The 144,179-nt window shown below is 41.5% G+C and overlaps 1 protein-coding gene across 1 annotated transcript; it reads right to left on the reverse strand.

The window, feature by feature from the left end:
* Positions 1-7,951: 7,951 nt before the first annotated feature.
* On the reverse strand, positions 7,952-68,169 carry EYA2 (EYA transcriptional coactivator and phosphatase 2). Its single transcript, XM_059827105.1, has 15 exons — positions 68,061-68,169; positions 62,822-62,870; positions 62,063-62,205; positions 59,091-59,207; positions 43,230-43,297; positions 41,079-41,256; positions 39,331-39,458; positions 38,797-38,880; positions 23,829-23,918; positions 16,953-17,011; positions 14,563-14,723; positions 13,426-13,540; positions 12,696-12,817; positions 11,757-11,857; positions 7,952-8,032 (listed from the first exon to the last, which is right to left on the reverse strand). Exons 1-15 carry the CDS (start codon positions 68,167-68,169, stop codon positions 7,952-7,954), a joined length of 1,605 nt encoding a protein of 534 aa, XP_059683088.1.
* Positions 68,170-144,179: the final 76,010 nt, after the last annotated feature.

Raw genomic sequence — 144,179 nt, forward strand, 5'->3', positions numbered from 1 at the left:
CTTCTGTGATGACTACGGCTGTAGCGCTCTGGGGGGGGCATGAATTGGGCAAGACTGCTGTGTGTCTTAATTATCTGTTAGAAGAAACAGGGAGCTAATGAAATAGCTCACTGTAAAATCTTACTGTGAATATTGTCAAGTTCCTACTCCTGTAGTTACCTTGTTACATGCATTTGTAAAACAACTAAAGTTAATGTTCCCAGTGCTACTGTTTAAAGAAAAGCACAAATCTTGAAAGCCTGAAATGACGTTTCGGCCCTCCTCATGTAATTTGAATGCTGGTACCACTGAGACAAGCTCTTGCGTTAGGAAGGAGATGAACAAGTCAAAAATTGTTACAGGAAACCCCACTGCTTTCTGAAGCCTATTTCAACCTATGGTTTTACCTTTTAATGGGCATTGTTTTTTCCGTAAGAGTTTTCTTTCCTCGGGATAAATAATAGGTGACCAAATCCTAGTAAAGATTTATATAAATATAAAATAGTGACTCCCAATAAGAATTATCGGGTCAAGATCCAAGTATCATTTTGGATGTTCTGGTGACTGTATTTTTTCCACATTTTGGATAGTTACTGTAGGAAGATCATTTTTTTTCTGAAGATTATTTTGTGTTAACTAAAGTGAAGGAAGAACTCATCCCTGGCTTGGACATTATGGGAGGAGATGACGCTGATGTGATGTGAGTTTAAAAATAGGCTGTGACTTTATTTAATGTATGATTGAATACCATGACTAGGCATACGCTGCATCCATTGCTTGTGTCTAGAGTATCCCTCTACTTTGTGTAGTGTATCCCTTGTTTATTTTGGATCCAAGTATTTTGGGAAAAAATACTGTGCTGGGTCTGCAATTTTTACCTCTCTCTGATGGTGACAGTTCATCAGTTGCGGTACCTGACTCAGTCTTGGATTGAAGACAGTCTGGATGGCTGTCCTTCCATTGTCTAGCTGCAAAGGGTGATGCCAATGATTAGGTGTTGATGGGGGAGTAGTAAATTGTAAATCATTAAAAGCCTCTTTGGCCATATACCATCCTGGGAAAACGTGTTTTCACCCTTCAGCTACAGGGTCTGGGTGTCCCGTGGCTTTGCCACTCTTTGTTACAACCTACTGAAAGACATGTGGGCATACTACTGCTGATTCCTCTGGTTTCGGGGAACAAAATTCACTTGTCTGGGAGTTTGAGCTTAGAAATCTCTGTATTATTATTATCTTCCATTATCATGTGGGCCTTCAGTTAGGAAGGAGGGGAGATTGACACCAGTGTTCCTTATCTGGGCCAGTCAACTCCAAAGCTTTACCACGCTGTGGCAGTGTTTTCCTGGTTCTACTGTTACTTCGGGAAGGCAGGAGCTAATAATACCGCATTCAAGGTGCTCGGAGGTTTTGTTTTAGCCCCCAAAATGGTGTGATCTGGATGGAGTTTACCATAGCAAGGTTTCATCACAGGGGCCTGATGTTGGCATAGGGGGGTGAGGAACAGACGCAGGCAGCTGGGTCAGCGCTGCACAGCTGTCAGTGCTGCAGCCTTGCTGGCAGTTCTGCCTGCAGAGAGGCTGTTAGGTTCACACTGGAACTTTGTGGGCTGGCTGTGGATGCAGGGGGTGAAGAACTTGCTATCAGTTGTGCTGTCACCTTCTTGTGCTGGTGCTTGCTGAAGGAGTTTTTCAGTGCTTAAATTGTAGAAACCCCACTGTTTATATTGCAGAGGAACATGGAGCAGCCGAGAGGAACACTGTCCATCCGGAGCCATAGGCTCCTAAGTTCTTCACCCTCCTCAGTACAGACGTGTCGGTTCAGGAGGGGTGCTATCAGTTCTGCTATCCATGCACCGTCGAGGCTAATCTACAGCCCACTGAATGCCGGGTTTTTCATCCTTTACATGGAAAGGTAGAACAATGCGACCAAAGTCCCTCTGAATAGCGACCCTTTCTTGGTGAAACATAGTGGCTAGTTTTTAAAACGATTGTACAGCTGCACCTTAATTGAAGGCATTTTAGAAACAATGAGATTTCTATTTTTCTTCCTTTTTCAGAAATCATTTTCATACAAAATCCTGCTTTTGAGTACTTGCCTAGTGTTAGCTCTGCTGTGCTTGCCTTCTCTGTCCACTTGTGTACATCAGAAAATGGCTAAATGCTGAGAATGTGGGTTTGTTTACATACCGCTCATCAGGTAAGACTGCTGTGACTCAAGAACTTTGAAACGGACCTCACAAACAAGGATTTCGTTAGGCAGCTGTCCGGGGGAGGAAGGAGGTGTTGGGCATCCCTGCTTTGTGGGGCTGACTGTGAAGCCCGGCTCCCCTCAGGTGGTCAGAGGGGAGAACTGCAGGAAAAATTCAGCACAGGAAACCGGTAAAATAGCGCAATTGCAAGGTCGTCTTCATCCCCAACAACGCCGTGTATTTTTGCAAGTATTTTCTTTGCGGCTTTCTGGTTATTTGACAAAATGCTATATTCTGTTGTTGCATCTGAACTATTCAAAACTGGGCAAGGCCCAAGTGTGATTTTTGTCAAAGCTGTTTTCGGAGTTAGTTCAGACCCAGGTTCTGGTTTAACAGAATGACTTAGAAGTTTGAGGACAGAGGCCTAAGACGATATTCTCTTTCGGTGCGTGTCATCTCCATGGTTTTTTTGGTTGTTAAGAGCTGTGTTTACTTTGTGTTGCACTCCATGACTTGCTGGAAGTGGCGGCTGAGAGCAGATGGGTGGAGAGACCCTAAGGGTAAGGTGAATGGAGGGGGGGGGAAGTACTTTGTTTCAGTCCTTCACCCGAAGAGGATGCGGGGAAGAGCAGGTGCGTGGTGTGGATCAGTCCCTGCAAAACTCAGAGTTTGGCTTTTGCAAAAGGAGCGTGGTATGTGGGTGCAGCGAGGCAAGTCATGCTGTATAGGATCAAAGGATGTATAGATGGGTGCTGCCCATCAGACAAGGCACACAGAGCTAGGAAACGTACCTGAGCTTTAAGCCAGGCCAAAGCATTGGCAAAATTGAAACCTGACATGCTGAGGAAAAGGCAGTATTAGAAAAAGGAGCAACAATAGCAGCTCTGTTACATTCCTCTCTGAGGCAGCAATTGTAGGGCCCAGAGGTGATGGGAAAAGCAACCATGCCCAGCAAGGCTGCTTCCGTTCCCTGTCTGCTGGGAGAATTCCTTGACTCCCGATTCCCGGTGACAGCACAGCTCATGAATCCATCTTTGTTTCCAAACGATCTTTGTGTGGTTGCAAGTTTTCCAGTGTGTTGCTTCTTTTGTTACTTCTCATCGTTAAGTGTTCAGTAAGAAGTTCCCTGTTCTCAGGATAAAAGGCATTCACAACTGAACTTCTCTTTGCTCATTTTTCAACAACTTAAGTAGCTGAAACTTAGGAAAAGATAAAGAATTCCACGTTTTGTTCTACTCACATTTTACATATTGAAATAAATGGTATCTATTTTTATCAAATTTTGTCTGTTAAAAATAAACTATTACCTTATTATTTAGAATCCTGGCATGCAAGAAAACCTGATGATGAAAAGTGGAAGAGAAAGGATACTGTGAATTATGATAAATTTTTGCATAGTACCTTCTAACTCCATTGAGTATTACTAGATACGAAGCTCTGGTCAACCTGAAGCTAATTAAACGCTCAGGGATAAAACCCTGGCTCTGATGAATCCTACAGTATATTACTTGAGAACAACTACAGTAAGTGGGGAAGATCCTCACCTGACAAAGAAGAGAAACACCAGAAGAGAAGGAAAAGGTAACACAGCAACATTGAACACTCCTAGGAAAAGTGGGAACAATTGCTCTGGCCCTTAGAACCCACTTCTTGGGGTGACAGGCTACAGCACATGTGCGTAAAGTAATTTATCTCCGTGAAGCTGCAGTGTTTCAAATAACTGCAGCAGACCCTCAGCACTCGTGGTGCTCTTACAGCAATAAATACCACTGCATACTTACAGTACATCGGCATTTGAAACTCCATCCTTTCTAAAAAGCATCTAAGTGAATTATAGCCCTTAATTTCATAATACTAATGCAAGGATGAACTGGGTCAGATTCTTCTCCTGTGAGAAATGTCTGGCCCGAATAGGCAACCTGCATTATCCAACTTTTTCATTCATTTTTCTAGGAAATTATTGAAAATGCAAACAGGAAACATGCCGTGAGTCTGCAACAGCCTAGGAAGTACCTTTAAAGTGCTGTAAAATATTTTAAAAAGTTTGCAGTGTGTGCCTTTGCAGTTAACTTAAATCTAATTTCTATTATAAAAGACAAAAGTCTCAGTCTGCCTTGCACTGTTGGGGTAAAAAAGCCACAAACAATCCCAAATCAGCAGCTGCTCCTGAGGAAAAAAACAGAATCTGGTTTCTTTCCTTGACCGCAGCCTTGCCAAATCAACGGGGGAGGCTTTCCGCTGCTTCTGGTGGGCTTTTAATCATTTGTACGTTGTGCTCAGCTGGCCAGACTAAAATGGAGGTGGCGCAGACGGCTGTGATAGTTGGCGCAAGGCTGCTGCTCTGATCAGCAGGTCTTACCTCAGTCCTATCTGCTTTGGTGATGCTGTCCCGTGTTGGTGCTTGGAGCGGAAGGCTTACACACTCCCCGCTAACCCTTAGCTTTGCTGTTTTGTAATACCTGCTGTCTGCCTAAAAGTTACTTGATTTTTCACCCTTCTGGAACGGGGTCTGATGTGGCTCTTCTGCTCTGCTACAGCTGAACAGGAATGAACGTTTTTAAGGAGTTTGCATGACATGATCTCAGGTGCAGACTGTTACCACTTCTAGTATTAGCATTTTAAGTCCCAGACATTTCAGAAATAAAATACCTATGTCTGGGGCTCAAGTGGTGGCAGAGGCTCACGCTAGCGATGACATGTTCACCCTGGCTGCCAGGCGAGACTGCTTCCTTTACAAAAGATTACAAAACCTGTTAAGATCATGGCATAGAAAGGATCGGAACATGAAATTACGGGAACGTGAGCAATCAGTCATCGGTAGTTTTAAAAAGCTGATTTCTTTTACTCCGCAGCATTGTATTCATATTAGTTATCTATAAGGAGATGATAGAGCAAAGGATACTCTTGAAAATGCGATGAATGTTTCATGTCAGTGTACAGGTGGTGGGGTTTTTCTTGTTTGGGAAAGTATTTTGGTCCTTGAAGTGTTACAAAGGAGCTATGATGGCTGCTACTGTGCCCTCACACTTACAGTCCCGTTCAAGACTTCAACCCATATTATCTTTCACATCCCCTTTTCTATTTAAGATACAAAAAAATCTGCATTAGAGGTTCAGACATGTACTAACATGCTAAACATTTTTTTTGACAGAACAGATTTTGTATCAGCTATACATTTTAATAATGGTACTAACGTGACCTGCTTGGTTTGTTCACCTCAGCTTCAGCTATACTGCAACTCACCTGGGAACACTGTCACATCGTAGTTGTACTCCAGTCTGGTTAGTGATGTGACTAAGAAAGGAAGGATTTTATGCTGTAACAATGTAGAAATACATAAAGACTCAGGTGAAAGAGCCAAGCAAGGCCTGTACATCTGCACGCTTGTGTTCCCAGTCCTTTTGTATGTTCGTGAGTAAAAAGTTGTTAACAGATCCTGTGTTCTAGCCATCACAGCTCCCCTGGAAACAGTAAATCCTGATACTCTTTGCTGTCATGAGAGATGAACGTGTGCCATGATGACTGGAAGGAAGCAGTGCGCCCGTCTAACAAACAAGTGTCCCTAATGCTGGTGTACACCACCCTCATCAGCTGCGTCACCTGTGGGTAAGTAAAGACCAGCTGAGAGGAATAGGGAGAAATCACGTACAGCAATGGTAGTGCCTGCATGAGCAAGCACTAATAGAGCACAGGCCTCTGCCAAGAACTTTGGAGACAGAAACAAGAGAGCTTGAGGATCTTTAAATACATTCAGAAAGCAAAATCTTCCTAAGAAGCTTTAGGAAAAAAAAATCAGTACTTGGATAATTGACTCAAATAAGGCAGGTGTTAAATTTGGAATTTTGAGGAAGAGCAATTTAGCTGATTGACAGGGTGTTAAAAGCTGAGGTTGTGCTTTCTTAGGAGTCTGCCATCCCTGGCATTTGTTCCTCTTTCAAAGGTTTTATTTACAGGTGTGCTTATCTTGCAGGCATCTGTCAATCCTCCATTGAGTTTGATTTCCTTGACTTGTGATAAAACTTCCTATTTGTGACAGTCTTAACAGCTGGAAAACCTTGAGGGAACAATTCTGCCAGACTTACTTCTCAGCAGGCCCTGAGACAAGCAACATCGCTGCTAGAAAAATCATATTTTGTGTTGTACTCAGCCCAGAGAGCAGCTCTTTGCAAATGCCTCTAAAGTGTGTACTTAAAGGATGTTTTTGTTCGTGCCTGCTGGTGACAAGTACAGCTAACATGTTTTACAGCTGCTGCATGGCTGCTACCTCTTGAGCCAAAGACTGAGATCAGATTATTTTGAGATCAGATTTTCTGTTTTAGTCTGGCAGAAAATCCCCTCTCAGATCTAGCAATGAATCTGTTTCCTGAGGTAAATGTTTTCAGGCATTAGGAGTATCACTCGGGCTTGTGTAGCACTTGTGTCACACTTGTAGCTTGTGTAACCCTTACTTGTTTGATCTCGATTCACACGTGATAGATAAGGGGTTTGTATTACTTGCTGCACCTCTAACACCTTGTTCCAGTGAGGCTCTAATTCTTCTGAGGTTATTTGGTGCCACAGCAAGCAAGAATGAGCAGTTCTGAAAGCAAATTAGAGATTCATCCAGGCCCAGAGAATTGAAGTATTCTGACAGCAAGAATTAACAGGCCAGCTCAGCAGAAATCCTAAAGCTGAAGCTTACTTGTAGATGCATTTATTTACATAAAAATAAATATGCACAGCTGCAGTATTTGCTTGCCCTTTATCTTCCTTTGCAGGACAAGTTAGATTTGCCGAGCGCTTACGTTCTCTCCCAGTGGACAGTTACCGACTGTCTTCAGCCTTTGCCCCACCAACAGACAGAATAGCTGGCTACAGATGCCACTGTGCACCCGAGAGGCTCTGTTCAGAGTCTTTCTAGCCTAACCCCGCCCTGAAACGGGGAGTATGTACTCTACATATACCTCTAGATCCAAGAGTGGCTGGAGAGAAGAGAAGGCAGGTAATCTAGTCCCCCAAAATGTAAACATGTTTTTATTTAATGCCTTTCACTCATCACAAGGTACTTTTTCCCCACCCCCAACCCCCAAAACCAAGATGGCAGCATAAGGCACCGTGTAGACACATGCACAGTCCACATACCATCTATGTAAGATTTAAAAACACGGCTATAGTTCTTACCAACAGTACCATGTGTCCTTATTATTAATGTATACAATATGATTTTCCCCAGAGTTTGTTCTGGAGAAATGAACTATTAATTTAGAATGGTAAGACTTTCCCCACCCACCCGCCCACCCCCAAAAGCCAGATTAAAAACACAGGTACAGAGCTTAATACCAGAGTAATGAGATAAGTTCATAAATTAAAAAAATAATAATAAAAAAAAAATCAACAGTTTCACTCTTATTTTCAGAAGGTCCCATCTGATGTGATGTACTGTGCAGAGGCTCCTTACTATGTCCTCTTCCCCTTTCAAAAGCATGAAAACGGACAAGTAGACCCAAGACTTCTAGTGTTTGTTGTTGATGGCAAAAAGGCAGTTACAGCTCTATGCATCCGGCTTAACCATATAACTGCAGGATCCCCAGCGAGTTATCTGAAGGCTTTTCCTCTGTCCAAAGAAGGACTTGACACAATGTTCTTTGGCTGCAAGTTGTTAAAGGCTTCCACTGAAAGGGTTCTCCTTCAAAAAAAAGAAAAACTGCAGTTGCTGTGGGATTTTTTTTAATGAGAAAATGTTGAGGAATAGGTGGAACCGATGTAACAGTTTGAAGCCCTCACAGTGCTAAGATGTTGGGGTCTGCTACAAATATTCAAGTTCCAAGGCGTGCCGAAGAGCTTCCAGGTCAGCGTGACAAGAGATTCTCCAGAATGGCATGTTGTGCTAGAGTGAAACCAAAAGAGGGTATTTTTTGGTTTTTGTTTAATACTGAGATCAAAACAACTTTCTTAGTTTGCACCCTCGGGAACAGAGATTTGTACTCAGGCCACCAGGCTGTCACGGTGTCATAAGCAAGGAGGCTCTCCTCAGAGAGGAAGGAAGGGAGCAGGGACTGTCTACTTGCTGATACATTTCTCCTATGCAGAAAGGAAGACAGATCCTCCACTATTTGGGAGTGTCCTGCTTCAGAGATGACGTAGGATGCGGGCTGACTTTCTGAATGTACTAGCTACTAAACCTTACTCTCCTATTTTTTCATGGATTCATTAGGAATGTTTCTAGAATTGTAGTACTCCTAGAAACACTTTTCCTGCCACTTACTGATGTTCACTTACTTATTATAACAAGTTATACAAGAATCTTAGACTCTCCAGAAAGCATCATAATCCTGTCCTACAACACCAATTTCAAAGTTGTCCTACTTACTACTAGTGAAAGCTGTTGGCAGTGCTTCACAGACAAATAAACAATATATATATATCATAAAATGAAGTTATTAAAATTTACAAAAATATAAACAAAAGAATGTAATACCACACAGAGTCAAAATGCTTTTTAACAATTCCCTTTCCAAGTTAACTGGAACAGTAGGTCATACTGCATTTTCTGGAAATGTAGGAACTGGTATCATTGCTCAGATCAATTACTCATTTAGTGTAACACTGCTGCCTCAGAGAAAGGCTTATATGACAGCTTGTCCTCAAGAAACTTTCCTAATTCCTGTTTTTGAGAGACTATCTTATATTCTTCTCCTGCCTCCCTGTTTTTCAATTCATATTTACTGTGATAAATCTAAAGTCATGTATACAAATGTCTAAGTTCTAACCAGTCAGTTCCGCTTGAAATCTTAGTATCTATCTGGACAAAATCTGGAAAGGTCAACTATCTGTGACCTACTATAGTTTCTTTATAGTATCTTGATTCATCTCTTGAAAATTGTGAATATACTGTAAGAAAAAACAGACTTGCATCTGAAAGAAGACAAAGTACCAACTTTTTTTAAGTGCTGTGAAACAAGTGCAGTTCAATTACGCAGGGGACCCAAGACGGAAACTGTAATCTGGTAGGGTACAAACAGTACTCTGAAAGCATCATTGTGACAGGACAGTTCTGCAATCGTTAGCAATAGCTACCAACCCGGTGGTTGCTTGCAAAGAGATAACCTCAAGATAATTAGAACTTGCTTTCAGATGTGAAATACAGCTTCTCTTTCTGTGTTCCGGTGAACCTGGGGTTTGAACTGGATTTGTTTCTTATCTAAAACAGTTAAAGCAGTTTTACTTTAGATCAAAGACACAGCTTGTTTCTGCACTTAGATTTTATAACAACAGTTGGGCTTGTGATTTTCTTAGCTTCCTCCCGAAATACTGGTTTCTGTACAGTCAGCGATATGTATCCAGTAACAAACACACAGAAAGCCTTAACTGACAGAGCTTACTCCCCTTCCAGTGTGGGAATACAATTTCTGAGTATTTTATCACTGTAAATAATTCAACTGCAAACATACTGCTTCTGTTTAAATAGCTTAGACAAAGCTTTAGAGATGATATACTTCCTAGCTAGACGATTCTGATGAAGGGAGATGTTCCTTTTCCAAGTGTACTGCCTGTGTAAAAAAACTCTAGTGGTTCCGTTTATTTTACAGAGTGTCTATTTGCACTCCTCTAATGTTTAAATACAACTCAAGCTTCCCTCTGGTATGTTGCCTATCAGTAAACAAATGTTTCCTTCAAGCTACTTATCAGTGTGTATAGAGAGAGCAAGCAAACACAGACAGCTGAAGCGATTGGAATCCAATGCTCTGCAATTTCACTTTAAGGGGAAAAGTTATTTCCTTCTCCCTCCTCCTCCTCTGGTTGTTATTAAACCCCATCCATTAAATTATTTTTCTTTCTCAAACGAGAAGAAACGTTGGCCTCCCAGCCACTCCTGTTGTTCAGCATTTACAGATTTATCACTCATCAGACAGGGGAAGAAAAATGACCCACTAAAATGGAGATAGCATCAGTGCTGCTGGCAAAACAGTGAAAGGCTCTCTGCACCCCCCCCCCTTTTTTTTTTTTGTATAAAGCTCAGGTGTGTAGAAGCCTTGACTAATGATTGTCATCAATCAAAGGAGGCAACAGCCAAGCAAAGAATGTGCTTTACTAATGGGAGAGCTGCTTAGGCCAGGAGACACAAGCAAGAGGGCTCTTGAAATCCTGCCTATAGAAGATTGTTGAACCTTCCCACCTCTTCATACAGCTGGAGACCCCTTGCAGCCTTTGATGCAGTCACATTCACTGACCCACTACCTTTGAAGTATAGCACTGGGCTGTCAAAAGCAGCAGGCTATTATCACTTCATTCCCAGTCATGCATTTTGGAGTCTTCTCTGACAACTCCTTAACCCTTCATGAACTAGAGAACCAGCTGCAGATTTAGCTAGTTTTCCAAGTTGGAGGCAGGTATTGTTGCTTCCATTGGCCAGGGGAAATACACTATAAAAAGAGGGTTTCTGCTGCTTTGAAGATGACATCTTGCAAGTAATGCTTGCCATTAACAATTGTACTCCTGTCCCTGTAAAGCCAAATAAATGGAGATTCCAGGCAGTTCTGAAGTGTAGGAAATGAGAATTGAACAGCCAAAGTTTTCATGTTGTACAAGTCAGTTGATGTACCTGACTGCTTTCCTTCAGGTCTTTGGTTGTTGCTCTCCATGTTTCTACCACTCCTGGCTTCTCTAATACACTGATATCCCTTGTATATGGCAGAAGGTATTCCTTGCTGGATCTCTTAAATTTTCCCTCCCTGCCACTAAATCACTCTAAGCAGAATGTTCTCAAATTTTGCTTTAATTTCTTCCAAGCTCTGGGGTTCCAGCTTCTCTCCTCTTACAGTCTACCCAAAACAAAGAAGCTTCAACTGGTCCCTAAACTCCAGTTCTTGTTTCCCAATGCGTGGACTGTGGATACTAATGACTGGAGGACTCAACTGGATGCACATGTTAGTCCATTTAATTCTTTCTAAGGCTACCTATGTCAGTGGGCCACATCTATGCAGCGAGCATGAAATACTACCAAGGGCTTGTTATTCTTGACCATACTGCTTTTGCAGTTTCTATTCTACTTTGTATTCAGTACATCTTCCCAATTTCATTTTGCTTGTGAAATTAATCACAGTGATCTATAAATCATTGATAAAGGCAGCAACTCAGTAGTAGTCCCTTTGGTATTCACTCTAATGACATTACACCCTATGATCTCAACGAGTCATAAATATAAATACATGTATGTATATATGCATACTCTAGTAAGTAATTGAAAACTAATTCCGGTAATTTAGAATTTACGAAAGCAACATGTGTAGATCAGAAATTCACGCTGCTTGCTCATCTGAGATCACACACTGGAGTTTTCCTTTTCATGTGTTTAAAGCCATCTTTATTAAGCAAGAATGATTCCTGGAACATGTGACACAGCGACTATGTGAAAAATTGCACTAGCTGCCAAGGTGGGGGGATTTACAGCAGGAAATTTCTCACAAGGTTGTTGAGTATTTTGCATATTAAGAAATAAAATCAACTAAAAACTGTTTCAAATGGAGGGAGCTTCATTGAATGCTTAAGTAAAGAAAGGGTCATTGAAATGAAAACTTGGAGGAATCCAGCATGGCATTCACAAACTGTACCTTTTTTGCTCCCTGCTCCTCTTCAACACCATCTCCTATTACAATGTACACAGCTTTCCTTCCAAACCTTTGCATTATTCTTTCAAAACAGCTCTCTTTCCCTAAGCAACAGAAGAGAAGACATTTTTTAGTCTGGACACACAGCAGTAGGTGGGGCTGACATTCAGGTACTGGAAGTGGAGTTGGGACCTAATTGAGCTTGCTGCTACATTCCTTGTTTTCTTTTAAAATTAGAACCTAACTGAATCTTCATCTGAGATGGATTCTCTCCATCTCATGACAGCTACTAGCATTTTCTTTACCAGCCAAGGACTTCCAAGTGCTGCCAGTTTCCTGCAAGCTTTGCGACTTTGATGCACTGCTTAGACCCCCAGTTGGTAGACTCATGTGACACTCACAGTATTCAATTTCAAAAGCCCTTTTCTGTTCGTTCTGGTTGCAGTAAAAACATAAAAATACAAACCTCAGAGATTCAAACACTTACACCAGAAAGGACAGAACACAAAAAAAGCCCCAAGCCAACCCTACCAGTATTTATTACTCACACAGCTTCATAAAGCTCATTCAGCACACTTGCTCCCTCTGCAAGAGTAAGAGGATCCAAACAGTGTTTCTGTATGTAACAGGTCCAACCAGACTATCTCCCTCGTAGCTGGGTGCAGCTGAACATCCCCCACACAGTAGATGCTCTGTTGGGGGGGTATTTTTCAGGCTCATTCCCCCATGGAGACACTTGGGAAGACTTTGATTTTTGATTCCCCCCCCGAGTCCATACTAGCTTAAGTGTGGGCAGTCAGGATGTGAATTAGAGATGTGTAAACATGGAGCTAAAAACAAAGCTTATACATTGCTTGTTGCGATCAGGTTGGATGGGTGTGCCTGACTTAAGGAAAAAACTTCAATCTATCTTCAGTGAGGCCTAAGTTAGTTTGCTCTTACCTGTTTTTGTTGCACTGTAAATGTTTTCAATGGGGAAGACAGTGCCCAGTCCATAGAGAAGCACTTTAGCGAGAGCTGGTATGAGCTGAGTTGTGGTGACCAACACATTCACACAGTTAGGCCTAGAAAACACAAGTTAGTAGAAGCAACAATCTGTGTTTCTCTCTTTTACTCTAGACTGAAAGATGACAGGAAGCAAACCCTTCTTGCAACTGGAAGTTCCCAAGCCATTGGGAGATTATGCAGCTAGAGGCAGATAATGTGAGCACTGGTAATGTCTCTTTATCAACTTAGTAGAATGAAAAAAACCCCATAGAACAAACTAACAGCAGCCTTATTGCATGCATGCCAGGATCTATTTTGCAGGAATTTAAACACCATGTTGGAATGTCCATGCTGGGCTCTTTGAGTGAACATGCCCAGGGACAGAAGGGCCCTTTTCCCTCTTTTCCACTCTCTTGTAAATCTGCTCACATGAAAAATGTGGCACAGATGAGGTAGCCAAAGAAAGGCAAGAAAAAGGACTATTTTTTCTTTTGCTCAGTTCATCATCTCAAGCTCATCCCAACCTTTGATAATACAAGTCTGGCAAACATGTGCAGACTGGCCTCCCACAGGTTTGGCCAGCAAAGTCCTATGAATGTGTCTCGATTTGTTTAGAAGGGGGGAAAAAGGGAAGCAAAGGAGATCCTGGATCAAGCCTGCAGGCAATTCTTTGGGCTGTTCTTACCGGGAATGTATCAAATTCAGTGCCTTCAGAGCATGTGTGAGCCAGAGATCAGTCAGCGCTTCAAGTTCTGCTCTTAACTGCAGCCAGGTTTCCCTCTTTGGAGCTCCTATTAAACCTGTAAGCAGGGAAAGCATCTTTGCAGAAGCACAGAAAGGGAGCTGAATGCCAAAGGGCTCCTGTCTGTGTTCTGAACCCTATCTCTCCCACTACCCTCCTCTTGGCCCTGCTGCAGGGTGCTTCCCTTTGCCCACTGCCATGTCGCTCCAAGGCTCTGCCTTGAGGTATGTGAGGCCTGGCTGCAGCACACCCCTATGCTACTGCAGCTCAGCTTCCTTCCTCTCCGCAGAATGGTATCAGTCATCCGCAGACTGCGGGACCTCGTTAAAACACCTTTCTTGGAGTTAGCATAAAGTTTGCATGGGAAGTGAGCAAGAGGACAAAGGAGCTGTGTATAGCAGGTAGTGGCCTGAGCTGAGAGACATCTGAAGCCAGGATGGTTTTGTTCCTCCTGAAAAGCTATGCACCATTTCCAGTACATGTGGGTAGGCTATTTCTCCAACCAAAAAAAAAAAGGTTGCGGTGATACTCTGAGTTTTGCTTCTTTCTAGTCCGAGATCTGGCACTGATGTTCTAAAAGAGAAGCAGAGCAGCCTATTGGAAGAACTGTCTGGAACTAGCTGAGATGAAGGAACCCAGGGCATCCTGATATCTGGTGGTATTATTCTGTGGGAGCTAAAAACAAGTAGTTAGGATACAAGAACGCCTTCAGACAGAGATCTGCCCTGAGTTCCGTAGGAAAAAAAAAAAAAAGCATATTTAGTTTTCAACTGTTTGCTTGCTTCCTAAGCATTTTGGAAAACTGAAGAAGGTTGCTTTCCTGCCAAAGAAATTACAAAATAAAGCCCCACTCTCCGACTTGAGTCCTTCTCCAACTACTAAACCAGGTATTTAAGCATATCTCCTGCAAATCCTGTACAAAACGTTATTTAAGGATGACTCCTGAAACACTTGCTCAGCTCAGTGTGAACTATTCTTATCATGATGCTGTCTACACCTCCTCCATAGCATATCCCTAGCAGGGTCAGGAGTATTTGGGAAGACAAAAGGCATGCTTGTTGCCTGGCCATAGACACTTACCCCCTACATTGTTTTTGTAGGTGTTGTACATCTCTTTCACCCGACGGTAGCGGAATGCTAATTTCCTCATCCAGTCAACTCCCCCATGAACGCCCGAGCCCAGACACAGATTTGCACTGGCAGTTGAACTGTGAAAGCCATCTGCCGAGAAGTTGTATGTGCTGGGAAAGGGAGGAGGGAAGGGGAGAGGTCAGCATAATTACGGGCTATACAGTGCCAGCAAGGAGTCGAAACAATTGAAAAGAAATGTGGAGACAAGTGGCAGCAGAGATGTATGCAGAACACATTGCTGTACAGAACTGAAGTTCATCTCTAGCACGGTTACTAGAACAGATTTTAAAAAAGTTCTTTATTAGTGTAAACACAATGCAGGTTACTTAGCACTACCTGCCAGTTCTGAAGTTCTCTGGACTACTCTGACTGTCCTCAGGTCACTGAAACACCTCACCTGCCTCTCATCCAGGCTGCTAAGGTAACTGCAGAAATATTCAAATCCTAAAGGAGAAAATTCTGGTGTTACCTTTCTGACTGCTTGACTATATTGCTAAACAGGCTCTGAACACACATTAGATCAAGAAAAAAAATTAAGAAATTAACTAAAGGAGCCTTAACTCCCTGCAACATATAAAGTTTGTTTGTTTTTTTTTTAAACTGAGTTAGTATTTCAAAGCAACTCTAGAGTAATTACCACAATGAACTGGGGGCAAGTGACAGCTCCACAAACACCTTAAAACAGGCAGTTTCTCTGAAGGAAGCAATCCTGCCTTCTACGAGGCATTTGTTTCTGTCTTCAGCCTTTCTCAATGTCCCTTTCTTTGTACCAGCACAAGCACTTCTTCAGCACTGAGGTGAATCATATCAGGGAACTGTTCCAGTTAAAAGATAATACAGCTTTAAAAAGAAAAAAGAAATTGCTTTTCAGCTGGATCAGTTCCCTGGTTTGGGGGAGGAGGAACATGTAAAGAGACACTACCAGCTCATGTCATCTTGAAAAAGTTTGCTGGATGACAGCATTAGGATGGGTTTCACAGTTTGAGCAGATCTCAGACTGAGCTGCAATGGAAGAGGGCAGCTGCAGCTCATGGGGCACAGTTGGCTAGATCAGGTCACAGATCCAGTGGATTTGGACAAACTTGGCTTGAACCAGAGCAAGGGAAGGGACAGAAAGGCTCAGCGACACAGACATACCCTTCTCGGCTGCAGCTTGAAGTTAGCTCAGCTTATAGTGCTTCTGACACCTCATTGGGGGAGTAGCCAGGGCTTGTATATTCACATCCTGATTTACTGCACAGTAATTTCCCCTTCTAGAAAGCCCTGATGCCAATTTGTTTCTGTATTAGAGCATCCGCAGATAGGAGTTTAACATCCTTAACATACTTCAGTCAGCTCAGCTTCATTTCCCACATAGACAAGCCATGAGCAGCTGAGAAGTATTTCTGAAACAAGTGAAAAGACTCAGGCAGGGGCTTTTCACAGGATTCAGGACAGCACACAGATTTTTTTGTTTACTCAAGGTAAGTGCACTGATTGAGATAAAACCCAAATTAATATTTTAATCAATGCCTGAACAAGTATCCAGACTCACCTGCTTACAGGTCACTGGAGCCAAAGGACCTAAATATACATGTGCCACTTCAGTGCATTGCAAAGCACAAATTAGCATTTCAGTCACAGCAAAAAATCTTTCATGTCATCTCTGCAGAAGGAAAAGTCTCTTCCCTAAAACACTTCATTGTTTCCTGTGCTGTTTCTGCACCAATTTCTCATAATAACCAGCCATAAAAACATAAATTATAAAGTTCTATGAGAGCTCTGCACATTTCATTCTTGTGCCAATTCCCATAACTCTGCAAGCAACACTTTGGGAAAGGTACATGTAATTGTACAGAAGTAGTTTTTATGTACATTATGATCTAACTTACACAGATAATAATAATTGGTGCAGTTTTGGTACAAGTTTCTACCAGTGACAAGGCTCTGGCATGGCAAGGTCTACAATCCTCACTACTAAGCCCATTCATTACAGATTGGGCAGTGGGAAACCTTTCAATCTGTTTTCGAAGCATTTTGGCCACACCTGTGCCAACCGGCTGGCCAAATCATATCAGAAACTAGTGTAGTCTGACTAGAGTTCAACCTAGTTTTAGATGTATTTCCCAGAATGGTTCAAAGCTCAGTATAGTCAGGGCTTGACAGTAGGCACAGGCATGTTAATGTGAGAAAGGGGACTCCGTGCTTCTGTGAGCTTAATAAATGCAGACAGCATGGAGCCAGAGAGGGGAGAGGGCACATGGCTGAGAATGTTATTTTACATCACTGACCAGCCCCCTGTTATTTTCAAACAGCTGGGGACTACCTGACCTGCAGCTTCCAGCCTGGAGATCCCGTACCTTAGATCTTGACCGTTATCATCTGATGATACATCATCTATGTGGATCTGGTCACAGTCCTGAGAAGCGTATGAAACAAATACAGCCGTAAGTAAATGTTTTGAAAAAAATTTTGAAAGAACGTAATGAAAAATTACTTTAAGAGTAACATGCAGAAGATAAAATCTTACATCTTGCTAGTATTGTCTGACATAGTCTAGTCAGTTAATTGTTAGGAATGAGTATCACATAGCACTTGCACAAAATATGAATACCCAGAGAGAGAGAGTTTGTGTGTGTGTGTGATCTGCTGTTATCTAAGGGCACAACAGCTCTTGAAAAATACAGTAAGTGAAACTCCTTCCTATGCAGACCGGAGGGAGACAGATGCTTGTGTTTTAGCCAGGAAAACTGCGGTTTTTAAACTTTGTATGCATGGTAAGGCAGAGATTTGGCAGCTTCTCCCCCTGTAAGAATACTGCTTTGGACAGGAGGTGTATGCCCGCATAATTACAAGGGGAGAAGATCTGCCCCAAAGAAATTTCCAGAGATGTCTGTCCTGCTGGTGTTTTCCCAGTTTGTTCTGAGGGGGCTGAGCTTCCTTTGATGTGCAGGGAAGCTGGGCTGAAGCACTGAAGGCAGCACCCTTTCATAGCCCCAGCCACAGACAGAGTTAAGGAATAATGTGTGTCAGTAATGAGGAAATCCACGCACAGGAAATTTAACCAGAATATATACTTGGAGCTCAGCCTGCATCAAGTACGTACTCTAGATCTTATCTTCCAAAATTCTTCGTTGTTTGAATAGTGGAGGCCCTGCCTCAAAAAATCTGAAAAATGTTATTTCTTTGGTTTCCTTCCTTGTCTTAGCATTAAGATTAGAAAGAAAAAAATAAGGAAGCTTCTCCCACCACCTTGAATCTCCTTTATCCACGACCCTTGCAGGTAAGAACGAAACACAAAGCCTTCAAGCTGATGAACACTATCTATTGTTCTGGTTGATTTTTCAAGAGAGGTAAAAGCACTTGGTACAACAGGACTCTGAAGTCAGAACAACTGCAGCTAACCAAGGTAGTTATTCTTCACCACTTCAGTATTCTGTAAACCACAGAATTTGTCTTACCTTCCTTACACAATTTTGAGTTTTATGAATTACCTTAAACTAGACCCTTTCAAAAAAAGAAAATATCCCCAAACAAGAAACCAAACTTGCTATCAATGGCAAAATGTCACAGATGGTTCTTGTCCATAATCATGGGATTTTCTGCAGCATTTGTTTGAGATAATTTTCAAAAAGACACAGAATTTTATCTTGTTCTTGTCGCATCAGTCCTCTTACCAACCCATCACTGGGGCATATATTTCTGCATATAATTAGAGCCAAGTGGCTGAATAGCAGATCTCTGCTGGCACCTCTCTCTCTCCTTCATTCCCATCATTTTTTAAGCTCCCCTCCCCATAGCTGTTGTCAGCCATGCTGGGATAATATTGATGCAGCCCACTCCACTTCATTTGTATGATACAGGGCATTAAGTCAGGGGAAAGGTATTTGTGGAGGGATCTGTTTTTCTCATTTGTGAATGAATTGTTCTGTACACTGAAGTGTGACAACAGTAGCTATCACATTTCTAACTTAATAAAATACCATGACACTTGGTGAGACGCTACCTCATAGTCCGCCGGCTGCGCCTATCGTGTTACTGGGTGAAACACAGGGAAGCTGGTTAAAGCAAGAATGTGGACCATGTTTTACTACTTGGTTACGAGACTAATTTTTCATTCGTGCAGCATTTCCTTGAAATTTTAGTGAGTAGGGAATCAAGGCAGGATATCTGGGCTGCTGAAAAGAAGGTCCAGATTGTTCAAATGGAAGTCTGCAATGGGGACATATCCCAGTTTTCACATCTGCTGACTTTTTAAAATGATACTCTAGGATCTCAGAGGTATATGATGTGTGGCACGTACAGCCTGTAACCGAGTCAAATGTGTAAGAACTCAGTCAACCCTCGCAACTCTGGGAACTGAACTGTTTTTAATGTTGTGATACCTCTAGGTCAGTCTGTGCTACACAGCCTGCCTCCAGGGGGACCAGACCCTTGTACCCACATATAAAGGAGCCTGAGCTAATGCAGCTTTGAAATGGTACTGCAGGCTTGGAGAAAGCTTCTGCTGCCTCCTTGTGAAATACAAGCCGTTCCTGAGGACCCATGGAGAAGCTCCTTCTGTTATCGCTTGCGCTCCCTCTGAATACTCTCAAGGTACATCTCATGCACATATGAAAGCAACTTACAAACACACAGGTTGTCTATTTGTGTATCAGGACTGTGTTAGATATTTTTAAACATCTTGTGGATTCACTAATCAGTTGAGCTTGCAACCCTCCTTAGGCAGGGGGTTAACAGTTCCCGGAACACAAAACCACCAGGGATGGCTCTGAAAGGCAGTAACTTGTAAACACACTAATCCCCTTCTCAATCCCCCTGTCCTTAATACCTGTTTTCCAGAGTGCTAAGCAATAATATCTCCAGAGGGACTGGGGGTGGAAGGTACTATTCTTTAGCCAGTGTCACACTGTGAACAAAAGGTATCTGGGAGAAAAAGCACAACCCTGGAAAGCCCAGAGTTCGTATTTTAACTTCACTGTGATCTGTAACCTTGGGCAACCCCTTTTCTCCCCGATTTCTCAAAAGGGGAACAGAGAATGAGAATACTTCCTTTCAAGTGAGCATTTGCTGATAACATTCTGCAGTGTGATCCAAGCCCTTTGTACACAACACCTTGTATGGCCTATACTTGCAGACTGTAGGAATTTAATCTGCCTGTCCTGTTGCAGCTGTAAGCAGAGATGCTTTGCTTGACTGGCCTGTAAGTCCTACATGAGTGGAGGAATTAGTGTGGCAAAACTACACTTGTATGATTTCAACATGTGGCTCAGCAAACACAGGCCTTGCTTGCCTGGGTTGTGTTGCTAACATCCTCCAGAACAGTGAAATGCTTGTGTCACTGCATGCCCTGGAAGCGCTACACAGTCTGCCCTTGTCAAGGTTTGGTGCCTTGATTCTTTGCTATGGGACAGGCATACCACTACGCTGCGTTTCAACAAGCATCGACCTCCCCCCCTGCCCTGAATCAGCTGGAAAAACGTCCAGCTACTAAGTTGTACAACTTAAGAGTTAACTTGCTGACAGAGAATCCCTTTCTGTAAAACAAACAAAAGTGTTTGGTAGGAGTCTAGGTCCAAGGCTTCTCCAGTCACCCACCTGCCCTGGGGACCAGAGATCAGCCTCCTTCTATCCAACCAGCCTGAGGTTTGGGGTGAACTGAGTGGGAAATTGGCCTCTCTTACCAGGCTGCAGCACTAGGAGAGGATGGGTTTGAAGCAGGTTATCTGAACAGATCTGCTGGTTCGCCTTTTCACACATCCAAGATTCCCACTACCAAACATGGCAGGAAAGATGTATACAGACAATGCATCCAGGAAACAGCTGCCTGAATACCTTCTGGGTAAACCCTGAAAACACTTAGAGCCCTGGCTAACAACAGAGTCTCACAATCATTTTTTGACAGAAAGAAAGGAGTATTCCAGTTCAGGCTCCTCACTCAGATTTTGAAGCCAGTTTTTGCTACGATGTGAAATCACATGCTCACCAGACTAAGGAAGATCACACAAATGCTAGTAAGGGCTGTGCAAACCTTGCTGTATCTATGGACAGATGTTTCATCCTCATCAGGCACTTTCTCGGAATGCTTCAAAAGGACTTTACACCCTGGCAGCACCTTCTGCTCTGCACAGTACTGAAAACTGCAGCCAGCAAAATAAACCATTCCCCTGTGCTAAAGCAAGGTAATAACTGATTTCCTTGTCCAACTTGCCTCTGTGGCGAGGATGGGTGATATTTCCTCCACCTCTCCCCCTGCTTCCGCTGTCAGGACCGAGGCCAGCCATGCTCTGGTTGGTTCAGTCTCCTGGGCCCCCCAAAATGCCTGAACTTGGCTATGGGTTTGTGCCAGAGAAATGTTTTGTTATGTTTAGCATTTTCTACTAAGAGTACTCTTGCTTTGGTCTCAAATGGGGCAACTATCCTACTGCTTTCTCAGTTACAGCTTCTTTCACCCTGCCCCAATACAGAAGATGGTCAGAAATGGTTTCAGCCCCGTGTGGTTTTAGCTTATTTTGTCTTGTACAGGCCAGTGTTATACCACATGATGGTGCTAATGTATATGGTAATGTTTGTGGGTCTAGAAATGAATCAGCTCCTGTGCTTGTTTTTTATCAATTTCTTCTTTTTTTAAGAATATCATTCACTGCATTTTGTTTTAAGCTGAACACTTGGTGATGTATGATCCTTAAATACCACTTTGTGAATACTCAAACCTGACTTTTATTTATCGTCCTAAATGACGGAGTAGGATGATTAACGAACAGACGTGGATGACACTGTTGTTGCAAATTCTTCCAAACTGAAATGGCTTTTTTTTTTTGGAAAGTGAAATTCTGTAAAGAACATTTACTTTTCTCGAATTCTCCCTCATCCCTCATTTTTTTAATTGAAAAGGCTCAGCTAAAACCAAACTATCTTGGTTTGGTTTTGGTTTGAGAAAAACTTTGGTTTGTTTCACTTATCAAGCATGTGTGAAAAGGGAAACTGAAATTTTTCAGTAGAAAATGCTCTTCTCTTTCCAGCTACCTGGGCCATGCATCATCACATAGAACGCTTAGCGTTTTTATCTTAGTGCTGGACCTAAGATAAAATTGTCTTACAATGCTATCTCTCTGCTTGTTTCTACTCTGGCTAGCTGCAACACTACTTGTTTTCACACGTTTTTAATCTTTTTCACAGCTTTGAGCCATCCAGGTCCAGCAGCAAGCTGTTCTCACCTTTACGTGCCTATGCTGTCCCTTTACACCCTCTGGCAAGCCCAATAAAGCTATATTGACTCACTCGTTCAGCTGCCAACTTTGTGTTTCTCAATTTTTTAATAAAAGCAGGTAAGCTGATAAGATAGCCTCAGAAATCAGCAAAAATTGCTTCTCTTCTTTTATGCAGCAACAAAATAGCACTACTAACATAAATGTTTTTATCATCTTTGTAGCTCAAACTACTTAGAGAGAGCCTCCCTTAATATTTTGCTGAACAGATGTGTCTTGTAGCACCTGGTTCTCTTCCTGTGTTGGAGATGGAGTCCAGGTATTTTGCAGAAGGTTCTGATTTCTATTTGGAGACACAGTGCTAAACTTTAGCACTTTGCTGGACTAGTTGTTACTCAGTTACATAGTCCTGCTGGAATAAGAGAGTCCCGTATCTAAGGGATTTTTGTTTAGCTTTTGCTTCCTTAATGTCTAGAAACCACAAAAGGAAAAAACCCACAACATACCAACTTTTTATAATTAAAAACTCTGCTCTACTGTAGTGGCTGAAGAAGAACTTGAGAGGCCATGCGAGACAAAATTGACCTAAGGGCTCTGCTTCTAGCAGCCAAAGCTGTTACTGACCGATAAATGTGCAGAATTTGACTGAGGCCAGACAATTCGCTACTTCATTTCATGTTTTAGAGCAGTAAGTGAAGCAAAGAGAAAAATTGCTTTAAAATGATTTGCCAACTTATACTCGTGCAAATGTCTAGACAGGCAGAGGGTTTCTGGAGGGTGGCTTTGTGCAGGACATGGAGCTTTGTTGCACCACATGTTGAGATCTGATGGGTGAAAAGAACTAGTTGCATATTAAATATTACCACTACTTATATAGTGCCCTGGACTTACACAGCTGCCCCAGCAGCTCTCTTTTTTTTCTTCTAAGAGAAGGATTTTTTTCACTTTGCACTTTCTGTACCCTCACTCACCAATTTCCTCTTTGAAAAAAGCTGAAAGAGGAAAAATCTGTCGGTTCAGGTGCTATGTACTACTTGTCTTTTGAAGGAAATGAAAATTCTCAGCAAGTGAAACCTCGGATTGTAAGGAGACAGGTGGCAGGAAAGGATGTACCTCCTGTAATGCAGAGGACCACAGTGCAATTAAGCAGTGAAGGAACCAGAAGTTCTTGCTGAACTCATCAGGCATAGAAAAAGTTCTCTCATTTCATCTGGCACAGAAAGAATTTCTTCCTTTTTGAAGTGAAGGAAAGGACCATAGAAGTTTGCCCAGGGATGCCAGATTTTTTTCCTCCAAACATCTCCAAGCAGTATTCTGACTCCAAGGTGCCCACAGCACAAACCCCATCTAACTCACTTTTTATGTGACTCATTCAGACTTTCTACTGATTGCAAATGCAAACAAATTTTCATCAGCACTGTACAGCTGTTTCTCAGCCGATGACAGAATTCTGCTAGCATCACTTTGCTTGAATTTTACCATATATTCAAAAGAATTTTCACCTTGTATAAGGCATAGTCAGATTTAACTGTGCCACAAACAGGAAGGATTTTTTCCTCTTAGTCTTTTATGTTGAAATTCCCATATTTTCATCCTGCAGTGTGCCTGAGCTTCAGCAGACCTCCTGCTCTGTCTGTGTCTGCAAACAGACCTTCCTCAAGAACAGAGACCATTTTTAAAACCTCTGCATTGGCTCATAGCTAATTGCTACCTGCCCCATAGGATCTATGCTAATTTAGCCTAATAAAATTATTAAATAGCAAATCTCATGAGAAGCAGCAGCAATGTCCTCATTATTAGATTTAGTAAAACTGCCAAAAGCCATCATTGTTACTGTGTATTTAGAAAAAAAATTCCTTAACAGAATGAAGATGTCAAAGGGACACAGTAAAGTATGCTTCCAATAAGCCATCTAAAGCCCACTTATTTGGGGTCAAAAATGAAAGTTTTTGGGCAGAAAAACAAGTTTGTAGACCAGATGCAAATGATTAGAAAAAGAGATGTTAAATAAAATAAGCAGCTACGTACCTCCAGGTCATTAAAGAACAGATGTGTATCTGCAAGGTTGAAGATCATTTCTTCCATCATAAGACCTATCCGCACAGACGTTGTAGTATCCTGTTAGGTGAAAATAATTTTTTTTTTCCATTCATTTTGATTTTTTTTTTTGGGGGGGGGGGGGGGGGGAAGGGGCCAGGTGGGAGATCTTAGAGCAAACACAGGATCTACACATTCCTGTTTCTGAAGATACGTTCATTAAATTAATTTTATTTCCCAAGTGTATGTTAACATGATTTTCCCATCCTTTCTTTTGCTCTCCTGAATAACCAAATTCTGTTCTTTGAAGGATGTTTATGGCTTGCCTTGACCAATAATAGCCCACGCAGTTCAGAAGATATAACAAGAACCTTTAAACACCTGAGACTATATAAGAATTGCTTCAGTAGGTTAGACCAAGAATTGATTTCCAATAGCATCATGAGTGAATGATTAGGGGATAGTTATGAACAACAGAGCACACAAAGGGTGATCCTTTCCTGACTCCATCCTTCAAAACAGCTGTAGAAGGTCAGCATTATTCTCTTTTAATGTCAAACAGCAACTTGGTGAGCAAAATCTGAAAGCAGAACCCTGGAGCTCAAACATAAATTGAGTCTATTTCTCTAAAGGGTGCAATCCATGTATCTCAGCATGCTCGGCTTAGGTCTTCACTGCCATGCTAACTCAGGTGATCAGCACAGAACAGGACAGAAAGGCAGACATGTTGTTCCCACATCAGAGCCCAGCGTGTGACAGAGTATCTACTGTCCTTGGCAGCACATGTGCACCTGGGCAGGAGATGCAAGAGCAGCCACACTACTGCAAAGCTCTTCCATCCCCACTGAAGCTGTCTACTAATTTAACAGCATCAGCAGAGTTAAAACAATCCCATCCTACCATGCAAACCCAATTATAGCACAATAAAATGCTTGTCCAAGAATGACTACTGCTCAGGACACAGCGTGCTCTGCAGTGGTATAAAGCATGCTTGCAGAGCCAGAACTGTAGCCATAATGGCAGCTACACCCAAATAACTACACTGATTAAAAACAAAAGACAAAACAAGACAAGACACAGCACATTAAACTGCTGGATGAGTTCATCTGTCACTCTAGCTAGTGTTAGAAATGGTGACATGCACCTGATGCTCCTGTTCGCGTGGGCCAGCTGACTGTGATAGTTTGCTCATTCTGTCATTTTCCTGTATCAGCAGCCCCCTACCTAGCTGCATGTGGGTCTAGCTCAGCCCTTCCCCGAGAGGGTCTGCTTCCTGAAAGGGAAGGACATGATGCAGAAGCTCTGGCTGCCTGCAGCGTTTTTAAAGCATGCTTTTTTAACCATTAATAGAATGTGAAAACGCACATGCCAGAGGCTTTAAAATGGCTTCTACACATTCTTAAGCAAGTGTGAACTTTCTCATATCCAGATCCTGCTCCTAATAACATCAGTGGCAAAACCTTAAGTAAATTGGAGAAGGACTGCACTACCTGCAGCTCTACTTTAGTGCGTTTAGTTTCATTTTAGAAAATTGATGATTTTCCCTGCCCCTTGGTACTCAGTCAAGACACCACAACTGCCTGTGAGAGAGCTGTGACTTCATTTTCTTGCCAGGTCAGCAAGCACAAGCTTAAATCAGCCCAAGCTGATGGGGCTGACTCTGCTTGGCCAGAGAAGGCACACACAGACAATCCTGCATGACAGAAGTGACTGACACTTTTGGCTGGGCCATTTCCCTTTCTTCTGGCTTGGAAGGTTACATTAACAGCTGACTGCATGTGCACCGCAGATCTACTTGGTCCTCCAAGCTGCCCCTTGGATGGGGGATGGCGGCCACAGGGCTCCTACAGCTCTTGGTTTACTGCTTCAAAGCTGCTCAATGGGCACTGGATACAGCCTCTGCAGACCTGTTACTCTGAAACACGATCAAGTGATCTGCTGTACCCACCCCAGAGAGCTGCAGTATTAAATGAGTCTCAGACACTCTTCCATGCCTCTCATGCATAAAGTCAACCACCTCTCCTGCCCCCAAACAAATGACCTTGTTCTTAAACCCACAGCAAAAGCATAGAAACAAGGATGCCAGCAGAACATTTTCTTATTCATTAAATACTTCATAAACACAAGCAAAAATAATCTGTGGTTAATTTGATAAACACTCATAGCTCAAAAGCATTGTGCCTGTTCAAAGTAAACAACAGACAACTTGGGGGGGGGGGGGGGGGCGGAAAAAAGAGCATTCCCACAACAGGCTTTTATTTGTAATTCATCTTCATTAGGACAGGGATCTCTCATCTCTATGTTTATGTGGGTGGTGTTCCTCCACTAAACTTACAAGACACGCTAAACCAGGGCAGATTTATATGTAGTCTTTGCTCTAATTTTCTGCAGATTTCTGTGGAGTCATGTTATTGTATGATAGGACAGAAATGAATTAGTTGAGGAGCTCTAACAGGGAGCACAATGTCTGGAGGATGAGTACATTTCAATCAACCTTTGCAGCAGATGCTGTTGACATGGATGGTGTATTATACACTAACCTAATTATTACGCATTCTTGGTGTAGTTCTCTTTAATTAGAGCAGAATGGCTGTGGTTTCAGCCATGTGTGTGACTCACAAGCATTGTGCCCATCTAAAGAAATGCTCTGTCACTCATGTTTAAACATGCTTGTTGCTGTCCCAAAAAGAAGGGCACTTTCTCCTCTGGGCAAAAAGTAAACTTCAACAGACTTGCCTTGAACACGTCTCTAATTTTAAGCTCCAAACCCGCTCCCCTGATGAGGCACAGGGACACAGGCATAATCAGGGCATCTGACTGTGGCCCCATGCAAACAGCACTGAATCAAATTTTACTACCCAGGTGTAGTTACACGGGGGAACTGTTTTGAAGAAAATATCCTGCTAGGAAGAAATTATTTTGTAAAATAGTTTTTGATGAAGCAACTATTTTTATATATTTCAAGGGTCATTAGCCTTTAAAACTCTTTCAGGAAATCTCACTGGTTAGTATCTGTCATTTATCCTCTTAAGTTTTGTCTTTAGCTTTATTGGTATTAATCACTAGTGCGGAGTAGGAAACATTTCCACAGTGTATGAAGTTACCTTCTCTTAAACTAAACTATATGGAAATTAAACTGTAGATGAGAGGAAAAGAACCTTTCTCTTGAGATAGAGTGTATGATGGAATGAAAATAAAACAGAAAAATGCACTTTACCACCCAGAGGGGAAGTCGTTTGGGGAAATGATTTGGCATCATTGCTTTCACAGTGTGGACATTTCCCCTATAGGAAGGCATGCTTCCAAGTCTTAAAGAGGCTGATGAAGTTAAAAGGCAAATCAGCACTCCCAGTATGATATAGGTATCTAGAGGCACTAGGCCAGGCTTCTACTGGCAGTTATTAATTTGCATTACTGTAACATCTAGAAGCACTAGTCCCAGACTTGAACCCTACTATACTAGAGGTTGTACCCACACAGAGGAAAGACACAGTCGCTACAGCTTTCAATTCAAGTACGAATAAACAGGAGAATCAGACTGACGGGAAAGCACCAAAATGAGATAGATAGGTATATCAATCAATGTGTTGTCCCAATTCTCTATACAGTGTGTATATAACCTGAAAGAGAATTATGAAATTTATCTGAAGATGTTGATGGAGAGCTCTTCCTAAGCATAGAAATCCTGTACCACTAAAGAATATCTCTATGCTGCAGGGGATGCCCTGGTGAACTGCTAATGCCTGTGTTAGAGTAGTGCGAGTTTAGCAGAGCAATGTAAAGTTGCTGCATTCATACTGATGATCCCTGGTAACATGTCCTTCCATTGCAAAAGTGCACCCTGGAGCCCTGGGAACAAGCTTCCTGGGTAACAGATCTAGCCAATGTTTTCTGATGCATATGAAGTCCAAGGAAGAACGGACCACAGACAGCCCGAAATCAAATCTCCTCCAGGAACCACTTTTTACAGTGAAAACAGATTAATCTAAAAACTCAGCCCTCACTGCTTGTTTAGTAACTTTAGAAGAACAAGGTCCTACCCCTCTGCTAATCTACGAGTCATGCTTTCACAGACAAGGACAATGAGAGGCAGGGATAGAAAACAGGCAATAAACTCCTTTTGTAAATAGAGCCTCCAGCACCACAGTGTATTCCTATATGCCTCACCTCTGCCACGCACCACTGTTGGAGCTTCCTTCAGGGTCGAAATTAAACAGCCCCACAAACTACTTTTGGTGCTTCATTCTCGGTGCTCGAACATGACAGACCAGCCACTTCTGACCCTCCAATACACAGCTTTAACAGGCTTCTTCCCATCAGCTGGGGGAAACAAGCACCAGGGGAGCAGTGGCCATTTTGAAGTATTCATTCTCAAAAAGACTGATAATCCCCCTCCTCAATACGTCCTTCACTCCCACTTTTAACAAACAGGAGTAGTAGTTTCACAGCTGCCCATTTCTGCTCAGTGCACATCTTGAGGGAACTGAGAGGTAAAAAGCCCCAATTCCCTACTACTCCTTCATAAGCAATAAAGGATCAAAACATACAAAGGGTAAGATAAGCCCTTTTTTAACATTTTGGATCAAAAACGTTTGCCCTGAAGAGCATCCTTGGACATGTGTCTCTGCTGTTTCTGTCACAGCTGTGATTTCCATGTAAGGACTGATGGGCTATTGCCTACTGCTGACAACAGCCACACCTTGTGAGCAAGGTAATTGCCACTATAAATGAGGCACTGCCAACTCCCAGCTCCATATCTGCCTGTTCAGCAGATAGTCCTCCTAGAGGAAAACAGGGGCAACAGAAGCCTGTGGAACACACTGCAGGGGAAGACAAAAGTGTCCATTCACCAAGGGGCATGTTTTCTTTCATATCCCAATGGCATAAGCTGACACATTTGCTCTGAATGTTGCTTTTATGTTGGCTAGTTGCATGCACTGTTCCTAATGTTTGAATTAGTTCTGTACATTTTAACTGAATTGCATTTTAAAATTCCAATTTGAGTTCAACTATGTCCTCCAAGCTAATAATACCTTGCCTAAAATTAATTTGTTTGTTTTCATTTTGTCCCCTCATTTTGAGTAACACGACGACAGAATCACAGAATCACAGAATCAGTACGGTTGGAAAAGACCTGTAAGATCATCGAGTCCAACCTGGGGGGGGGAAAAAAAAAAAAAAAAAAAAAAAAAAAAAAAACACAACACCACAAAACCCACGCCACACAACAACAATAACAAGCCACAACCCACCCAACACCACACAGCACCATGTCCATCAAGCTACATCCCACAATGCCACATCCACACGCTCCTTGAATACCTCCAGGGAGGGTGACTCTACCACCTCCCTGGGCAGCCTATTCCAGTGTTTCACCACTCTCTCAGTGAAGAACTTTTTCCTAATGTCTAGCCTGAACCTCCCCTGTCGCAACTTGAGGCCATTTCCTCTAGTCCTGTCACTAGTCACTTGGGAGAAGAGACCAACACCCACCTCTCTGCAACCCCCTTTCAGGTAGTTGTAGAGAGCGATAAGGTCTCCCCTCAGCCTCCTCTTCTCCAGGCTAAACAACCCCAGCTCGCTCAGCCGCTCCTCATCAGACTTGTGTTCCAGACCCCTCACCAGCTTCGTCGCCCTTCTCTGGACACGCTCCAGCACCTCAATGTCCTTCTTGGAGTGAGGGGCCCAAAACTGAACACAGTATTCGAGGTGCGGCCTCACCAGAGCCGAGTACAGAGGCATGATCACCTCCCTGTTCCTGCTGGCCACACCATTTCTGATGCAAGCCAGGATGCCGTTGGCCTTCTTGGCCACCTGGGCACACTGCTGGCTCATATTCAGCCGGGTGTCGATCAACACCCCCAGGTCCTTTTCTGCAGGGGAACTTTCCAGCCACTCATCCCCAAGCCTGTAGCGTTGCCTGGGGTTGTTGTGGCCGAAGTGTAGAACCCGGCACTTGGCCTTATTGAACTTCATCCGGTTGGCCTCAGCCCATCGATCCAGCCTGTCCAGATCCCTCTGCAGAGCCTTCCTACCCTCAAGCAGATCAACACTCCCTCCCAACTTGGTGTCGTCTGCTAAAGAAGATGGCCAGAAGATGGCTAAAAGGAACTTGCTGAAAAACCTTCAGTCTGTCTTTGCTTAAAGATGATTTCCACAAAAACTGGAGGTGAGCAAAGAACAAATATTTCCCTATTACAGCAGTGGGTTAAATTGGGAAGTTAGGTCTTCTCACTCCATGTGAAACTCTGACTAGTATATTTTAGCAAAGCACAGGGACTGCAGAATGTGTAGGCATACCCAAATTAGCTTTAAGCTACTGAATGTGGCTACAAATAGCTGTGAGTATGTTCCAGCATGCACTATGTTGGTCCCTAGACCCTTTTTCAGGACCTAACCTACACAGAAGCCTGCACTGCCATATCCTCGCTACTAAAGGTACTCACATTACCCACAGAAAAGCCCATGTGCATTACAGCCACACTTCAAACTGCACTGTCAGCATCCTCCCAAATGGCTCTGTATTAAAACCTTATCACTGCTCTCCTGAAACACTGAGATTGATTTTTCATAAACTGCTTATACTTGCCCTAGAGTATGCATTAAAAAGACATATATTTGTTAACACCTGCAGCTACTACTAATCCAGTTGGCTGGATGTCCACAGCCAGCTCTCCCCTCTTGTACGCTGTCATTTTTGAAAGGAAGAGAGAAGCAGACTTATCTCTGGCAATCTCTCAAGTGCAAGTCACTCTTGCCTCCGATCCTGGCTCCAAAGCCCATTCCAAGGCTCTGCCTTACAGGTACCCTGTTCAGACTTGCAGGCCATTAGCAAAGGGGCAAAGCTGGCTCCTTTGAGACGGATAACAAATCAGCTTGTTGTCTGACTCTGCTTCTATTTAGCAATGTGCCAATTAACCCGACATTCAAAATGTTAGGACAAAGTAATTCTGAGCATGGATCTTGGCTTCAGACCTCCCCCCCACTTTAAAAAAACAAAATAAAGCCCTAGTATTTAAAACTAATCAGTCTCTTTAAATCCCTGCCAAATACCTGTTTATGCCGCGAGCAAATAATTACTTTTCTACAAGGAAGAAAGTATTAATTAAGAGTATTCATCAGACTCCTATTCTATAGGGTTTATCTGCCACAGGTGTCAGCCAGAGGTGAGAGACGGATTAGTATACAATCAAGGGCTTTCTAAGTTAAATCTCCTCCTTGTGGTTAGCTGTTAATAATGAAGTTGTCACCAAAAGAAAAAATTTAATAGTTTTAATTGGGTCTAATTACTTGGAAACTCCTGGAAAATGGACCAGCTTGGTTGTAGTATAAAAATAATAATAATAACAACAACAACAAAAAACCCAAAGATACAAATGCCTGGGCCACATGTTTGAACAAAAAGAGTCTGTGAGAATAACCATTCTTTCATTGTAACATTTTATACCTTGATTACAATTTGATACATGAACAAGGCTTTCCCATAATAATGGGAAATTAACCATGTGCATCAGTTCTAGTTGAAGTAAGTCCACGTCTTTTTGAGGAAGAGAACACATTTAGCTCTTTTACTACACTTCAGTAGCTTAGCTTGCAATTTTATCTTTTTAATAGACACAGGCTACAGCTAGACCTAGCTTCTCAGAGCTTTTCAAGTAAGAGAGTGGGTATTTGTGAGAAAAGTTGTTTTAAGTAACCAAAGTAGCTCAGGAGCTGAAACCCATTTTCAGAAATGACTTCCTTAAGTGACTACACTTCAGACTTTTTTAAAAAGGATTGTCCTTTTTCAAATAGAATCACGCAGCTTTTCAGGCTCTATAAACTTTTTCCCCCTGAAGTGAAGATATATTATTTTACCTAAACATTGATATATCTAGGTTTATTAGACAATCTACCGAATTTAAATGAATAGTGTCTACAGTCTTCACAGCATGACCTTGTGAAAAGTCTATGCTAGACGGACAGCAAATATAATTTAATCCCATTTCTTCAGATACCTTTTCACATTCACCCTTACTGGGACTTGAGAGGTACTTCCAAAGTATTGCTTATTATTTACTGAAGGACTCTCTTTTTACTGGCATGTATCTGTTCAGAAATGGTTGGGGACTATACCTTGGAAATTACTCCAATAAGCAGATGGGCACGGCAGCCACTAAATCCTCACATTCAAGAGCACACAGAGGTTGAAAAGGTTCTCCTCCCTCTCTAAATACTGCTTGTCCCTAAGCATAGTTCAATGACTACAGTAATTTATCCAATGTCTGAACCCATGAGTTCTGAAATGGATTCCAGTCCTGTTGGAATACTGCACTTAAATACAGGTTAAAAGCTGGGCCATGATGCTTGAGAACAAATGGAAATTATTTTTATTTAGTAATACAGAAGGTTCATTACCAAAAATCTACAAATAATTTCTTTTTACTAAACAGGGCATAAATGTCAAAAGAGGGAATGGAATTTAAACCATATACATCTTCATTCCCTTCCCCTCAACACAGGAAAAATCACTGTATTTCTATATGTAAGCCCTTGATAGTTCTGTGAAAAATACAAAGCTTCTGGAAAGCTTGATGGAAACACATCATGGTGTGTAATCCTCAGCACAACTGTGTACTTTGCACATGCAACTTCCTAACACAAATTATGTCCCTTTGGTTTTTTTCAACTATTTTTCCCTTAAAATCAAGTCATGATTCAGCAATACCGGAAAGCAGATTTCCTTTTACTCATGCTTGTTTGACAATCCAGCATTGTTTCTGATATATATTTTATGTCAAAAATAATCCTTTAATACTTCCAAATGCCACACGTGCACTTTGCTTAGAAAACCCTCTGCTCACCTAAGCTCTAGTACAAGAGGTTACACCTACACGAGCTCAGAGCATCTCCCATGCCCACCATCTAAGCTGTTGTGGATCTGGTTTTGCTGTTTCTGTTGCTGCTTCTCATCAGCCAGTACAGATGATAAACACAGATGTTTGCTCCTGAAATACACATTTGAAATAATCAAATGGCTGGAATTATTTACTCCCTTCTCTCCAATAATGAACTAATAATTGATATAGCAGCATGTCTAAAGTAACAGACTTTTTTATTACCTGCAGTGATTGAATGCTTTTTTAATTTAACTTAAAAAGGCATTAAATACAAGGTTTAGCCTCCAGTGGGTAAAAAAATCTCCAACTTCCTCAGAAAATCCTTTCCAAATTGTATTCATCTTGACTTAATCCACGATCTACTGAGTGAATTAGGCTCTATTTGTTTTGAAAATCTATTTTATGGAGTTCCAAGGACTGTGTTTTCCTTAGGAAGGGCTTATTCTGCCTTTCTGACCAGGATGCCTGCTAGCAGCCCTCAGCATAGGCCTCTGCAGGTTTTTAACGTCCCAAGGTGCCCCACACATATGACTAACAAAATGTAAATAAACACAGCTGAGCCAGTAAGAAATTGGAAGGTTTTCTCATTAAAGAAATAAAATAAACAGATGTCCTTAAGCACTTTGGCTCATGTTTGTCAAAGGAATGGAAAACTCTCAGATGTTTGAACAGCAGTAGTGATATAAGGCCACATCCCAAGTGAGAGAAGAAGAAAAAAAGCGATGCCATGGCACTTAGAATTAACTAATAGTTCTCAAGGGAGGGCGCTTTTGATTTGAACCTTAGCAACTTCTACAAATAGTTTTTAACAGCCGAGCAATAAAATGGGGTTTTATTCCTTCTCAGTTTGTAAAGTAGTAAAGGACAGATTCGGCCATTAGAAGCATGAATCACCATCAGATTTGATTAAATCCCTATGGTGTTTCAATCAAGTCCTGGCTTTAGGGTCCTGTGAGAGAACAAAGCAGGGAAAAGCACAAACTACTTGAAGCATTCAATGAAAGCAGGGGAAAAAAAAGAAAAAAACCCCCAACCTTAGAGTTTTACAAGGATCTCGAGTAAAGCCAAGCAGGAACTTTTCAATGATTTTTTTTTTTTTAATTGGAAATTACAATTCACTTAAAGGAAAACTTTTTGTAAGGACATATAACTGCCAGTGAAATTTTTGAGGAATAAGATTTCTTATATCCACAACATCATTTCTAGCGAGAAGACAGTCCAGTTCACAGACAACCAACATACAGCAGCTATGACATTTGCTTGAAATGCTAGAAAATCATGTTTATGTCCTGTCCTCAACTGGGCCAAGCAGCAACTTTAGCTACTCTGTCCAAAAGGTCTTGAGACCCCGCTATCGCTGGAGGACCCTCTCCTAGTCCTATACATACCTGTGCCACTGCAAGTCCCTCACCAGAGAGGCAGAGCCCATGTTTGCACAGGTTGGAAACTTGAGTGCATGCCCTGTCTCTACCTCGTTGATACCTGTCCGCTTACAACTTGAATAAATCTCATGTTGCCACTTCTGAAATGCAAAAGCAATAAAAAAAAAAAATCGCTATCATAGGAAAACAGCCTCTAGATCAGTCAAGTCTCTACATCAATCAACCAACTAACTACAAGGCAAACGGCAAGTCCCCACTGAAAGCAGCCAGAGTGGCCACTCCAGGCAAAGCGACCACATAGTCCAGGTTCACAGGGACACAGTTTAATACAGGCAATCTAAACACCTTTCAGTTAACTAAAATCTAGAACATAACTTTACATGACTGATTTAAAACTGGCGCATAATGTGCTTTATTATTTTTTGCAGTATTTTTTTTTAATTTGAGCCAATTCAAGATGCTGCACAATCTCAGAAATTGCTATGCATCTTACAGGGAATTATATAGATCATAACTCCCAGGTATCAGCAGACATTGTCAAAGTACTGATAAAGATCCAATACAATTCAAGAATTTAGACTGTCCTATGTGTTCAGTTCTTTAAGTCAGTGCTAAAATAAAATCCTTTCCATTTGGTTCCAGGATTTCAGAGTAACTTGCACGTAAAGATGAATTTTAACTCCAGATTTTACTTTACTCACAATTAATTTTGACACTAAAATCCCAAGGAGTGTACCAACACAGAACAAGAATACGCATCCTGGGAACAATACAAAATACTGAGAAATGGTATTAGCATCACACATATCCCTCAGCTAGGGAAAACAACACATGCAGTGCCCCCTTTTTTCTTGATACTAGTCCTTTGAAAAGCGTGAGAATGAATCTGCAATATACTACTTAAATTTCTCAGACTGAAAGAGATGCAGAATTTTCTTTTTCAGGCTTTGACAACACAGATTATGGAACAAGCTTGCAAATATCTCAGTCAGGGAAAGGGAAATAGACTCATGACTTTTTTTGGCACAGGAGTGCATGCAATCTCTTTTTATTGTGTCTGAGTTAATACCACCAAAAGAGTCTTTCTGTATTGCGCCTAGCTGCTTCATACAAATGGCCAAAGCCGCTTGACTTTTACCCAACTCATGTGAAACCCCAGCAGCACTGTTACGGATTTTAACCCGTTTTTCCCATTCGTTTAGTCAGTGATTTGGCAGGCAGATCTTTGCAGACATAGTAAAGACTGCAGTCATCTTCTTGTTGAATGGGAGCTCTAATATACATGCCTGAAGAGATTTAAAGGGCTGGGTGGACAGTACATTAAGCTATAATGATGGTCTACATCTGTTTTGGTCTCTAGGCACATGGTAAATATTCTGTACCCATCCAGTGATCAGAAGCCTGCAGAACAGGTTTCTAAACCCTCCTGAACATAATATCCAGGGTTAACTGCCTATGGAACTTTTTTTTTAATTGCCTTTTTTTGTCAGAGGGCCTCCTGCTGAGAAACCAAAGGGTGGAGAGATTTCCTCAGGTTTGACAGCTTTGCGGCCCTGATCACTTAGACCGTGACTCCGCATGTTTGTACAGGTATGCATCCATTCAACCGTGGGCAAGAAAGCAAAAGGAGATGTGAATTTGCAGGCCACTCTGACTGCCACTATGAAGGTTATACTGCAGTGACCATATGGGTAAGACATTAAGACCAAATGTCTGATGACTGTAATCCATGGGATAGAGCAAAGAGTCTGGGGAGAGGGGACAAAAAAGGAGCAACCTAGGCTGGGCTATTCATTCATGCTTCAACCTTGAGGAAATTCTGTGGTTTAAGTTCTATTAATGCTGTGAGCAAATTATTTTCTAAACACCTGAGATGAACTGTCCATGCTCAGAGGAGCCCTTATCTATGGCAAGGACCATAGAGGTTTCCCTCAGAAACCAAACAAACAGAATTTACACATGAAATCAGGTCATAAATCATACATTGAAGCATGAATGATTAATAATACAACTACAACTACTAATCCTTTTTGTGAATTCTTCCCTTTTTTTAAAAAAAAAAAATCAGATTTTTTTGGACAGCTCCCTATTGCTGCCATCACCAAGGAAGGGGCAACACACAGAACCATTTGAGATTTTGTAGCTAAAGAACACAGGAGTTTAGACCCAAATCTCTGAAGCTATGGTTGATGTTCCTCCTCCCCTCTTCTCAGAAAAATCACCCCAGAAAGAGGTGTATATTCTTCAGCTTGATCAACTTTATAAACTAATTCTTTGAGTGGCTGCATGGCAGCTCTACCAGTGCAACAGACGGGATGATACTCGGACATTAATGTTGGTCAGGGGAATGGTGAGGATCATATAAACTGACGCTTTTCCTGGAGGAAGACATACAGAACCAAGACCTCCATGTGTGAGATTTAATTCGAAGCATGTGCATGTCTAATTACAGACACATGAATCTTTTATGATCAATTATGGACAAAAAAAAGAATTTTAGCCCTTGATACTTAATTTACTTTGAGATTATCACTTCCTACATTATTCAAGTAAGAGATTCTGAAACTCTATTAACCTCTGGCTCACTGCTTCACTTGTACTTGATAGCTCAGCTCACTTAAACATTTTTGAATTGTGGTACTATTTAATGGTTCCCAGGACAGCCTGTCTTGAGTGTGCTGTATTTCCCTCTTGGTTTAAGGTCTGTTCCAAAGTCCACCAAAGCCTCTGGTTGTCTTTGGATCAAGCCATTAGCCTACAATCCTTTTATAACACAACCATTTCCCTTATAGGAAAGCCCTGAGGAATTTAGTACTGATGAAACAAATGAAGAACTACGAAAAAATCCCTCTAGAGAAGTCTCTCAAAGAGCCTGTTGTAACTTAATAGAAAAGGTGATTCATTCATTCAAAAAAAATATTCCTGTTTGTATCATTCTTTACAGTTGTATAAAGGAAACAGCCAACAGAAGTTTGTAATTTTGTACCTTTAAAGGCCTTCCAAAGCAGACAATCCCCCAAGTTTCCATTTTCCCGTTTTCCTCTCTCCCTAGTCTCTTTTGCAGGCTGCTGCTCATGAGTGCCCTGTCTTAGCCTAACTCTACTCTCATGGCCAACAGCAAGTGCTTTTGAGAAACTCTTTCCAGCTCCACTCCCTGACCCTACTTCATCCCCACACCAGCCGCTCTAGAGATGGCAGCTTCTGCCTTTGTGGCAGCCCATCAGCGAGAGCTCACAGGTACTGCCGTAGCAGCGCTTCTCACTTCCACGGGTCCATTACACCCCCCAGTCCATCACCATCTGCCCCCATGCAGCAGATCCCAATCCCACACCCTCTAAACTTATGCAGGAGGCAGCAGATGCAGGCATCTGCTTCAGAGGTTTTACGCTAGGACAAAGTCAGCCCATTAAGGGAATTCTCCACATGCATACTACAGCCCCTACCCAATGCTAAGCATGACCATATAGCAGGATCTACGCAGCGTAAGTTTATCTTTCCTGATCCTGCCTAATTCTTTCTGTTTTTTGCAGGCAGTAGGTTTGAGCTTACACATGTATACCTCAGACTGCCTCGTTCATTACATTCCCTGGGAAAAGTAACTGCTTCAATTACCTTGTACAACACGGGTCTGAATAAATCCCTGCTTGAAAACACGTGCTTGGTTTTCAGAGGGTGCTGTTAGAAGTGTTAGCAGCATTCCAAGTGCTGCAGTAGACTTCCACACCACAAACACCATTTTATATCCTTTACAACTGTGCACATCTAACAGCGAACAATAAATCTATCTTACTAATTACACATTCAGCTTGTTATAACCATCGTAAAACAAGTACAGCTGGTAAAGCCATGAAATGATGTCAAATCATATTTCTGCTTTCTAGAGAGAAGCAGAGTTATTTTCCAGTCTCCTGATGAAGCTGACTGTTCAAATCCATGTGTGGAAACAGCTGCCAACTAGGTCATCCACCTTTAATTAGGTAATGATATTGTCTTTTTTCCTACCCATTTAAAAGTGTTTGACATTCTGTAATTCAAAGTGACTGAAGTGTTTATCATAAAAAGCTGCCTTAGGAAGAAATTGAAGCACATGGTACTAAATCCAAGAGCCAGCATTTTCTCCTTAGCAGCCAAGTTCAGTCTGTTCAGCCACAAAGAGAGTTACCTAAAAAAATGGAATTGCCTGCATTTCAAAGGGGGTACCTTAAGTATGGATAGCTAAAGATATGGTTCCTAAAACCCCTTAAAAATGTGAGCTTCAGCAGCCATGTGGGAAGCAGAGCCAGTATTCTTCATGGCAACCTAGACTGACCAACACAAGATCTCTCTTAAAAAATTGTCTGAGATTCATAAGAAAACACTGGTCTAACAAAAAATGTGTTACCTCATTCAGGCTAGAGTTAATGCTGTCTGGCTGCTTGATAGGCTCTTTCTTGCAGAAGACAGACATTGAAAGAACATCCCGATCTAGCAGCAGCTGAACAATACAAGCTTTTGAAAAACAAGGGGCTACTTGCAACATGAAAGGAAGGTAAATTAAATTTTCACATGTTAGAAGGAAATACCACAGGACATATTTATACAAATGTGTCTGAATAAAATCGGCAGCATCTGTTTGAAAAGCTGTCTCATTAGCTGCCCCCACAGTTCCCAATGCAATTTGGCTGGACAAGCAGTAATGCTAAAAAAATTAAATTTTACCTTCCCATATCTGGATGCAAAGGTTCCCGTGAGTAAGGAGTGAAAAATAATTATCGTCTCATCCAAATCCCACACAAACACACGCTGTGATGACAGACAGGGTGGAAAAAAGAAATATAGTTACATATTAAGCAATTGCAAGAATTAGTTCGGTCAGGAAGTATGTCCTGTTGGACTAGTGCTTTTTAAGATCTCAAACCCACTTGGATTACTGACTGTAGATGCTTTTTGAAAGCAGGCAAAATGAAACATCAGGAATTTTGGAACTATGACCGCAGAAATCCCGTGTTGCATGTCAAGTCAGGGGAACAAAACAGCAGACTTAGAAAGAGCCCAAAGGAAAAAAGAAGAATAGTTTGAGATGCTGATAATACAGAAATTTAGCAATTATTTTGACTACCCATGTCTGTAAACTCCAGTTATATTACTGATTTTATTCTGGCTCTTACAACTCACTAGTCTGATGGTGGGATTTGCTAATAGATGTAACTGTTTATCTTTGCTGGATTTACTAACGGAATATAAATTAATTACCTCAATCTCACTGTCAGCAGTGGGGGAAGGATCGTTGCTTCTTTTTGACCGGGCTCGTACCTTGCCATCTGACCCTCTGTGATGTCTGTCTGTTTCTATATCTTTTGCTGACGTTGTTGAATATTCTGCTATTATGAAAAATGAAATTCCATTGTAAACTTAAATTTTGCACTGTATAATCAAAGCATGGAGAGCATCAGAAACATTGTGAAAACACCATCAGAAAATCTTGCTCTTTTCATGTCAATAGCTGACATTGTTAGAGAAATAACTTTTAACTCCTAAGATTTGTTAAAACAATTTCAAAAATCACCAAGACTGTATATGTAACATTTTAAAATGGATGTGTCACTTCAAAAACCTTATCACATTTGTCATTGGAAAAAAATAGCTTTTTTGAATTTTACCTCCCCCCTGGCTTTTCAAGAGAGAAATTAGAAAAGCAATGGAAAAGGAAATCAAGACCAATTCAACTTCTGACAAATTTTTTTTTTTTTTTAAATTGATGAATGCTTATGATTAAAAATATACTTTCAACATCAACTTTTATGTAAAAATATAGAACTAGCCTGTTTAGCTGTATTCCATTTCACAGAGAACAGTATTTTAGAAATAACTAAGAAGAGACAGTCAAAGGTGAACTTCCCTTGTATAAAGTATCTGTTTTGATTGGCTTGAGTTTTATAAGCCTGTCCAAATTTCACTTACCTTACATTACAAATCCTTTTCAAACATATTTTTCTTTTCACCTTGCTAAGTTGTGGCCTCTCCAGCTTCCTAGAATAACGATATTCTTCTTCAGAGAAGCTAGGATTGTGACTAACAAGCCTTTTTGAAATCACCCTTTCTCAAAAAGGCTGAGATAAGATCTAAGGAACAGAAAATCCTCCAACTGCTTTTAGAACAATCTGTGATCACTTCTTTTTAAAAACCAATATTAGTTTATTTTTCTTTTAGAGCAACCACAGATGTTCAGATTTGTTTCGTAAGTCAGCAGACCTACAATGGGCGTATACTGTGATCATCCCCAAATTATGTGGCGTTTTATATAAATGCTATTGCATGCCAATGAAAACTTTAGTAGGGAAGTGATATCTGAAGATTGTACTTGAACAGTACATTGAAGGATCATAATCCGTCAGTAATTCCATAAACCATTTAAGCTTTGAGACTTTAAAAATTAAGCACTCAGAGAGGCCATAAATTTTGAAACCTTTTTGTGTAGAATTCATCTTGAACTTTCCACTTAGACAAACACTTTGTGGTTTTTTTTTTTGAAGAGGGACTTTCTCTTGGTGTAATTATTTATGAATGCATATATTACATGTTGTTGTAAGAGGTGAATATAAACCTTAACAAAGACATGGGCTAAAAAGTCATCAGACAATCAGGAAACTCTGGGGCTTTTTCAGAGCATAGCTGTTTGTTTTGAGCTCACTGCTACCCACGTTAGCCCTCAGTACTGATCTGGGGTTTGTGTGTAATTGTTTTATCTCCTCTGAAGGTAGTACAGAAAGATCAAACCTTGCATACTCATGAAAACGACACAGGATGGTTTTAGAGAGCTTGAATGTTCAATCTCTTCCCAAAACCCTGTGTTGCACTGTGTAAGCAGAACTTAAATGCTAGGAAATCTGATACATCCATGTAACTATATGTATTTTTAAAAAATCCAACAACAAGGTTAGAGTGTTTATGTCTACAGGTGACCGAGACTGCCAAACTGAAAACAGCAGAGATGCACCTACCAGACAGCGATTCTGTGCTCTGACTGGTGATATTGTGAGAAGACTCCTGCAGAGAGTAAGTGGAGGTTGGGATGGCTGACGGGCTGATGCTGTTTGCAGACACATACGGAGAGTTGTAGGAGGAGCTGTAATACTGTGAGTACTGGCTTTGAGGAAAGCTTGGATATGATGAGTATTCCTTTGAGGAAAAAAGAAACATCTAACTTTTGTGTATCTGGTTTTATCTTATAAATGAGTAAGGCACCACAAACGCAGTGCATGCAGCAAGTCATGGCTCAGGAATATTTCACTAAAGAACCATGTTTCCTTCACTTATGAAATTACATTTTTGCTTCTCCCAAATATACTCCTATGTTATTATGATCAACTAATCAACAAAAGGTCAGAAATCAGGCAATTTCTGCTTTTTCTTTACAATTTTAGTTATCAGCGCTAATACATTTTGTATTCCAGAGTTCAACAATTTTATATAGGAGTGAAGTAGGGTGGCTTTTTGAAAAGGGCCGTGATGGAACACATAGTCTCTGTAAACAAAAAAAACCTAAGAAATGAGAAGAACAGAAAGAATAATTGGGTGAAGGAAGGAGCAAAACAGGCTGCATTTTTCCATCATCAGCAACATCTTCTGATCAGCTGTTAGAATAGGTTACACGAATGAAGAAAAAAAAAAGTAGCAATTGTTTTGCAGAAATGTTCACAGTTGAGATTGTCCAACTATCGCAGCAATAACTCAATGCGTAAGTGATCTTCCCTACTTACGGAAAAATGAACTAAAAATACGAAGTGCACGTGACCTTGAAGAGCTAAGGAATCACAAACCCCTTTGTCTTCATTTTAAGGCTCCCAAACAAACTTCATACCATTATCCTTGTATGTCCTTTTTTGTGAGAAGCAGAACACTGGAATAGATTAGAAAACTTCTCTCTGGACAATTAAAACACAAAAGGTTTAATTTGTTTTTTTTGGTTTTAATTGCAACTCCTCCTCTGGTCCACCTATTTGCTTTTTCTGATAGAGGATGGTATTCATGCTCTGGGGATTTTCCTTCAGCAAAAGGTTTTTATTTCCTCAGAAATGCTAATTAGTCTCTGGTATTAAATAAAATAAAATTAAATAATAAATAATCTTTAGAAAGACTAAAAGCACTTTCCTCCTTAACAGCTTACATCTTTGTCTGTGACACAGCTATTTCATTAACTTTCAGTCACCAGGGAGCTCTCAAGAACAAAGACTCCAGTTGTCATAACAATTAAACTGAAAAAGAGAGAATTTCATTGTTTTCTCTTAAAGAATATCACAAAATAATGAAAGCAGCCCAATTATTTCCCCCCTTTTTAGGTAACCTCTGTACTTCAATCCAGTGCACTTCTATGAGCAAATGCTGATGTTTTTAGCCAAAACTGATGTTTTTAGCCAAAACTGAAGTAATAAAGAAACTGCCCACTGTTGTCATTAAAAATGCAAGTCAACAATCACCTTACGAACAAGGAATTGAAATTATTGACCAACCAAAACACATTTGCTGGGACAGTGTACTCATTTGTTTGGTCCAATCAAGAAGAGCCATTTGCTACTGAAAAACATCTGTCTTGTGTATATATGCATGCTGTTTATTTATACACACACATTTATCATGGGATCTGAAGCATGAAGCCCACAGACAGGTGTATTCTCAAAGAAGGAAGCACACAAACAGCTCAGATGGCTCAGTATTCATCAGGGCCTGCCAGTGCCTCTTTCAAATTGTTCATATTTATTACATAGTGCCAAGACAGCAGATGACAGGATCCTAGAAGTGGAGCGCTCTGTAGAGGACGGAAAACATCTGAAAGTTGTAAGATGGCAGAGGAATGATGAAACTCTTGGCACAGCTATAGCAGCACTGCAGAGACTGCCGCAGCATCCTCTTCCTGCAAGGACTGCACTCTGTGCAAGCCTGTGTATTGATACACACATCTTAAAATTAATCAAGATACCAAGTCGTCCAGCAAAAGTACAGGTCACAGCAATAGAGCAAAATGTTGTTCAGCAAAACACATGGCAGTACCTTCCTTAAATATATGTAAACATAAGAATAATCTCTCTGATCTACCAATCTTCAAGTGTTTAAAGTAAGCGACAAGGTTGCCAGTAATAAATGTTGAACTATACCTGATGCACAGCACTGAATCCTGCTGAATTTGTCAGGCCATTGGCTCCCTGGTAAATCCCTGTTGTGCCTAAGGGAAAGAACATCACAGTCATAAAAAACACCAGTGACCAAAGTAACAGGATATATGAATATAAGTAATTTCCACCAGGAAGTAAAATACCTGCTCACTAGAAAAAAAGTATATCACAAATTTGACAAATATAGGCTGCAAAGATTTAGGACTATTACTGAGGTCTGCTTACTGAAAGGCATTCAAAGACAACCATTACATACACTAAAACAAACACTTGTGGAGCTGGGAAACAAAGCTGGAAAACAAGGATTCAACCCAAATTTAAAATTCAGTTACTTCTTTTTCCAGTAAATAATGGAAGAGTATTTTTTATCATCATCTCCTGTAGGAAAACTTCTCACATTACGTATACGACCACAAACACACTCTTTCACGTTATGTCTTGGAATCTGCCCTTATGGGCCAGGTACCTGGGAATTTTTAGAAGACTTTGAAACTTTGTTCCCTGGTGTTGATATCCCAAACATAAGAAAAATATTGCTGAGATTTCTGGAACAGCAGGGAGCAAAAACATTGCTTCATCCTGGGATATTAGGAAGAGAAAGGATGGACAGGTGAGTTTACGTGGTTTTATTCCAAATGAAGCAGCTGATGTCCAGCCAGGCCTCCTTAGCTGGAGGAAGCATTACTGCAAAAATTTTATGGGTGGAGAAAGAAAACATTTAGAAAAGATCTACAGGGACAGTCCTCCTTTGCCTCCCAACAGGGAAGTGGCAGGAGAGTTACAAGCTTCCCATCCCCTGGATCCTGCCCTCCTGGGAAATTCTAGCCTTGATTTAACTCCAGTCTATGCTCTTGAGTTTGTGCGGTTTGATGAGAATCTATACCAAAAGTCTTCTTCCAGTGTTTTGCAACAGCGCATGCTCCAAGGGCTGGCTGTTCATGTACAAGAGGCAAAAGCTGGACTATGCCATATTCCATCCTAATGGAAGGCGATGGGCTCCAAAGAGCTCTCAGACCCACTACTACCACAGTGAAAGATGTATGATTTTGGTGCTGCGTGGCCACAGTGGGCTCTTGCCTGGGCTTTGTTTTGTCACCTCAACGTACCACCAGACCGAGCCCTAGTCAGGCACTCAGCTGTTTTTTCTTATCTGGTTTCTTATCATGTGAATGACTTTGAGCAGTGCCGTTTTACACCATATGACTCTCTGCGGATCTTCATGTGGCAACCTTTCTCCAAAGATCCACTTGCTTGTTTTTATTTTAAGACACCAGATTAGCTAGGGAATGGACAGCTGAACAAACTCCACTCTGCCAAGTACAGCTACAAAGCACACACACTGAGAAATAAATCTCAAGCCAAAAAGAAACAAGAGGGAGGACTCTGCCCTCCAGAACTAATTTGCTGCCACATGTAGACTTTAAAGAAAAAGAAAAGGGCAGAGAGGGTGAAAAGAAGGTGCAGGTGACTGCCAGGTACCTGGAGGCCTGGGTCTCCCCAAGACCCCTGCATATGCTGGGTGGGGAGCTGAGCCAGTGCAGGTGGGTTCAGGTGATGCCTCCTCCTGGCATTCAACCCGTGGAAGCAACTCTGCGTGGATCAGTATCCAATCCTTCCTCCTCCCCACGACCCCTATGGGGAGACTCCCCAGAGCAGCATCCCAAAGACAGCAACACATTCAGCTATTGGCATTTCCCCACCTCCTACCCACGCTAGGCTTTGTTTTTCTGCAGAGTTTTTCAAAAAGTCACGAGTTTGCAGCAGGATGAATATATTCCTGTGGTAACTAAGCATTTCTCACCACAGTGAAGGGGAGTAATAGAGCCCCAGTGCTTACAGGCAAAAACAACTTTCGCAGAACACAAAACAGCTCTTGTACACCAGAGCTCAAAACAATACAAGAGGGAATTTTAGATCTTCCTAAACTGTCATTTAGAAACAATCCATCATCCTTTATTAAAGCTGTCAAGAGGGGGATGAGTTACCTCGAGGGACTCACGCTTTATGTGTAAATTGTGATGAGAACATGTTTACTGCTGTGCTACCTGCACGTGATACCATAGCTTCCTGTTTTCCAAACAATCAGAATTATAAAAAGAAGGAGAGATCTGCACAATTGGAATGAACTTGCTCTGAACTTTCCACCAGCTGTGCAAAGTGAGTGTGTCCATGCACACACAGGGCAGGTATGTGAGCAGGGAGAAGAGGATAGAAACATAGGGGTGAGAGGATGGGGAATGACTTGTGCTCCATAGCTTCCCACAGTACGTTGTGACTAGACCCTAAGCGGTGAATTTTACTCTGTGGTTTTGCAGAATATATTTTTGCCATTTTAGTTGAGCTATCCCAGGTTCAGATTCAGGTGTCCCTACAGGCTGCTGCTGCCTTGTTCCCTCTGCCCAGGGGATTTTCAAAAGGAAGGAGTGTGGTGCAGACACAGAAGCTAAACTTCCTGATTTTTTACCTGCATATTTAAATACTTGTGGAAGTACTTAAGACCAGTATTTCCTATGACCTGAAGTTCAACAGGCCTGAGACCAGATTTTAGCAACTCAGGTTTTTCACTTACTCTGGCCCTTGTCATTGTATCCTGACCAAGCAGGAGTATCATTTGAGCATAGTTTGTCTAAATTGAGATCAAACACAACACTCTTTTTCTGCCCGTACAGCATCGCATTCAGAGAATGCACCACCACCCCCTTTCCCCCCCCTCCATGGTATACCTTGAGAGCTGCTAAGCTCAGAATCTCTTGGAAGATCAGTATTGTTATAGCAGAATAGTTACAGATAAGGACACTTGAGACAACCAAACAACCAAAGCTAGTAAAAACTTGGAATTTCTTCCCAACTAAACAAGGATGAAAAGCTAGGAGGAAAAAAAAAAAAAATCAATTATCTGCATGAAAATGAAAGTTCTTGAAGATTCAGGTTCAGAAATATTTCATTTCAACATCAGCCTTTGTCTTTGGGACTACAGCCGTTTCCTGGGGACTACTCTAACTCAGTCCCTGTTCCACTTTACAGGCTAGACTGGAGAGACCACGTTTTCAATGATGCACAATCAGTTCAAATGGAAAGAAAACAAACAAGCACCAAAGGCAATGAAGACAAGGATAAACCCTCTCTCTCCATGAGCAGAGAACGAGGCCTGCTAGTTACAGTTTCTGTGAGCAGCCTTGTAGAATTCAGCCTTTCAGAACACGTATCAGATCTGGCCCCACATGATTGCTTTTCCTAAGTTGTTGATAAGAAATAAACATTTCTGTAATAAAATGAATTCTGCCATGTGCAATTTCAGTTTTGCATTAGTAAATTTTACACTCAAGAAATGATGGAAAATTATCAACAGACCTTGCATACTGGCATTATCAATTTATCCCTATTCCCCATGTAACCATTTTTTTCAAATGCCTTCCCAGGTAATAGCACTTCTTGTAATATTCAGAGATAGACTGGAATAACATTAAAAAGCAGTGCTTATGTGAAATGGGGCATGCCTAGGAAGCCTCTTGATAAGCAATGCACACGAATGCCTGGACCCCTCCCATTTCTGAGTCGATACTGCCCATTTCCACAGGACTTTTGCTTTCACATATACTGGCTTTTTTTCCTGACCTCTGAAGACAGTGCACTGTCTCAAACTGCAGCTGATTTTACATTTGCAATACTGTAAATGTGTGAGCAAGTGATTTGCTTCCATCCATCTTGGTAGCTCAATGTCAAGTAATTGCATTCAAACTCCTACTTGCAAATCAGAAACAAGCCTAGGATCTCTCCTGTTGGATCTTCTCCATATGGAATATGGTTCACATCTGTGTTCAATCAAACCAGTTGCTACATGTCACAATGCCCTCATTCACAGGTAGCTTAAAGAACATTTAGCTGGTAATAAAACAATCTGGACTCTAGAGAAGGATAGCTCTTCAGATGTGTGGTACTGTAAGTGTTCCTGTAAAGTATGTGTATCACAAACACACTTGCATAAAAAGACACCACATAAAAGGCATGCATATGCCATACACATTCAGTGCCGCGACTTTTCCTTGATAAGTAGATGTGGCCCTTCTCTATGTGAGTGTCCAAGGGCAACATGTATAGAGAAACTCTTTGTAAGCTGATTGATGGTATATTCCTGTTCTCATACAGATGGATTTCATTTGCTATTTCCCCCTCATTCCCTTTTTAATTCAAGTATTTTAAAGTCTATGCCATGGTCAATGATAATTTCAATGGTGTGTGATGTGGACTGTGCTCCTGCAAAAACTTTCATGCCAGCTTCTCCTTCTTCTCAGTTTCTCCCTTTCTGTCTTTCAGTCACTGCAATAACAGGCTGCATTTCTTCCCCTCCTTTCCAGGTAAGAGCAAGTAAAGAAAATAAGGGAATATGCACAGTTATTTTCAGTATCTTCAGAACTAAGCTCTGGCATTACTAAAAAAAGTTTTCTTTCCGTTCACGAATACACAGTACAACATAGGAATACTGATGTCTTAGGGAGTTGTGATTACAGAGACAGGATGGGCCTGTGGTACAGTTCAGATCAATACCACAGCAAGCTTTGAAAATCAGGTTTGTCTCCTTGCGTTTCAGAGGTCAGAGGGGCCCTGATATCAGGGAGGTGTTCTCCAAGTCTCCTGTGCTGCTCAAAAGAGAAAAAGCTGCTTTGTTTGGAAGAAGAGATGATTTGCACTTCCAATATTCAATTAAATACTCAACAATCAGAGGAGGAGATAGCCAGGTTCAACATAGGTGGACAGCAGGGCATTTATCACAGCTCTCTGAGTAGCCAGCAGCAATTGTGAGTCCATGAACACTCAAAAGATGTAACACTGGACTGAGATGAGGGTGTTCAGAGGGTGGCTACCATGGCCACTTCTGAATATGCTTGAAATAAAACAACAAAACTTAGATCCAAGCGTTTCCTCTATCTTGTAGATGAATCACACAGCGGTTCCAGGGAGAGTTCTCTCAAAGGATTATTTGATCACTTAGCACTAATAAAATAAATGCCTACAGGGTTCAGCTGAATTGCATGGTATTTTACAAGCTTGCATATAATGGCTTATGTATTCTTGCATCAGTAAGCTGTTTTCCTTCAGGAAACAATGTTGACTGTGAGTGATGCAAGGAAAGGCCTTAGTCTAACTCCCAGCAGAGTGTGCATTACTCTGGGCTACAAAGAACATCTGGCTGAAGACTTGCATGGTCATTCAGAAGGGTTCTTTGCAGTGCTTTAGCTCTCTGACAAGCTAATGTTTCCTGCAGTAAATACTGCCTTCTTCAAGCTGCTACTTTTTTAGTGAGAGGTTAAGCACTCATCAAAATTACCTCCCACCAGCTATACTCCAGTGCCTTGTAAGTTCCAAATCCTACAACATCTGCCTGCATTTATTGGGCAAGAAAACTCATAAAATGTTGCATGGCTGTCAGCTGTGGAGGTATTTCAAGACTATCTGACCTGTTAAAGGAGAAGAAAAACTCAACCCATATGTACTTTGCAGCATATTGCTCAACTGTTTGCCGTTAGGCATAACGAACCCTTCCCCAAAAACAGTCTTGTATTTCTGTCTGGAGGGGCTCAGACAGTATAGGGAAGAGCACGCTATATTAACCTAGATGAAAAGCATGATTCTACAACGTTACAGCACTTGACATCAGCAGTGTCTATTAAAGGACATTGCTCCCAGAAGCGTATGAACACCTCCTGCAGATAATAATTGCCGATAATACCTGCCGATACGCAACCCACTTAAAATATGTCCGTTTGTCTCCCACTACAATCCCATTCAGTCCTGCTAGCCTGACCAGGTGTTTGAGGGCACTTTCAATGGTGATATAAAACACATTTTGCAGTACAGTTTTTCTGAGTCAAAGCTCTTCCCCAGCTGCCTGCTTCTGGGAGTACTCAACCCACAGAGCCTCAGAGCTTTAACAAGTGATGACCGGAGCAGTTTTAAGGGCCTAGCTTTTACCATCCTTTTGAGCCTGGTCATCTGTATAGCTCAATCCAGCTCAACAATGGTGTTGAAAGTGTTGGGATGGTTTATATTTACTCTCAGGATTTGAACCATGGTAAAGCAATTAAATTTTATTATATTTTGAGAAAGTGTTCCTTTTAACCACTCCTATCAAATGAAGCTCCAGCTATAGAGGGAAATCACACTGGACTGTCTTCAAAAAAAAATCACAAGGAAATGTTTTGGACCAAAAGGTGAACATCCTTATAACAATGCAGACTGCTTCTGTACAATTCCTTGTTGAAAAAACACTAGCAAAACTGAATTTATTTGTGTGACTCCGTGGACTCCAATGATTAATGATTTCTCCAGCTGCAATTTCATCCTGGACACAATCTCCACTGACAGATAACATGATATGATAAAGGAAAGCTGGATTTGCCACCTCCTGTGCTGTTTAGTGGCTATGACATTCCAGTTCCCAGGTCAGCATTAAAATCTAACTAGCCCTATAACATCTGCTGTCATGCAACTGGGGATAAAAATCTGGTTGTGAGCACAGCCACATATTTAGCAAGGTGAATCTCTAAATACCAATGGAAAAGAAAAGAGCGAGCTGGGCAGTTTGTCTCCACTCTTTGACCCATCACTTAGAATCGTGGTAACTCTCTAGCTCTAGAGCCTGGCATTTGCCCCAAGGCTTTTCCAGCCCCTCTGTGCACCGCTTCAGTACTGCAGTGCCCCCGGGAAAAAAACCACAACAGTGGCCAATAGCAGATGCTCAGAGAAAAGTGTAAGAAACAGGATAAAAGCAGAGTGATCTTTGCCCTGGTATTGCCTTGTCAGCTTCAATTAATCTGCCAGTTACAAACTTTCTAAGCCAAGTTTATATCCTCTCCTTTAATTAACTGTCAATGGACAGATAGTGCAGGTATTCTCATAGTTCTAGAGGTCACAGTATTGTAGTGCAGAAGTTTCAGTGTTTAAACCCTGCCAATATAAATAGAAAGTACATCCAAATTACATATAAAAAAAGCCCACGCAAGAGTGTTATCCAATGCCAGCGCAGCAGTTAAGAAACTCCTGAGTTGCACAGCCTGTGCTAACTGAAGCAGGGTCAGATCTTATTTGTCCACAAACATCACCACAGTCTTTGACCATATGACTGCATTCTATTTTTTCCACCAGAGCATTACCTCACACAGTGCCTGGAAATGAGATGCAATAGAAAGTAGTGCCAATACTGCACCAGCACCATGAACGTGATGTGTCCTAACTTTCAAGTGCTTGGCTATGCAGGTATGATGTTTCTTGACGTAGATTTTTTTACATGTAATTTTACACTAGCTCTTCTATTGCCTTCTAGATATTTTCAAGAAAAAAATATTAGGTATATCAAATCAATTATTCAGTGAAGCTTCTATAACATTTTAGCATATTCTATGCCAACTGCACTATAAGATGAATAATCAAGGCCAAGTTCATAATTTCCCAAGCTGTTACCATCCTATGCTTTTTTTTTTTTACATCCTACAAAAGTGATGAAAATAAAATCCACAAACAGAAGTCTCTGTGACATCCAAACATCTCTGTGTCTGTTTTCTATGTTGATTTTGCTCATTAACCCATGTTTTGAGTATCCTATCTGACCTCCACAGATGTTCCCAAGATAGTCAAGCGGTAGGTTAGGGAAACGTCACTCCTTTCTTCCCTGTTGGCTCACACTTCCTCATCATACCACACACAAACTGTATTTTCTTTATAGTCCCTTCACTACCGCCTTCCCCCCGCCCCTTGCTTCTCTCTCATTCGTAACTGTCATGCCCGCTTCCATCTCCCTGATGCCATCCTCTGCCAGCCTGATGAGAGTCAGTCAAAGAAAACTCTCAATCTTCCTCCCACGCTGCTCTTCACACTGAGGAAAGAGTTTCTCCTAAATATTTGCCAAACTCATGTTTCAAAATACTAATTTTCTGCAATTCCTCCAAAACTTCTGCCACAGGGTAGGAGGCCAAGATGCTCAAGTTACTGCTTCTAATGCAGACTAGTATTATTACTCTTCCTTTACACATTTTGTAACTCTTTATCTACCCTAATCCATGAGCAAGGTTCACAGTTGCAGTCATGATGTAAAAACAGCATCACCACCACCACCGGACAGCACTCATACATTTGTTTCAGTGTGAACACCCAGACAGCCAGCTAGACTTTATGGATATCAAGTCTGATCTTTTGTAGAGGACAACCACGGCATTTTTTCCAACACTTTCTGCAGTGAACCAATGACTTGTCTTACACTCAAACATATTCTTCTAAAACTACCTGTAGTAGTTCTTAAGCACAGAGATTTGGACAGACACTCTGAAATGTAGGAAACAAAACTAGAAGAATGAAGCCTCAGGAAGTGCAAGCCAGCTCTTCACAGCAGGCAGCTGCGTGTGGGCAGAGCCCTCCTCCACACATCCTTCTAGTGAAACCTCCTCTTGAGCACCTCAGCAGACACGAGATACCTCCAAAGTAAATGCTCTGTCTCAGAGAAGATTCCTGGTTTTGGCTCTATCACCATCATCTCTACAGTTAGTATCATTTTGCCATTACTTCTGAGTTTCCATGTGTGCTATTCAGCTATGAGAACCTGTCCCCACACACAAGCTTTAAGCCTTACCACAAAACCTGGTGTTCCTCAGGGATAAAGACATTGACAATAACGCCTGATAGCCCAGACAGAGCAGAATTATCAGCCCATTTCTCTCTTGCAAACACACATTTGCTCCCCTAGTTTCAGGACCATCCACACTCCAGTGTCTACTCCTTCCAATAGCGCATCCTCTTCCCAGTCCCTCCTTGTTTAATAATGACCAAGGTATGAGTTCTGAACGGAACCTCAAAAAAGCAATAAATGGGAAAAGTTAGAGCAGGGCTTTCTCCTTGGGTAGCAGTAGCACAGATGCTTTCAGCTTACAGTGCATCACTGTTAACAACTTTGCCTCTCCCCTTGACTTCCCTCTCCTGCAAGACAGCTCATTTTAGAACAAAGTAAATGTAGCATGGTCAGCCCCTGGTGTTTAAAAATCTTTGAAAGGGAGACTGTGCTGTTATTCTGAGGAACCTTGTATTTACACTGTAAGAAGTGAGGTCTGACCCCTCCTGAAGAGAGGCCTCTCCCTGCTGAACTCACCACGGAGTGGAGCATGGCTTTACTGCCACAGTTTTAGACTGCAACTAATGCAAACCAGCTGTGAAGCAGAAGCTTTTGAAAGAGACTACTCATTTTCTACTGAGGTTTTAATTTTATGAATCTAAGGCATCTGAGTGACACTTTGCTGAGAACATGCTCTTGCTCTCCTTCATCTTATGGGACTTCAGATGGATTCACTATCTGTATGCCAAAGCGTGATCCACATTTCTCAATTGTAGATTGAAATTTCCCCTTCTCACACATTTCATCACTAAGTACTTAAAGAATCAAGCTTGAAATTAAACATGCCACTTCCTTTGCAAAATTCATGCATGCAGAGCTAACTATTCATGCCAAATAGATATTTATGGGCTCATATTAAATATGTAACACACAAACTGGCACACATTCACAAGAAATTCAGGCATCTCTTGGAAAAAAATTGTCTAGATTATCCAGATATTAACAAGAGCCAAAATGTTTCCAGCATAAGAAAACATTTCAACTGATTAAATATTCAGGTTTTACTTGGTCTCAGGCCAGGAGAACAATTCATAAGCAATTCATTCCACAAACATAAGCAACAAACATAATTAGTCCATTTCAAATCAGCATTGCACAAAAGAAATGCTGCTTTCTATTCATTCATTATTTGACAGCTGATCAGAATGGACTCTACAAAGAAAACAAATGCTCAGCAGTAGCAAAGAATTTCACTGCGTAGGTCTTTGGCCCCAAATTTATGTCTGTACTGAACTCAATACTGCTTTGCAATTCTTTGGCAAAGGAAAGTTACCCCAGTTACATAACTGAATTTTCCTTTGTAATGTAAAAAGTATTTTGTGGGTAGCTGGATTTGGGTATTAAAAAAAAAAAAAGTGGTCAAATCTTTTCCTGCCCAACGACAGTATCCACAGTGGTCTTTGGCCACAGTTTTAACTGTTGTGCAACTTCACAGTTTCATACCAGCTGTCATTTTAGCAATAATAACTGAAGAGCAAGGCATTGTCTAGAAATTAATGACAAGCTGAGAAGAGATGGCCTGATGCGCAATAAAGGGGTAACACATGCCCATGCGACCACAGGAAATGCTCTATAAGCTGGCTGCTATTGCTCTCTCTGCATAGCTGATGGTTTTCTGTTAGCTAATGTGCTGGCACAGTTTTCTCTTTGTGTTTTACATAGCTTATTAAATGATAAGTTTCTTATATTCCAAAGATTTCTCCCCCACCCTTGGCAACAACAAGCAGTTTTCTCAATTGCCATTAAGACAGTAAGCTCTTTGGGGCAGAAGTTGAATACAATCTTTGTATCTTATGTTCAACTTCTATTACTGAATAATAATTTTACCAAAAGTCTGAGCAAATCACTGAACTACTAAATCGTCAGAAAATGTAAAACTTCGAAAAATGTGTGCTAAAAAGCACAATATACTTCTAATATCTAGCCTAGGGTGTTGTTTGGGGATTTGGTGCTGTAATTGTACACTTACATGAGGATTGATTAAGAAATGGCATAGACCTTGAAGCAACATTTGTTTACCAGCATTACAAATTTATCACTTTAAAAACACAAACGTAACCTAAGCTGTTGCCTCCTCTTCAGATTCATGACTCTAAAAATGAGTGGCATCCCCAGATTGGTCACATGCGTATTTCAAATATCTTCGCTTCATTATGAAACAAATTAATTTTCTAAATACAATAATTACATGAAACAACACTGTATATAGCACAGGTTAAAAAAAGAGAAAAAAGTCACTCCTTCGGAGAAAATAAGTAAATAGCAGATTTCAGTTTATTTGAATGTTACTCAAAGTCTGATGATATACTATCATATCTACTGTTAGATGGCAATTAAAATAATTATTTCAATCTATAGTACCTTTGTGACATAATTTCATGTCATTTTTATGAGCTATGGAACTTGTCAATCTCATCTTTTGTATTCATATATGTGTATGACATACTGCATTAGCTATTTGGCTTATAAACCCTTCCACATTTAATTTATTTTCATGCTAGGGAAGCATGAAAATAGATTACCCCTTCTGGCTGGCTGTAAAATAGGTGGTTTTTTTCTTTTACATTCTTAATGACCAAAAGAATGTTCTGTCCTCATTCTTGCTTTTTAGCAGATTCTGTTCTCGCTCAAGAACCAGGATACAGTTGATAATTGAAATTAAAGATGAAAAGCTGAATGCTACCCCATTACACCTGCATCATCTGTGTTTGTAATGAAAACGAACAGATTTAAGAGAGAGCACAATTTAGCTTCAGAAGTACCATGTTAGTAACAACAGCCATCAGGGAGGTGAGGCTGCAACCCGACACATGTATCCCAGCCAGAGTTAGTGCTGGTACCAAACATGAGAGCAAACAAACCAGCGCCAACTACGTTGGCACTTATGGAAGGAGAACATTTGTCCTAGAGCCCTGTGAGACAAAGTATTTGTCACCCAAAAGGTCATTTATTCGTTGGTGATTGGCATAACACACCAATGATGGGTGCCTATTTGCTGGCTGGACCATGTAACTCTTAACGAGGGGACAGTGAGGAGGAACCGCATAGGCTGCACAATCCACTCAAGATTCACAGTCTGACCACCCATGCCCGCCTGCAGATGACTTCACTACATTGCTCTGGGAGCTGGTTCTCAATGGAGGCAAACAATACCAAAGTTACTTCACTTATGTACTTGAGCTATTACCATCTTAAAATACTTGCAGAACTTAAGAAAGGAATTTTTTCCTCACACTTTAAAATACAAAACCGAGCAGCACATACTCCTGGAGATACCTTTCCTTGCTGATCTCCTGCAAGTCACCCTCTTAAAGATCTCTCTTTCAACATGATGCAATAAATGTTTTGTCCTTGAAGTGGGGGTTAAGAGCTTGACTCTTAAAGTCCCCCTGAAAATTGATTTTATAAAAATACGTAAATAAAAAATTGCCCTTTTCAGCTGGTTTAGCTCATCACCCAGAGTCCCTGCCTGGGTCAGCCACAGGGTGACCAAAAGGAGTGATGTGAACTTAGCATAAGTCTCAATAGTCCTGGTGCTGGGCAGCAGGGAGAGTTGCTTGCTCGCATTAGGGAGAAGGAGCAATCACCTCCCCACCCCCAAGTGCTGTGGCATGGGAAAGCACTGAGCACACATTCCTCAGTGGCACTCAGCACAGGAAGGCTCCTGGCTTCTCACTCAAACCTTTCACTAGTACTCCGCAAGGTAAATAAACTGTACGGTCAGGGAGCTTCAGATTGTTCCTCTCCTGAGCAAGGAGAAGGGTGGAAATGTTTGTTTACAACAGGAAGACACATTTACTCCTGCTCCCTTTGCCTTGGAGTAAGCACCTGCCACTTGCAGAAACTGTTTTCCTCTGTTTTCTTTTGCATTAAATGCTTAGAGAGCTGGCTAAAATGATCTTCCTGGCATAAAAATCTGAGAAGAACTGATTTCACCTAATACCACAGCATCACCCTAGGGAACATTATCTGAAAGCACTTTAGGCACATTCATGCTCATACACATATGCATGAATCTCCTCCCAGCCTGTTTTGGTACAACACATGGTTGCGTCACTATTGTTTGCAAGTGTAATATTTTCAAGTGCTGATGCACAAAATCTGCTTGTCTAAACCTCTTGATTGAACAAAGGGGCCATCTTAAAAACTGCACTCCCAAGTAAGTTAAGAGTTTGCCCTCTCAAACAGCTCAGATTCTTCTAAGCTAACACAAAGCACATGTGGAAGCTGTGTTCTGGGGCAACAAAAAACAACAGAAACCTAGACAGGAACACACCGATCTTCCAAGGCAGCAAAAGAAAACACCAGTACTTTGTCAATAGTGGTGTTACAGTCATCGGTATCCAATCATACAGCAGTTAGTCAGAAGGCACAATGGCTGCTACTGCTTTGGGAGAGCACAGACCTGGTGCTTCAGCCTATCGGCGAAGCTGTGACACTCCAGCACCTACAACTGCTGGTAACCGCAAGCCACAGTTTTACCAAAAAGAGAGGACTTCCACTGCTGATAGCGTAACACAATCTCAAGACAAGATTGGTATGTTCAAGGAGCAAAATAGAAGCCAAAAACTGAACTCCTGTTAGGAGTAGGACAGATAAAGCTTGTAGAAGTCAAGATGACAACCCCTGCCCCCACCAATAGGTTACTTTTTTTTTTAAATTTTTTTGTGACACATTCAACCCAGCTGTCTCCAGCATGTCCCATGAGGGATTCAAGCCACAAAACCCACCTTAATGTTAGAGATATGTGCTCTGACAAAACTAGCACGTGAAGTCTCAGGAGAGGGTCACCTCTCAGTCCTCAGCTTTCTTAAATAATTTCTAGAATAAAATGGGTTTTACCTTGTTTCCCAGTTTTCATAACTGTTTAGGATTTTATTTACTCTCAGAATTAAAATCGAAGTAGATGTGTCTGTCCACCTTTCACATTCAGAGTTGAGAAGAATTGAGAGGATTGACAGAAGACAGTTGTGCAAGGGGGTAGCTAAGTGTAATGACACAAAAGGGCATTTTACTTGGAGGTTTTAAAAAAGACCCCCAACAATCTCAAAAAAGCAAAGTGAGAGACTTGATCTCTTTCCCCTTCCATGCCTTCTACTAGAACTTGGGAAAGCCATGCAATTCCTCTTTGGTTTCCCAACTCTTGGAAAATATCTGAGGGAAGGACAAAGCCAAGGCAGAGTTTTATCCTAGTGTGCATTCGCCTTCCCTCCAGCAAAATCACTCCCCTTGGAGTGACTTTTTTCCTCCAGTGAAACAGCCTCTCAGAGAGCTCATGTACATGTCGTACAGACGGACTAGCACTGCTGCTGTGAGAGCTGCTGCAGTTGTACCTCAGCTGCTTGCAAATTAGCGAGTCTGGATACATATAGCTACAGCAGCAAAGGGTGCGGCATGTTTAGCCTGCGTGGCTGATAGGCTCCTTGACTCTTCCCATTCACCAGCACCTAAATTGGGCAATTTTAAACTGCTTGAGGTATGTTCATTTGTGCTACTGTCACATCTTTGACAGTAATGAAGATATTTGCTAAGAAACAGCAAGAATATTTGCATTTTGATCTCTTAGAAATGTTTTTTTTACCACTTGGCACAGTTCATGCACTCATGGCAATTCATGCTTAATGCAAGGCACTTTGAAACGCAGGTGTGCTGAGGTTTAGCAGAACACAAAATCTAATTTTTACTTTTTACTAGTCAAGTTCAATACAAACACCAAAGTGGACTCAGAATATGAAGCCTACAGGTGAGGAATGAAAATGCACTCCCAGGGGACTCAAGGTAAAAGCACAAGGATGGAGTGACATTTTAAGGACATAATCTATTTCTCAGAATATACTCATTATTCTTCTTGTATGTAAAATGATTGATAAAGCTGAAATGATTACACTATGGTTCCTCTCATCTGCTATTGTTGCATTAGAATTTATGATCATTCTTTGCAGGATTGCCTGGACAGGTGTTTTTAAATCCAGATTACACAGAGTACATCCAAATTTTAGTACTCCTCCAATTCATGCTTAATGACTCAGCAAGTCCCAGGAAAATAAAAAAATAAAAATCAACATAATTCACAAAGATCAGGAACAGTACACACTGGAGGAAAAAGCACATGCTATGCCAGCCAAATAATGAAAACTCACCATATGCAGTTCAGGTTTCTGACCAACAGCACCAAAATGCTCAAAGAAATCAAAAACCATGCTAGAAATGGACTAAAGGGAATCACAAATGAAATTCCAGCATTCTCTTGGCAATTCAGTTTTAAACCCTTTCATGACTTTCTTGGAGTTGGCAAGTCAACATTCAATCTCCTGAGAGCTGGTGTTTCATACAGCTTATCAAACAGAATGACCAGAAAGGAATTTGTAAGTTTTATTTTTAGAAATCAAAGTGTATTTTGGCATTCCTGGTTGTACAACAAAACAAAGTGTTATAAAGCTACAAGCACAAGGCACTGTCTTTGAAGCCTTAAGGGAATCCAAGTGATAATCAATTATTATTCTGACAACAATAAAAGTTATTCTAAACTTACTAAATCTTAGCTCAGTAACCTTGAGGAAAAAACAGCTGCTTTCAGCTCTGCTCTTCTGAACCTTACCTCAGTAGTATGTAGGTAATTAATGGTGTTGGTACCTTGGGAGTTAAAAGAGGCAGACCTATCTTAGCAGGTATTAGTTATGTCTGAACTGTAAAAAAAAATAATTTTGAGGATCAAGGTATCAGCTTTTTAAAAAAAAAAAATAGTGGAGAGAATATACAGCAGCTTAACCACAGAGCAGTTTGTTCAGGACAGCATAAAGCAGAAGCATAACACTAACATTACTGTTTGCATGAAGTGTAAATCCACCTTTGTTTTGCTTCCACTCAGAATCTAGGAATTCACACCAACACAGCAATCCCAGGTATTCAGTCACAAAATTAATTAAAAAAAAGATGACACAGTTTCTGCAGAAAGGCAAAGCTTATATTGATCATCTGTGAAGTTTTGCTAGGGTATACTACTGCTAAATCCAGTACCTCGGCCAGAAATTAATTCCTTGATGAGCAAAACAGGTCTATGAAGACTTACCTCCTTCCCTACCCTGACTGCCTATACCTAAGCTTTTCACTGTAATTGCAAAAGAAGAACTGGTCTGATATGGGGGTATATAGGATTCTGACTTCTCATTGCATCAAGCTGTACTCACCATGCATCTGGTATGTGTACGGTGCTTGTCCGGCAGTTGGGGTACTGAAGCTGGATCCATAGCTAAGAAACCCACTCTGCCCTGGGGAATGGCTCAGGCTGTCTTCTGTTTTGATGCCTTTGGGGCATACAGTAGGAACCAAGAGCAGAACATGAGTGTTTGTCATATAAAGGTGTAAAAAAGCAAGTTTAGGAATTAACAATTTTTCAGCTAGATTTTAACCTAATAAACTCTTTTTCTCCTACACTTTCTTACATATTTTTTTAATTATGTGCATTACCCAAACAGGTAAGCTCTTAAATAATAGTCAAGTAAATTCATCACAAATAATATTTGAGTCAGCTACATCCTGTATCCACACCTGAATGAACTTCTGCTAAGATGGGGAAACAACCATGAATAATAGTGTTTTCAAAAACAATTTCTGACTAGTTTTGTTTTAGAATTAAACAAACTCATTGACTCATGAACTTTCTCAACGGTTATCAGATGCAAGCAATGATTAACAAAGCAATAGGACCTTCAGCGAAATAACCTCAAGACTTCTGTTCTCAACAGAGTTATCTTTTACTTGCATTATATTTTCAGCTTTGGTAGCAAAATATTTATTGGCAAGTCATACAGGAGGGTTCTCATCTATTCAGTTAGATATACAGTTCAGGAACAATAGGTAAGACCTGAAGCCACAAAAATCTTCTCATTACTGAAATCAGGCAATTAAACTGACAATTTACAGGGGAACAGCAATAACTGAATTAAACATTGCAAGATGAAACCTTTGCTGGTAGTGAAAGGGGTTGATATTTTATTCTGAGATGCTGCCGAGACTGTACAGCTGTATTATTAAAATAAACAGCTGAAAGGTGCATCTTATTATGAACCCTTTGGGCATGATTCTTCCCTCCTTTTTGCATGCCTATTTGCACAAAACAAAAAATGGCCATTGGACACACCCTGAATGCTGGGACTAAACAAAGACCCTGTTGATGTTCTGGCCTTGGATTTATACACTTCCCAGGCTGTTGTCATCTTTTAGCACTTGTAAGCAAACTTGCCAAAAGACAAGTTGAATTCATGTGCCTTTCACCAAACATGTTTTCTACCTTAATGACTCTTAAAAGTAACAAGTCTGCGTTTGCTCAGGTTGGGAGTAAGTTCTCCCAGATAATGTTTTCTCTAATAAAAATCACTTCTTTTAGCTTTAGGTCAGAATAGCTGCAATGCAATTTGAGTAAAAGTTAGCAACAAGATGACAATGCTGCATTGTGAAATGCGGGAATTTTATTTGGACAGTGAACAAACATGTGTTGGTGCAAGCGTCCGGCTCCATTACTGCTGGGGAAGCGAAGGGATTTATGAGTGTGCGCAGAGAAGCCGCTTGTCAATTACATCAGCACTCCGCATGCGAGCATTCAACCTACCCCAGCTACAATTAATCTTCAGCCAATGGGCCTTTTTGGAAGTATAAAAATTGTTGTCAGACAGCGAAATAACTTAGCACCAAATTAATTTCCACACAATGTTCTGTTTTGTCTAGAAACTGGCCGAGTTTTATTTTTGTGCCTAAAACCAATACTGTTTCATTGTTCTTGGTTGTCAGCCAGGTGGAGTTTTTCATATGCTGTGTTGAGTATCTTAGAGAGGGTGTATGGGCTGGGGGAGGGAAATCGCTGCTCAAGGATGCTAAGAGGTCATCCGCAGGATTTATAAGCAGCATATGGGCCTGACACATGTATGCCCTAAAGACTCTAGGCAGTAGCAAATGGCTCTACTTTCACCTGCTCTAACAGGACAACTGTTCATAGTTTGCCTTGGAAATCAGCCAGCTGATGCAAACACACAAGTAGCTCCAGGAAAGGGTCTCAAAACATTCCTCTCATCATCCTGGTAGAGCTTCAGCTCTGCCAAGCCCACTTCCCTGGCTTTCCAGACCATTGCATTGAACTTCCCTTCAATAAAAGCCTTGTCAATGAGTGTATAGAAGCTTCTTGTTGGGAAGGGATACTGTATTTGCCAAGCAAATGAAGGTGTTTAAAAGCACAAGAGAAAACAGGAGCGGAAAAAGAACTATGAAGCCATTTGAATGCTGCAAGACTCAGCGCTCACAGGATCAGCTTGGAATAAGGAGCCCAAAGCTTTCTGTTAAAAGAGCTGTACCTAAGCAAGAGCAGTATCTCTATCGTCTTTAGGAGTAGAAAGAACCTCCCAGCTCCCTCAAGAGCTCAATATTTCCATGCAGAGCTTGAAGACACTCTTAACTGTTAGTTTACCAGGCATTCCCCTGTCAGAAGTGCTGGTTTAATTAGTCCCCTGCCTGAATCCCCCAGCTGCTCCTGCCCAGCACTGTCTCCCCACAGCTGCTGGCGAGGCTGTGCAGAAAACCAGAGAAACAAAGCTGATGGGTTAGAAATGTTTACTGCACCTACAGCTAACAACTGTCCATTTAAATATGAACCATATTCTGAAACCAAAGTACTCTGTATCATTTCACCCATGCCTTATTCTCTCTGCCTCGGTTCTTCCATAACAATATACAAAAAGTTTTTCTTAAAGTAGCTTGTATCATTGAAACTCCAAGAAGAATCAAGGAAGGCAAAGTGTAGTTTACCTAAATATCATACTTACTGCAAGAGACTTTGTCTTGGCAGTGAGTCATGGGAACACTCACCAGCTACTACTCTTAAGTGGCACATCCTACTGAACCCGAGTTTCTCATGCTGTCTCATATCCTACTATTGACTGTCTCCAAACTTGCCTAGTTTTTAAGATCATAACCCAGGACATCAAGAGCTGATAGATAGTTCAAAGTAATCCTAATATTTTTAACAAAGTCAGTTTTTCCTCTAAGCCTAAGAAGAGAACATTGTCAAGACAGAAATGACCTTTCATTCTAAAGCTTAAGACTTCAAATATATTCTTCTAGGAGCAAGAGGAAGATATCCTCAAAGGTAACATGATGTCGAAGTACTCACTGTAGGAGGGTATGCCATAGGGCTGCCCCGGAGGAGGATAGGCAGTGTATGCAGCAGCCTGCTGGATTCCCGCACTGTACTGAGCCTGTCCGTACGTTGCCATTGTTGGGAAAGATGAGACTGTCACTATATGGGGATAATGTCTATTCAGAACAAGAAAACAGAAGGTCTAAGGCAATAGTTACTGTACATGATTTTCTAGAGCACATGTAGAACACTTCTAGACATTTTGATAAAATAATATCCAAAGTATGATGGTGAATATTTTGGGAATTCAGAATTGACAAGACTGGGGCAAAAGTTTGTTTCAGTATACGGCTCCTGACATGAGCTATTTAGGCTTTAAGCTGCCTAAATGCATGGGGACTTGAAGACTGTGCAAAACATGTGCAAGTTAAAAAATAAAATAAAAATCAATACTCTGATTTTTCATGTTTCATTTTGAGTTTGCTAAACAACCGAGTGTCAAGAGAAACCTCTGACATTTCAACATATTCCTCTGTGGTCACTCATAAACACAACAATACTCAAACTGATACTGTTTGGATTCCCAGGGGTACAACAGTACAGTACCTCAAACCTTCTTTCACTCCATATCTAACAAGATTAAGAACCGGTTACTTCACTGGGCCAGAAACATGCAAAGAAACAGGTGGGTGGGCTTAAGGCAAATGCATTTTAAGGTGACAGAAGTCTGCACAAAATGGCTGTTCAGCAAAACGCGGTTTTTAAATTACAGCACTTGGCACGAGCACTCACTTTGTGGAGTACAGATGGAGAGGACACTGTGGAGCTGCTTTGCTGCTGCCTGGAAAACAAAATTAAAGGGTCTTAGATTTTCATCATGTTCTGTTCTATGGCCAAGCTGATACCACTGTTTTTACCACTGCTGGTTTGAGAAGAATATACAGGAATTAGAAGACTTTGTTTTTAGTGAATCTCCACAAACTGAAGTAGGTAAGAAAGTTATTCTCCACTTAACAACAAATACAGATTCAGTTTTTAACTGAGGGTAATACTGATTGATTGAGCTACCAGTTTCTTCTTCTCATGGGATTGATATTAATCATGAAGCTGGGCTTTGGTGGGATGACTCATATGCTAAAGGGTATAAAAGCAGCTATTATGATTACTGAAGTGATTTAAGCTCACTGCACTTTTTACTCTTTTGCTTTTTTTGGTACTCTCCTAGACCTTGACTGACTTTCTGTCATGTTCATTAAAATATATCAAATCAAAATAAATACCAAAAATACAACATTGTATATCTCCTTACTCTTGAATTTTTTGAGTTAACTATAACCTACCTTATTGACCTGCCAGCAATCAAAATATTAAACCAGTAGAAAATGTTTCACACAGGTTATACGTGCAGGATGCCTTCCAACATACCAAACAGTTGTGTCCTGCAACACTACCAAAGAAAAATGTGCCACCACCTTTTTTAGAGATAAATTTAGGTTTAATTAATTAAAATTTTTAAAAAAACTATATTAAAACCTGCAAGTTGCCTACAAGTTGTATTGAAAACATCATACCTAAATGCCACCATGAGTATTAAGCAGGTTGCCTCCATAACGCCATCCAAATTTTGCTTTTCAGTTCCTGGCTGGAGCTGTTAGATGTTATTACAGCACTATAAATGCGAAAACACCCTCACAATCATCAATAATGACATTAGGCACAACAGATTCAGCATCTCTATCTGCTGGCTGCATCAATGAACGCACCAGACTAATTGCACACAGCTTCTCAACATAGGGAGAACATCAAGCATCATGTTGTCTGCTGATGGCAGCACCACCATCATTGACATAGGCTGCTGGCATCTATAGCATAATTTGTTACATGGGATAGGAATTATCACCTAATGACATGCACAAGATGATCTCTCAACTGCAGGTGCACATGCTCAGTGGAAAGGGAGATTCCTGCAGTGCCCCCGAGGCCCGCACATTGCTACCGCCAGGCAGAAAACATCTGCAGTGCTGTCCCATGCATCGACAGGGATGTACCCACAACACTGTAAATGGATTATCTTCAGTACGAAGTTGTCCAAAACAGCACCACTTCATTTGTTCAACCATTTGTAAGTTGGTGAATTAAACATTTAAAGCATATTTTATTTGATGAAATACACAATACATATAAAGTCTAAATACATGCAAGTAGACCTATGGGTTTGAGTAACTTGTTATGCCATAAACCTGGAGAAATGTCCAAAAAGATCTGACATGCTCACATATGAAATATTCGTTCCTCCTGATTTAACTCTCTTTTGAAATTGTTCTTTCCTACACAACCCATTTTCACAACATTTTATATGGCTTTATCATCATTTTACATTTTAATATGGACATTACGCTAAACTATTTTTAAAAATGCAGCCATTTAATCTGATACCTTTTTAAACTAAATTTCATTTAAAAATGCATTTTTAACTTTATTCACTTGTTTATGGAAAAACCCCAATGGAGGTGCATGAGTTCTAACCAAAAATATTAATTACTAGGTATTATTCTTTTTTTAGAAAGTTAATTCATATAATGTCTACTATATCTAATAATAATACAAAAATATTAATTAAATTATTTTTAGGATGTTTATTTGCATGTTTACTGTATATAATAATGCTGAAATTCTAAATTTCCTAGAAAACATAATACTGAGCTTAATAAGACTGAGCTGAATTTCCTAGGAAACAATAATTTGTTTAAAAGATGGAAACATCTAAACTGCACACTTTCTTCAAAGAGGAGGCCCTTTTTTCACAAACTCGAAAATCTTGAGACATAACTTTATTCAGAATAAAAAAAATTCGAGTAATATACATGTACTCCTTCTTCTCTTCTCCGGGATAATTGCAGTTGTTTAGAAGAACTACACGTTAGGTTAGAATAGATTAAAAACGTGAAAATAAAGACGTCTGTACTTAGGTGCTTACTGAACTCTTCTGAATCTAAAAGCAAACAGCCTTTTTTCGGTAATGTTCCCAGCTGAGCGCCTGCAAGCTGACTGCGACCACTTTCTTGCCCCATACTTACCTTTAAGAGCCTCCCAACTGTTTCACGTGCAGTATCAGAGCAGTGTTACTACAGCATCATTGCTTTAGGGAAGGTGGCTCTGGTAACAAAGGCACTGACAACTGGGAGGAACAGGTTTCAGAGTGAGCTGGCCACGACTGCATCGACACTGCTGCTTATCATCATCATCATCATCGTTATTATTAAAAGGAAAAGCCCAGCTTGGGTACATCTATCTGTGCAGCAACAGACCCCAAGAATCATCTGTCCCCAAGCCTATGTGCCAGCTTCTAATGTCTTTCCTAGCACCATGCTGGACATCTGTTCCACCCCCTTCGTCTCCTCTTTGCATATGAAGAAGAAAAAGAACAAACTCGCCCAAATACAGCCCCTGTGATCAAACACACTTTCATCACCCACTCTCCGCTCTTCCTCCTCCCAAGTGCCTTCCTGTGGCATATCCCTTTCACTGCACCCTCCTCCACAACAAATTCAAGCCTCGTGCCCTTTCTGATCCCACCTCTCCTAAGTTGTCCCCCAGCTCTGCCAGAGCTCTCCTTCTGGCTGAGTACACCCCCAAAACACCACAGAAGGGCAAATATCACAGATACAAGCCCTTGTGTCCTCTTCCAGGGTCCCCTGCAGACACTATGTGCTCTGAGCACTGACCTGTTTGCAAAGGACAGCTCAGGCAGGAGGAGAGCATACCAGGGGAGGGACCGTGCAACCTATACAGCCCTAATCGCTAACAGAGTCACCCTAACTACTGACAGAAACAAAACCATAAGGACTCCTTCTCCACGCTTTTACAACCCAGAAACACCTTGGAAAAGTAAAACCCACCCCAACAACCCTGCCTTAGTTCCTCTTCCTATAAAATGTGGGCAACAGTAACCTCTTTCCCAAGCAACAGGCAGAGAGGTTTAGTTTAAAAAAAAAATAAAATAAATTGACAAAGGATACTGTTATAGAAATGTCCTTACTCACTTACACACACAGATACAGAAAAAAAGATTCGTTTTAAATCCAAAGCTGGGCTTACCTGACTCACCTTCAAACTCACTATGAAAAATTTACTTTGACTTACCTGAAAGAAAACAGTTTAAAAAATTAGATTTTTAGATTGTGAAAACAAAAACTATACCATTTCTGTCACACTGTTCCTCATTAACAAACAGAATTGCATTGAAGAAATATACCTTTTTTAGTTTTCATTCGTTTAATTCATGCCTTTTACATTTGAAAAACAGCAGAACAGACAGTTTGAGCATAAACTTAATTTCTTTTCTATTTGAAAAATATTACATCTTCAATTTTTTATTTTTTAAAGAGGTACATACAGAGTAAATACGTTTGCCAAGAATGCCAAGTGGGGATTTACTGCATGTGAATATGCAATACTCTACCATCATTGCCAAAAAAGGCAAGTTAAACCTACATGTGTTTCTACGCAAAAGTGTAGGACCACAGGCAAAATGTGCATTTGAAAATTATATTGACGTAATTGCATATATCATGATAAGCACCCATGAAAATAGCAGACCAGACATCTACACGAACATCCATATAAGTATTGCAACTAGACTTGCTAAAATTAAAACTATGTGTAATACAGAGCATATATTTGTGTGCATTTATTGCATTAAAAACTCTGGCAGTCTGAGACTTGACAAACACACAAGTATTTTTGGGTTCTTCAAATTAACAAGAAGTACTTTCAAGGAAAAGAGCATAATCTTGGTAGCACAGGTGATCATTCTGTAGAAAAATAACCATAATATTACTATAAGAAACTTATCAAAATGAGCTGTCACTAGCAAACTGGTGTCCAACAGTACAAGTGCTATGTTGGCTCTTATTTATATCGCATAATAACAAATAGTTCCTGCACCAAAAAGTTTATATATCGATGTATTTAAAAATAATTTCTAGCTCTAATCTTTTCTGCAAAACACATACATTTAAAAGGATGCTTCCTTTAGATTGTTATCCCTTCAACTGCTCTAGTAAATAGGCAGTCATGATGTACATGATTTAATCACGCAATTTCTAATGCGTTAGTAAACATGCAAGCAAAACACCTCCTTGGCTTCCAAGAGTCTATAAATGAAGGGTTAAACATACTGCTAAAATATAATAGCCAGTGCCTTTTGCTAACTCCCCTCCAAAAGGAAGGCTGACAGATCCTGACCGCAGCAAACAATAGCTGGGATTGTACTAGCAAGAACTAGTTCAGCTGCATCACTTGCCAATAATTTTTTTAGCAGATTTAACATTCTTCTGTTTCCTTCATTTGAACAGTATGATGGGGGGGAAGGAGGAGGAGAAGAACAGATAAATTTCCATCAGAGCCTCAACCACTGAAAGAATTTGTCCTTGGTACTTGCCAAATGTGAAACTTCAGACCAGAGGCCAGCAGGGCTGTTTGGAGATCATAGCAATGATCTCAGAGCAATGCACATTGGGGCACGGGGCTGCTTTGGCAAAACGTTTTCTGGATGCGCGATATGTTGTTGGACCTGGGAGCCCCCACGCTCCCTAACCCAACAGCAGCAGCACCACAGTCACGGAACCACAGGGATCACGTTCATGCCACCACTGGGGCTCTAGTGGGGTCCAAACAAAAACTACCAGCTCTACACAAAATATATTTTATACCTGCAATTACTCCAGTGGAGCAAACATACACACGCACACGTGTGTATGTATGCACCTACTATACACAGATATAAATCTACATATAAAATATTTCAATTCCATTTGCATCCAAACCATTGCTGAACTAAAGGATTCGGCCACAACTGGAGCGTCTACAGAAAAATACTCAAAAATCTCAGTAGCTCACTATACTGCAGAACTAATTTTCAGAAGCAGAGGCCTTGCATGTGGCCAGTTCCTTTTGGTTACACACACACACACATATATATACGCATTATGTTAAAGCCAGTAAAGAGTAAGCAAAAGAAGCAGCCTACCTTCTATGTCATCTGGAGCCGTGGCATAAATGTTGGAAAGGTTAAGCTTCAGTCTGTCAGGGCACTCTCTATTTACAGTCAGGCTGGGTGGTATCACTAGATCTAGCATTTCCTTATACCTGAAGGAAAACAAAGGAAAAATATAATTTATTCATTAATTATGCATGCTTACTAATGATTTCATTTTTTCCCTAAGAGTATAAATATTAAAGCCGATTACCTAAACCCAGGCTTCATATAAATTCCACATAATAATGTTCACTAAAGTTTTCATCAAAGGGAAATGCTGAATTAAAATGAAGTACTTGCTCCCTTGGAGATTACACCCATCTGATTAATGCTTTCCCTTTCCTCCTGGATTTTGCCATACGAAAACTAAATTTCCTCATCTCTTATATTCCATCACAGTGAGAACGTACACACCAGTGTCCAGTGAGGCTCCAGAACAGACTATTAAGGGCTGAAAATGAAGTTGAGGGCAGTTAGCAGCATGATCTAGTCTTACAAGATAATAAGGTTAGTATTAGTGATAGGATCAGTTTTCCAGGGGACACCTAACCAGCCACCTAGCTACAATGTCCTGACCATTAGGTGGCAGTGATACAAGGACAGTCCCTTTGACATAAGTAACCTCATCTGATTTAACTGAAAATTTGAAATGAACAATATATACGACTTGAGTCTCCAAAGAAAAATGTAATTGTGTGCGCTCACAACCTATACTATAATGAAAGCTTACAAACCCTGTGTTACACAAACAGTTCAGAGAAGAGAATGACTGAATCATTATTTCAGACGCTATGCACAACATGAATATGTCTGTTCATCTTAATACCACCATTTTCAACATATGTGTCTAACTCCAGCTATACACCTTTTCAGAAGTGGGCTCCGAAGACACTTGCTTGAAATAGAGCTGCTTGCTTCCCTTGGAAGTGTTGGATGTTTTGGATGGGTACAAAACATGGCATGAAGTGCACAGATTTGCCTAACTATGTTTGCAAGTTAGCATAAAGACAACAGGGTGAGTACAGTAAGGAAACTGTGTTTTACGTTAGATATCTGCACAACGGTGTTTATGCAAGGCAGGTTTCGTGGACACCTTTACCCCTGTAATGTTCTGCCCTTGCTTCCTGTGCAACCAATGCCTGCAGCTGGAACTGTGAAGAACCCACTGGCCAGAGAAAATGTGAAGCTAAATTTGTCAATTAATTGTATTTATTTTTTTAAAATCCACACAATGCCATGGAAACCTATTTGACTTTTCTAAGACTACACCAATATATTTTCCAGCTTTTGGTTCAGGTCCAGAATAAACAATGAAAAGAGGAGGACTCAAAGGTGCTATGTCCTTCATTGCTTTCTGCAGCCACATAGAGTACGTCCTCACTTCAGACTCCAGAAGCTACTGGGGGGAATTAGGGCTGTTAGGGAAAAGCGTAACTGTGTTCTTGGACAAAGCAGGGCCTGGGCAAAAGCAGATGGGAGAGAGGGCATATGGTGGCGAGTGGATCCAAGGCACCTGGCTGCAACCTGCACGGGCTCCCCTTTCTGCTCAGCACTGAACATGCTAGCTGCAAAGGTGGCTGGCACACCCCTGCTGTCGGGCTGGGACCTATCAGAGCTGGACTATAAAGGCAGCAGATGGCATGGCAGCAACAGGCCGGTAGCAATCCATAGCACACCTAAAACATTATGAAGTTAAAGACAACAGCACTTAAACCTGACACTGGGCTTCTGCAATACTAACCTAGGCACTTCTGTGAGAAGCAAAGAGGTTTGTTTTGATTTTCTGTTTAAATACCACTGTATGAGTTTACCAGCTTTGAGAAACAGAGAACAATGAAACACATACTTTGTATCTGAACCTCTCCAACCACTTTTACAAAGCCCTTACAAAGAGGGTAAGTAGTGTAATGAACAGGCACAAAACAGATGAAGTATTTTACCTGTAACTGAACAGCAAAGACCAAAGCTGAGTTTATTTTCATTTTCCCCACCTAACAGCTGGAAAGGCACTCTGCCCAAGCAGAAAAAGCATCCATCCTCTGTGAATTTGCAGAACTGCCAAAAATGAAGCAGAATAACCATGTACAACGTCCGCAGCCCCAGTTGTCCTTTCTCCAAATGGGATCTGGGCTCCTCTTGTCTGCCTCCCCTGGAAATCCGTATGGGCACATGCATTTTCCCCGCCAATATAGCCGCAAGTCTAGAGGCTGGTAAAGGCTTCCTGATTATGCGCCACAAAGGAGACCTTAAGTCAGCAGTAAATGACCAACGGGGTAGAAATACAGCACTCTGAATCCAAAACTTGTGAGATCCATGCTCCCTAGCTGCTGTGTGTTACAGATTTGCTAAGGAAACAAGACTAGCATAAAAATCAGTGTCGCTTTGCAACTGGAGGATCTTTGCTGTTAGTGGGCCTCAAAGGGCTCCACCTTCAGATGTGTCCCTGTAAGACAAGCACAACCCTTGCCTCCCCCTCTCTGCCTTAGACACAGACGCTAACTAACAGACACTAAAGCACAGCAAGACAGAAGTAAAAATGCAGGCGCACAGGGGCCACCAAATGTGCCCACAACCAGTGTCCGTGGTACCAACTGCATGGAAATGCAACTAGGTACCAGATTTGTGCAAGGATAAAAAATAGTCCCTAGCTGCACAAATTCCTCCGTAAGTGACTCAGTCTAATGGCAGAGCCAAAACAGCAATCTAGGACTCCTTCTCATTGGGGAGGAATAAGGTCTCTCCTACAAGCAACTATGGATCCTAAGGCTCTCTTAAAAGCAGCAGGCTGGGCAGAGTCTCTTTTCCCAAAGGAATTACTTTATTCAAACCCACTGGCACCAAATTAAATTTTGTTTGCATGGCTGAGAAGGCAGGGTTCAGTTTTATACCAGGTTTTCCTTTCCACTGTAAGCAATGTCCAATTTTTTTCCCCTTATTTCCTTAATGCTATACCTGAATTGAGGAAAAGCACTGCTGTCCCAGATCCTGTCAAGTTGGGGATGTTCTACATTGTTTCTCAGATAACACATGCCCTTCAGCATAATCCAAAACCCCATCACTCATGACACTGCCCAGACTGTTGCCAAGTGAATGGGAGCAGATGTTTAAAGGGAAAGGATCTTTTATAATGATTAATGCACTTTAATTACATCATTGTCCAGAGATTTCACTAGCTACTCTCTGACTGATGATTTTTCTATTGGTTTTGTTCTCTTCACTTTTGTATTCACAAAGTCATATCACACTTCCCAGGAAAATGTTATAGAACAAATACAGGGGTTTTTTTTCAGCTTCCATTTTTCTTGAGAGTATGTATTAGTTGCATGTACAAACAGGTAACTTTTCACAGAAATGCCTGCCTGGTTGTGCATGTCACATACATGTTCACGTTGTAGTAGCTTTGCCTGTTTTGCACGCACCATTTACCAACTTGTTCATGTGCGTTTCTTGCTTATATACTTCTTCACAAGAGTTTCTGAAATTCCAGTTTTAACAATGGCAATCTACAGAAAATCTTCAGTAAAATAATGGAACCGGGATGGTATTTAATATAGTAAATGACATGCTGGAGTGCAACTGATGAAAATATCAGGTCTTTGTTTGCTTGCTTTTTAGAGGAAAAACATTTTCTGGTTTAATATACAGTAAATCAGTAATAAAGTTTGCTGAATATGAGCTTTTATTAAAACCAGTGATGGCAGCATCTAGCATGTTGGGCTGACAGACATCTGGAAGAGCTTTTGGCTTCTATAATTAAGAACCTTGTGTGAATTTGGTGCTCAGCTTTTCCATTAGAATCCCCTACTCAAAAACCGATATTTTGCCCTGAAAGTTGGCCCACAAAATCTCTGCCAAGAACAGAAACTTTTCTCTTTACTAATGTTTAGGAAGGGAAAAAGAAAAATAAAAGTCTTTTTCAGTCATTGTGAAGCTAGGAATGCCAAATTAAACATTTTCAAGTTTCAAATGTTTGATTGAGATGTTGGGGTAATCTACAAATCACATTTTCTTTTACAATGATGTTTTGAAGGCAGTGATTCCAGACCCCAGCTCAAAACACTCAAACGTGTGCTAAAGATAAAACCACTGAGCAATCCCATCTCTCTCCAGCAAAGTACTTGGAGACTGGCATAGGTGCAATGCCAAAGCAGGACCCAGCGTGCAGACTGAGTCAGCAAGGTGCTCTGGATACTGATGGTGATGAGAATTTGATGGATAATATTCTGAAAGGATGAAACAGGAAACCACCATGGCGTTGTGGGCAGATGCAACCATACCACAGCTCTGCTCAGCACAGCTGAAAGGCCAGAAGGCACAAGCTGGCTGCTCAGGTGTAATTTAAAGCATCTCTTAGTCTGCTCTAACTTGCTTTTAACACCCTCCCCACAACACACTAAAGGCATCATCTCAGGACCACGGCCATTTTCCATAACCGCTGTGGAGGCAGCAGACTTGTTCCTGGGAGTCTGCATATTTCACTCGTTTCTACTCCATTTCTGGGGTGAGAAGATAGTATTCTGGCTTCAATAGGTACAAGAACATGAAGCGGAACAAATGTTCAAAAGAGCAGTTCCAGGGCATTTTTAGTAAATAAGACATCTGGGTACTAAGTAGTACTGGGGTAAACTCAATGGCCAAGTGATGAAGAGGTTTCAGACAGAACATGTGCAAGGAAGAGCAGAACATTTGCCCCATAACGACAGCATTCTGTCGGACGGTATTGAGCAACAGGAGGTTAATGGTACACTTCAGAAAGAACATACCAGGAGGAAAAGACAGTATGGGGGAAAAAGCTAGCATGGTTGTGGAAAAAATAAAGAGAATGAGCTCTGCATCTGCAATCGGTGGAGGAACTGATGAGTTAGGAGCCCTGTAGAATGAAGCAGGTGAGATAGGAAAGACAGGACTCCTGCCCTTGAGAAAAACTTGCCAGATCCTACAATGGGAAAGATAAGATAATTTAAGGGAGTAAGAAATTGCAAAGCAAGTTTGTCCATGGTGGAGAGACAAATCTAGAAATTACTCTCCCTGCAACAACCCTATGCAACGATCTTCTCAAGAATTTTTACCTGTGTCTGGCTAGAGGCCAAATACAAGCTTAAACCACTAGATCTTCCTAAATGCACGCATATGCCAATGCAGAGCCCTAGGCAGGAGTGGTACAAGCCATTTAGCTTTTAGCTTTGCTGGGAAGGGGAGGAGTAGAGACAGAGACTGCAGCCTAACTGCAGGAGTAACATTTTTGTCTTGCTTCCATGACTTTATCTGGTTTTAATTACTTGATCAACTGCTTTCACCTTTATTCTCCTCAAAAAATGGTGCAGATTACTAAGTAGAAATCTGCAACTTTATGACACCAGTGCTACTCATCATAAAAAAAGATGACAGTCTTTTCTGAAACGAAGTCCCCACTTTGTTTCAGAAATGAATTACTAAAAGGTAACTGCAGAAAAAGTGTGAAGATGGCTTTCTCAATCTCCGATTCAAAGAAAACAAACAAATAAACCAACAAATCCCCAATCCTAAAAAGCTTGTCTTTTCTTCATTCCTAAGAAATACGAGATCTGTTGTAATTTTTTTCCACGTGGGTAAAATTTCCAAAAGCACCTACTATGTTTCATTAATTTTCATTGGGAATTAAGATTTCTACTGTTTTAATTCCTTGGGAAGCATGGCAGCTTTGCCAGGACTAACTGCGTGCAAAATTACGCTCCCCATTTTACTCTGCTCCTGCACAAAAAAAGAAAATCGTTCATAAGCAGGGAAAACGCTATTATCTTGCGGCCACCTTCCAGGTGGTATAATAATAGGGAATCTCCCATACTGAAGATTTTGGCTACTTCTATCCACACATTTCAAAAGCAGAGGAAAGTAATTTCATTTCCTCTGTCAGTACATTCCTCCTTGCACTGTCAGGACATTTTCTCTCCTTTTATAATAGATCCTTTGTTCTTTCCATTTGAAGAATTCAAAAATGCTTCAGCAGGTGAAAACCACAACACTATTTTTCTTTTATAACGAACCTGAGCTCATCCACAAGTACATCTGATAGATGTATGCAGGAAAGGCCTGAACAGGCATAAAGTTAAACCTGAGCTGGCGTAAATGCTCATGTACAAGACTAACAGTACAGGCGCGATGACAAGATATCCTTTCAAGGTGACCTGCAGGGCAGCCTGCCTCAGGCTGTTTATATTCCTGAGAGCTGCCTTTCGCTGACGTAACTGGACAATAAAAGCAGCAGTACTTGTCTGGATTTATCATTGCCCAGCCCATTCCAGGCACAAGAAGTAAGAGGACTCATAGTAGTATGGCTTGTAACACAGAATCTGGGGGTGGGGGCACATAGTTGCATTATTCTCCAGCACAGAATATCTCAGGCTAAGGATTAAACCAAGAGGAACAAGAGAAAAGTTGTGTGATAGATAGGCAAGTGACAAAGCACATCAGACTGAAATCAGAAATTAAATAAGGTGGTAGCGAGGCTGCTCCAGATGACAGGCACACAGCTAAACCCTTCTTGCAACTGCTGATCAGACTGAGTCAAGTATGAGAGATGAGAAAAATAAACAGGTGAGACAAAGAAGGAGCTGGGGAGTGTATTCCTAAACTCAAGCCCACAGCAAGGAAAAATCCTCATTTCAACTGAAGCAGGATGCCACTCAATTTCTGAAAGAGCTAGGGAGAAAGCCCCCTCTGAGCAGTGCCTTTGTGTGCCTCAGAGAAAGCTGGGCAGAGGCTGCACACGGAGTACGCATGGACACCCAAGCCCTCCCTGGCCAGAGGACAACAGGCTTGAGCTGTGCTTTGTCACATCCCCTCATCAGTCCCCTTGTGTATATACAGTCACCCAGTTTTTAAATCTTAACTGTTGGTCTTCCGAAATGTTCATCTTTTGTTTAGTCCAGCACTGGTTTAGCTGGCCATAAGGCTATGTTAAAAAAAAGCTACAACTCTAACAAAGTGAGAGAGATACACATGTAGTGCTTCAGTTTAAACAAAACAAACCAACACAAAACCAACAATGCCAAAACTTGAAATAAGAGCACAAGCACCCAAGACCTGGATCACAAACAGATTTGTTAATTCAGTAGTGAAATGGAAAACTTTTCCCGAAGAAAAACAGTCCTTCCTTTTCCCTATTAATTCCGTGTACATCTAAAATGATTCACTTCACGTAAGAAAAAATCTGGTTTGGGTTTACATTAAGATCTTCAAATTCCTTTTTCTTTTTTAAATGTGTTAATTCTGAACAATTCTAAGAAAAATAACTGAGAAAATAACAAAACAGACCATTTCTGTCACACTTTTGAAACCACTATTGTTCAAAAATACCCACAGTATTCCAACAGCTTTAAAATCCTTCCCCACATGTTTTTTTTGTTTTGTTTTTAAATGAGTCTTTTTGACCAAAATTTTACTTTCACTGGAAGTTTTCTGTCTTGCTCTACCCCATAGACCAGACAGTAAGATGAAAAATCCTGTCTCATGAATTTTTTGAGCCAACTTCACTTTTTTTTTTTAAAAAAAGGAAAGCCTGCCTTAAGATTTTTGAGTGCTTGGGACTGGCAAAAATAATTGCATGCCTTGTTTCCCTAGAAGTCCTGAATTTCCAGAAGTGTTGGCTTGCTTCATCAGGCTTCATCACCTGTTATTCTAGACTGCTTTTCAATGACTTTTTAAAAAAAAAAAAAAAAAACAAAACAAACACACACTGTTTCTTTCTTGTCTTAGACCTGTTGATTTAAAGAAAAAAAAACAGGCTGTCTTCATATAAATAAATGCTCTTCCTACTCCTAGCAAGGCTCCTCTACTCCCTTCTCCAGGAGCTCTCTCTTTCCCAGATCCCCACGCTGCAGACACAGAGCAATACCGAGAAGAAAGAGGGGGGCCAGGCTGGGCTGTGATCCCCCCAGACTTCCTGCAATTAACTTGGGAAGAGATTGAAGGAAGATAGACCAGGGGAAGTATCAGCATTTTCTGGTTGAGCAGTCCAAGGTAAAGGGGATTCAGTGCACATAAAAACAAACAAGCTGAGCTATCTTCACTGTTTGTTATGAAGGGACAGTCTGAAAGCTAGCTTGAAAATTCAAAGGAGCTAATGATGGGGTTTGCGCCACAGACTTTCAATCTGGCAGCCTAACCAGAAAATACGTTATATAATTGCTTTGATATTAAAATACCCAGTGACTCAAATTTCGACACTAGTGTTTCACTTAGAATAAGTCAAAATGAGAAAGTTGAATTTTTCAGAATGCCTTTTTTTGGTCTATTAAGCCTGTTTGCTAAACGGAGCAACATTTGCAAAAGCTCTTATTATTTGCCAAAGAATAAAATTACTCAGCTGTCTTACTGTGGACAATCAAGTACCACACAGAACAGACTAAGCTGGTAAAGAAACACGACGAGCTTATAGCCTACAGTAATTTGAAAAATAAAATTGTGTGTGTATACATACATATATATGCATACACACATACATACATTTATAATCTCTTTCAGTTTCCACAGTACTGTTTGACATTCACAAGCTTTTTAATTCCATTACACCTCTTCCTCTTCAGATCCCTCAAGCACACCAGAGCTGCACGTGACTGCAGAAAACTACTCTGGCAGCTCCAGCTGCAGAATTGTGGCTCATAACGCAAAACAACTGTCTCCAAAGACGGGGCTTCACAAACCAGGTACTGCAGGGTTTGGGTCATGAGACTTACTTGTCACTACTTAGGCGCCTCTTTTCACTCTGAAGAACTATGCTTTTTATCCCTTCTCTTCAGAATCACAAGGGCTAAAAACTCAATTAAACGTAAATCACAAAAATATGATTTAAAAACAATGAGATTTGGAATGAGGAAATAACAGCTGATAACTTAGACATTCATGCTGAAATCATCTCGGTTCTGTAACAGGAGTGTGCAAGAATACGTTTTGCCTTGTAGCCTACTTGTTAATTTTATGTCAAGTCACTGTTTTCATCTAGCTTTGAAATTTATAGGGAAAGGAGCTCTGAAAAACTAAGTCATCTACAATTCTTGAACAACAATAACCTCCACAGAGAAGAAATCCAAAAGAAAACAAATAAAATAACTCTTTCCACAAATTCTGCAGTACTCAGAATCAGCAGAGTTGTGGGGTTTGTGGGATGGGACCACAGAAAGGATGGGTGCAGGCAGCAGTGCGCTTCCCCATGCGCGCCACACAAGAACAGATGAAAGCAGTACTGTGCTACTGCTGCAGGAGCTATCTACATGTAACTGCAGAAAAGCTACAGATTTAACTACACTAAAAGCAGCACAATTCTGACAGAGAGTGAGGAAAAACTTTGGTGTTCAAACATACCTTTTCACTGGGATAAATATGTATTTTGCAGGGCCTTTAGCAGGAATGTGGCTAATTCACAGGGGGAAGCAAAACAGGGGAAACCCGAATAGGGCAGAACCAGAATAGTAATTTCTGTCAAATCTGTAAGAATGTATCAGAATGTTCTCAACAATGCTGGTTAGTAAGTGGGAGAAATGCTGAAATGATCATACTTGTTTCTCAAAATGTCGTACTTTTCCAGCCATGAAGCTGCCTCCTCAGACAGAAAGACATGAAAGATTCTTTCTGTTGCCCACAATCTTCCTCTAAGCATGCTACCCAACACCCATGCTAGTGGCTCACCTCCACGTTTGCCACCATGGGACTGAGCCTAGTACTTTTATGCTGTTTCCTCTCTCAATTATTTTTTTTTAATCACTTCTTGCCAGTAGGGTTTGAATGCGATTTTTGGTTTGTTGTTTTTTAGGGTTTTTTTCCTCTCACTTAGTTTTCTGTTTTACGCATGCCACAGTGAGGAAGGAGTATCATCTACGTTTGGACATGAAACTCTGGTTTTATCAGCAGAAAATTAATTCTCAAGAGTGAACACGGGTGCATGTGTTTGCAGAGCCCGGGGCCCTGTTTTATAAAACATTCATATTAATACATTGTAATGTAAAGCAATTCCACAAGCAAAATCAAGCAGCCAGAACTACTTCAGCTCTACCAGAGCAAGATGAAGTAGAGACAATAAAGCACTAAATATCACAGACGAACATCTACTTCAAAAAGTGGTGAAAAATCACAAGTGGAAACCAGAGTTTTCCTTTCTCACCCAGGGAGCCTTGGGTACACCCACCCAGACCCCAGTGGCCAAGTTGCAGCATGGCATGAGAGAACCTATTTTCAGGTAATAATTCATGTAAAGCTATATATTCAATGCAGCAGGTAGTAAGTTCTGCAAAACTATATTCAGTGCAGCAGGACAAGTCAAAGAAGCCATCACAAGTCGCAGAGGGCTCAGGAGGAAAAGCACCATGCAAACAGCACACAAAAGTCATTGCCAGACAGGCCTGAAGTAGCAGAGAGCTACTACAGCAGCTATGACTGCTGGCTGAACACCTGCATGAGTTACAGGGCAACACTAATTCTCTCACTACAAACACAACCAGTATCGAGCCACGTGTCCCACTCAGGAGCATTTCACTTTGTTTCGGTTTGAGCTGAACATTAGCAGCAACTTCATTTTTCCTTTGCTACTCAGCAGTCAAAGGAAGGAAGAGAGGAGCTGGATAGCTTCTTAACACCAAGAGAAATGAAGACAGACTCATGCAGTGAAAGTTGGCCATTAGCTGGAGCAAGTACCAAAGGAAAACATTTTCCAGGAAGTTTAGTGCTGGACAGCTTTACCTTGGGGAGAGGATCGCTGGCTGCAGAGAGTGCCGGCAGCTGTCTTTCTCCACAGATGGATGGCTTCACATTGTTGTGGATTTAAATGTGCATAGTTACCCATAAACATTTATACCAGCCAGATCCTAAGGAAGAACTCCTGATTCAAAGGGTAGCAATGCATCATTCATGAAGTTTCCACCAAAAAAATGAATGTACCAGAAAAATACTTGCTCACAGTAGTTAAGAGGTAATGCTTTTAATAGAACCCACAGGTAATTGTGTGCAGGAAAGGGTGGTGCTCACGTGGGGACAGTTCTTCCAGAGGGCACAGGGAGAACAAATTAATTCTGCTGCAGAGAAGTGGCAGATCAAGCCCTGGTCTGAGACTCAGAAAACGTGGAGTTTCCTCCCCACTCTGGCCCTGATAACTCAGCTGATCCCTAGGCAAGTCCTTTGTGCCACCACTGTGCTTTCTGACCTTTGTGTGCCTTCCCTACAGAGACTGCAGGACAAGTGTTCCTCTTCTGCACATGTGAAGCATCGACCAATGCAATGGTGTCCTACTCTCAGTGGGACCTCCAGGTACTGCTGTACTAAATAAACAGCAGTAACAAAAAAAATATATATATAATTTTCCTTAGGGCTGCAGTGTATCTTGAAGTAACACAAAGCAGCTTCTACTGTGTTCTTCCAATTCAGGAAGCACTTTGTTTTATCCCCTGTGACTGGGCCACGTCAGACTCAGCATTGCTACCACCACTGTATCAATAGCAGATTTTAGAAAAATGTGCTTGGGTGTCTTGAGCACATTAGCATTCACATCATCCACAGGCAAGAAACTGCTAAAAATTGTCCCACAAAAGCATCATTTCATGGACAGAGAGGAGACACAGACCTCTACTAACCCTGGTATGAGCCAAGCATGCATTGACTCACAGTTTGTACTGGCCTGGGTATCTTCACCAGTCTTATTTACCTTTGCAGCCACATCATGTGAATGATCCAGGGACAAGATGGACTGAATAATCCAGACTCTCTTGAAGGCCCTGACCAACTCCTGCCTGAAGGATGTTGTAGGCAGCCTCTGCTGCCCATGTACACTGGGGCCTTAGATGCTACAGGGCTGGCAGCCGTCCCTACAAAGAGCAACGTGCTGCAGTTTAAAGGTGTACGTTGTCACAAGGCTGGGTCTGACACTAACCAGGGAGAACCGTGTGTAGTTGTTGAAGGAGACAACAGAGAATTGCAGTTCTAGTTTTGCTCCCAAGTTCTGTCACTAACAGATTGGGCAAGTTTCTCAGGACTACATTAAGGCCGCTATAAAACTGGGAAATACAGTATAAACTGCCAATTAAGCTCTTTTTAGGGGCTGGAAAGTGCTCTGAAATCTTCAGGTGAAATCTGTTACACCACTGCAGTATCAATATTCATGCCGATGAATAATGACCATCCTGAACATGAGACAGCCAAGAAGGAGGTGAGGCACGAGAGCTGTCCTTCAGGGCATGTTCTCTCACTCATTTTTGGTCCAAAAGCTTCCCATTCCCAGACTATGAGAATTTCTTCACCCTTTTGATTTACTTCTTAAACCTGTCAGAGTCCTGCAATGGCTCCAACAACCCAGTGAGAAAGGTAAGGCTGCCCCTTTATAACAGGCCTGTGTCAGCACCTCCATTCTCAGCCTGTAAAGGAGTAGCATTCAGGGAATAATAATTCAAAAAGAACTATGGGAAAAGAACTATGAAATGTAAGTTAGTAAGAGGACCTTGGATGTGAGGGAAAAGTCTAGCATAACAGTACAGGTGAGGCTGGAGTGAGAATGACGTACCCTCTCCTTCGTTAAGTCCCCGAGGTCAGGCTTTCTCTGACCAGAGAAGACAGTAAAGAGGAAGGTCTGTTGTACATGTAGAAGGTTGAAAGCATCTTTCTTTGATTGGGACTCTCTTCCCCCCTGCTCCCACCCCCAGTGAGGGAAGAGAGGACTATCTCATCTGTCTGCAGGAATAAACCAAGTAAGATCATTATCAAGGACTCAGAAGCAACACATGCCTCATGTTTTCTGTCTTTAGTACTCTGTTTCATCTATTTATGAAGTATCTTGATGAGGGAAAACGCAAATGCTGGCCTTATTGTCCCAAACGCAACTGATGCCCTACATACCAGAAGGAAACGTAACAAAGTTTGTGGTCTCTCTAAAACTGAAGACACTTTCTTAAGAAACTGGAATATAATTTAACAATGTGCCCGAAAACCCTGTACTGCTTTGTCTTGGTCTCATAGTCCAGAATTTAAGCAGCCTCCCAACCACCCCTCAGCTCCTCATATTTAAAAAAATTTAAAAAAATAATCTTTGTGGTAGTTCATTACTATACATGAGGGAGAACAAAAACTCTAACACACCCACCTCCCACCCAAAGCTGGCTTCCCTAATTGCCTCTCTTCGCCTGATGGATTTTTGAGTTAGGGTTTTCAGGGCAGGGGGGAGAGAGTTGATTTTTTCTTTTTGGATGTTCCTTGCTGTGGTCTTAATTAGAGCATCACTAAATCAGAACTTGTGGTTCCCAAGTAATTGCTGACTGAGCTTGTCTGTGGCAGCAGTGGGATGCAAGCCCTGCTACCTGGTCTAAGGGCAGTTTGCCTGCCAGGGCAACAGATTCATCCTGAAGCTCAACACTGTGTGGATGGGAAAGGACTCTCTTGTCCTGCCTGTGCAAAATTGGGACAGTACATTTAATACCAAAGTCAAGAGGCCCATGTGCTCTCGCTAGAAAAAACCACCCTTCAACCCTCCTGTCTTGCTCTCCTTTATCAATGAAACAGGAATGATGGCAATAAGCCTATGAGTTTTCTGAATAAAGCTCCTCTATTAGTGCTAAGGTTTATGGAAGTACAAGAATTACAAAGTTTAGACCATTCTGTGATCAACGGTGAATTTCTGCCTGGATCACCTTCAAACATGTTGAGTCAAACTAATTAAGCCTAATAATGTAAAAAGGGCTGCCTCCCTCCTTTTGATCCTGCTTAACACACTCTTCTTCACAAATGCTGTAGGCAAAGCTTGTACAGCACTAATACAGTTGCTATGAAGAGTACTATGAATGCAGGTGCTTGTTCATTACCACTTAACCCTGAAGCTGCTTTCCAAGTGCATGGCCTGAATGTACAGCTGATTCACTCCTGAATTATGAAATCCAACTGTACTCTGATATACTTTCCCTGTTTTGATCTGAAGTTAAGTCAGGTTACCAATCTGGATTTAGTAAATATTGTTGTTAAATAAATCAAATTTATAAACTTCTAACATTCACTTAGTCACAATCCTTTCTCTTTGTTTGAAAAGAGTGGAGGGTAGTCTTGGAAGAGAGGCTATCACTCAGCTAAACTTCAAGAAGTTATCCTTCCCTCCTCTTGTTCACTGATATAATTAAAACAGTCTTTTCCCCCTCTTTTGACTCTTAATAAAATAAAACTCAAATGCCATTATTAATAATGATTATTAATCTCAAATAATTTATCTGAAGAAGGAAATGTTTTCTAGACTTTACAGCCAGGAAGTCAAAGGTTTTATTTCCCAGCTCCGACACTAACTCACTGGCCATTCACAGCACATCTCCTTTGTCCATTTTCTATTACAGGGCTGTTAAAGGTTTATTTAACTTGAGAGCAAGCAGTTCTGCATACCAGTAATTCTTGGTTACTGAAACTTGGGTACCTGCAAGTGCAAGTGATAGGTTTTCATCTGGCCATACAAATGCAGAAAGGTTTGTGCTGTCATTACTGGCAAGTATGTATGCATACCAGATACGCATTTTTACAGCACTGAGATCCTCCTATGCTTTTAAAAACACATGAAAAAGTTGTTGTTTAGATTAAGGTCTTCAAGAATCTGTGTGAAATGCGTAGGAGTTACTCTGCTGGTAAATATTATTTCTGTAGTGAAAGTTGGTTACTTCATCAGCAGGAATAACAAATTTTAATTTTTTTTATTCCTGTATCCCTAACTAGAAGGTTCAAAAGGGATATTCTGCATCAGGAGACAGGCTGATGATGGTAGTTTATAGATAAAAGCTGAGTGGAGCAGACTTCTCATTTTAAAGACCTACAGTACAACAGCAGTGAGCAAAGTAACAATCTAATTGCTGCATATCTTGGGGAAGTTAGGAGAAAAAAGACAACTAATCAAAAGCAATGCTTGAGCAATAACTTCATGTTGATTTGTCACTAGTGCCAATTAATAGTGTGGAAACAGCCAAGGGGTGAAAGGAGTTTACTCAGAGCAAACGTTCACATGGTGTTTTCCTTTATATTTATTCCACTAATAATTTGTTTCTGTGGATATTTGAAAGTCAGGCTAAATTAACAACATAGAAATAACAAATGGGACAGTTTCATTCACTTTGTGGGTTCAGGTGGGCTGCCTTCTGATTTCCCGAGAGTTTTCGTGTGACAATAGGCTGAAGCTTTTTCTTTAAGCCCAGGTGAAAGCTAACCTGGACCAAAGATCCCAAAGCTGTTAGCATCAGGTTTATTTTCAAGACAGAGGGAAGGGATTGTTACAGAGATAACCAGAGGGTATTATCAAACAAGGAAGAATTGTGGAACGTATTTGCAGAGATCCTGCCATCCAGTCACTGATACACAACAGGGCAGCATGGAAGTGAAAATACCCAATGACAAATACCCAATGCCATTCACAGACATGTCCTTGTTTTCCTTTGCAAAGTCTGAGGTGATAAAGAAAAACACTTCCTGAAAATGCCTTTTTATGATATTAAACAGCCCTCAAATGACTTACCAAAGTACAGAGGGACACTGACATTTGAACTGCAGGAGTTTTGTTTTCCCGTCTTGTTTTTTCCCCCTGTGACTATTGCATTTGAATAACTGGAATTTTTAAAATCCCTTTTCCTCCTTTCACCATGATGTAATGCAACTATTGCACAAGGCTAACAATGTAGACCTACTGCTGCTGGAGCCAAGTTTAGCACCAAGAGAGATTAGGGTTGGCACGAAACACCATGATCTTTAAAATAAATTTGGCAGACACACTGAAAAGGTTTGCCATTGCTGCCATAAACAGCATATAGAGCAGTAAACGGAAAAGTGCTGAAAGAGACCATGGTTTTGTTACTGGAACAAAGACATCGATTCGCTAACCACTTAATCTAGCACCTACTTATATATGAAAACGAAAGAGTTTTACAACAGCATGTCAAAATTAAGGTCAGTAGCAGGGACCAAGGTGTAACGTAACAGTGCCTTTCATATGTCCATCATACCAAACTGAGCTTACAAAAACCACCAGCAAGCTACCTATTAGCCAGGAGACTCTCTGGGCACAACTGCAAGTTCCACTAGATTATCCAAAGAAAAATACTTGATCCATACAAGAACACATCTGTCTCAACAAATTTCTCTTTCCAGTACTTTTCAGTTATGCTTTCCTGAGAGGGAATTTGCTCCTACTCAGTGATGCTGGAGCAGCGCTCTGGAAAGAGATGTGTATGCACATTTTTCTTTTTTAAATGCAGATGGAACGGAGAAGAAAAATTCAGGTTTTCTTCACTGTATCCCTCTCTCCCAGACTGAACTGAAAAAGCGTGGGCTAATTTTCTCTGCTCTATATAAGGGTCTGATGAATTGTGATGTGGACATCTGCCTGCAACTGGACAGATGCCACAAGCTTATTTGACATAGACAACCAGACAGCCATGTAACAGCAGCGTTTCTCAATTGTGACTAATTTTTTTTTTAAACTCATTACCTCTAGCAGAAAAACTCTGTATTCCATCCCAAATTTCCCCCAATTTTAAAACTCTATAAGCGCCAGCTCTCAAACAAGGGACCACCTTCACCAGGCAGGTAAAAGTCAGAAGCATGTGTGGTGCCATAACAGCTTTTTGCCAACCTGTTTAGCACTAAAACATGTAAGAATATTCAAAACAGATTTCAAGTGATTTACCTGATCCTCAGTAGTAACCATGCACTTTCATAAATAGTACCAACAAGCACTCCTAATGGGATATCCAACATGGTGTTTGTGTGTGGAGGCATCTAAAAGTTACAGCCTCCTGTTGCAACTTATTTAGGCATAGATGAAAAGCAAGAATTGGTTTAAAGGTGAAAATTTGTCCTTTTTTCTCCCCCACCCCCAAAAATCAAACAAACTGAAAAAGCAGGATCTGATTACTATGACCTCACTTTTTCTCTGACGGCTTCAAATTCTTCAACCAAAACCGTGAAATCTGAAAACCAAGGACAACTTTAAACGACCACAAACCATCATATTTTTTACTGGAAGATGTTTACAGCTCCAATGACAAAACTAGCATCTTAAAGCCCACTTTGTTTCACTAAAGAGCTGTTTCCTCCTATCATGTTATATACCACTTACCCTTGGGATCACCAGTCCAACTCTCAAGAAGCTACTTTGCAACACAGCTCATCACCTCTGAGGCCTCCTGTCAACAGCAACCGCTCGAGCACAATGCCAAATCAGCGAACTGCTGTAAACACACAAGTGCTGGGATTTAAAAGAGCAACAGAGGTGACTGCTTCATTTACAGGACTGCAAGGCAGCTCAAGAAAAGTTCTTGCAGGAACAGAAAATGGCAGCTACCTACAGTTCATTCAAATAATCTAAGAAAAGCATTTTACCTTCTGTACAGATTAGGAAATCCAGCTGCAACTAAAAGCCAACTTCAGGTCCTTGGATATTTGAGAACAAGCTTACATGTGCCATTAAGAAGGTGACTGCCTTAGACTTAAAACTCAGATTTGATCTGCAATATCCCTAGCTTAAAGGCAAATTTCTCTCACACGCATGGGACTTCAAAGGCCCTCAGCCTTTCACAGACCAGAAGAGTAGCCCAACAGCCTGGTTCAACAGTTGATGCATTTCCTGACATTGGATTAACTTCAGCTCATCGCCTTCAGCACAATTTGACACTTTTATGGAATAACTTCTACAACAGACCAAAGAATCAAAATAATTTCCTCCCTCCAGCTACTACAGGATGGCACAGATATGACCAATTCACTCATAAGCACCAGGCAAAGATGCTCTTGCTGATCCCCGCTGTTTGCAGCAGTAAGCTACCAAAAAAACAACCGACAAACAAACCCAAACCACCACTGTGCCAAATATCTGAATGCAGCGCTTGGCTTCCAAAGGAAATACAGCAGCTCACCTCTCTTCCCTCTACCCAGAAAAACAGTCCTGGTAACTCTAGTGAAAAACAAGAAAAAAGGAGAGTGTGCCTAATTTCAGGGGTTTTTTACTAGTGCATATACAGGAGTAAAACAAAAATTGGAGTAAAGGGGTTTCAGCTCAGACAAATTACAGTACTACAGTACTACATGAATGTCCCTGAACTACTAGAGAGCCACCTTAAAATACTAACACCAATAAAACTGCGATTAGGAAAAACATTACTTTTTTCTCAAGTAGAATTGTAAGAAATGGCAAATTTGATGCCATAGTCCAGTGGCTAGGGCTCTCATTAGGGAGACTTGGATTCAGTTCTGTGTCAGCCACAGGTTTCCCGTTACCGGAGTATTTTACAAAGCCAACTCATATTTAATCTGCTTGCCTCTATTTCCCTTCTCTGTAAAGTAGGGATTACTGCATTTTTCCACTTCTGAGCATGCTGAGCTCAAAACCATGAAGATAATGTGTTGCACTCAGGTAAGTCAGCACAAGGGCGTGAGGGAGAAAACTATACAAATGCCGAAGACAGAAAAGCAACCCTACACCTACAAAAAATGCCATGAAACCGGCATATTTCTAACTTTTCCTTAGTACTTCACAACATTTCTCTGCCAATGCAGAGAGCAGACGCTGCCTGCAGTTGTCAATACAGACAGAAGCATAAGTCTCACATTCCTATTTTCTCCTAGACCACATTACATCTCCCTTCCTTCCTACGCCCAACTTTTGCATGGCTAAATTTTCCCTTTAATTCACATTTGGCTGCGTAACTCTTCTATCCCAGTCATTCTACCCCACCTGGTCTGTTTCTACCCTCGAGCAATAGGTGCTAGGTATGTCGTGCATCTTCTGTTAGCACATGTCCTGCCATGGTTCACATTAAGCATAACCAATCTGCTAACCCCTGGACAGCTGCTGGTTTTACAGGCTGTCATCACAAAGACTGCCTGTGTGCCTGCTTGTGGGATTTTGATTCTTTAGGAGCCCAGCAACTGAATTCATTCAGTTCAGCTGCAAATTTAAGCATGGAATTGAAATGCCACAATCAAGAGGCGCAGCTTCACTTAGTGTAGCTTCTCTTCACAAACTAGCACTGAGGCTCATCTAGCATCTTAAAATCCTGCATCTTTCACTTCTAACATAGTTCCTGAAGGTTAATAGGGTTCATTTTCAGCAACAGATATTGCAGAGTAAACGGGTGCAACAAACATCCCAAACTGCAGGCTTTCACAAGGAGAGGACAGTCTGTACCAGAACTTCTGCCTCTAAAACTGGCCTAGGAACTACTTCCTTAGTGTGCTTGTGTCAGTAGAGCGGAAGCTGAGAGAGACAAAAATCAGTGAGGAAATAACACAAAACCAGAAGAACGTGTGACATAAAAGTAAAAAAAGCTCCTGGGACATAAGCCTGAGAAAAGCCTTTTGAAATGTTATGGAGTACTACTGAAAAACACTATCTCTGTTCCTTTCTGTGCACTGGATTAAAAAAAAAGCTCAAAAACTTTCAGTACAACTTACAAACAAACAAGTTTCTGCTAGAATTACACTCCCTCTATTTCCCTGTATCATAGGACTCTCCACAAGAACTCCAGTTTCTGGCTTGTTTGGGGAAAAGGTTAACAACATCTAATTGAAAAAGGCAACTTTTTCCTTGTCCTGTCACATACCACTTTGCCAGTAAATATGTGAGACATAGTTTTAAAGGCACGTACACACACGTGTAGGGAAAAAAGCCAAGTTTTAAAAGCAACAGTCTGACACTGAGAGCTGTAAGAGTTAAGATTTTTCTCAAAGCTAAGCGTACATTTTTCCATACAAGCAGCTGAATCATGGATATTTTAAAGAGTAGTTTAATAAGCACAATATAGCATATCTCCAACTCAGCTCTATAAAACATGTCCAGTGCTATATAAAGCATTAAAAAGCATTTAAATTTGGAACTTGCTGGCATCCATTGGCACAGCAGAAGAACTGAGAGAACTAATCTTAACAGCTGTCTTGAAACACAGCGTATTTATACTGTGGGTTTAGTCATTAACTGTAGTTATCTGATATACCAGAACACAAAATGAGTAGTGGTGGTCTCTAGACTAATGTAATGTATGGCAACATCTGAAAAACACTCTCCTAATGCCAGGTTGCTGAAGTTAGTTGTGTTGCTTCTTAGTGGAAGCATTCAATTTTGGTTAATACAAAAGTGTAGTCAAAGAAAAAAGCCAAATAAAGGCTACATAAAAGTCAGTTTATCAAATGTCCAGATACAGAATGGTTCTGTTGGTCTTTTGCATTGCTATAGCACTGAATTTGCAGATAACACCCAGCAACTGAAAATTGGCATGATTTAATAGTCCATCACTTTTTTTTTCATGGTATAAGTTTATGTTTATTTTTTAAAGGGAAGAGGAGATAACATCAGAGAAGCAGTGGTATAATCATTATCCTTAGCTGTATGGAAACTTAAATCTAAGTACGCAGTCAAGAGTGCAATGCATAGGAAATACTGCTAACTGGTTTTAGAATTCAAAATTGAAACTTGGTGAATTTAAGGGAAAAACAGTTACATGAATACAACATGAATCTATGAATAACTGAGTGTATAAATGAAATTCTAGAAAGGCTGGCAAAATTACCTTCAGTTACACCAAAACTTTGGGTTCATGCCAAGAAAAGCTCTATGGTTTTTGACAGGAGTGCTCAGGTGGGCAGAACTTCAAGTTTAGTTCTCACTCCAAAATGGGGTTTTCCTGTGGCCTATAGAAATACTACACCTCCTACCATCTCTACTCTTCCTTACATTAGAGCAGCCTTATGACCGTTTGCACTCCAGGGCTGGAGAATGGCAGGGATGTTACAGACTTGGAAGGCAACTGAGCAAACTTCTGTGGATGCTTCCTGTGAGGACGGAAACTAAAGATGTCAGAACCAGAAATCACCCCTTCCTCATATACTGCCAATACCATAAGTCAAGCTGCTAAGAAGCTTTTCACTGCCATTTTGTTTAACTACTTTTAAAGACTGCTATCAAGGACAACACTGAGGTAATATGAAAGCTGAGCCTGGCTTCTCCTCTCCACCTCCCATCCCCCAGGCCCCTCTCTCTGCAGTTTATTTGGCAGAAAGGCGTTGCACAGCGTCTCATCCAACATTGCTACGGCAATGTTCCTGAACATGATTAATTTGCTAATGATACAAATCTCCAAACAGCATGTTAGTACTGCTGGTGATTTATGAAATGCCAGAGATCATTCTCTCACCAGCGATAAGCTCTTTCAAGCTGGTGGTTTTGTATGAAACCTCTTGCAATTGCTAAGGCCATTCTCATGTCTGCATCACTCTCAGACAGTGCAGAGGCACAGAGCTGCAGCAAGGATTTCTTTAATGAATTGCAGGTTCTGTATACACACAAATAATATAGAGGGTCAGATTATGAATTCTTGCATACTTTCATATGCAAAAAGCCCAGAGTTTGCTTTGGAACAGAGACAAGCCTCACTGGGCAAATGCTCTGCTTGGTCTGCTCTCCTCCCAGGATGCAAGTGCGCACCAACAATTGCAAAACTAGGGAACATGTTTCCTTTTCTCAACTGCTCACAATATTGCCCTTGGCACCTCAATAGTCCAAGATAGACAAGTAGAGATTCCAAAAATAGTCTCAGAAACTTCAGTAGTTTTTCACATTTCTTGGGCAGATATTCCCTATGCTGTACAATGCACCTGAAACCCATAATACGGTCCCCATGAGTTACCCTAGTCCTAGCATCCTCTTGACCAGAAAACACTAGTGATACCAAACTGCCCTCAGTTATGATCCAATTACTTGGATCAATGACATACAGGATATGTTTTTCTTCAAGCGACATTTGCAGTCAGTTTGTGGTTTCCTTGCATTTATTCAAATTTATGCAGACTACCAGTTATTTTTACCTATGTGGAATAATCACAGCTGAAAATATTTAAGGTGAGAGATCTTCACTATGACCAGCCAAGATCCTATGGCTGCTTTATCTGTTCTGACAAGTTAGCCCTTGTTTAACAAAAATATTTCAAAATTGGTATAGCAGGGATTTATAGGACAGTTTTGGAACTTTTCCTGAATCATATGGACTGGCATTAGCTACTAATTCCTATAAAAGTAGGCTACTGCAAGATACCTTTGCTAAATGCCATTTGAGCTTGTTTTTCAGTTGCTGCCTTCCCACAAGTGTGCTGTGTTTCCAAAGGGTGCGGTTAGCTCTCTCCCTAGTGCGTTTACTTGCCTCAGATATGGGTGTGCTGAGACATAGATGGAGCTCTATCCAGTTTCATTGTCTATAAAATAAGCCATTAATTTGTAAGCATTAATAAGCATGCCATCCATCAGAGTGTGCATGCCCAAGGTTAGCTAGGGGGATCTTCCACTAGCAGCGCCTCCGAAGTCAGACATTTGAACCACCTTTTACGCCACAAGCATGGGGTCATTCTGGGCCTGCCCTGCATGGTTTCCTGGCACAGAAACAAGTCAATCTGGTCAGACTTCTAGGTGTAAACTAGATTTTTATATTGTTAAAAAAACCTTCTCAATCCTATCACTATTCCTCTATCCATTCCTCATACACATTTACTTCACTGAAATATTTCAAAGAACCCCATTCAGTAATGCCATGTATCTCTCTGCACTGTTACAAGCGTAGCATCTTCTCTAAGGTTTTCCAGATTACAACATTGTACTGAGATCGTCTCAAATCACATCCAAGTTACTATTCCAAGCCTGCGAGAAGTATAAAACCTGAATTTAGAACCTGCATACAATGAGAATTAACAGGCAGGAGGACACAAGATTTAGGAACTCAGTAAGAAATCCAGCCCTTCCATTCACATCAAAACTAAAAATGACAATCCAGAATTGAACTGCATATATACTGTCTAATAATTGTCATGGCTTTCTTTTTACTTTAGCACAACTGTATGCATTTAATACTAGGGCGCTATCAGTCAGAAAACAAAGAGTTGTACCTTTGACAGAACAGCAGTTTTAAACCTGCAGTTTGTTTTGAAAAATCAATGTAATTCTGGTTGCATTTAATAGGCAGGAGAGAGCACTTTATGTATACTTCTTTAGACATACTTCTGTGCTTAGGTGAGAGATTTGGTTGTTTCAACTCTACAGTTCTATCCACAAGCTGGTAAAGCCATTATTGCCACAGAAACCTCACAGGAGCAATAACAAAAACCCCTAAAACCGGAACAACCTATCTTCATGCACACAGTCTTACTGAAAAATATGCATGCAGTCAAGCTATAATCAGCTCTTAACACTAACAGCAGTCTATGATGCCAAAGATCACCTGCGAGTTAGGCTGTGCATTAGGCTTTTAAAACTACTAAACATTTCGTTTAACTCCAAATGGGCTCCACGTTGGTATTCTGCTTCCAGCCTGAAATTAATTGCAACTTCAGTCACAGAAGTAAGGCTCTAGGACCAACGCTGCTGCACTCCTGGAAGCAGAAATGTTTGAGCAAAGGTGAGGAGGTCAGACAAGGGCAAAGTCCAAAGTAATTTTAAGTGGTTCCACTAAGTAGGGAAGGCTAATGGGAAACCATTTTAATTTATTACAGTCATCCCTAGCGAATAAAAGGACAACGTTTTTCTTCAGCAGCTTGATTACAAAGCAGCAAATCCCTCTGTGTATATAAAAGACCTATGAACAGTATAGATCAAATGTCAAAAAAAGGTTTGCGCTTATATTTTGGATGCAGGAGTTGGGAACACTTTTAGATATTCAATCATGATCATTTTTAAATATTTCCAACATATATTCTCTATATAGGAACAGACAGATGTATGTAATTCTGCTGTTCCCACCTACAAAGACAAAAAGTAATGATGTTTTTGCAGCACACGTTTTTGGACCTTCCCTTTCCAAAAAAACCTAAGAAACATGCTCTTGAACATAGAAACATCTCATCTTTCTATCGCTCCCCACAGCACTTTCTGGCTCTTGCTGGCAACAAAAATTTATGCTGCTTCAAGTACTGGCTGCAATCTCTACTTTATAGACCCTAGGCAGCAGTAAACAAGCAAACAAAGCACAGCTCGAGGTGACAATATACTTCAGCAGCATGAACATCTTAAAGTAAGAATTATGCCAGAAAAGGATTTTCTCCAATTGCTGACAGGGTTTTTGTCCAGTGTATCAATTTCTTTTTCCCTGAAAAACTGCCAGTTCTGATAGACCCATAGGCCTGCATACAACCAATAACTCTATTTCATCGCACTGGTCTAAGATGGGATTGAAAAACATTTAAAACAGTGAAAGTTGCAGCTACTCAGCCATGGGTTCTTATTTTAAAAATAATTTTTTTTTTTAGTCAGAAACATGATTTCTAGGCTTAGAAATAGAATGTTTAGCTCTCAGGAATTATTGTGCATTCCCAAAGCTGTATAATTCAGAGGCAAAACCCAAATATTTGGTTTACTTTGTAACAAAATAATGACCTGGTCATGGCAATTTGTATCTCGTGTCCACCCTGGTATTCCACACATTTTTATCTGGTCATGAGAAATAAATATTCTGAGGCAAGAAGCCCTGTAGTTACACCTACATACAGAGTCGGGCTGGGACCTCTACCTGCTGCTGTAATACAACAGCCACCAAATACTGTCTGAACCATAAAACACCTTTTTGTAAAGTAATTTCAGTAATGCTTGCTAAATAGTTTTGTCGGCTTACATTTTCAGAAACCTTGTATTGGGTTGGCCTTTTGATGAGGAACATCAACAAGTCCTACAACTCTGGAAACCCTTGGGGTATAAATCCTAACAGCGCCCAGGGTCTGCTTACAATAGATGTTACACGTCTTAGCACATGCTTGCAATAGGACAAGGGGCCTTTACAGAGGTCTGGGGACATGATCACATTACCAATAGCTCAGCTATAGGGCAGTAATGCTCCTTGTGAGCATTGTTCATCTTTTCCTAACTGAAGGACAAAACGTTTCTGCTGCTGGCACCTCTACTGAGTAACGCATACCTGCTTCATCAGAAACTGATAACACTTCTCAACTTCACTGTCTTGAACTAAAATTGTTAGTTGCATCCTCAACCAGGTTTTGGGAAGATCAGTTCTGTCTTCAAGTTACTTTTCTATACAGCAGCAAAGTTATATGCTACAGGCATAGTGTAATTTTTTAAGATGTTGAAATTTTAACTTTCAGTCCATTTATCGTCAATAAATAACTTTAGGGCAGTTTAGACAGGTTGGTATCGACTGGGCCAAAGCAGCTCTAGTGTTTGTGTTCTGTCTGCCCACAACACTTCCTGTCATTTCTACTGGCTAAAATGTTCTTTTCTGTGGTTTTGCAAAGTGTCTCTCCCCACTGTGGACTGTACAACAACAGTTGGGTTTCATCTCTTACATGGCTCTTTCGAGCTCATGGGGAGCAAGGGGAAAGAGCAAGAACAACAGGGGATGGGACCCAAAGCTAAATAAATCAATGTTTCTTTGATCTTTTGGGATCAGGATGCTGTAAAAACACATGGTTATTAGAACTGTGAATTTATTGGTAAAGGAGTTGGTTACTGGCACTGTATTTCAGCATGAACTTACATTATGGTACTAAGTACAAAGCATTCATTCTGTTTGTGGCTATAAGAATTAATCTCTTCCATGTGCAGAGAGGCTGTGTGATAATTTAACTGAGATGCCTGTCGGTAGTCCGGACAAGCACTCATCAGCTGCAGGGCTTTCAACAATACACAAGCAACAGCTCCAAGAGCAAATGATGTAAGTAGCATGCCTCTGGGCGCTACCAAGCAGGACTAGAGTGGTCTGCTTGTTTCAGGGTTTTCATCCAAGTAGGTTGTCAAAAACCTGAAACTAAAAGGTGAGTTTCTCCCAAAACACTTTAAATGCTTAACTTTGGACAGGATTCAATAACTAATGGACTTTGAATGAAATGGTATGTTTCTAATATCTTGCATTTGCCTCAACAATAAGAAAAGGTCTGATCCTGATTATTAAAAATGAAAAAGTAATTTGAAATGTTTATGTGGATGGCAGCTTTATATGCAGGCTAGAAATGCTCCAACTGCCTTTTCAATCCAGCTGGAACAAAGTTTTCATTTTTCTTTTTTTTTTTGTGAAATTTCATTTATTATGAGTACTATGTCTTAGTAAGGCAGCTGTTGGCAGCAAGCTGTGAAATTAAAGTTGAGCTGGTTAGTACTAAGAGCCAAGATATAATATGCTTTTGTCAGACAGAAGTTTTCCTTGTATATATGTAACCTACATTCAGTAACTAAAATAGCTAGTCAGTCAATCCTACCAACCCCACTTGAAGGGAGAATTAATGCTACTTTAAAATCCAATTTCCAAATTGTACAAATTGCAACGAAAAATTGGGATTGCTATAGCTCATTTCAGTGAGGTCTTTAAGTAGCCAATGTACTGATGACTTCAGAAACACAGAAATTAAGGATTCCTGATTCTCATCACTGTCCTACTAACACGGTGTTATATTTTGCGCAAGTCACTTCTGACAAGATCCCAAATGGGAATGAAATCAGTGTGTTAACACAGCCTGCGCTTGGAGGAAATCATCCTGGGCTTCCTATGACTGGGGCAAGAGCTCTTATCATTCAATACACAACCATGATTTTCCTCCAGCTTCTCTGGCTCTTAGAAGAAAGCAGCAGTAAACTTCACATCTTGCTCTGAATCTCCTCTGGAATGTGCTTACGATGCACATTTCAAAAATACCTACCCAAAAGTGCCCTTGGGAACCAGGTGAAGGAGCAGAACAGGACTTGGCACATGCTGTTGGAAGTCCAAGACAGAGAGGGGTTGGAATTTTATATATTAAATGCATAAATAAAAGAAAGAACATGAAAAAATGCCTAAACTAAAGCATCAAGCTGATTAATTCTCAACAACTTAAGTTGACTACACCTTGTAAATTGACTTCTTTCCCAAATTGTTGCCTGGCAGTTCAGTCATCAAGGGTAATAGCAAAATTGTATCATCATCTATCTTGAGATTTGATTAGCTTCAAATGATTGTAAAAATTCAAGACCTTACTACTGACCAAAGATGCAACCCTGTCCCCTCCCCAGCCCAGCCACAAGCTCCTGCAGCCACACAAGTCTGTTTACAGCCAGACCAACAAACTGATTTGTTTTCTGGTTTTCTTCTCAGCTAGATCAGCAGGCTGATCCAGTTTGTAGCATGTCTGATAGCACCAACACAGAGGAGGAGATAGGAACATGCAGCCAGGCTGAGGAGACCACTTTTTTTGATGTCAACACAGCTCTCAGTCAGCTTAATCCAGTCTTGAAACCATACCTGCAATCTATCAACATGACTACTGTAAGGAGGGTCCCACTGCTCACAGGGTGACTTTAGTTCTAATGCCGAGTAAGACAAGTCTGCCCAAATTATTCCACTGCTTAGGTGACAGCTACCTGTACTTCCCTGTAAACACGGGATTACAATTAAATACTCCAATACAGTTGAAGTTGGCACCACTTTTACTATTTTAATGTTAACTGACAAACAGATTAATTTAACAAGGCTTTGAGGACTATGCCCATTCCACCTAATCCATAAACTACACTCATGTGCAGACTTTGAGTCAGCAGTTCTTACTTGACATCTACTTCAGGTATTTGCAGCACTGTCGTATCTGCAGGGGTATCAAACTACTTTGGGGGTTTACTTCATGTCATGCATACACCTTGTCAGCCATCTACTGTAGTTAAAAACAAAAGCCAAAAAGCTCTACTAGATAACTAGAAAACTAAACATCATTTAGGAATTGGTGGGAGATTGCTCACTGGTGTTTAGTATCAGTGAACATAGTGGCTGGCTACAGGGTACTTGTAAGCATTTTTAAACAGAAGAAAGCTTGGCAGGTTCTTTCCTCCATGCAATTCTTTTTCTGAAGAGCTTTTTAAGAGATAAGCATAGGGTTTTACTCTTCTGAGATTGCACACATTGTTAAAGACAACTGGATCATATCTCTTTTGTATAAAAAAAACACCCGGACTTGTCAGTATCTAGAGAGTCAAAGATGAGAGCCGATGGCCATCGCTCCACAAGTACTGCCTTGAAATACAAACTCATGGATTCACAGCAGTATAAAAATACAAGGCTGGCAAGGAATTGGAATGAGAATAAAAAACATATGAATCATGCATACAACTAATTAAACATGAAAATTGACTTTACAGTCACTTACCTTCACCATTGTAAGTTAACATTCAGCAGAACAAATTTGGGCAGTGTACTTTGGACATTTACAATCTGGGAGAAATATTTCTTTTAAACTCATGTCAGGATAACACAGCTTCCTTTCCAAGGACTGATTATTTCAGGCCTTCGTAACTGAAGTGAAAAATACTTAAGACTGAACACAAGCCTTGGATGACAGCACTTAAATGAGCATGGAAATCTTCAAATTTACAGTGTCGGGAACTGCTGTGTAACTTTTAGGCTAAGACTTCGGGGCAAAGCATACCTATATTCAGTCAACTCACAAGTTAAAGTCATCAGATTTTGGCAACTAAGCCCTGGCTTCCCTTTTGCGTATGTAATACTCCAGCTTCTAAGCGCTTCACTGTTCACTGTGAGAGGACCATCTGAAAAATGTGTCCACAAGTCACATCCCAGTTATTTCTTCTTTACTAACATTTGATTTGTGGATTACAATCCAAACTGCACTTCCAGAGGTCACAAGGCTGTATCAACCATTTGAGGCACTACAAAAAAAAAAAACCATGACAACTCAGGGCTTGATTTTCAGTGACTCTGAAAAAAGCCCAGTATGCACTAACCTTTAAGAGTATATGCCAAGAATAATTACAGAATTTTAAGTTCCAGTGACCACAAGATTGCAGGTTCCATACTACTACTTCTGGTAATGGTATCTGCATCAACACAGAGAGCATCTATTTGAGGAAGGACAGAGAGGATCATGTTGGCACAACAAAACCCTTTCATTAAGGAGACATCAGGGCCATTAATAGTATGTCTGCTGGGGGAGGTAGCACCTCGCTAGATTGGGTTTCAAACCAAGTTCTGCATGAGGTGTTAAGCAAAAGAGAATTGGCTGCAAGCAGGACAACACAGGCCTGGTGGGTTTTGTTTACCACATAGTTAAAGGACCACTGAATGATTAATGAAAGACTGACAGTTTCTTTGTAGAGAGGCAGACAATATTTTGGGGCAAGACTTCGGCTTGCTGGGTTAAGCATAAAAATGCTTACATAGGGCTCTTTCCTGAGCTGACCGCCATGCAAATGACTTTTCTAACTTGCTTCCCAGGACAAAAGCATAAATGTAAGGTTCTCTTGAGAAGAAGGACGGACCCCAACAAAATACTAGTTCACCACCAGAGCATCTGGCACATTAGTATTTGCGATAACACTAGCACCATGCAGTCATCTTCACTTACCACCTTGTTCGCAACTACAGGCAAATCTTTGGCAAGATCCCTTTCAAAGTAAACCTATTTCCACCAAGAACAGCAGGATCCTTTGCCCTCCTCAGACAAATTCTCCCCTGTGTACTCCAGGTTCTTCCTAGGCACAGAGCCACCATAACCAACAGGAATGGCAAATAGCTCATAAGGAATTGAACACAGATCTTCCTTTGTAGTGTAAACCAGGTAGAAGAATGATGCCATACAAGCTTCAGGTTAATGGCTTGAAAAGCCCTGAAGCCCAACATTTAAGTGTTATTTAAGCCCTGGACATATGATTAAAATCAGAGGATGGCCACCACTTGATGGCAAGACCATCTCACCTGTTTCTACACTCTTGATAAAAATATTAATAGAATACATGCAAAAAAACCCAAAACGTATAAAAAGACTTGGCCTCTGAAGGGATGGGGAGGAGGACGGGTCCTCTACAGTGGCCTTTCCCATCTTCAGAGCAGTTACAAAATTACAAGCAACTTAAAACCAAAAACACTCTCAAGAAAACACATCTAGCAAATATAAGATCCTGAACATAGAAAAAACCATGTCCCTAGTTCAGGTAGTCATTAAAAGACAACACCACATTTCAACAGCCAGCATGCTGCACTTGTATACAAGTGCAATCAGATTATTTTCAAAATAATTCAGATCTTAAACATCAGGAAAGCCCAAGTTCAATTTTCCATGCAGGACCACTTCTTCCCACAAGACGCCTAAACCGCCTTTTGGCATCAACTCAGAGATTTTTGAAAAGATGGTTCTAATTTTAGCTTTCAGCAACGAGGGACCGCTGCTCATTATCAGACTTGTTTCTTACCTCAGGTGGGAAGCAGGATAAGCAAGGCTGACCTTCTGTGTCACCGTTCCCTCTCCTTCCCTGTTGTAAAATGCTCTAAAAACGTCAGCAATTCCCGCTGGATGGGATGTGCAATCGCTCCAGATCACAGTCCGATATGAATTAATAAAGTGCTGATTTTGTCATACTGTATCGGGTGTCTGTACCCAGGGGCTGGCAGCGGGGGCTGCAGGGGCCTCTGTGAGGAGAGGTGAGGGGCTGCCCCGTGCCGCTTCCAGCCGGTTCCAGCCGGATCCGCAACAGACCCGCAGCAGGACCCGGCTGAGCCCATCAGAGAAGCCAGTGGGACCTCTGTGAAAACGTTTTTAAGAAAGGGCAAAACTTGGCAAGGTGGGAAGGAAAAACGTGAGAGAAACAGCCCTGCGAGGCCTGCACCAAGGCCTGAGAAAAAGGCGGGAAGGAGGTGCTCCAGGCGCCGGAGCAGATTCTCCTGCAGCCCCTGGAGAGGCCAGGCTAGAGCCAGTTCTCCTGACAGGAACTGCAGCCCACAGAGAGCCCACACTGGAGTAGGGAGAAGTGTGAGGAGGAGGAAGGAGTGGTAGAAAGGAAATGTTATATACTGACTGCAGTCCCCCATTCCTCATCCCCCACACTGCTCTGAGGGAGGTGGAAGAATCAGGAGTGAAGGAGGGAAGTTGAGCCTTGGAAAGGGGGGGGGCGGGCAGGGATGTTTTAGTTCTTGCCTTCATTTCTCACCGTCCAACACTATTTTAATTGGCAATAAATTAATTTTCCCCAAGTCAAGTCTGGTTTGCCTGTGATGGTAATTGGTAAGCGATCTCCCTGTCTTGATCCACAAGCTTTTTAATCTGATTTCTCTCCCTGACCTGCTGAGGATGGGGAGTGGGAGAGGAGCTGGGTGGGCATCATATGTATGTGCACATACAAAAATGTTTCTTATTCACCTCAGTGCTCTGACTGAATACACTAAAACAGAAAGAAACATAGCAAAACCAATAAATTTCCTTTCCAATAATCTGCTTCTAACAGAACATAAAATCTTCCTTTTCTCCAACTAACTGTAGAATGGCAGAAATTAAATCTTACACTCTAGCGAGAAACAGAACTGTGTTAACATGGCCTGGAGTCTGCAGGACATGCCAGGGCTTCCCCTGCTACATAAACACTTTTACCACAAAGCTGTCGCACATGTTGCTTCTAACATGTACGTTGATTGGTGCAGTACTGACTACTTCTTCCCAAATCTCTAACATCACTGCAGTCCTAATATGGAATCATGACTTTTGTCATAGACATCTACTGCTAATGGACTTCCTGAGCGACTTTTTGGGTTGTACTAAAAAGTAGGGGAAAAGTAAACTAGAAAGTCTTCAAGAAGCTAGACTGCTGCTGCTGCAGGGACATGGGATAGCACTATCTGCTCTGTCCAAGAGCATCCACTCCTGCAGCAGAAACCAGACCAGCTGCTGTGATTCTTGCACCAGTAAAGTGGACAACAGAGGCTGCTTGCACATGTTCTGCTGCCACAGACCGACACTTTGCTGCCATTACCAATCGCCTACTTCACATTTCTAAAGCTGGTCATAAGCAGATGTCTTCTACCCAATATTCACGTTTTACTGTGCCTACTCGCATACAACATGAGTATGGAATTGGTTCCTTAAGGGGGGGAGACCAAAATCCTCATTCCACTCTCTCCTGGTATGGCAATGGCTCATGCTCCCCGCTCCTTATACTGAGCTGTTGTGAAACTGCAGTACTGGAAGGACAGGAGCAGAGTCAAAGTTTTGTTATTGCAGCAAAAGGCAAAGTGATGACACTACGCAAGTGTCTGGACACTGGAATAGTTCTCCACTGGGAAAAATGACTTGTCAAGACACTGATGCGGCAGAGACACCGCAATCTTTGTTGTCAGGTTTGAGCTGTCAGCAGCTGCAGATATTCTCTAGCAGGATTTTCATCTGAACTGTAAGTCTTGGACCCAATTCACCTAACACTGTGATAAAGTATAAAAGCCATCAGTAAGCAGAGTGTGATACTTTTTTTTTTTTTTTGAGTTCCTCCTCAAACAATTACCAGGATGCAGTACGTGCAGTTTGGAGGAGAACAGAGCGTCAGCCTGGGTATTACTGCATGTCAGAGCTCCTCCTCTGGAGTCGTATCGGGTGACTTTCCTCCTCGAACTTGTCCTAATGAATTCCACTGAAGCCTGCAGGTAAAATCCTTTCCCAACCATTTTGCCCTGATTGATAGCTTTAGAGCCTTCCTTCACACCGCTTCAGCTGCTTTCCAGACCTTTATTTTTCTCCTTTTTGTAAGTGTCTGCAACGGGAAGTTGCACTCAGTTTTTTCTCTGTACGTTTCTCTTAAAACTGACATCTTTGCATTGTAATGAAGGAACCCCTGGGTATTAGTGACAGATTAGTCACCAGCTAAAGAATATTTTCTTTTCATTTCTATACCAGGTGGAAGATATTAAAATCTCTAGAGGAATTTTGCCTACTCTGCTACAATAAATCATCACACAGTTTTATTTTAAAGTGACTTAATTTTACTACCTTTAAAACTTCACCACAAATAAAGAATCCCACAACTGTGTTCATGTAAGTTTAAAATAATCTCATAAACTTGATCAGGGATCATAAAGGACATGTATTTACTCTGCAAATTAATGTAATTTTACATTTTAAATGTTATTTTTAAAATAAGGAATTATTCCTTTCTGAGAACAAAAAAACCACGTACCTACCATAGGTAGAAGTACCACCTTCAAGAAGTTAGCAAAAAATCTTTTCCCTTCTTTGTTTAATTATCTAACTTAATAGGGAACAGTATTTTAAAAAATCTACAGAGGATGCCACACAGTCTGTAAGAAAAGGTGCAGTCTTGCACCGACTATTGTTTGTTGAAGAACTTGTAAAGTAGCAGCCGAAGTAAAGCAAAAAAACCCAAAACAACTTAGGTAGTTTGCTGAAATCACAGGCCACTGAAATACAGCAAAACATTCAGTGAAGGCAGAGCTTTGCCTTTTTTCATTTTTTTTTTCTAGAAAGTGGTCAGTAATATTTTAATAGTAACATGTTATTAAGAAGTTGATACTCAAAATGTTAGCTTCACAACTATGCGGACTTCATGTCATTTCAGTAGGGTTTTATAAGACAGAAAAATACCTTCTATAGTTTATAATCAATACTAAATATTACACAAGTGGCTTACGGCTTCTGATTAAATGGCTTCACATACAGTTACGTGCTTTTAATAATCAATTAAGTCAATTCCCCATGTTATAATAGGCCCATTAAGTAACCCAGGCAGTGAAAGAATTCATTTTACAACTGAAAGTAACACTAGGACCAAGACAGAAATTTAAGAGTCCTGTCCCACCACCAAATGGGGGACAGGAAGGTATCTATCAATAAATACAGTACATGAAGTCTAAATACAATTGTTTCTTCCCTCTATTTGCCACGGAAAAAATGAGGAGCAAAAGATCAATTAAAAAGCAGAAATGTAAAACCAAAGCATTAAATATGACTAGATATTTAAGATCCCACAGTGCTTCTTACAAGCACAGTGCATCACTCCCCCGCTTCTCCCGGGGGAGTTCCAGCTCTGATAATTACTTTCTGTCTGCTCACAAAGTTCAAGTTCAAAACAATATTCATTTTCCACTTCCTGTCCTAAACCAGGGCACAATGCTTCTGTGCATCGTTAAGCAACCATCCCGCTCCACCACAGATACAGTTAAACCGCTGTTATGATTGAACAATCCTGATTTGTGGCAGGGGGGACTGGGGGAAGGAGAAGGCTTTAAGAAGGAAAGTGCCAGGCTCCAACATCAATGCAGCTGACTTTTAGCAGCAGCATCCTTTATTACTTTCAATTCCAAGTCAAGCATTTGTCTCCACCCCCCACCCCTACTTTGCAGGGGGGCATACATGGTGTTTCAAAACTAATCTAGCCCAGAAGTTTTGCTGGATCTCAAATATTTTACAGAAGACTCAGTTTGCTTCCCTAGTCCCCCTCCCCATCATTTATCTTCCCCAAATTGTATTCATCTGCTGCAGTGAACAGGAAGGATTATTGCCAAATAAACAAAATTTTATTGTATGTAATAGGCAGAATACACCTTCTTTCAAACCACAACTTAAAATTTTCAGGTGCAGAGGTATTGAAGAGGGCAAAGTCATTTCAAGGAGAGACAAAGGCCTGTCAAAGTTTTCATACAGAAGATATCTTACGTTGCCTTGTACAGGGCTACACACATTTACAGCATTGCTGAACCATTAGGTATTTTAGGTCAGAGACCAAAGTTTGCCTCTTATTCAGAGAGAACTGAATTTTATTAAAAACAAGATTCCTCCAAAGTAAATATTTACATAACAGGCTACCAAGGCTAAATAGAATGAGGATCTTGCTAATTTTATTTCAATAAATAAGAAGAAAATTGGCGCCTGCCTTGTTTTCCTGCTACACACGTAACTCTGCCAACGCACTTAAGAGTATTAGGTCAGAGGAGATGTTATACCAAGTGTAAGTCATATCACTGCAAAAGTCTTTCGGTGCAGGAGTTACACCCACCCTTGCCGCAGGGGCTGCAGTACCTCCCTCTCAGGGTCCTGTACTGGCTTCCCACCTGATGTGCATTTAATAGCTTTTGCTAACTGCTGCTGAGGAGGACCTTTGCCGAGTTGCAAATACGGCCTATGAGCGTGGATGCCACAGAAAGACAGCGATTCCTACTCCCGTTTTGCAAGACTCAGGCATTGAAGAAGTCAATTGAACTTGCACTGACAGCGGTTACAATGTGGATTTTTTTTTTTTTTTAAATGCACTTGTGCAACAAGATTTAAAACTGCTCCCTCCCAGTAAGGGGCCAACACTTATTTGACTGAAATGATTGGGAACTGCAGTGGCCACAGGACTGGATCTAATATATTTACCCATAGTTAAACACAAGGAAGGAGAAAATTTATCTATTTTGCTACAAGCATTAAGGCTGACTTATTCCTAACTCTGTATCTCAGTGGAGAGGAATAGTATCAACGTAGCACTTAACAAATGTAAGCTAGCAAACCTGATGCTTTTATAAATTCAAAAAATAAAAGTTAGCCTACTAAAAAAAGGGAAAATTTGGACACAGCAAACGTAACATTCAAATGTTTTACTTATAAAAGTGTCGTGTTTCATAAAACATGGTGCTTTTTAGTTTGTTAAAGGGTAGAAAAACAATCACTTTTTCAAATAAAAAGTATTGCTCAATTCTAAACAAGATTTTGGGTTGTTTCAGCCACAGAAATGGGAAAAAATAATAAATTTGCATAGCAGTACTTCAGTTTACAAAACTGAAGTACACATTGTCAACATTTACTGAAAGCGAAGTATTTTGTAAACACATTTTGACTTGACTTAGAAAGAACAATCAGATAGTTACAATTAAAGTCTAAAGATGGTAATCTAGCACAGAAGAGCAGTCGCAACAGGAATCAAACTGGTGATACAGATCTATATTCAAAACTGATCAAAGTTATTTCAAAGTAGCTGTAGGACAATTACACGGCAAAAAGCTGAATCAAACGTGTCATCAAAAGACGCAATTTGCAACAGATGCAAAACTTGCCTTTGAGACAGCTGATGAGCCTCTCTGCATGGTGCGCAGACTAACTTGTAAATAACTGGGGCCCCCAGATCACTTTGCTTATTCAACCTATTTAAAAAACAAGAAAATTTCAGATGCCTGCCCCACCTTCCTCTCACTGTTTCTTGCGGGTGCCTGAGTAATCCTAGAGGCATTTGCAGTTTTTAAGGCATTTGCTGAGTTTAAGAAATTTTCCCCACGTCCCCTTGTCTTTGTTTGGAAGTACCAGGCTTTCCTACTCTGGTTGAGCTTCTCCGTGAAGTCTGCCCTTTCCAGCGCAGAGTGAGGCATCAACTCTCTGTGGGTTAACTAGTTACTATCTGGGCTGACTAGCATTAAATCATTCTTTTTATTTAGGATTTTTATTTATTTATTTAGCTGGCCTGTTGTCCTTCTCAAAAGCAGGGATGGCAAATGAGAATTTCCACACCACGAGACTAGAGTTAAGCACCAAACAGCATAAAATTACCAATTTTCTTAAATCTTTCTGCACATCTAAGAAGGGGCAATTAAATCTGGACCTTCTTTCATTACTGCAACCTAGAAAAGTAGGAGCCCACTTCCAGAAACAGGCAGAGAGAAACCTTGTCTGCAGAGTGACTTGGCTCTGGCCAGGCTTGCAGTGTGTAGCACTGGTTTGTTTAAAAACATTCCCAAAGAAGTCTTTTATCGTTGAAATAAGTCAAGACTTCCATTTCCCTGAATTATTAAGTGGTGGTGCAGCAAAGGCAAGTTGAGGTTCTACCGCGCATCAATTTCCTCTCCAAAAAGCAGAGGGGAGATGAATGATACCGGCATTTCATGCAGCACTCACGCAAAGACACAGACGTGAAGAAATCTCAGGTTTGTAACCAAGTATTTTAAACCTTCATTTCCTTAAGAGGAAACCAGCTGGGAATAAGATCGAAATGGGCTATCATCACAGAAGTTTCTAACATCTGAAAAACAAACTTCAATCAATTTCTACCAGTCTCTGTCCATCAATAACAAACCCTTCACCTGCTTTTCAAATCGCTAAGGTCCAAATCATATCCAGGCTCTCCCGGCCTCAATCCCATTTTCACTCTTTGTATTCAAACCTGGCAGCAACAACAAAAAAAACCCCAGCAGTCTTTCAAACAACAAAATCCCACACCCCAACAAAACACGCACGCTACTTCTACAAAAATGTCAGTCAACAAATAGGCACAAATTTCACAATGGCTGAGGTCATTCCCTTTAAGTCATTAGGGTTTGTGGGTGAGTTTTCCTGGTGGTTTTAACATTGGTTTCTGTGATTGCAGTTATGCTTATTTATGCATTTAAGGCGTATGATCTAATACACTTAGGTTTAACTACTTCATTCTTTTGACATTCTTTCCAAATTATAAAAAGTATTCTTGGTGTTTTCACTGCCTTGGTAAAGAAACAAAAACTGCTGTCCACATAATTTCTTAAAAATACAGAACAGAGTAAGTACTTGTTGAAAATAATTCAAAGAAAAAAAACCCTACACCAGACATTCCCCCTCAAACATAACACTTACTTTTGTTCTCTCTCTACCCTTCTGGGGGAACCTACTATTTTTTAGAAATAGCTGTTTTGCTGGCTTTTTTAAAACAATACTCAGGCCCTCAGTGTACTTCAGTTACAACTTATAATCAAAACAGAAGTTCAGTTTATTTTTTTTTTTTAAAATCCCTTCTATTTTTACTGCTTTGCTTTTAAAAAACTGCACATTTGTGGTATGCTTCATTCACATTGCATCTCCCACAGCCACTTTGATCTCTACAGTAATGCTCATTTTACTCAATGCCTTTTGGTTATGATCTACCGGGGGTCCTTACTTGATAAAAATCATATAAGTCAATTTTCTATTTTTGTCTAATGGAAATTTAAATTATCTTCTCCCTCCAAGGCAAAAGCCCAAACAGCCCCCACCATCCAAATCGGGCTGGAGAAATTCACTGACTTGTTGGAAACATTCAGAAACGTTTTCAAGAAGCTCAACTAAAAAATGAAATTGTGTATATATGTGCACGTGTGCACATCTCTCTCTCTCAATACTGTGTGCAGCTGGCTATTAGCTTTTATACATAAACAATATTAAAATATTTTAACCTTTTCAAACTTGAGGCTGTGGTTATTTCTATACAAGGTATTTCCAGTGTCCCTGATACAGTTTCATATATCCAAGCATGTTTCTAGTCAACAGGAGAAAGCGCGGACAGCACCCCGCAAGCTTTGTCAAGTCCTGCTCTGTCCCCTGCAGACGGAGGTGCCACCTCTCCTCTGGAGTCTCAGCTCAGCATCACCACCAGGTACAGCTGTTTCGAGTCCGACTGTGACCCAGCCACACCAACAAAACATTATTCACTGGCACACAAAATGCTCCCAACTTCCCAAGCCATGAGATCCCCATTTCCCTGATTCTGTAAAATACCATGATTTACAGCCACGCACTTTGTGGACACCACAACAACGTCCCAGGCTCCCCTCTCCCCTTCTGCTCCTCCCTTTCCAAGCTGCTTTTTCTAACTGAACCCCAACTAAAACAATCCTCCACAAATTACAACAAACCTTCCTTAAAATTCCCCATAAACCTTACCGCAACCCTGCGGCAGACTTCTGGCTTTCCACAGAGCCTCTGTACGTAAATGTGAGGGAAAATACCTTAGCACGGCACTAATGAAGCATTTCCCAGAGACAGCAGAGGTGACAAACAGAATGAGAGCAAAGCCAAGATGCCATCTCGACTTCAGGCAAACAACCTCTTCTGACCTCTGGCAGCTCCCACACACTATTAAACAAAAAGTATTCTCTCCATGTTAATGAACCATGTACAATCTAACAGATAACGCTGATGTTAAATAAACATGTTTATATGTGGCTCCTAATGCTAGGACTTAAGCAGCTGCAGACAAATAATTTTAAATGGGAAGGATTATGCCCATGTAATCTTTCTCCTCTCATTTTACACACCTTTGAAATAATTCAAATACATTATTAAAAGCCCAAGTAGAAACAACGAGTGAAAAGAGGTTTGACGATTTTTAATTAAATATTCACTCTGACACACTCACTGGAACCATCTACGCAGCAACCACTATTTTGGATCCAATTTTCCTCTCACACCTCTTGCAGCTGTAAATCAAAAGCAACTGAACAGCTTGCCGAAGAAGGGAACTGGATCTGATTTTGCATGCTGTGATCAAAAAATTTTTGCATGACGACTGCATAGTCCTAAATCCTTATTCCCGCTTTCTCCTCCCTCCTGCTTCAATACTCTGGTAGCACCAAATCTACCTGCAAACGGCAACACCTCCAGGCCCAACCAAGATGAGCAATTATTTGCATCCTAATTGAGGGGCTTATCCTCACCTGATTAAAACAAGGTGTTTGTTAAACATCATTACTTGAGTTAAGATCTGCAAATAAAGATGAAGTATTGTTTTAAGACTGCCATGAACAATTGTTTTCTGATGAGACCTCTTAAGAAACAGTCCCAACCAGGATGGTCAGTAGAAAAGGGAGGGAAAGAGATTTGCTTAGTTCCACCTGTTTATATCAAAGTGAATATTATGCCAAGAGGTTTGAGTACTTATACCTTTTTTTAAAGTAGATATACACTTAAAAAACAATAAACTTGTACTTTTTACTAAATTAAGCCACTGAAAAGGAGAACGTATCTAAAACTTGAATGGCTTTACTTTTGTATGTGCTATTGTTTATAGCTCTGAACATATTTTTCGTTCCTTCTTGGTGTAACTATTTTTCTGTCCTGTGTAGTACAATGTGAAATTTAATGAAAAGAACCTGATTATTAGTCCAGGAGACTACACTATGTACTAAACAAGTTTATATTGCTATTGCTGTGAATAATACACATGCATATGGTAACTATACATTGGAAATGTCAGTACAAGATTTCCCTACTTGAGCTACTAAATGACCTTTCCACTTACGGGATATAATAAAAATCTTCACATGAAAACTGCAGCGTTCCATGGTTTATGAAAAAGATTTGAATTTGCAGCTTCATTTAACAGTCTGTCCCTAATAAAAGTTACTCCAGCCAGGCAAAATTAATTAAAATTTTTTTTCTTAGCACTTTAAGAACTTTTGCTAGTTTCCACAAAATTTTGAAAGCATTTTTCACTGCACAAGTAATCTTAACAATCATTTCCACAGATTAAGTCTAACAACCTGTGAATTTATTGCAGAAGAAATTTACTGCAAGGAATAATTAGTCTTCAGCACTGCTGTTACTTGTTCTCCAGTTGAAGATACCTTAGAACCATCTGGTTACTGCAAAGTTTGGCACAGAAGAAACAAATCTTACTGAAGAGAATTATAGCTGATTTCAGAATAGCTGTTTTACTACTACATATCATAAATAACAGTTGGGAAAACAGCAGAAAATTAGTAACTTAATTGTTTTCTTTGTCAGCAGTGTGTACGTATACACACTGACGTACAAATACAGCCACACTGATTTCAGTAGGATGCCTTACAGTCTTCAAGTTAAACATGCAACTAATTTTTGCAGGATTAATAGTTAAATTATTTAATTTTCAGAAAAATCTAGCATATCAATCACCTAAGCACAACACACAAGTGATATTCTGAGATCAAGTTCTTCATATGAATACCTGAGTTTAATTCCTTTTTATAATCAAGGCATATCCGCACACATCACGTAGCTGAAGATGGGACTTATTGTTGGAGGGCGAATTATCAACAACATTTTTATTTTTCCCTAATGAAGCTTTTCTAATGAAATTTAAGACTGCCAAGGTTGTGAGGTATTTGAAACAGGAGCCTATTTCAAACATTTCAACCAAATAATGGTGATAAGATTAGTGAGTCATGGGAATCAAGTCTCTACGTAGTATTTTAAAAGAAAATTAGCTGAGGGGAGTGGGCTAAACAAAGCAAAGCAAAACAAATCGATGCGCCTAAAACCAAGAGAGTACACCGCTTGTTATTTAGCCAAATGTTCTGACCTGTCGGTGGGGGAGTAGAAGAGGCACAAGAATTGCGTGGACAACTGGACTCAATAACTTCACAATTTTGCATCACATATCAAGATTTTTATTATTATTTTTTTAAGAGACATAAGTTAGAATAATTAAATCACGTTATCAGCTGCTGTGCCATTTCAAGTGGATTTTCAAAACATGATTAAAAAGTTTCTGGAATGTTTCTGGAATGTCTCCAAAGCTGCAAGCACTGATTATTTTCAAGGCATTTGTACTGCAAGTCTTTCCTACTTGGCATGTGTAACATCTGAAGCCACATGATGCCTTGAATTTCAAAGTAGAAATAAAAATTCAGCTTTGTTTAAGAATAGAAATGGTTTATTCACGTCAAAAAGGATGAGGAAAAATAATTTAACCTGTATGTAGCAACATGGAACACAAAACAATGCAACACTAAATGTATGAAAGAATCTAAGAAACATTAGTTTAGACATAGAACAACTAGTTTAAATATATGCCATTTTTTGAGGACCAGACTGCCCTAGTACACACAAAAATTCAGACACTGAAAAAATTCAGACATGCTTTCTCAATATATTCGGGGGGGAAAACCCTCTGTGGACAGCACTGCAGAGATAAGATTCTCAGTAAATTAGTAAAGTCCACAAGAAAGATTAACCATCAAACCATTGCTGCCATTGCCTTTAACAGCGCTAAGGGATGTGTGAATATGACACGATGCTGAACAAAATTCCTGTTAATAAATTTGACGTATACCAATAAACTGTTTATTGGTCAACCATATGCATTTTAACAATTACAGTTTTATACAACAGAATATATCATTATTTGAAAAGCCTGAAAACAGTAGTTGTATAGCACGAACAACTTCCTTGAGAGGCCATTCACTGGGCTCAAACATAATTGAACACTCAAAAAAGTTCACTTGAACTGCATAAATCACAATGCAAGTTTTCCTCAGATGAACAACCGCGAAACAGAGCATTAACTCATTTTATTTAAGCGCTCGCTTCAGTTTTTAAAACAATTACTAAACGAAGCCAGTTTTAAGGTAAAGTCAACGCCACGCTGCGCATCAAGTCACTACCTCGGTTAATTCTCGGTCACAACTCCGCACGCGGGACCCCAACGCCGCACTCCGCGCCCGCGGAGGGCAGCTCACGGCGCTCGCCAACGCCGCCGTCGCCCGGCGGGTGTCGGGGCGAGGGCCTCGCTTCGCGGCAGCGCCCTGCCCAGTGCCCCCCGCCCCGCTCCGCGCACCGCCCGGCCCGCAACACGCGGAGGCGGTTTCACACTTCGGACTAGCCGCGGGCACGCAAAGCCCCGCTCGGGAGCCCGCTGCCGCCGGGGCCCCTCCGCGGGCGCGGTAAGCAGCCGCTCCGCGGCTGTACCCCCCTGCCCATACTCACCGGAGGTGCAGCGCGGAGCCGCAGCGCTGCGGAGTGTGCGCGCCCGCTGCGGGCGCAGTGAGCATGTGCGAGGCAGGCGCGCATGCCCGCGGAAGGGAGCGGAGCGGGGCGGTGGCTCCGCACCCCGCGCTGCGCCCGAGGCGCGCCCACCCCCCTCCCCGCCGCGCCTCCCGCCGGATCCCGTGGGCTGCGCGGGGGTGCGGAGCGGCGGGGCGCGGTGCGGTGCGCCCCGACCGGTCCGCCGGCACAGGCAGCACGAGGGACGGCGCGGGGATTTTTAATCGGTTCATCTGACCTGTTGCTTCCCCGGTAGCGAGGCCGGAACACCCGGCCCCTCCGCCCCCCACGGCAGCCTGTCACCGGGACCGCCGGCCCCTAACAGCACCGCGGGGCTTTCCCCGCGCTGCCCGCCGTCGGGGGTGGCCGGCCCGCGCCGCACCTACCGCACGCGTGGGGCCGCGGCGTGTCGCAGCGTGCGCCCTCGGAGGTGTCCCAGCGCCCGCACGGCTGCGCTGCCCGCGGCGCGGTGGCGGGGCGGAGGAGGAGCCTCCCGCGGCTCCCGCACGCCGCGGGGCCCGGCCGGAGCGCGGGGACGCCCTGGCAGCCCCTCTGCTATTGTCACAGACCTGCCCCTGCGACCCACCGCCGCGGTTTTGGCTGGAGGGAGAGCTGTCCCGGCCGCTTCCCCCGCGTTCTCTAACAAAAGCCAGTCAGTGTTTTCCCTGATAGCAGGTATCTCCTAACACGCTGCTTTGCTTTCGTAGCTACAGTTTTCTCTTTGTCGGTGCTATCACTGTACATTTAGCTGCAAGTTTTTAAGAGAGATTCGTGGTTTGAAACTTGGACACTTGAATACCACCTGAATACCACCTTGTCTGTAGGCTCTGCTTCTGTGAAAATAACCATTCTCACTACAGTCCTTGTGTTGCTGATCTCTAGTGACAATTTTTAAACATCAGTTTAAAAAGAAGGGCTTTGGTGGATTCTTGTTTCTCGTAACGCACACTGTGCCACAGAGCCGTGGCTCCTGCAGACCTGCAGAAACAGCTTTGCTCGCACAAGCCATCCCTCCGCACTCACGAACACAGTGCGTCACGCAGCTCCTGGCTCCCCAGAGGGTGAAAGCCCCCCGGGTGATCTTGCTTCTAGCTCTGATCTTCTCAAGGGAACCAGGATGGATTTGTGGCCATACAGAGGTGCTTCCCCATCTCCCATGTCAGCGCAAAACCAAAGGCAGTCTCTGCCATGTTCACCTTGAGGGGGACTCCTGCCTCTGCCTGACGGTGGGTACCTCTATCAGGTTCGTCATCTGCTTCTCCGCACATCCAAGAGAGGGGCAACAGGCACCTTTGGAGGGCTTATCCTGGGGAGATGGGGCTCGGGCCTCCCACCGCATGCACCCTCCCTGTGTCCCGTTGTGCTGTACACCACGTGCACAGCTTCACCTTGCCCGTGCCGGCCTGTCCCCACACACAGCACAGGTACCACATGGCTGCCCCTTCCCACCGGCGTACCTGCTCACTGGGGATGGAGCCCGGCCACAGCAGCATTGGGGAGTTTCTTTTCCACACCCTGCTCTTCCTCTTTATTCCCCCCTTCTCACCAGTCTGACGCAGACTGCAGCTCTCCGGTTCTGTCTCTCCAGCACTGGGGAGGCATCGGAGGAGACCTGCAAGTCCTCACCCCGACGGCTTTTATTACACCTAGCCCTTTCCTCAGGAAGGGGATATCCCATGAACGGCAGTGGAAGAGCCAAAGGAGCACAAAGGGTGTGGAGTTTAGGGTTTGAACAAGCTGCAGCCCACTCATGGATTTAACTCAAAATTTTGACAATGGAACAAAAACATCATTGCAACGAGACAGCTGTTTTTACTATCAAAATCTCTCAGATCAGTTCGACTGCAAAGTGTGTTCCTACAATCCAAAGGAGACAAAGCTCCCAGCATCAGTTCGGAGCTGGCAGGCTTCCTAGCATGAGCTACCTCCTGCCGGCCTAGAAAAACCAAAGCTCTTTCAGTTGTTATTCCCCATCAGTTCTCAGCACTAACCCCCTGATTTCCCCATGGATTATCTGCAATTCTGAGTTTACACGGCTCTCACATTAAACTTGGAGAGATCGCTGGTTTGGGGGACTTCCTTGCTGCCTTTCTTGCCTGTAATCATGGTTCTGGTGAGGAGTCTCTGAAGTACAAGAAAGCTTTTAGATCGGTCTTGAAAAAAAAATCTTTTCCTTTCCCCCGCTGCCTTGCCCAAAAAACTGATTGCCACATTAGTTCCTTTTGAAGCTGGTCTTAACAAGTAAGTTCATATATACTAATCATCTAAAAATGCCTTGCATGCAAAATTCACTTGACCCCTGATTTCACAACATATTTGAATATATGCTTAGTTTTATGCATGTGAATAGTCCTACAACAGTCAATACAATTATTTACTTAAGTGCTTAAAGCCAGGCAGGTATTTAAGAATTAGTATTGTTTGTGGTAATGCCACAGCAAGCCAGTCAGAGACCAGGACCTCATTGTTTGTACAACACTCCTCACACAAAAAGACACTCCTTGTCCCTTTCAGTATAAGTAATTTTTGTAACTTGTGAATTGGTGCCAGAAACACCTTTCCTGAGCTGGTGGGTAAACATTATTTGTCTACTCTAATATTCTTTCTATTTACTAAAAACATTGTATGCAATATTTAGAAAAGTAGATAAGGACACAGTGGGAAAAGAGTGCAAAGCGGAAGGTGAAGGGTATTTTTCAAGTAGGAATTTTAAATATTTTCATCATTGTTAGTATCCAGCAAAATACCTGTAGACCTTGAAAGCAATTTAGGAAGGCGAGGGAACAAAGTGGTTTCTGCCCTACGGATGAGACCGTGGGTTGGGGTGCGCAGGTCATACAGCTGCGTGGGTTACCAGGCTGCAAGGCAAGAGAAAGTAGGGGCAAGTCCTAGCAGTTGGCTCAATAAAAGTCTCCATTTCAGCAGGCTGGGTCACTGTCGGTCATATAACGCCAGGGATTTCTCAGAGTGATGGATTTTTTTTTGTCAAAGACCAAGTCAGGTTTGCCTGACTTGTTACCCTGTGCTTATTCCCATGTACCATAAACTTAAAGAATAAAGGGAAACTGTGCAGAAAGCTCCACATATTCACCAAATGGCAATGCTCCCAGTCACCTGGCTAGGTGACAGTGTCCTGGACAGATTGAGGAGCTAACGGTCCTTCTTGGGCACCCTGGGGGTTCTGCGCAGCCAGCCCATACCCTATCCTTAGGGCACATAGGGAGCGGCCTTCTGCCAGAGCCTGGGATTCGGAGAGCTTAGCCCATAGCATGGGAGAGCCCACAGCTCCACCTCAGCCTTTCCTTTGAGAAGGCAAGGAGCTAGATCCCGAAGTTTAGTTACTATGGAAAGTGTGTTTCCCTTGAGGAAATACTAGAAAAAATTCCAGTTTCTGCTGTCCGCCTCATTGTCAAAATGAACAGTTACATCGGTACAATCAACTGGTTCCATGTTTAAAAACAAGACATGAGCAAATATTTAATTTAGCAGCCTCTCTGACAACATCTGATGCCGCCCTCTGGTACAGACCCAGGTGAGAAGGCCTCAAAAAGGGTATCGAGGATTTACTGAGGTACTGAATATGGTTAACCCCAAGCATAGAAACACCCCGAGTCACACCCTGAGTGTCATGAAATTGCTTTACAAAGTGTAGGATTTTAAAAGCAATGCATTTTGGCCTCTTACTAATTGTTCTCTGGCCCTTGGGTTCATGTTTTCAATTTCTCTTTGCAACCACAATGCTGAGTAACTTACTTGTCTTCTAAAATTAAAACTGAGAATCTCACATTTTCATGTTTTCACATGATGCCAGAGCTCAGGCTTTGTGAAAAAAAAACCCAACCACCCACAACCAAAACACCCCAACCCTCACATTTTAGAAGACTTTCAACAAAATTGTGAAAGTTGGCAACCATAATATTTCCTAACACATTATTTTGTGGACTGCAGTGAAATTTCATTCTCAAGGCTAATGGTTGCTTCCTCTCTGGTAAATGCCCAGAATTGCTCCTGCTGTTATTGTTAGAACATCGTTAATTTATGCAGTGCTTTAAAAAGAGAGGAGAGGTACTCTGTCCTCAAGTAATTAGAGGATAAATGACACAAGCTAGAGATTATTTTGAATTTCTTTGTTGTACAGCTAAACAGAATTACTTAGAAAAGAGCTATTTCATGTATTAATGCTCAATCCTGCAAGGTACTCAGGGTCTGATTCTGAAAAGACTTTAAACATATATTTGATTTTAATACCACCAGACTGACCTCCGTGCAATAAAGCACTTACTACGGGTCTGGCTATTTAACAGGAGTGCCCTCCGAGAGGACTTAACAGTGCTATACTTGGTTGTGCTTTTGATGCCAAAAGGCTCAGCACCTTGTAGGATGGATTCTCCCAGGGATGACAAGAGCTGTGTCAGGATCCCAGTGCTAACACCTCACATTCAGCATTCAGAACCAGAGCCATCGATTTCAAGATTATTCTTCTTATTTCTGAGAAATCCTGGTTTGCAAAGTCGCAGGCCACAATATTAAACAAATTGTTAGTTGGGTCTTTAGTACTGATGATAAACCAATATGTGTTGTTTAGCCTGCTTCATCAAAATTCAGAACATTTGTAACTGATAAACAAAGTGCATGTTAGCTATTAAAGCTCAAAATTAGGCAGGCAGTAAAAAGTAATCTGAGAGGAGGACTGTAGCTACTGATACTATTGAAGCTGGTCTTAAAACATATGGTTTCCAATCGTTGACACAATGCACAAAAATAAAACTCTGCAACTGAGGAGTGCCTGGTCTTTTCACCACTAAATGATCAAATATGCCTGTTTGTTTTTTAGTTTTATGTCCCCTTCCTCTTTCTGGTTTTTAAAAGTAAAGCTTGCTATTTTATATTAACTGAAGATTTGGCCCTTTGTACCGGCTACAGACGGGCTTCATTAATCAATTTCCACTACTGGCTTGAAATGAAAAAACCCAGAATTTTTTACTTCTCTTTTCTTTTTTTTAAATACCCTCCCACTATTTTTCTTGGAATTTCTTCTGTAGAAACAAAAGATCCCTCTACTCCATCCTTGCTGGTTCCTCGTGCTTTAGCAGAAAATTGATTTGTGTTATGAAGACAATGACATTTCACAAATAATACATCCATTGACAAAAAAATTATGATTTGTTGCAGGGTGGGATGCTGCCACTCTTTACTGCAGACAGCCATCTCTAACAATAGGAATAAAACAAATTTCACCTGTGAGCACGACTGTATAACTATTGTATGCATGGAAAGATAGTACAATGGAACATGAGTTTTGTGACCATTTTGATCTTTTTCTCCATGAGTTCTTTTAAGAGTTCTTTTAATAACATAATGTGAGAGCAAAACTCCTGTGTTGTGTTGCTTTCTTCGCTTGGGATGGAGCGCTATATGCAAATATACGCTTCCTGCTGACTCACTTGGGCACATGCAGTGCTCTATGACTAGAGCAGTGTGCGCGAGGCAAAACGTCATTCAGGGACATCACTGAAGTTGCTTCTGGCCCGTATAATGTTGCATCTGCCTCCAGGTAGTTGATGTTATAGTAAGCCAAAAAAAGCTGGGTTTTGGGTGGGCTCCAAATTAGGCACTGGTTAGCTTTTGATGCAAGAGCATCAAAGTCCCTCAGCTGTTGCTGCGACAGCAGCTCAGCAGCACCGCTGGTACAGCGTGGCTGACTAGTCTTCCAGAAATCATCCATCTAATTTATCCTGTAGAATTGGCAAGCATTTTGAAAGTTCATTCACACGTGAATCAAAAGCCATCTTCCTTCCCACTTTACATCGGATTTTGACTGCAAGGAGGAGTTTGCCTTTAGGAAGCAAGCACTCTGGAACTTTTTTTAGCGTGCCTGTCCCTGTGGGAATGAAGTCTCATTATTATGTACATTAAAATCGATAATCAAAGACAAATGCTTCAGCGTGTTATTTTAAACTTGGAGAATGTTTACCTAAATTCTATCTACTTTTGTTCAAGAAATCTCATCTGGCTTTCTAAACTGTATTCTATCTTTAGCGAAATTCTCTTCAAGTCACATTATACTTGATGGAAAAAACTAGGGACAAATTCAGTTGTACTTTCAATGTAATTTAACTACACCATAGAAACAGGCTTTCAAAGCTTTCATCGAACTGATTTACGAGCGGAACTAAGGTTTGCTTAGTACAACATTTTCACAGTAAGAGTTACATTCCCACAAAAGGGAATGCTGTCAGGTAGAATGACCATGAGTCAGTTCTGCCAAACGAATTGCTCTGTTCAGATGAGTCAATCTGGCTGCCTCAAAACTTCAATTAGAAAATTTAACATAATATTTTAAAAATTGCTCCAAAACATGGCTGTTAAATATTTTAAAACAAACTGAGAGTACAATAGATGCATAAGAGCATTTTGCTATTTTCCCGTCATTAGTAGTCATTGGACTTTTAAATTTGTTTTACCAACTAATGAAAGGGCAGAACGTTATATGCTGAAGAACTGGAAAGTACTAAAGGAGATATGCTTCCAGAGTGCAGCTTACACTACATTTAATGAATGCATGCGATTACAAGCTGTAAAGAACCACCCCAAGTTAAAAGAATAAATGCTCTTTCCTAACTGCTATGCAAATGCAGTGAAATTTAAGAAACTCAGATCTAGTCAGGTAGTGCTAGGAAATCACAAAGTCTGTTCTCCATTTTTTTGTCAAGAATACAATAATTCCCTTTCTGTTTATTATGACAGAGAGATCATTTGCATCTTGCTAATCCACATTACAGGCAGGAATAAGCCACATCCTCAATCTGTGAGGCTGAGGGCTCTGTGCACCCTTCCGATAACTCATTGGTCACCCTTCAGAAGTGTAAAGCAAGTAAATCAGTATGATTTATAGTTTTGGGAGCAATTCTTTGCAGATCAATTTACCCATGATAATTCTTTTAAAAACTGACTCTGGTAAAATGCTTCCTCTTCTTTCTGTGCTCAAGAAGATAATTAGACTAAAATGTTCCCTTATGCTCAAAAAATGTGACTTCTCATGATGTTATTTTTACTTTGTTTTTGTTTAAGCCTACATGCACCTTCCACTACTGTGCACTAGTGCAGCAAGTGCTCAGGCAGGAGGCTGCACTTTGTGTCCGTCCTTAGCAGAGAGAGGGAGCAAGCAAATACCTGCTCTACACGGCACAGTTCAGCATTGACCCCGGAGATTCAATCATCTGCTATGCTGTAAGCAGAAGAACTTGGGGCTTTCAAAAAGAAGTTATTCTAAATTGTGGGAGGTATTATGATAAGATCTCCGTCTGGCTTGCAGCAATTGGAGTACTTCTACTGCCTTGTTTATACCATTTGAAATATCTAATGAATACAGTATGCTCTCCCCAAAATAATATTGCATATAAGGACTGTAAATTTAGAGTAAAAAGTTCCATAAGAGAACTTAGCACATTACCTCTCTATAAACGTTAACTGAGTGTTCCTTATAATGCTTTTCTGAGCTTCTATTACGCCCAACAGGCAGGTGGGGAAGTACATGCAGCAGAGATGCTGAAGCAGCAGTGAAAATCCAACCCAGTGGTCAAGCTTTCTCCTGTTCCATTGTAGTTTGTTGCTGTTTTTCCACCCCCAACAACTTTTCACTTAAAGTTTATGTTTTTCAGGGAGCAGGAAATGCCAATGGATTCCTAAGGCAAGATGACCCGGGAGCCAAGCGTCACCCTGGCACAGGCAGTGATGGATGCTGGCAATGGGGCCATTGAGAGTCCCAGACATGGGGAGCAATGAACCAGGTCCCAGGGCCATCCAGGGAGCCCCGTCAGGCACAAAAGCAGGAGGGGCCAAAGAGAAGGCCAGAGATGAGCCACCCACAGCACAGAGCCAAGGTCCACCCAGGAGTCAAGGCTGGAGGCACAAACACCTCCAGCCCAGGCAGGGGTTGGGTACCCTGGGGCTGAGCTTAAACAGAGCTCCTGGGCCGTGGACAGGGGCTGTGGGTGGGCATCCCATGTGAGGCTGGTCAGGGCAATTAAGGGCTCTTGATACATTCAGGGCCCTGACAATGTCTGGAAATAGGTAAGGTCCAAATTCATCAGTTTGCTTGAGTTTGGTGCAGGGCATGAGCAAACAAGTCAGGGTAAATGGGGAGCAACTGACGGCTTAGGCTTGAGTCCAATTTTTCGGAAGAAGGTGGTTGTGCAACTGCAGCCTGTGTGTGAGCAGACCTGGGGATCAGGCGTGCGGCAGCTGGAGACAGGCTTGGTGCAAACCAAAGAAGTGTCCCTCGGTGACCCGTACACTGCAGGTGTCTGGTATCTGCTGGTCACCAGCATTTTACTGTGCCTCACTGGATTTTATTATTTAGGTGAATCTACCAACGCTTGACATAGACCAAACTGGCTCGAAGGGTTGTGCTTATGGCCGGGGCTGCACCTGAAAGGGGCAGGGCTATGGAAGGCCCGGGTGCAAGAAGTTGTTCCGTAAAGGTTTTGAGTCTCTTTCTGCTGCACACAGTCTTTGAGAAGACCCAACACTTTTATGTTTCTCCAAAACAAGTTGAGGTCCTTTTACAGCAAACTCTTGCACTGAATGAGATGGATCATTTTGCTGATAAAATATTGTGTGGTATCCGCATTGCTCTCTTAGAATATATGTTTATAGGAAATGATATATATTTATATATATTTACAGTCACTTCTTTTTTGTCTTTATGAACTGATGGAAAAAAATGTCTTGGTTTGGGAGAAAATTATTTTGCTGTCAGACTTCATGAGCCTCTCTTCATTCATTTCAAGCATTGCCCGTTTTAACATTAACTTCCAGAGGCCTCGTATGCCAGTACAATACAGATCAGAAATATTGAGTGCATTACAAGTAGCAGGCTACACTTCAAAACACTTGGTTCACAGTGTTCAAGACCATTAATCATTTTTATTATTCTAAAGGACTGAAAGGGCTTAGAAACTTTGCCTAGGAAGCAGTATAGATTCTGAACAGCTGCACTACGATTCCTGCTCACATTAGGTTTTGGACAGACCATTGATTTTCAGTAAATGTTCTTGGCGGCCAGGAAGTGCTGAAACTGGCAAACTTTCCCTCACAAACTTTCTTTTTTAGCTTCTGAAATGAAAAACATGCTGGTTATTCTGATTTAGATCATCAGTATAGCCCTGATTTACCACTACATCACACCGTCATAAAACTGAAGTGTCAAGGGAGTTTAGTTCCAGACCAGACAAAATCAAACTCACTGCAGGGAGCATATATACTATTTTTGCAAGATTTTTTTTTTTTAGTCTGCCTTAATAGGCACCGTGTCTGTAAACTTTTGCGTATGTTTTTTCTTTGTTGTTATGACAATTGTTAGTAAGAAAGATACTCGATAGAATTTGTCTGTATGTGAATTCAGATTTTCAGAACAGACTGAAAAGCATTGCACTTAGAGAAGTATGCCCACAAACTAACAAACAAAAGTATCGTCATTACCCATGCAATTGTAGGTACACTAAAATGACATTTAATGTCTGAGTATATTTTTGCATACTTAGTTCTGCAAATGAATATACCAGCCAATATATGGAAAGATGACAGGACGCTTTATCCTGGGTTTCCATCCTGGAAGTTACACTTTATTACTTGTAAACTGGAAAATACAGCCTGCATTGTTCCCAAACCTGCGTAACTGTTTAGGAAGAGAGGCATCTAGAACTAGGGTACATTTTTAAGAGAAAATAGGACTGTAGTTTGGACTTGATCGTTGGACCTAAATGCATAGGAAAATCTTGATTCTATTAAAAAAAAAAAGATGACTGTATCTGAAAATGGCACTCTAATGAAATCTTTTCAAGAGAGAAAGGGGGTAAATAAACACCGTTTACATACCCTAGACAAAGCAATATTACTTTTTTTTACATTTTTCTTTCTCTTTTCATGCTCCTTACAAGCCATATTGTTTTTTGGAGAGCGGGAGAAAGTTAAGAAATTGGAACCCTCCTGCCCTGCCAGCGGGGGTGGAAAACAAAAATGTTCAGTTGCCAAAACCTGAAACGATGTTCTGAACGGGTGCAATATAAAGCAGCAATATTTTGATATTTTCATTTGGACCATTTAAAATGGAAATAGAATTATATCATATTTGAAAACATTTCTGGAAAACAGAAAATTGGCAGTCTTTGTAATTGGATTTGTCTTTAAAAAGGTTCTTATGAAGAGTACTTATACAAACAAACCCAGAAGTGCTATAGGTCGGTTAGTGTGAAGTACTGCAGCCAGATAGATAGGAACATTTTCTGCATTTGACATTTGCAGTTCTATAGAAATCTTCAGGTGGCAAAGCATGGGGAAAAGGAAATTCAAATGGCACATTTGATGTGATTTGTCAAACATTCAATGTAAAAAAGATCCCCGTTTCCTACCTCAGTAAAAATAAATTTACTGTTTGTGGGGTTTTGTTTCTGAAGACAGGCAATTACACAAAAATCTCTTTTCTTTCTTTCTTTCATTTTTGTTTTTTTTTTTTTTTTTTTAATTTTTTGTCATAGAGTAAGTTTCTAGTTTTCATTGCTTTTATAGGCTCAAAACCCACTCATGCTGAATGAAACAAATAAGAGCTCTCAAACCTTGTAACTTTTAAAATCTCATGATTCTTAAATTAATGTCACTGTTTTGAGCGCGGAGGCCTGCACTGTTAGTGCACACACCGTTGGCACAGCTGCAGAAGGGTACCAGACAGCGAGCCCACTCTGTCTCATTTATAGAGACCCCCACGTTTTTCATTGCTCATTGGTGTTTTTATTTCAGTAGCATTTGAGGTCCCATTTTCCTGCACTTTCACATGAGAAAATCGTGCCTGTCCTGAAGAGCTGAGATTTTAACAGCAGACAGACAGAAGCGGGGAGAGGGAAGAGGAGGCTCCCCCATCCTCTCTGCTCAGCTCCAGGTTCCCAACGGGAAAGTCGGGGTACAGAGTCCTGCCGATTTCAAACTATTGTTCGGGTCGTTTTTTTTTTTAAGACAGTCATGCTTCGGGATTGCACAGAAAAACAATTTGATGCACCGTGACACTCTAGAAAGTAAACTCGTGTCTTGACATTTTTCCACCAAAGCATGTCCAGCTTCCCAAACTGCTTTCTTTTGTTGCTTTTGGGATGAACTTGACTTTCATCGCAGAGAGCCCTCTCCTTTGTTTTCAAAGGCTTTTCCTGCCAAGCAAAGTAACTGCGTTTCTCAAGCACAGTCCTCTGAAGGCACTGAAGCATGTTGAGTACAGAAGAGTAATTTGTTCCCTCAGGCTGTATATGTCTTGTATTAAAAATTACAAGATGAGAATCTGCGGCTGTGCTGAGAGCACACACTGGATTTGTTGTATGGTGAGAAGAAAACAGGTTATGGCTAATCTTGTTCATTCGTTGCAGATAAGAGAGGCGCTGCCCTTTCTGCTTTTTTGTTTTCTTGGGTTGGGATCAAATCCCCATCTGTCCATCAACGTGAACAATTGTGTCTGAGTCAAGAGTGCTTTGATTAAAAATGATATGGTTGGAAACACCCTCTTTGCTGAGAAGAAATGAATAAGGAAATGGCCCTCATGTGTGAGCTTCTGGGGAGAGACTGTCTGCTCAGCTCGCAGGCCAGTCAAAATATGCTTTCTGGCAGGAAAATTAATAAATAGACCAGATTCAATAGATGGAGATTTAAGGGCAAGAGACTAATGTTGTTCTAAAATTCTTCAGGGTTGGAACTTAAATCCAATTTTAATGAGGTCATATTAGAAAATTCATTTATTTTCTATCTTCCAAACAATATCTTCTTTGTTAAACAAGAAGATTGGAGAGGGTTGGTTTTTTTTAAATAATTATTTTTGGTATATGCTTAAAAATGTGTAAAAGTTCTGGCCCCTTTCATTTCCTGAAGACAATCATGTGATAACCTTAAGTGGACCACATAAATGTATTAATCTCATATTCCTAAGTGTTATGGAGAATTGAGAAACCTCCATACTTTGGCTTTCCTCTGTATGGGATGTCAAGAATGATATGAAAGGAGTGGTTTTGTAGTGAAAACACAAAACTGCTGAGTAACAGCAACATGAGTATACAGGGACATGTTATGGAGTAGTCTCCAGTGGAAGTGGTGGAAATTCCATCATTCAAAACATCAAAGTCTTATGATTGTTGAGAGTCTCACAGTACTGGGTGTTTTTCTTAAATCTCCAGCTTCTGGAATTGATGAATTTGTCAGCATTTCCACATACCTTACATAAGCAAGCACACAGACGAGCTACTAGCTTTCCTACTTGTGGAGAAAAACTTAGAAGTGAGACTGCGAAAGAGTCAAATACTAAGAAATACAAAGAAGTAACAATTCTTGATTTTGCAGATCTGGCAGCTCTTTATATTTTGAACCTGCAAGTTTGTCCATACCTCAACAAATAAAAGCAGTGGCCTGGGAAGTGTCCACAATAAAGAAATGTCGGTGGTAAGAGGCGGTGTGGGCATCCTGGGATACCGACATCCTTTAAACATTCCCTGCTCATCCTTTGCCAGCGGCTCTTTGGAAATGCACAGGTGTTCGGTGTGTGTTTTACAGAGCTGGTTGTGAGGCAGTGAGGAGGTACAGACTGCGGGGATCCACATCTGCATCTTGGCTTTGGGTCTGTCACAACCAGGGTGTGAATGTCAGCATATTTCTCAATCACTGGTTTTGTGAGTGCTTTCTGTCTTCTGTTTTCCACGTGAAGTGTGAAAGTCCTCCTCATCAAAATAAGCTTTTTTTTAACAACAACGGATTTGGCATCATACCCTCGAACGAGTGGATAACTCTACGGTGGCAGAGTCACAGCTGACCCAGGAAAAGAGCAAAGGTAACTGATGGAAACAGGAGCCTCTTGGAGCAGATGATGCCTGATGGCTTCTCACTGCGTGCAGTGCAGGTAACACTTTATCGCATGTATGAGTCTCATCTGGATTTTGGAAGGAAATTAAATGAAGGCAAGGCAGATATTTGGGGTAAGAGTGACTCGATGGAAGTGATGGTATAATAATGATGCATTAAATTACTCTATTGTGATCAGGAAACAGTCTCTCTGTTCATCAGTTCCGGATAAATCTCAGTGCGTCTCCTTGCTGTAGACCCTATTGTGACTGATAACTTCCAGCAAAGGCAGAAACACAGCGTAATGCAGCTCTGTTACTACAAGTGCTTTTCAAGTGGCTGCAGAGATGCCTGGAGTTCGTTTATACACACCCTTCTGCAAAATCCACCCAGGATCTTGTGCCAGCGACCGCACGGTCAGGGCACCATTAACTCTCCGGTGGCTGCGCAAAGTACCACGTTTGCACTGAAAGCGAAGGGTGGACCCTGCCAGAGCATTTCATGCAAATTAAAATGCGCTTAGAAGTAGATTCCTAAAATTTCACCTCCCAAAGGGGCTGAGCTAGTCCTGCTGTGATACGAAGCAGTGATTCCCAACCATGTTTCAAACTTGCTGCTTAGCTCCTTAAGCCATCCCATGGCAACTGATGCCTGCACTGAATGGAACAGGGTATTCTTTACATGCAGACGCAGTCTAATGTCTTTGCCAAAGTTTTTTCACCTCCTCTGCTACCCTGAGCCATCACCTGCTAGTGCTTGTGGCGTGCAAATTGGAGAGTTTTCTTTATGAGTTGCACATAAAATCCACACCTCTGGTCATGCATGAGAAACTGCTGAAAGAGCCCGATACAGCCCTGAACGTGTTCCATGTTTTATGGACAAGACTTTAAGGTTGTTTGCTTTTCAGAACTGCACCATGTGTCACGCCTGACCCTGCTGGCACTCACAGATACTAAATGACACACTCTTGGCAGGGGACCCAGCTGGCTAATTATGCATGCAGTTTACCTACATACTGGTTTTAAAAGGAGCCCAATTAAATGATCCAAGGGGTCAGAAGAAAAATGAAGGCATTACTAGAGGAGTGAAACCTTTTGTACCTCCTGAGGCAAAACCAACTATTTTCACAGTGTTCAGGAAAAAACAAAACAGAACAGATGTTTTCCCTGTAAAAAGAAGTATACTTTGCTCCTTATTGGTGTTGATCATCATCACCCTTGACATTCGTTTTTGTTACTACAAGAAGAGGGATTCTAATGCTATTTGAATATTATTTTAATGCCAATCTTTTTCTCATTCAATATCTGTCAGCTTCCATGGGGCTATTTTTACAGAAGTGCTGGTTTAGGTGAGCAAAGATAGCAGAATCTGTCTCTTCTTCTCTGCCTTGGTGGTTGATAGTTTTTCTAGTTGGGCTGGTATAACCCTAGTGTCATTTATGGAGCAGAACAGGCTTCCCAAATTAGTCTGTCTCCTACTTCAACAGACATTTCCAAGTTAAAGTTATCTGTCTAACAAAAGAACAAACCCCCTAAGAATATTTATTACAACCTTTGACAACTATGAGAGACCTTCTTGAGTTTTTAGAAGACCCACCAAGGGGCTTTGCATGGGCTGCTACCAGGCACACAATGGTGAAAGCAGTGCCAGAGCCCCACAGTTTGCAAATGCCCAAGCACCAGCTGTGGTCCCGGCTCTGCAGGCCGGTGGTCACCAGGCAGTGCAGGAGCAGTGTGGGCATGTTTCCAAGCTTAAAGCATTTGCCCTCTCAGTTTTGCTCCACAGCAGCGATGAGTTTTCTCTGGAGGTGTGCCCAGCCCTTTTGGGGAACAGACCTCTTGCAAAATAGGACACGAACTTGAGTTTTCTTGATTAAATCTTGTGGCATGCATACTTCAAGAGTTGCCCAGCAAATGCCTTCTGCATTTGACAGTGTGAATCCAAAGATAGCTCATGCTGCTGCTGTCTGGGCAAACTGTTTTTCCTTCTGGTGCCTATAAAATAGCTGGAAAAACTTCTTGGGGGAGGAAAATTTTCTGGAAACTCTAAAGTGAGCTGAATTCCCCAAGTCATTACACTTGGTTAGTATCTTTCACAACACTGCTAAGCTCTAGGTAATGGTATGCATAACCCCGAAAAGCAGAAACAGAAAGACAGGAAATTATGGCTGAACTAGTGTTTTTCTTAGGGCGTTTCTGCTCACTGTTGGAGCAGCCAGTGCCAGGTATTGTGAAACACAGTGAGAAGCCCCTTTTCAGCTAAGTTTCTCTTTAAAATTCAGCCAGATTATAGTGAGAGATGAAAATCTCCAGAAGAGGTATCCTGTAAAGGCAGGAAGCTGCTTCAAGAAGTGTCACTTGCCTCTCGGGGAGTCTCGTGTACACCCAGGTCGTAGTCCCGGCGAATCGGACAGTGCTGCTAATCCCCCAGCGCCAGCAGCACAGGGAGGTTCCCTCACTGGTGTAAGAAAAGGTCAGTTGATGCTTAAAACAATCATGATGTGCTCTTTGAGCTTTTAAGGGTTTCGATTGTCCTCATAACTGCGATTTTCAATATACTTCATATATTCCAAATGCAGTCATATCTCATTATCTAGTAACATACCGTTAGGGCTGTTGCTTTAAAGAGGACTTCGAACGCTGCGACACTTGGGCAAAAGCTCTGCATATTCCAGTGGGTGCTTCTCTGGTTATCTCTGCCTGTCTTATGGGCCCCTCTTAAAAAACGCCCAATGTGCCTAGCAATTCACAAAAATACAAGTCTAATTGACAAGCCTTGTTAGTGTGAATACGCAGCCGTCCTGTTTCAGGACACCCAGAAGGTCTGATGAGCCCCTTGCTCGTGCTGATACCTGATGCACACAATGCAGCGTTTAAAACAGCCTGAAGTCAGGCTAAGTCACCCGCCATCAGTTTTCCTGAGGCACAGTAGAGCAATATTTGCTGAAAGCCATGTTAAGGGCTTGATGAGTTACTGATCTTCCACTCTTCCCCAGCCTGGTTTCTCCCCACAGCCTCTCCCCATCCGAAACTTTGCAGTCTGTGCCAGTGGCCAGCCAAACCCCTGCTTTCTGCAGGTCATTCAGGACAGGGAACAGCTATTGCTTTGGGTAACAAGGAGGGAAGGAGCAGCAGCAGGAGCAGCCGTTAAACCTTCACAAGGGGTGAAAAAATTAAATGCAGTTGTTGGGCAGCCACATGAAAGGATTAGAAGCAAGGGCAGCAAATTGCTCCCAAGTACATATTGACAAACACGCGCTTGCAGCCTTAAATACTCCCCGATTAAAAGTGACTTCTTCCAAATCTTGACAGAAAAATGGTGGCGTCTTATTGTACCATTCGGCTCCAATTGTTTTTTAAGATCTTGATGTAGCAGTCAAATCTTTTTATTACAAAACAGATGAGTCTTGTGTGGCCTAAGGAGCTGTGCAGACAAATACCTGACATACGCCATAAGGAATGGATCAAGCCTTGCTCACGCGTGTTGTTCATTTACACCTTGCATCACACACAGCCCAGTGCCTTCATCTCAGCTTTGTACTAAATCTAGACAATGAGCCTGATTCACCACTGCATTCCTTTATTTTTACCTCAGGATAATTCCATTTAAATCAGAGTACGGACTGGACTAACCCAGTGGTTTTTGTGCCAAAGAAATCAATGCTACAAGCCTTTGAGCTTCCTGACCTGCTGTTTTGCTTTAGCCTTCACTTCGGGGTTTTTTATCCTACTTGGGGATCTTGATGGGTTCATATTTGTTGGAGACTCCTCTGTTGTCTCAAGAGAGCCAGTTAGGTGCTAGAATTAAATACTGAATGACAGATTTTTCATAGCATGGGAAGAGCAAAACAAAACAGCTGTCTGCATAAACCTGAAGGAGCAGGAACTAGACTGCTCTTTAAAAATAAACTTGGCATTGGAGATGGTGACTGAGATAAAGTTATAGCCAAAAATGGTGAATATTTAGGATGCTCAAAAATATTCTTATGTTAGTGGTTTGCAAATGTGGGAACAATATATTCAAGCTTTATTTTCTTTAGCGTGTTCTTTGGCTTAAAGTGAAGCTCAACATTCAAAATGACCATGTAATAACGGAACCGTTTCAGTCGATCTGCTGTTTTTCTCTATTCAGTCAGATCGACTGCCTCTAGTGCCAAAAATAAGTTTTTACTGATTTTTGCTTCTGTTAACCTGAAAAACCAAAACAATGGAGAATCAGCAAACTGAGGATTCAATTATACAAATCCAAGTTCACTAAATTCACCCGTTTAAACTCATTAAGCAATGGGGTACCATGAATATTGCTGAGATTCTAATCTGACCTACAGAATAACGTGTGATGAAGGTATAGGGCTGAAAGAGCTCACACACACAAAACAGACTTTGGTCTTGGTAATTTAACTCTTATTAAACAATATTTACTTGTAATACACATTTATTTTTATATGGAAGTCTAAGTGAGAAGGAGTAAATACTCCATGATGGTCTTTTTACAAAGATGCTCTTCAGAACCAAACTGTGCTTTTGCCTCCGCTGCAGTACTGATGGGTTCTCATCTGCACATCCCACAGTAAGTGAAAATTAAGTAAAAAATTCCTCTTCCCCATCAAAGTGCTTCAGCCCTGGCCTGGGCTGAGCTGCTCCATGTGTGAAAGCACACTACAGTCCCTGCGGTGTGTTTGTCCCCAGCACTGCCGCGGGATGGCAGAAGAAGGGACAACGCACCAGAGAGATGCTTTTTCTAAGAGAGCCAGGAATGAATTACAAGAACATTACTTGTCAGTGCTGCCGTGTACGCATCAGCGAATGATAATTTTGGTCACCATCTTCATTACCTGCTGAGCTGCTCATGTGAAAGGGGCTGTACAGGTGTCAATGGCCATCTTCATGGATACGTGGAGCAGCAAGAATGAGTGAGAATGACATTTCTGCAATTGTGAGTTCATTCTTGCGTGACCTCAGCAAAAGGCAGGGCCATTCAATAGCTTATGGGGTCTGTTTGGAGGTCCACATCCCAAAGCACAGTTTGACAGCCTTTGTGCAGACACAGGTTTGACTGTTTGCACGTTGGGGATGTTAACTCCATATTGAGGAAGATCTGGGAAGACTCCACTTACAGCTCTGATATTTCATTTCCCAGGACCTTGCAAAAATGTTTCCCAGTTTTTCTGTGTGAGAGAGTGTCTACTCTGGTTATCACTCAGCTGTAGAGTACAACGAGACCCAAATCCAGAGGTTAAGCTTAGCTTGAACTGTCGTAATCAACTCATTTGTGTGTCTAAACCATCTGTTCCTGTCTTTGCTCAGTTTTCAGGGCAACACAAGAATGGGTCACAGGTACACAAATCTTTCAGCAGGGAGGTACTTGGTTTGGAGGCTATGACAGAACATGAAAGCAGATTAGTTTCACGTAATATCAAGTTTTCCTACTGGCATTTTCTATGAGTGTGTTTATCAGGGAAGCTGCAAAAAGCAGGAAACTGCTCGACAGGAACTTTGAGGCAGAGCTGAGGTCCAAGGTATTCCTCAATGCCATAGCTGGTACAAGAAATGGATGCCTGTTTGTCTGTGTATTTCACATGTATCTCTCTACTTTCTCTCATCTGCAAGACCCAGTTATAATGTAACGTAGAGAAAAGTGTCAGGGATACTATATGCTGTCTAGTAATACCTACATGCACCTCCATTCAAATCATCAAGGTATGCACAAAACTTGTTTATATTACACTTCACAAAATATGTTGAAATTGTTAATTCAAGCACTCAAAAACTAGGATAGTCAAGAATTAATGTTGTAACTTTAATGCAGCCTTTTTTTTTCCCTATGCTTGATTCAGTTAAATCATAATTGCATTATCCTGTACTGCTTCATGCACTGGATGCTCACTGGCTGTTCAGGATTTTTATATCCCCTTTTAATATGTGGTCCCAGATGTTTTGTACTGCACATTATTCAAATGCTGCCGGAATATGAACGTTAATTTACTTGTGTACATTTCCATGGTGGTATCAGCATCATATCTGAATGCTTCTCAAAATCAATTACTTCACCTTTGCATCAATGCTGCAATAGTCAATCATATTTCCAGCCCCCTTTTACAATTAAGTAGAGAAAATAGCTACTCAGCTTCCACGAGACTCAGATGAGTATTTGCAGACTGGCATCTCTGAACTGCATGGCTTAGTCAGACAGAGGCAAAGGTGTAGTCACACTAGGGACTGCAAAAGATCCAGGCACCATGTTGATTCCCACAACACCAACTGTCAAGCCCTTACTAAAAAAAAGGGAGGGGGCAAGAACTTCTCAGTGAAATGTGTGTGAGATGATTGTTATTTTTACAGTATTTCTAAGCCTCAGAGACACCCCCCAGGTGGGTCAGGATGTCAGGATCTAAACAGCAACACTCTGAGCTGCCTAATGTGATGAAAATCTTACCCAGACCCTCTGCTCCTCTCCTGTTTTGCCTCCTTGTGCAGTGGGCTTGTGACCAGAAAAGCCTTAATTACCTCTTGAACATGTCCTGAAACAGCAGGTGGAATTTATTCCCATCGTTCTTTTGGGTGTTCCTTTTTCCCTAAGCACAAAAGGAAACATAGTGCTGTCTCAGAGGACCCCCCAGCTGGTATTACTTGTGGATGATGCCCCATCTATTTTTGTTGCTGATGAAAACATGCAGGTCAGTGCTGACAAACACAGCTCATGCTCAGCTTTCTGCAGTCCTAGTGAGGACCTGGTCTGACTTTCTGGGTGAAATTTCTTTGCACTGCTCTGACTGGAGTGTATCGCCGCTTGGGTGGCAGCCAGTTACACGGCACATCTGTGAAATCCAGGGCTGCCTGGTTTGAAGCAATGTCACTATTATATCATGTCCAAACTATTTGTGAATGGGAACTGATGGTGATACTTTCAGCAAAGAAATACCTTTTCTGAAGCTAGATGCAAAAGCTAGACTTGTAAATGTCCAGAGGCTATTTAAGAGTTTCAGCATATATGTGGCTTTATATATGTGCATGACTCTCTTAATATCAGAGACATTTCTGACTTTTCAAATAAAGTTGGTACTATACCATAGCATGCAAGTTGCACATAAATCAGCTACAATAAATTGTAAAAATTAAAATGTTAAGAGGCCTGTTAGATCATTTTCTCCTGCCAGTCTCTAAATGTTTCATATAATGCTTTCTCCTATGGGATGGCTTACTACCATTCATGAGAGCATTAGTACGCTAATCAAGCATTAGCATTAATCAAAGAGATATTCAATCCTACTCTGAACATATCTAGATGACAGAGGAGCCAAGATGTTGGCAGATATATATGCTTTACCTGTAAAAGCGACATTACTTGTAGATCTTACACAGCAGTGGGGGAGGAATTATAAGAAAATAATTTTAAAAAAGATGGAGTTTAATAGACCTGAGCAAAATGGACTGATAACTGTCAAACTGAGTTACATACCTCCCTTAAGCAATGGAGCTTCTGCTTTCTGGCAACTCAGATCACTGTGTTTTTTTAAAAGATCATTTTATATATCTGTTTTCCCCCCTTTTGCCTTTGTGACCTTGCATGGACGACACAGATTTTGAGAGCAATTTGAGGCTTGCTGACATTGTGATGCTGGAAATGGTGGCCGTATTTTATCAGATTTCCCTGCAAGCCCCAGACTTACCTCCCAACTTAGACGTTTCTCAGGCACCTACAACTTGGCTGATAGAAAAAGGGACGTATTATTTTTAACTGAACTGCTACGGGTATAATAATGCCTGCAGTAAATTAAATGAGAAGGAAGGACACCTGTGTTACCCCTCGCTCGCTACAGGGCAGCATTCGGAGGTGAGCGTGCGCAGAGGGGAACATTTACGGTGCTGGAACAAAGACACGGTTGACCCCCGACATCATTTAAAGCTACTCAATGCCAAGGACTTCCTCACTTTTTACGGATATTGAAACAAATAAGTCATGGAAATGATGACTGACCCCAGCCATATGGGAGCAGAGAGATTAGCTGCTAATATGGAAAGTTACCTGGCCAGCGTTGAGATCAGTCACGAGGGAAGGGGGAGATCAGAGGGAGGGCTGCCGAAATCGTGAGGTAATGCGGCTGCTGGTGAAGAGGAGCTGGAGCTCAGGACGACTGGAAGAGAAGAGGAAAAGTTTTTTTCTCTGCTGAAGCCAAAAGCGTACGTCATAATGTGGCTGACTGGGAGCTGCGTTTTCTAGGACGTGCTTGATATTAACAAGCACGAGGAAGTTACTGTGAAGTGCACGGGAAGAAGAGCAGTAAATCAAGGACCAGCACAAGGCTAGAAAGCCTCTGCCCAGCCCTTAGCAAAATCTAAGCAAGAACAAGGAGTTGGGGAACAGGAAAGGGTCCGCAGGAGCAGGGAGCAGCGTGGTGCCTCAGCCTCTGCTGAGAGGAGTGCTGCTCAGATGCCCTTCTGGGAGGGATGGAGTTAAAGAACACCATCGAGCCAATTAAAAATGGACAGTATATAATTAAAAAAAAAATCTTTGTAGCAAGATGATTGCATGTGTTAATTAGGCGATACCTGTCTATTTAAATACAGATCCCACTGAAAACCAACAGGAAAACTTCACGGTGTGCTCTTGCAGCACAGAGGGAGATGACACAGTCTCTCTAAAGATTATTTTGGTCTGGAATTTCCACTTTCCCTGAGCATAGGATTTAAACCCTCGTTAAAACTGCTTCAATTGATTGCAAAGCTGAGGAGTATAGAACTTAATAAACAACAAAAAGAGGACAAAATTATGGATGTTTTATTGTAAAGAGAGTCATCCAGTCCATATCTGAAATGTAGACTTTAAATTTTGCAAATGACCGTTGATATGAAGTGCCTTGGAAAAGACTGAAACACAGTTGCTAGGAGGATCAAAGCTTTAGAGATCTGTAGAACTGGAAAGGCAATAAAAATGGAGAGAAAGAGAAAACAAGAAGTAAGGCTGAAGCCAATTTTTTACCTCTCACGCTTGGGATAATCATGATGTAATCCTGCTGAACCTGACCTGAGAAGAATATTCAATGTGAGAAGATGTTTCTTGCTGAAAGGGAGTGAAGGAAACGTGCGCATACTGGTGAAGGGTTGTGGCAAATCCAGGAAATGAGGAATTAGCATGGAGCCATTCACATGAAAGATCAGAAAACATATTGTGTGGGATAATATACTGCGAGAGGTCATTCCTACACTTGTTATGAATTATTTTAAGACATAAAGAGACCATGTCTGCATTTCTGTCTGTCTGTCTACCCATAGCGGAACTTCTGGTGAAATCAGATACCAGGTTTTTTATGGTCAGATTAAATGGAGGTTGAATTTCTTCTCCAAAATATCATGAAAATTATGATTTTTGTTAGAATGAATCTTTGCTTTAGGATTGGTTGAAAGACACTGTGGGGATCACTGTGCAGCAAATTTAGGTCCCGTAAATCAGATCCATAGAGGAAACTGATAAAGGACAGAAGTGGAACTAAGACATTAAAACTTTACCTCTCGTTTTTTTCTTCTTTGTTTGCTCTTCAGACCTGAATAATTCACGGAGTTTTGGATAATTTTCTTTCTGCACACTGACTTACACAATTAGTATATAATGTATGCATTATGTCAGCTTAAGTTTTTGATAATTATGGAAATCTGTCACCCTTAGAGCTGCCTTCTGCTTCCATTCTTGTCTCTGACTTTGGTGGCTGAAATTTCTTTCAGTGTCATAAAATTTAGGGTTGTAAAATTCATATTGTAACTTTAACAGCCACATCTGTTTTAAACATTTTTGTTTTAAGAACTCAATGTGAATTTAATGACAAGGCAATAAAAGTAAAAGTTGAAGGAAATTATCACAGATTTGTAAAGCCATAGGATATGTTTCTGCACTTCTGTGGGCCATCAAATTACAAAGAAACAACCCAATTGCTTTTATTGTAGCAATTCTGCTCTTAAAGCATTTGATAGTTTAATCTATTACCAAGAATTAACATTTCCTTTACATCAGTATTAATAATGACAATTATACCCAGGTGTAGGATATTGTCATTAGCATACAGACACCCACACTATGTTCAGAAAAAAAATAATTCTCTACAGTGCCTCCACTGTGTTTGACAGTAATAAATGATAAATTTTCAACATACTTTGTGTGCCACCAAATCAATCTACAGAATCAAGAATGTAACAAAAATCACTTTTGCCTTTAGTATCTTGCTACAGATCCAACCTTTTGGATGGTGTAAGTCAAGATGATGTGGCTGTTTATCGCTGCTCAGACCCCATCTGTACAGCAGAATCACAGAAGTGCTGAGGGTGGAAGGGATCTCTGGAGATCATTTAGTCCAGCCCCCTGCTCAAAACAGGGTCAGCCAGAGCAGGTTGCTCAAGGCCATGTCCAGTCGGGCTTTGAGTACCTCCACAACCTCTCTGGGCAACCTGGTCCAGTGTCTGACCACTCTCAACACAAAAAAGATTCTTCATATGTTTAAATGGAATTTTTTGTGTTTGACTTGGTGCCCATTGCCTGTTGTCCTGCCACTGGATACCACAGAGCCATCTTCTCATCTGCCTCCCATCAGATATTTGTACACGTTAATAAGGTCCCCCAGGAGGCTTCTCTTCTCCAGGCTGAACAGTCCCAGCTCTAAGCCTCTCTTCATGTCGGATGCTCCAGTCCCTTAATCATCTTTCTTGCCCTTTGCTGGACTCACTCCAGTATGTCCATATCTCTCTTGTACTGGGGAGCGCAGAAACATTTATTAACAGCTCATCAGAAATTATAACCTTAATCGGCTATTTAGTACCTCCAACACTAGATCTCCTGGTCCCTCTCTGCCTCTTCTTGTGGCCCTTTTCTGTCTGATCTCTGTCTTTGCTGATAAATGGAGACCAAATGGAAAGCTGTAAAAATCTGTCCTACGAATCCCTTAACGTTGCATGTAATGTTTATCAAATCAGAATCACATAAACATTTCTGTAAATGAATTAGGAGCGAGCAGCCAGGATTCAGGATCGCTTTCAGTATCATTTTCATACCTAAAACCTTTCTAGGCAGACCTGGTTAACCCAGTCAATATGTTACAAGCTGTCTCAGTGCCATCTTTTACATGTGTTTGCAAAACTCATTATGGTGGAGAAAAGGAAGGGGTTTTAAAGAAGAAATTCAATGACTAGAAGCATTTCAGCAACCTATCCTGCCAAATATAATTGCTACTGTGGCCTGACTCTTGGCATCTGGTTGTGGCTCAGTTATGGCTGTCAGTTTGGAGAACTGTCAGTCTTCTACAGTATTTAATAAAGCCATTATGAAGAACTCTTTCTTAGATAAGATTTTGCAAAGAAACACAGGCTCTATCTCACTGACAACTATTTCAGATAAAGTGATTTACTAAGTATTTACAAGCAAGGTGCTACTCCTGGCGTTCGGAGCTCACCACCAGTGCAGTAGTTTAAAAGTTTGTTGAAAACAGGTCCACTCAGGACAGATTTAAAATTGCTTCATACGGTAGATCAAAGATAAGAAAAATAGTAGCACTGCAGGTTTAAAATGTAATTTGATTCATAGAGGGGCAACACTGAGCTCAACGGATTTTTTGTTACACTGGTAAGTGATGCAGTAGGTTACCATAATACAGAGCTCAGAGCTGTGGGGTTTCTTGCTCTATCATTTTGAGATTATCATCTTCAATTCATAGACATGCCATGGAGCAAATGCATAAGGGATGCATATTTCACCAGTTCCTTTTAATTGCTCAACATAACTTATGTATAGACAGGATATGGCTTTCCATTGGCAAATTGACATACATTTGTGCAATATGTCTGTTTTGTCTGCAAAATTCCATGGATTAAGTTAAAAGCATCTGCTGCAAATTTGATCCTAGTAGCCCTGCTTGGATATAGAAAGGTGCTAATAACTTGCCAAAATTTATGCAGCCTAACGCTGTACTCTCTGACAGACTCTCTGAAGTTTTGAGCTGATAAAAAAGCTTTTAAAATTGATTTTTTTATATTATAGACTTGACTTCTGTATGATAATTTGTCTTATCTGTGTAAGTTCACTGATGGCACACAAACCAGGTAATTACTTCTAATGCAAGTGTGCACCCGATTTGTCAGCTGTGTGCACAGATTCCTATTTTGCTTGTGCGACAATAATTAAGAACATCTCACACAGGAACTTCACATACTCATAATTTGCTTTCTCTGTTATTTTTGGAAGATCTGGATTGGTAGACACTAAAAGAGTACAACTTATAATAGAAAATATTATCTCAATCGAACAACAACCTTAGTCTTTATTTTCTATGAAATCACAGGTCAAAATTTGCACAATAGTGGGTCAGCTGAATTGCAGGAGAAAAATTTAGGACAATCGACTACATTTGTGCAAGATACTGGATCTACTCCACTTCTCCAGAAAAGTGTCCTGAGATCATAGTGGAGACAGTAGTTTAGTTATATGACTTGTAGATGTGTAATTTTGTCATTCATAATGGAGCAGTGTCATATTTAATAAAACTGAGAGCACATTAAGTACTTTTGCCTGATTAATATGTTATTCTTCAGTGTTTCCCATGAACATAATAAAAGATGTGCAGAAAACTTGCATTTTTTCAATTAGTTTTAGTGCTATTTTCTATCCTCAGAAAGCCTGGGATGATACCTGCTGCATTTTAGGGTTGAGAAAGTGAAAATGTGAATGCTGCTCTTCGATTTTAGTGAGGTCTGGGGCATTCAAAATCATTATTTTTGATTTATTTGGTTGTAAAAGAAGTACCCCAAAGGCCACTTTTTCCTTCACTGACACTCATATTTACCTCCTGACTTCAATAGGTTTTATTACAGTTTGAAACTGAGATTGAATTTTTTAAATGTAAACCAAAAAAGTCAGTCAGAAAATTGCAGAAAGACAAGAAAAACTTGGACATTTTTTCCATTTTTATCAGTGGCAGTAAGTTTCATGCAGTATTAATGAGAGAAGAATTTGGATCTAAAAATGTAATTTAGTTTCTTATTTCTCTTTTCTGTCACTTCCACTGAAGAAACAGACTTACAAAATGAGTTCGCTTGCTTAATGCTATTGCTAATTGCCCAGATGGGACTCTGAGAGACCATTAAGTGTCTATTGATTGTAATCAGCTTGCCTATGACAGATGAACTTGGCTCTGGTAGGTTTTTTCTTTTTTTTTTTACCCTGTCTGGTACTGTAAACTGTGGTCTTTATGCTCTTGCTGACCGTGACTTTCCCGCATTGACTCTCATACCTTTTTCCAGCTTTCCAGGTCACTTTTTGTTATTCAGACAGCGGAGCCTGTTCGATGGCAAGTGCTGTCCCATCGGTGCACCTAACCCTGTGACTGTTTAATCCTGAGCATCTGTGCTGTGTGCTTGCTAGGATTTGCTGTTGCTGGGGTTCAAGTGTTGAGAAATTGGACGTGTTGCAAATACTGTTTTGTAGGAGTGATGACTGCCCGGGGCTCTGCACCTGGGCGTACCCACGCCACCTTAACGGGATCCAGGGTCTGCTCCTGTGGTCACTTTTTTCCTAGGTAAAAGATGACATTTAATGTTTTCCTCGAGAGTCATTGCCACTTTTGTGGATGAAAGCGTGCCAGTCCAGTTTGGTTGTTAGCTAACCTCAATTTGAAACTACTTAGTGAGTCATCCATGTTCTGCTTGAAAATTGTGTTGCATTCACTACCCCCAAGAAAGGTAAAAGGTCTGCTCAGCCTCCCTCTAGTTGGAAACCTAAATCTCTGGGCAGTGTTTAGTACATTGTCCAACAGCTAAAGAAATTGCTGTGTTAAAAATAAAATTTGTCTACAAATGAAGAGGAAGAAAGAGCTGGGGAAACGTATGGTTTCAAGGAGTTGGTAGGACTGAGTGGAAAAGAAAAATGAGAAACACTGTGTAGGAAGAACAGATGCAGGGGAAAAAATGAAGAGAAAATTATCCTCTGGAAATGAAAACAAAGGTGGTAACAAAACTGTCAGAAATAGAAAAGGAAGTCTAGAGTTATAAAATGAGTAAAAATAGGTGTGATAATGGAGGTGGGGAAAAAGGTACCGTTTCCCAGTGGCCCTGTGCCTCCTTTGGGCCGTCTGTACGGGCTTCCTGCAGCTCTCACCGAGTGGGAGGGGACTTCGTGCAAGCGAAGGGAAGGACTGGAGCCCAGGAGCACACATGAAGACAAGGCTCCCTGGTCGGCAACGTGATAGTTGTGGCATCTGCAGGAAGTGCTGCTCTATAATGACAGGTCCACGAAATTGCCGTAACTGCCACATGTGTCGTGCTGATCACTCATGCTCTGACCACTGTCAGTCAACTGGCTGCCATCAGGTTTTGTTGCTTCCCCCTATTCACAACTACTACTTTTTGGTTTGGTCTGTTCAAATCCTAGTTTGAACCTCACCCTTTCCTGGCTATTTCCTCAAGAGGGACAACTGCTTGCCCCGTAGCCCCCTTGTTTTCAATGCAGTTGAAAAATTGTTGTAACACATTGAGCTGCGAGATCAGGTTTCATCCCAGCTCGGGGGCCTGCACAGGCTCTCGTGAGATCCCTCATTGGTTCAAAGCACTTACAGTGACCTACTGGACTCTGTGTAATATAAGGTCTGTCTGTGTCAAGGAAATGTTCCATCTGTGTGCACCGTCCTGCAAACGGCTCGGCCGTGCCAAGGTCAATGCCGGCAGCTCAGCCTGCAAAGCTGTTGCTCGTGGGTCTCATCGTACAATCCTGCCTCTGGAGTTGTATATGGAGTGGGCACAAATAGACACGTGTGGGTCTATGCAGAGAGCGTGAAGCATGTGTTAATCTCTAGCAGCCAAAGGGCAGGGAGAAGTGGGGGCAGAACTGCGTTTTTACAGCTGAGTGATTCAAATTTTGCTCTTAACTCAAGGACCAACCTTGTCTTCACAGTGGCATGAACTTAGGGCAGACTTTGGCTTCAGACGCTTGGTAAAGGAGAGCCCAGGATCTTCTTGGGTTGGAAATATGTTGTGTAAAAATAATGGCCAATGTTCGGCAAGAATCCGGTCTGGCTGGGTGAGCCCCACTTTATGCATCAGTCAAGTCCGAGCCATGGACCTGCTGACTCCTGAGAGAGGACACATTTCCCAGTGCCAGACACAAAGAGTTCCCTCAGGCTGCTCGAGGACCGAGTGCAAGGTGTGGGCTCTGCCTCCTGCAGCGAGCCAGGCCCGCTGACCCCTCTCCTAAACGCGGCTGCTGGGATACCCAGGTTTAGATGCAAACAGAAACTCTGTGCGCTCCTCCTCTGCAATGCCCCAAAGGGAGAGAGCACATTTGCCATCTGCACAGCACAGGTGTGGGTCCCCGTGCAAACGCCCCGCGCAACCTGGCAGAGCTCGCACACTGCCCCGATTGTTCTGCCGGGCTGCCCCGCTCCGGCGCACAGCTGCGGGGAGACGGCCATCTGCACGAGCAGAGCTGCTGCGGCGGCGTACGGGCAGACCTTAGGCTTAAGTAGCAGCCATTCAAGAGCTGACATGAACTAATTTATGAGAAATTGCTTTTAGCAGGTGCTAACCTGTCTCGACCACGGATAATAGGATAGTTGCTGTTGGGAATCAAACCAAAGAGCCATAAAACCTGAATATCATTATGCAGTTTGCTAGAGAGCACAGCTGTTGCACTGTCATCATTTCTCTCCGTTGAAGACACACCAATTCCTGCTGAATTCTGGCCAACTAAATGCCAGGAATTAGAGCCACGCAATCACAGAGTAGCAATTGCCACTTCAATATTATTCAATTCTATCTGTGTGTGCGCGTGTTTGTCTGCCTGCCGCATGGCCACATGCTCTTGACACCTACTGCAAATCTCTGTTCTCTGCTTACCCCCTCACTTCTATTTCTCTGCTAGAGTTGAAACAAAAAGTAAGTATTTTTTCCCCTTCAGTCTCACCATATATGTCACTAATAGGACTTTTCAAAACTTTGTCAGTCACCTTCCCTAACAGCCTGAGGAATACTGTAGGGACATCTCTAGTAGCTGGATACAGGATATTGTATTTCTTAGTTTGTCCAGATGAGTAATTGCTTGGAGTAGCTTTGTGGACTTGCACAACTGTTACTTGGAAGGAAGAGAAAAGCCAGTTGGGGAATCTAAATATTTCTAGGGTGACTTACAGAAGAATCAGGTTAAAATCAACAGGTCAGGGTTTGATTTGAGATCATAAATTAGGTGTCTGGAGAGAATTTGTTCAGAGGAACAATGCTCAGCATATAGAAATAATTTTAAAAATCACTGTTTATTGATGCACCACTTTTCACCATTAAAATAAAATGTTGCTCCTGCTTTTTGCATTTAATGCATTTTAGATACTGTTGAAGAAAAGAGTGAGAATCAAAACTATTAAACTCTCCCCTTGTTGTCTCTCTTATTCTGAAGAATGCATTCCTGGAAGTGGTACTTTGAGAGTACTATAGGGCTGGATCAGCGAGCTCAGTTCTCACCCTGGAAATCATCTGTCTGCGTCAGGTAGCAGCAGGGAGCTGAGCCTGGAGAGGAGCTCATTTGGGCAGCAGCCTGCGCGGCGAGCAGTGAACTCTGCTCGTCAGTCTGGCATCTTTCACTAACACCAAATTTGCTTTAAGGATAAAAAAAAAAGAAGCCAGAATGCGGTTGAGAGTGAACATATGTTGGAAGTTCAGCTTAGGTAATACAATAAGCTCTTCAAGAGTGGATTCTCTTTCTTCTCAATGTAAATAAATACTCATGATAGCCCCAGACATATTAATTTTCTTGCTATTCTCCCCCTTCCCTATTGGAGGTGGTGTCCTGTGCGCTATTGACGTGGGCTCCTTTGCGAGACTGTGCTCTTGTCCATATGTGCAAGTCACTTAATAAGATGAGAAGCAATGTGTAAAATAACAAGAGTGTTGATGTAAAGTTCTCAAATGGCCAGCACTGGGATTAATAGTTAATGGCCTATTGACACAGAATATTTATTGATGAGCAACACAGGGTTCCAGTAACACCAATACAGGGTTGTTTTGGAAGGCTGCATCCTTTTTCAAAAAAAAAAAAGATCATCATTTAATTAGTAAAATACGTTTTATTGGTGTCTGTTACAGATTCTCTTACTATGTTTGTAGGGAAGTGTTCACTTTGAAAGAAATAATTTGAGGTAAAGAAAGACCCTCTAAAATCACAGTAGATTTTTTGAAAGGCCTGATGAGATTGTTGCAGCTAACAACTCTTTCAGAAATGCTTGATCAGATAATTAAGAGGAAAATCAAATTTTGTGCTTTGGGGTATAAATTGATCACAAAAATCTTTCCCATGCACAGCTGTCTAGTTATGTATTCAAAATGCAAATGCATGTACATGTGAGTGAGTGTGATTTTCCCATCCTGTTGGATCCATTGGTAAGCGAGAGTGGCAGAGTGGACCAACACCATCCCCACCCCATGTCACCAGGGTCTGGGGCAGCCCTGATCTAATGGAGGCAGCGGTCAGATGGAGCAGCACTGGGCTGTGCTAAGGCTGTTCTGGCTGTTCAGAGGAGGAGAAGGGATTACCTCTGCCCTAGGTTCTTCCTGCTCAGTCACAGCCTGGTCACTGGGAACATGCAGTGACCCAGTGCGTGTGCTGTGTGGGTCTCTCTCTCGGAATAGACCTTAAGACATTGTGATAAACCAGCGGTGCTTCAGTGTGCCCAAATTCAGGTATGGCTTTGCTCAGGAAAAGAAACCAAAAAACTCTACCTCTGCAGGACAGTGTCAGTTCAACATCAGCTCTGCTCTGCCGCTGCCAGTGTCATCACACCGAGCTGTGCTCCCACTGTGGGCACGTGGAGCCGGGGGCTTCACCTGCTCCCGACCTCCCAGCTCTCCTGAGCACCGGCGCACCAGGATTACCCAGGACACCGTGTGAGTTAGAAACAACTGCACTTCGCTCTCCGCTCCCAAACTGGAGACTAAACTAATCATGTTTTTATGGCAACTGAGCAGACTTAATGAAACAAGCTGGAGCAAATGGGTGAAGTTTTAGAATAACTCTTCCAAGATCAACAATTCTTTGGGGAAACTGTTCCCCTAGACTCAGTTTTTAATAGCAGTGTACTTTGCACAAATCTTCACAGAAAAATACTCCCAGGATAAGTAGTCAGTGGAGTTACTGACTCCAGAACTACCCCGGTGTAACTAAGGGAGCTTGGTCTGTATAAAGGCTTACCCCAGTGAAAAGTCATCTCCTTCCCCAAATTACTCTGTGGGTGACGGTCAGGATTGCAGCAATGTCTACTTGGTAGTCCCTTCCTGATCACTTCAGTAGATATAGACTCATTATCTTTACAGCTCATGTATATTTCCTGGCTGATTCCTACAGGTTATATGTGCTATTTTTTTAAGGAGAACAAAAATGAAAAAGATAGAGGAATAAGATAAACTTGTTCACCGCAGTTAGACAAGTGTGCTTGGCACATTGACATGGGCAGGAATGCCAGTATTGATGTATACCTGCATGGATGCAGAAGCAAATATAACCTTAGAGATGCAGATGCGCAAGTGCTAACAGAAACACAGCTACACATACAGAGATTTTATAAATCTACAAACATATACACGTACACCTACTGACGGTCTGTACAAATCTGTGGTAAATGCACATTCTTGCTCACAGCCGCAAAGGCAGGTGCCCATGCTCTGGTACATGTGTGCACAGACATGTACACAGACGCCACCTGAAATTTTAGACCAGCTAACACATGCACACACACATCTGTTGGTGAGCACTGGGCAAAATAGGTATGAATGAGCTGACCTCTAAGTCTGGGCGGGTGAATTGAAACCTAGAGGCAACAAGGCTGGGGCTTTTAATGAAGTGAATGAGGAATGAGAAATGAAAAAAGAGAGATTGAAAGTGCCTGGTGCTGTGATACATAATTGATGAGACTCCAAGCAGGGCTTCAGTGTCTAATAAATTATTAAACACTGACTCATTAGGGAAAGATTTCATTATAGGATAATTTAATTAAACGACAGGCAAAGAGAGGAAAGAGCTTTAAGGGACTGAGTCCTCCTGGTTTTTCCACTGTGGCACTGATGATTTAAAGAGAGAGGAGCCAAGAAATGATCCTGGGGGTAGGGAAGTTGTTTACTGTGCACGAGAGGACTGATCCTCGGTTTCCTCGACGCTTACATTTTTATTTACCTGTTGCAAAGTGGATGTGGGCTTTTGTTGTTCTGGTTTAAAGGCATTTTGCAGACACTTCTCCCTGGTGTAAAAGACTGCCCTCTTTGCAGGGCAGCTGAGAACTGGCCCTGGCAATGCTGTCCCAACTGGTGACAGAAATGAGATTGACGGTTGTGGTCCCTGGAGGATGCAGGGCTGGAGCTGCAGCCGAGGCCAGGCTTCGCTCCCAGGGGTTCCGGTGGGGCCAGGACTGGGGTGACCCTGGTCGGTCCCTCACCAGCCCCTGCCAGCCACCCCGTTCCAGGGGACGGGACGGCACAGGGGGGGGTCCAGTCTCAATTTTCAATCTTGATGAGGCCAGAGGCCTTGAGTGGAGCCAGATCTCCGTCCAGAGGGTTTGGGTGCCACCATCAGTACCATGGACTGCCTTTGGCTGACCTCTGTACCTGCCCAGGGTACCTACCTGTTGTCTTCCAGAGGAAATAAAGTCCCCCTTCCTATCACCCTACAACTATATATGGAAGGCAGTGCACAACACAAAGACCGCTGGGGCTGTAGCTCACAGGTGGATGGTGTCACCAGCCCAGAGAACAGGAGCAGAAGGAAGAGCCAGGTCAACACTCCCCAGCAGCTCAGCCGTGTTTGGGTCCAAGGGCCTTTGTTTTTTGATCCCCATTTAAAGAGAATGAAGATACCATCTGGATCCCTGAAGACAGATTGAGGGGACACTGAGTCCTCTGGCGAATATTTGGCAGCAGCGAGAGGGCTCTCCCAGGCAGGGCCAGGGTGTGCAGCCACAGCTCCCTCGGGTTCCCACGTTGTCTGGCCTGTGTGGAGGGGAGAGCTCCCAAAATCACCCTGCGGGCACTGCAGAAAGCAGGGTCAGGGAAAAGAGAACGAGTGTTTGACATCTTCCCATGACTGGAGGGGGGATATGTTTTCATTTGACATTTTCATCATCAGGACAGGAATTTGTACAAAGAAGGACTTTTTTCTTCTCTTTTCCTGCAGGGTGTTTTTTTACCCGGATGAGTTTATCACTCCATCTCGGTTAGGTGCGGACATGGGAAGGGGCAGCTGGGAGGAAGGAGGCGGTGTGGCCAGGTCAGAGAGAGCCACGCGACAGCAGCGATAGTGAGCTGAGCAACCCAGAGGGATTTCCTTCTGCAGCTCTTCTGGTGAAGGTTGGTGAACCTCACTAAGTTCTTTCCCCCCTCTTTTTGCTTAAACAATGTCTGAAACAAACATATCTCCAGACTTGTTGGGTTATTTGATTGCTTTGCTCGGGGCTGTGAGCGGGACGGTTGCCCAGCTGCTGTCTCTGCACAAGGAGGTTTTCAAGACAGAACAGACAAGGTCAGGTGCATCCAAACTGATAAATAAAACAACAAGAACTTGCAAAATGACAAGCATAACAGAGGCAGAAAATCCTCATTTCCAAGCAGCTACATTCAGTATCTGTTTTGCTTCGGAAAGATGCATGCAGCTGTCTAACATTTGCTCAAGCCCTCAATTTTGGGCCCCATTTCAATTCCTTCAGGCTTTCCTAGAACCAGAGTATATCCGCAAAGTAAGCTAAATTAAGGCTGAAGTTTTGCAAATACTGTGACGTTATTGCAAAACCAATATCACCTGATTTTATTAATGTGTTTTTGTACAATGCAAAGATAAAGAGCACATGAAAATCATCTTTGATTGAAGGAATCTGTTAATCTCTTCACAGGGAAAGCAAGAAGAGGGAAGGAATGATGAACACAAAGGTGATGAAGGCACATCAGGCTGTGTTAATAAAAGCACAGCCAGCAGGTTGAAGAACAT

Source organism: Gavia stellata, chromosome 20 (genome assembly GCF_030936135.1).
Source record: "Gavia stellata isolate bGavSte3 chromosome 20, bGavSte3.hap2, whole genome shotgun sequence".
NCBI classification, from domain to species: Eukaryota; Metazoa; Chordata; class Aves; order Gaviiformes; family Gaviidae; genus Gavia; species Gavia stellata.

Bases quoted from the DNA above. Each gene is read 5' to 3' on its own strand.
- EYA2 (XM_059827105.1), bottom strand. From the start codon at position 68,169: ATGCTAGATCTAGTGATACCACCCAGCCTGACTGTAAATAGAGAGTGC. The intron at 43,298-59,090 runs GTGAGTACAGCT...TCTTTCCCTTAG, and splicing joins GTACACATACCAGATGCATG to GCACAACAGGGATTTACCAG. The intron at 13,541-14,562 runs GTAAGTGTCTAT...CCCTGCTTACAG, and splicing joins CTACAAAAACAATGTAGGGG to GTTTAATAGGAGCTCCAAAG.